This window comes from Cyrtonyx montezumae, unplaced genomic scaffold, assembly GCF_038088225.1.
Source record: "Cyrtonyx montezumae isolate F1298 unplaced genomic scaffold, pur_monq_1.0 scaffold_42, whole genome shotgun sequence".
Taxonomy (NCBI): domain Eukaryota; kingdom Metazoa; phylum Chordata; class Aves; order Galliformes; family Odontophoridae; genus Cyrtonyx; species Cyrtonyx montezumae.
In genome coordinates this window covers 288,512-392,932 of record NW_027072048.1, presented here as the reverse complement: position 1 = coordinate 392,932, position 104,421 = coordinate 288,512, and the positions used below count along the sequence as shown (strand labels likewise).

The 104,421-nt window shown below is 56.3% G+C and overlaps 7 protein-coding genes across 8 annotated transcripts; 6 read left to right on the top strand and 1 right to left on the bottom strand.

Moving 5' to 3' along the window:
• Window positions 1–21,915: 21,915 nt before the first annotated feature.
• TACC1 (transforming acidic coiled-coil containing protein 1) lies at window positions 21,916–33,632 on the top strand. 2 transcript variants are annotated; one of them, XM_065747194.1, is made up of 14 exons: window positions 21,916–22,169; window positions 22,754–22,854; window positions 25,995–26,913; window positions 27,976–28,011; window positions 29,453–29,513; window positions 29,636–29,825; window positions 30,635–30,690; window positions 31,607–31,741; window positions 31,852–31,928; window positions 32,243–32,286; window positions 32,360–32,520; window positions 32,658–32,764; window positions 32,976–33,096; window positions 33,235–33,632. In XM_065747194.1, exons 1-14 carry the CDS (start codon window positions 22,015–22,017, stop codon window positions 33,301–33,303), a joined length of 2,232 nt encoding a protein of 743 aa, XP_065603266.1. In that variant the 5' UTR covers window positions 21,916–22,014; the 3' UTR covers window positions 33,304–33,632. The 2 variants fall into 2 exon arrangements, with proteins under 2 accessions (XP_065603266.1, XP_065603265.1); XM_065747193.1 differs by lacking the exons at window positions 21,916–22,169; window positions 27,976–28,011 and having other exon boundaries at window positions 22,431–22,854.
• A 6,088-nt stretch (window positions 33,633–39,720) lies between these two features.
• PLEKHA2 (pleckstrin homology domain containing A2) lies at window positions 39,721–48,004 on the top strand. The gene is made up of 12 exons (XM_065747184.1): window positions 39,721–39,834; window positions 42,128–42,291; window positions 42,840–42,896; window positions 43,564–43,612; window positions 43,694–43,791; window positions 44,844–44,990; window positions 46,218–46,364; window positions 46,482–46,550; window positions 46,643–46,713; window positions 47,407–47,470; window positions 47,544–47,621; window positions 47,732–48,004. Exons 2-12 carry the CDS (start codon window positions 42,151–42,153, stop codon window positions 48,002–48,004), a joined length of 1,194 nt encoding a protein of 397 aa, XP_065603256.1. The 5' UTR covers window positions 39,721–39,834; window positions 42,128–42,150.
• A 3,812-nt stretch (window positions 48,005–51,816) lies between these two features.
• TM2D2 (TM2 domain containing 2) lies at window positions 51,817–53,071 on the bottom strand. Its single transcript, XM_065747183.1, has 4 exons — window positions 52,866–53,071; window positions 52,697–52,784; window positions 52,482–52,597; window positions 51,817–52,353 (listed from the first exon to the last, which is right to left on the bottom strand). Exons 1-4 carry the CDS (start codon window positions 53,069–53,071, stop codon window positions 52,140–52,142), a joined length of 624 nt encoding a protein of 207 aa, XP_065603255.1. The 3' UTR covers window positions 51,817–52,139.
• A 3,982-nt stretch (window positions 53,072–57,053) lies between these two features.
• On the top strand, window positions 57,054–76,809 carry ADAM9 (ADAM metallopeptidase domain 9). Its single transcript, XM_065747175.1, has 22 exons — window positions 57,054–57,186; window positions 61,936–62,033; window positions 63,033–63,097; window positions 64,163–64,241; window positions 65,161–65,237; window positions 65,874–66,066; window positions 66,765–66,830; window positions 67,307–67,378; window positions 67,598–67,767; window positions 68,883–68,964; window positions 69,250–69,383; window positions 69,516–69,687; window positions 69,807–69,899; window positions 70,140–70,335; window positions 70,771–70,876; window positions 71,380–71,563; window positions 71,760–71,840; window positions 72,212–72,317; window positions 73,600–73,738; window positions 74,385–74,487; window positions 74,818–74,936; window positions 75,365–76,809. The coding sequence occupies exons 1-22, from the start codon at window positions 57,105–57,107 to the stop codon at window positions 75,477–75,479; spliced, it is 2,532 nt and encodes an 843-aa protein (XP_065603247.1). The 5' UTR covers window positions 57,054–57,104; the 3' UTR covers window positions 75,480–76,809.
• LOC136055430 (disintegrin and metalloproteinase domain-containing protein 18-like) lies at window positions 76,458–79,474 on the top strand. Its single transcript, XM_065747180.1, is given in 11 exon segments — window positions 76,458–76,597; window positions 77,441–77,492; window positions 77,661–77,722; window positions 77,932–78,010; window positions 78,091–78,292; window positions 78,451–78,533; window positions 78,776–78,847; window positions 78,941–79,101; window positions 79,183–79,264; window positions 79,335–79,359; window positions 79,362–79,474. Coding segments are annotated over 11 exon segments (1,071 nt in total).
• A 1,787-nt stretch (window positions 79,475–81,261) lies between these two features.
• On the top strand, window positions 81,262–86,695 carry IDO2 (indoleamine 2,3-dioxygenase 2). Its single transcript, XM_065747187.1, has 10 exons — window positions 81,262–81,375; window positions 82,110–82,205; window positions 82,583–82,702; window positions 82,795–82,913; window positions 83,135–83,149; window positions 83,657–83,756; window positions 83,844–83,961; window positions 84,138–84,189; window positions 85,145–85,293; window positions 86,251–86,695. Exons 1-10 carry the CDS (start codon window positions 81,277–81,279, stop codon window positions 86,598–86,600), a joined length of 1,218 nt encoding a protein of 405 aa, XP_065603259.1. The 5' UTR covers window positions 81,262–81,276; the 3' UTR covers window positions 86,601–86,695.
• A 12,842-nt stretch (window positions 86,696–99,537) lies between these two features.
• TCIM (transcriptional and immune response regulator) lies at window positions 99,538–99,977 on the top strand. Its single transcript, XM_065747127.1, has one exon. The coding sequence runs from the start codon at window positions 99,594–99,596 to the stop codon at window positions 99,912–99,914; it is 321 nt and encodes a 106-aa protein (XP_065603199.1). The 5' UTR covers window positions 99,538–99,593; the 3' UTR covers window positions 99,915–99,977.
• Window positions 99,978–104,421: the final 4,444 nt, after the last annotated feature.

Here is a 104,421-nt window from a genome sequence, read left to right as displayed (position 1 = left end):
GCTCACCCCACGCTGGAAGCAGTGCCACCGCCGATGTGGGCAGGAAGGGAAAAGCAATTCTGCTCTGGGTTGCAGTGCCGTGGCAGAGGTGGGCAGGAAGGGGCGGCCCCGCGCCGTGGGAGACCACAATCCCATCCTGAGTGCAGCTGCCGGGATGGAGATGCTCGCGGGCGTGTGGGGCTGGGCTGCAGGGCACATTGCTGAGATGCTTTGGGTTATTTTGGTTTTTAAGGAGAAAGAAAGAAAGAAAAAAAAAAAACGGCAAAAAAACAAAAAGCAGAAAGTGAAATTTTATCTGCGGGAGAGAATGTGAGGTTTCAGCGGAAAGAAAAATCCGCATTTTCTCTTCTGCTTTGTTCTGACGAAAAAGACCAAACCCGAGGGAGAACAGCCCAGGGCTCCTCGCTGCTGGCAGCCCCTGGGGGTCTCACTGCATGGGGGGGTGGGACTCTGCAGGAACGCCCCTCCTGCCCCGCAGCAGCTCCCATTCTCCTGGAGGGTTTTTTTGGGCACACGCGGGTGCTCTGCGTTTTCTCTCTGTAGGACAAAGGTTCCCGTGGCTCCGAGCTCTGCAGATGTTGCTGCTGCCGGGGCACATGGGAACAGCCACTTGGCTGCGGGGCCAAGTATGGGAGCAGCCAGCCAAGTGCATTCCTGGCACGGCTGCGGAGAGGGACTGTGCCAGGGACAGGGGCTGCAGGGCCGGGACGTGCCTGCACTGCTTGGCACGGGGTGGGCAATCCCCACTGCACCTCGTGCCCGTCTGGCAGAGCTGGGAATCCCTCCGTGTGTGGGGAAGCACACGGTGCACACATCTGTCTGCTGCAATCCCGCACCGAGAGACGGCTGTCAGCGCGGGTCTGCGGCCTCCTCTGCACCACCCCTGGGAAGGATGGGGCCCTCCTGCCCCGATCTGTGCTCAGGAGGAAGGAGGGTGAGCAGGGTGTGCGTCGCAGGGCTGCGCTTCCAGGGTGAAGCTCCTCATTACGAGGGCTGCTCCGCGCTGTAATTGCAGACGGACTCAGCGGACACATCTCATTTGTGGTCTGAGACGGATTTAACCTCCACGAGGGGAGCCAGGAACCTGCCAGCCGTGCCCCCGTGCTGCATCTGGACAGGGGCCGTGGGGCAGATGGGTCAGGGACCCTCCCCACCCCTGGATCCATGAGTGCCCCATGGTGCAGCTGTGCCCGGGCCCCCCTGCTCACCGCAGTCCGAAATAGAGATGAGAAAGAGAGAAATAAGGGGAAGATGATGTCACAAAAGTTACTGGAGGGACAGGGGGAAAAGCAGCAGTGCGTTGTTGGAAGCAAACCACCCAGAGTTTTCCGAGCAGCTCTTGCCAGCACAGCTCTGCGCAGAGGATACCATGCTGCATCCTTCTGGGGGCTGCCTCACTCCGTCGGGCCGTGCTCCCTCTGCCTTGCTCCTGTTTGGCCTCTTCTGATGAATTATTTAGCACTGACGCTCCCTGTCGCTCCCACACCTCCGGTGCACGCAGTGTCTCCGGCAGATGGGCGCTGCTGAGCTGACGTGTCCCGCTCCCTGGGCTGGAAGGTCGCGGTTTCCAAAAGCAGAACCTGTTTTTCCTTCTCTGCTTGCTTTCTGACTCGCAGAAAACCAAAAACCGCTGTGTTTTTCCTGGAGCGTGACCCACAGTTCTGGGAACTTCTGCTTTTCCCCAGGTGAAGCTGTGCTGCTTTGCTTTCCCTGCTCGAGGGCTTTGCCCCTCGAGGGGAGGGCAGCGCTGCCTGGGGGGCTCCTGTAGGACCCACAGTTACGGTTATACCCACATTATACGAGTTAATGCTCGGGGCGCGCTGAGAGGCGTCATCCCTGGCATTTAGCGGCTCATTAAGTGGCGAAGAGGATATTAAGAGTAAAAAGCAGAACGTGCGGGGAGGAAGGAGCCCAAGGGAGGGGGAGATGCTGCTCTTCTGCCTCTGGGAAGAGTTGCTGAGGGAGCAAGAGCAATCCTGGCAGAAACACAAACAGTTCTGCTGTGCTTTCAGACCCTTGGCAGTGCAAATGAATGCATTATTTACAAGATGCGAGCAAGTCAGCCCCTCACAGCTCCCTTCCCTTCCGAAGGAAATGGCACAGAAAAGGGGATCAGAGGCAGAAAAAGTCCAACCTCTGCTCTTCAAGAGCCACAGGAGAGCCGACACCGCCCCACTGAGAGCCGCCCCACATGGCTGCAGTGCCGTGGGGCAGCGCTGCTCCTGCACAGCCCGCCTACAAACCGAGGTGGAGGCGTTTAATCGCCGCCTTTAACAGGTGCTAACAGCGCAGAGCTTAATCCGAACTGCTGAACTGCAGACCTGCCCTGGCTTTTAACACCGGACGGTGCCGACCACCGTCATTCCGGACGCACACAGCAGCCACGCACGACGCTGGCCGCATCCCCACGACCCTCCGGTGCCATTCAGCAGATGGAGAGCACCGCCGGGATGTGAGGGCTGCTTCCCCTCCACGCACAGCCGTGCTGTCCCCATCCCGCAGCCGCTCTCACCCCCACCCAGAAGAGCATCTCTCACTCTTTAAATACAGGAAATTCTTCGAGAACACGCGCAGTTCATGGGTCCTCAAGGGCCGGAGGCAGTGCCCGAGCCCCCAGCAGGGACGGAGGTGGTGCAGCCCTTCCTGTTCCCCTCCTCATCGTCGCCGCTCCCCGGCTCTCTGCAGGGTTTGATTGAAGAGCCCTCCAGCACCCGGTGTGCGCTGCGCGGGTCCTCAGCCGCCGCAATCAGAGCAGCTCTCACGCTCCCTTGATTAGCACAGACTTTGCAGCTCCCTGCGAGCAGGAGGAGCTGCTCTAATCAGGCTGTACCAGCACCGAGCAGGGGCTCCGTGCCACGCTCCTGCCCTCCTCAACCGTGCTCCTCCTCGCACCCCTCTGTGCCATCTCCCACCCCCTGCGCGGTGCAGGGGTCTGCATCTCCCACCTCCTGCCCACCTTGCCAGCAGCAGAGAGCCTGCAGCCAGCGGCTCCTCCCAGGCAGAAAGACAAAAAAAAGCAGCCGTGTTTCTCTCGGAACCGACGCAGGAGGCCTCCAGGTGCCTCCGGGACACACTGCCCATAAATCAGGGTGATTAGTGGCTTTCTAGCGGCGGGAGCATCGATCCAGGCTGGCGTGCTGTGCTGCCCATCGAGCGGCCACGGAGCCCTAATGGGCAGTGATGTATTTGCAGAAGCATCTTATCGGATTGTTGCTGTGTACTTTTATGTATATATATATATAGGGTTTGTTTTCGTTCTATAATTGTTCAATCAATGGCCTCGTTCAGGATGGAGGCAGTTTCGGGCAAACACTCGGGGCACTGTCACATCAGCTGCAGGTGCAGATTGTCCATAGCCAGGGGCAGGGATAGGGATAGAGGGAGGAACAGGGATAGGAAAAGGGGCAGGGAAAAGGACAGGGATAGGGGCAGGGATAGGAGGAGGAATAGGGACAGGGAAAAGGAAAAGAAAACGGAGAGGGACAGGAGGGATAGGGGCAGGGAAGGGGCAGGGACAGGAGGCTTTGCACAGCTGAAAACAGCCAAAGCTCAGAGCAACGCTGGGACCTGTTAGTGAGCATTACCTAAGCAGCCCTATTTCCTTTCCTGAGGCGTAATTAGGGTCTGAAATCAAAAGCATAACAGCCCTGCTTCCTCTCGCTCAATGGAGCTGTGAGGAGGAGAGGAGCTCCTGGTCAGCAACGCACGTAACGATGTCAGCAGGAGCACGGCTGTGAGATTTTTGGCGTGGTTGTGTTTGCACACCCAAACCAGGACCAGATTTCCCAACACACTGCTCCACGTTGGAAGGAAAAGGGGAAATTCTCCATCGCTGCTCTCAATGGGAACTGTTGTGCACTAATCTGGCGCTGGAAACATGAACCCATGTGACCAGGAATTTGTTGGCAATGGTATAAAACAAAGGCTCTGCCCCGGGAAGTCAGAACGCCTGCAGAACCATTGGGATGAATGCTTCAGATTGTCCCGAGGAGGGACAGCTTCGCAGAGGCGGTTTGTGCAAAGGAGCCGTGCAAATCGGGCCGATGAATATTTAGCAGGAGGGGGACGCAACACAAAGGTGCTGTGTTCCGCCTCCGGGGTGCGGTGCACGAGGTGTGCACGGCGCAAACGGTGCTCAGCGGTGCAGTGCCGGGCTTTGTTCTCTCTCCTTTGCAGGGATGTGTTAAAACGGCTGCGATGAATCGGTGTCTGCACGCTCCGTCCCCCTCCTGCTCCCGGCTCCGCGGTCCCTGCGGGCTGAGCTCTGCAGGGTGGCAGCCCCAGGCAGTGCACGCACACAGGAGCTCCCAGTTTGCTTTCCGTCTTGTAAATCCCAACGCGACGCGGCAGGAATAGGATCCTGTTTCATTGCACTGCACCCTGAGCATCCTCCTGGGATGGGAACGTGAGGGTGGCAGCGTCTGCTCTGCTCACAGCGTGGCACAGACCTGCTGCAGCCAGCAGCCCTCTCCTCTTTGTGTCTGTCCATAGCGTGCGAGCAACGGCCAATACGGATCTGTGGGAGTTGTGCAGGACAGAGTGTGGAGCATCCCCGCCTTGCAGGAGGCTCTGGGTGCTGGCACACAACCTGAGGTGGAGGAGGACACCTGTGGGACGGAGGTCTGCCCCCACGGAGCATCGCCTCCATCTCACCTTCCAACGATGCTGATATTAACGGCAGCCTGCGTTGGACAGAGGCACTTCTTTTGCCCAGCCCTCGGCAGGGGTCGTGCTGCTGGGAGCAGCTCCAGACCCACTGCAGGAGCACAGCACGAAGCTCTCAGCAGATGTGAGTTAGAGGGGGGGGAAACCCAACGGGGTTACAGCAAAGCGGGGGCTCCGTTCACAGCCGCGGGGTTACGCAGTACCGAAAGGAGCCTGGAGATGAAGAACCCGAACTGCGAGGGGAGCGTGGAGTGAGCTTCCCTCACAGCAGTGGGGCTGTGCTGCCTCCCCCTCTGCTACCATCGTAATTAGGAGAGAGCTTTTGTCCCATTTGCCCTGCCTCATTTCACCGCCTTTGTTTTTCTCGCAAAGCCGGCGCTCCCGATTTAGGCTGAATTCTGCAGGCTGGGGAATACCATGTGTGCTTGCATAAGTTATCACCTCGAGCCTCTCACACCCGAGCTCGGTAAGGCCCGAGTGGGGCTCCCAGCCCCTTCCCCACAGCTCTGCAGTACAAACACACCGCCCGCCCCGAGCCCTGCCAGGTTTGGGGGCCCATAAATCAGGATTCCCGCAGCGATCGCCCATCTGCTGGGGGGCACGGGTTCCCACGGGCTCACAGCCCCGGCAGAGGGGCTGAGCTGGGGGTTGGGGACTCACCCGGCCCGACCCCTGCCCCCAAAGAGCTGTACCTTTGTGGAGGGGTGCAGAGTGAGCAGCCCCAGCTCCGCAGCAGCACCGCTCGTTTTCTTCTCTGCTTTTCCTCCCCATAATTCAGGCTGGCTTGCGGTTTTTGACACTCAGATCACTCCAGATAAGAATTCTCCACCATTATTATGCAGATGAGCTTATGAATGCCTTTAAGTGCTTTTTGCTTCTGCAGCCGAGGGGCTTAGAACAATGCGGTGTTTATTTGGTGGACGAGGGGGGAATGCTAAGTGGTGAGCATCTCCCAAACACACCAGGGCTGCCCAGGGCTGGGGCTGCACACTCTGCTGCTCTCAGGGCACCTCCCATGCGTGCACCCCCAGGGGGGGAATGTTCCTCATTCCCAATGGCTTTGCCCGGGGAAGAAGCAATCCATCATAACCTTTGAGATAGGTGGAATGGAGTGGGTAGGGTGGGGTGGGATAGGCTGAAGACTTTCTCAGATGAGTTTGAAGCAGCAGGGAGCAGGCTGAGCTCTCTCCCCTCCCCACACACCCCATGTTCTCTGCACAGGTGGGAGGCAAACTGGATTTACGGTCCGGAGAACGTGGAGTGAGATGGATGGGGCAAGAGAAAAACGAGACCGTTTCCTCGCCGCTGGTACCTCCCTCCCTCTGAATTCACACGGAACACCTCCAGTGCTGATAAATAAGAGCAATGTGCTTCCTGCCCGGCCGTGGCAGCCGCAGCATCCATCAGAATTACGGTGCTGCCGGCAGGCTGCAGAGCACAGTGCTGACAGAGCCGCGTGGAGATGGATGGGACAGCAGGGCACTGCGTTCGGGAGAGATGGGAGAAGGGAAAGACATGGTAAATGGCCATAAGCCCCTGATGAAGCATTTCTCCATGTCAGGCACCAGTAAATGATGGCAGCTGTATCCAGCCTTGATTATCTCTTGTCTGTTTGCAGCCCTCCATTAAAAAACGTGCATGAGCCCCTACCCATGTATTACCTGTGTGGTCGATGTACTGTGCAGGTGCCTCAGATAATGAAATCAGAAGCAGAGGGAGATCACAGTGTAATAGAAATCCTATCAGGCAGCACACTGTATCAAAGCCACATTAACAAGGCGAATTTTGTGGGGGGAGTTAACTTCTGTGGGACTGCCTACATGGAGAGCAGCAGCCCTGCTTGCTGCCTGCCTCCCAGCATCCTGCAGCAGACCCACAGCTGCACGGCCAAATCCCACCTTTGAGGGCTTGTGCTTTCTTGCTACCTTCAGAGCCTGGTCATCAAGTTTTGCTGCAGTTCGTGAGTTCTTTTGAAGCTGATCTGGGTCCATTTTGCAATTGTCCATTGATAATTTGGGCTGTTTTTCAGACAGAACGAGGCTCATTTCCAAACGAACATGGGCTCGGCGTTGGCCTGTTCTCCAAGAAAAAGGGGATTTTTGCCTCAAGAACATGCCAAACGTTTGCTTTGTCAAGTTTATTTTTTTCCTTTCTGTGTGAAAATTGCAGTTTCATTAAAGTTGGAGGAACTGGGGGGTGGAAATCCTCACCCTGAGCTCTGTGAGGAGCCACGGGTGCACCACAATGCTGTCCTGGTGGCACGGCCACGGGGATATGGCCACCAGGATGTGGCCTGGTGCCCTGCACAGCAGTGCCTCTGGGGCACCAAGTGCCACCCAGCCCCAGGAGAACCCCAAAGCTGTGTCAGGGAGCAGCTGACAGCAGAAGCGCTCGCCTGACAGGAAAAGCAGAGCTGGGCTGCACTTCAATGTGCTATTAATAATGGGCTGCTGCAGAAAGCACTTGGCAAGTGGCAGCAGTTCTGAATTATGATGAAAACTACTGATAATAACAACCACCTGAGTGCAATTGGCTCCGGTGGCTGAGCCTCTCTCAGGGTGCTCTGATGGACCCAGGGGTAACACAGGGGGGGCTCCCGGGAGCACCGTCCCCCTGCACTGTGCTTTATTGGGGTCACACATCTCGGAGCTGCGTGGTGCTGCCTGTGTGGTCCCGTGGCCCACGACAGCCGTGGGCTTTCACCCGTGGCAGGAACACCAACAAACTGCTGGCTTTTCTGGTGTCATTCACCCAAGAGCTCAACCCCAACCCTTTGCCTCTCGTGTCCGAAAAGCAAAGCCTGCAACGCCTGTGAACATCTGCACAGATGTTCTGGGAGGGAATTCAATCCTGCCCCAGTGCAGAGGTGGGAGCAGGACCTCCCTTGGCACTGCTGGATGGTGCAGGGTACGGGGCTGCATCGCTGCTCCCGGGGAGGAGGTGACCCCAGGGTGGTCCGTGGTGGCAGCTCTCCTGGAATGCTGAATTCTTGCACCTCTCCTGCCCTTATCTCTTGAAATCTTAACGGAGCAGATGTGTGCACGACCATAGGGCAGGAATTCTCTGGCTGGATCTGCAGCCTGACTTTAATTAGCCACCTGAGCCCCATTCTTCCTCTTGGCAGCGTGCTTGCACTTTAATTAATCATTTCATTTTATTTACAGTGAGAACACGCTCTGCCTTTGCCCTGCCTGCATCACAAGAGCTGTCTGCTTTTATGGCCAGTGCTGTCTGAGTGCACAGCATCGCTGCATGGGATCTGCACCACACTGCCCTCAGCCCCTGCACTGCTTCCCAGAGCAGATCACTGACATGATCACTGGTCGCCAGGGTGGCACCAAGAGGGTCCCAGGTCCTCCAGGCACCCCAAACATCTTGAGCAGAGCTGCCTGGGGCTCAGCACGTGAGGCGGCGCTGGTGGGGCTCATAGGTGGCTGTCTGGGTCAGGTCCTGTGCCAAACCTTCCAAAAATAGACCCTCTATTTTAATCTGTTCGTTATTTCTTCATGGTTCCCAGAGCACTCGTTATTTATATGCATCCGTGTCCATTTGTCTTCTCCTTCCAGGCACTCCCACTGCCAGGAGATGGGTGGTGGCTGCTGCTGCTGAGCCAGACTTGTGCCATGTGTTCAGAAGCACACTGCCCCGGAGTCCCAGCACAGTGGGTGCTGTTTGCATGCTCCCGTGCCCCATTTGGTTCCCCTGCATCCTCCTGTCCCCATTCCAGCAGCATCCAGGACCGAGCATCACCTGCAGGCTCCGGAGTGTGCATCCTCATGACTTCATGCTGTGGTTTGCAGCTCCTGGGGCAGTTCTGCGGGACACAAACTGATGGTGAGGACACTCATCCCACTCTGTTTAGGAGTGGGACTGCCCTTCCTCCCCAGGGCGTCCCCTGGCTGCCGTTGTCCCGGTGCCACAGTGCCATGCACGGAGGGGCTGAGCACAGCGGGACCCGGTGCTGCTCATCTGGATGGGGTCGGGGTGGTGGGGCACAGCCCCGTGCTCTCTTCTCTGCGGTGCAGGATCTCCTTGAAGCGTGACAGCTGCGATTGCTTCCAGATGCGCTCCTCCCCGCTCCCAGCCGACCCGGGGTGGATGTGGTAAACGCTGCGATGGAAACCAAAACTCGGAGCAGATGCAGTGTGTCAGTGGTGGTAACGTGCACATCTGGCCACGATGGGCGGGCACGGCCGGAGCCGGGGGCCGGAGCTCCTCGTCCATGGGGTCTGCAGAGCTCTCTTTGTAGTGCGGAGCTGGGGCTGCTGCAGACAGCATGACAACCAGCAGCCCCGGCCCCGTGCCGTGCCCCCGCAGCAGGGATGCAGGACGGCCCCGCTGCTGAGCCCCTGACATCAGCGGTGATGTCAGGAAGGACCGGCACGGGTGACATCATGGGATATATCGGGAAAGAGGAGGGAGTGCTGCCTGCATGCAGCTCTTGGCAGGCGGCGGTGAGAGAAGAGCAGAGGGAGCCCAAGGAGTGCTTCAAAGGGAAGAGGCTGCAGGGAGGGTGGGGGCCGGCACCCTGCACCACGCTGCAGGAGCACCCTAACCCTAACCCTAACCCCAATGCAACCCCACAGCCTGCAGCAAACCCCTTCTCCAACACAGCCCCCTGCTTCCTCCCCGACCCCTGCTCCGTACCTTGCTCCCCACACCAAGAACAATTATCCCCATGCACCTCCTTCACAGAGGACTTGAGAGAAGCAATTAATCTCCGTAACAGGCTTTGAAGAGGAGAAGTGCTGTCTAAGCACTGCGCTCTTATCCTTTTGATGGGGTTAGCTGCACTGGAATACGAGTGAAGACATTTGGAGTGAATTAATAAAGAGTTTAATGGCATCCAAAAGTTGGGGAGATGGAGCATTTGAAAGGAGTTCACAGCTCTGTGGGGAGGGAGCAGCGCAGTGAAGGGCATCTTTTCTCCACTGAGCTGCAGTGTGACCGAGTCCCTGTGCAGCCCCCCAAGGGTGGTGGGGAGGAATCATTGCCACGCAGCAGGTGCCTCGTGCTCCAGAGATAACACATTTTCCCAGCGGTGTATTTCTGGAGGAGTCAAGGTGTGGGCAGTTGGCCCCGCTCCCAGCACGAGCATCCAACGCCGTGTGTCCCATCAGTGGTGATTTTTGCACTGCTCGATGTGCTCAGCCTGATGGATGCCCCCGTGGTGGCTGCTTTGTGCCTTGCCAGCGCATTCTAGCTCTAACCTAGTTCCCACCACAGAGCTGGGAGGCAAGGACACCAAGATGGCATTCATCACCACCTCCATCCCCACAGCATCCAGGTCCCTGGTTTCCTCACAGCCAGCAACACAAGCTCTGGGAGCGACCAGATTAGCCCCGCGGTGGTGCTAATTACACTGAATTAATTAGCAATCAGTTAACTCCCGGTTATAAAAGCCCCTGGTGAAGGAGGAAACCTGGCTAGAGGGCTGTGAGCGGTGCTTTGTGCAGCTTTGCTTTCCCTCTTTCTGCTCTGCTGGGGAAATGGGAAGGCACAGAGGGGACGTAAGCACTTAATGCGATCCCAGCCGCAATCAGAGCAGCGAGCAGCAGGGGGGGAAGTGTTGCCATGGAGGATTTGGGACGCAGGAGGCAGGGAAGGCAGATGCAGTGCCTGGAAAGCACTGCCAGCTCCCGGCAGCGGGTGGAGGAGAGATGGAGATGTGAGCCTGGGAGCGGGCAGGGGCAGAGCCCCATCACAACCAGCAAGATGTTCCCCCCGGCTCTGTGTAATTGCTGGCACTCTGACAAGGCGATTAACGCTGCCGCACCGTGGCTGCCGGTGGCACACATGCGTGGAGAGCGCATCACTTTTTCCAGCGGCCTCTGCCTAAATGCTTTCAGCCAAAGGGTCTGGGCTGCTTTCCAACAGCAACCAAGCTTCGTGCAGGCAGAGCACCACAAAAAGTGCCCGGAGGCCCTATTAAGGACGCACAGCCCAGCCCTGCCGGAGCAGCCCAAAAACGTGTTCTGCTCCTGCAGGAACAGAGGGGGCCTGTGCTGCTCAGTGCCTGCAGGAGCTGGTGAAGGACGGAGCAGTGGAGGTGGGCCCGGGGCTGGCAGGGGGGTGGGGAGCTGCAGTGGGAACTGCACGGGGACCTGAGCCCCTCCGGGTGTGGGGGGAAGGATGCACACAGCGCGTGGCATAGCACAGCTGGTAAGCTGAATGATGTAAAGAGCAGGGATGTTTAAAAGCTCTACGCGTGCATGTAAACACACAGATGTGCTTGTGTGTTTGTGTGTGCATATATATGTACGTATACGTACACATCTTTGTTTTAGGACTGCCTGATCATCGTTTTAGCAGGGAAGACATCTGTCTTCGCTTGGGCTGGAGCGTTCCTCCTGCCCTGGATTTCACAACGCCTCCTCTCACGTCTCCCAGGCTCTGTGCCGCTCCTCAGGCCTGGCTGCCTGCCCCACAACTGCTCCCTGTCCCGGGGATGTACCCGATGCCACTCTTGTCCCCGTCCCCTGGCCCTCCACCTCCCCCTGGCGTGGGGCTGACACGTTGCATGACGCATCCGCAGCCGATTCGGGGCTGTAGCTCCACAATCAAGCTCTCCAGCGCAATCATTCCAAGACCTCTCTTGATTCCTGTATTAAATAAAGTACATTTACAGAGTATATGAATTCCAGATTCAGCCCGGGACTCCAGGGACGCATATTCCTCTCCTGGAACTTGTATATCCGGTGCTAGGATGAAAACCCCCTAAGCCCTGAGCGTAACAAGCGTTTCTTGTGGGTTTTTTTTCTGTCTCTGTCACATCGGGCATGTAGTGTGTGCTGCTCTGATAAACAGCATCTGGTTGGAGTCAGGTAAGGGCCACTCCGGGGAATGGGTTTGTGGTCAGCTGCCAACCTTTCTCTCCCTCCTTAATGCGCTTTTGCAGATGGATGAGGACTGCAGCCAGCTGAGGTTATGGTTTCAGATAGCACTGGGGAAAGGAGGGAGAAGGTTGAGCTTGTCCTTATCCTATCGGCTCCGCTGCTGGGGCTTTGCCTTAATGAAAGGCACATGAATTAATCACCCCACAGCTCTCTGGGGCTGCAGACCTCCAGAGAGCTCCTCTTTCTTCCCAATGCAAGCGGGGGGCTCGTGCCCACCCCAGCTCTGCTCCCTACTCGGTGCCTTTGCCCTGCTCTCCAGCCCCCTGCTCGCCATTCCCCTTTCTGCTGCCAATTGTGCCTTGGTTCCCACGCAGAGACAGCCGAGCAGCACATCTCCCCCTCCTGCAGGGAGGGAAGGGTGCCAGGAGGGGAAACACGAGCCCAGTGGCTGCACAGCCCTCCGTGCCTCTGCGTGGGGAGGTGGGCTGGGCTGGCAAGCAGCCCCTGGGCTGGGAGCAGCACTCACCAGGACCAGGAGCCCTGCGGTGCTCTCGAGGAACAGAGCTGCACTGCACGGGGCCACTGGGTTTGCTGGAAAGCCGAAATCCCTCTGGCCCCGTGGCCTTGCTGGGAGCTCACTGCCAAGTTCTGGAGTGCTGCCCCAACCCGTGTTTCTCACAAGTCCATATTTCTGCAGGAGAAGGAGGAAATTCTCGGATAAAAATGGAAACGCACCCCGTTTGCCAAGCTATTAATTCTGCTTCCTATGGAAACCCAGAGATCCCTGCCGTCGCCGTGCCTCTGCAGTGAACTTCCACGTTTATTTTTATGCCCAGATTTGGCAAAGCGTTTCAGCCCAAACACAGCTACGCGTGAGCTGAGGTCCATCCCTGCTCTGAGAGCACCTCGGGGCGCCCACAGATCGACTCCCCTCACTCTGGGTTTGTTCCCCACTGCAGAGACGTTCTGTCCTTCTCCTTGCCAAGCTATCATTTGCTTTAATTAATTTCACACAGCGATCCTGGGAGTTCAGTGGTGGTTTCAAACCTCTGGAATAGCCAGGGAAACCAACTTAATTAGATCAAGTGAGCCAAAGTTACTTAAGCGATTTGTAATAAGTTCCAGGTTCTCCCACACCAAAGGCTTTCAGTCGAGGACAGGAACTTCCTGAGCGTGTTCAGCACTGCGGGGCCACAGCCCGAGACTTCTGAACCTGCGTGGAGCGCGGGGACAGCACCGGTGTGCTGAGAGCAGTGCTGTGGGCTGCACCGCTGTGCCACCTTGCTCTGCAGGACAGGGAGCACTGTGCTGCAGCCCGGTGCCTCCCAGCGCTGCCTACGGGCTGTGCCTGCTCGTATTTATGTTGTTAAAAAGCTGTGATCAAAACAGTTTTCCCTTTTTTCTTTTCTTCTCCTTGCCGGGAAATTCGTGTGGGTGGGTAAAGCTGTGCGTAAATCTGCTCCTTTTGCAGACAGATGGAGTCGGTTGTGCTTGGCTGCCCTGGCTCTGCTTGGCACTGAGGCTTCCCCGGGCTGGAGGCAGCTGCTCCCTGTGCCTGGGGTGCAGCCGTGGCAATGCCCCCACCCTCCCAGGCTGCAGAATCACCCCGAGGCCCAGCACTGCACCCCACACTCTTTCATTTTTCCCTCGCTGCCGCAGAGAGAGCAATAGGATTCTGCACACACTGCGCCCGTGTGCTGAATGACGTCTGCAGCCCTTTGCACACCTCCACCTCTTGCACAGCACCTTCCCCAGAGCACAGCGTCCCCAGCTCTGCTCCAGCACCCGCTCCCCCAGGAGGCACTGCCTAGAAGGAAGTGTAAATTAAACCCACGCAAAAAAAAAAAAAAAAGGAAAAGAACAACGTAGTTATCAGGGAATAAAGATCCCATTATCCTCTCTGCCCTGAAGCGAGAAAAAGCAAATTCTCTCATTTCCTTCCTACAGCCAAAGGAGGGTGGGAGAGGTTTACACAGCAGCACATCGGGCACCGAGCTGCACCGGAGCTGTGCTGCCTCTGCTCTGCCCCAGGAATGGGACAGCACTGCTGGGACAGAGCTCTGGGCTTGGGCAGCCCTGTGGTCGCACCACACCAGCTCTGAAGCATCCCATCCCACGGCGATGCCATCAAGTGCTGCCCCACAGAAGCAGGAGCTGCCCGGTGTAGCAGCCAGAGCTGGGGCAGCAGGCAGGCGGGGGGGACAGGCGCACACCTGGGGTGAAAATAACCACCCCCCGGGCACAACGGGTGCTTTGGGAATGGAAACAGCTGAAACCACGCTTTTCTGGCTGCACAACAGTTGGGTCTTAAAGAAGACATTTTAAAAGTACCCCGCGAGCCAAAAGAAGTTGTAATTTGAACATACAGCATGGTACATTCCTCAGAAATTGATCATAAAGTTCTGCTAAAACGCAGGCAGGGCCCGAGTAAAATAAATATTTTTGCTTCCAGAGCAGTGAAAGGTTTGGCCAGCACATCGATTTGTGGTATTTTTAGCAGGTGATTCATCGAAAAGGGAAAAAAAAAACCCACCCAGGGCAGCAGAACGCTGCAATGGCCCTTTGTGTCCCGGTGCTGCTGTGCTGTGGCAGCTCTGCCCCGGCACACCTGGGCTGCTGCAGCTCCTGCAGTGGCACAGTTTCCCTCTTGGGTGTTATTCCTCCCCCAGAAGCCCTCGGGAGCTGTGGGTTTGTATGGAGTTTCTCAGCCACGCCACTGCCATTGCATCCCTTCGGTGGCCAAGGGAGATGCGTGGCCGCCTGTGGGGCATGGACACCTGCTGCTGGCTGCACCACCCCACTGCTGCCAGCAGCTGGGGCCCATCCGGGCAGCACCGCCTTCCCCAGGACATCATTTGGCACGCAGAGCCCTGCAGGCTGACAGCACGAGGAGGGGGACGAGATGTGGAGTTAAAAGGAGGGTCTGGAAGCTGTGATCCTCTGCTGGTGGAGTGCTTTGAGCAGCCCCAGATGCAGCGCTGCCGCCGGGCGCTGGATGCTGCCTTGCCTTGTGCTTTGTACTCCAGTCTGGTCCCAACATGCTCTCAGCTGGCTGCAAACCCCAGAGCAGCAGATCCTAACTCACTGTCATCAGAGTGCTGGAAGGACTCCACGGCCCAAAGCAAATTGAGTGCTGAGATATTGAATAATTAGAAAGCCCTCCTCCTTAACAGAGCACCCGGGATGCACGGGGATATAAAGGTGCTGCCCCTAATGCTGCCCCGAGAATCTGCACCCAACCCCACCCGTGGGTGCTCTGGGTTGGCAGCTGGGATGTGCTCGTGGCAGCGTGGTCCCAGCAGCCTGGGGGTCCCTGAGCCTGCAGTCCTGCTCCTGCTGCAACGCTCAGCAAACACACAGCCCTCCCTCTTCTGCTGCAGTACTCAGGAGTGCTCTGCAGCAGGACTGACTGCCCTGCACTTCCTCTGCTCACCTGCAAAACCCAACTGCCCCGACGGACATCTGCCACAGCACAGCTCTGCCGGGATCGTCAACCACATGCGGAGTTTTATTGTTCTCTGAGCACCAATTACTTCAGGTACTCACGGAGCGATCTTTACCCCAAGTGATGCAATAGGAGAACTGGAACTAAGCAGGGATTATATTTGGCGATTGCTATAAATCTGCTTTTATTACAGGCTTTCCGGTCAGCGTGCTGCTCAGCCCGACTGCTCTGGGTTTGACTGACACTCTGCGGTCCCTCCAGCTCGTGCCTGGGGGTGGCTCCTGCAAAACTACTGGGAACACCGGGGCTGTGAGTGGAGGCTCACGTTTCCAACTGATTTGCGAGGCTTGGGGAAGCGCTGAGATCTGCATCATGCCGCAACAGCTGGGATCAAAGGTGCAGCTCAGAAATGAGCAGGGTTTTGGGGTGAGCAGCTGAGGAGGGCACGGAGCTGGGAGGGCACAGGCTGCAGAAGATGGAATTGCTCAGTGCCAACCTGAACAGGGCAGCGTGAACAAAGCGGTCGGGAAATCACTGCAGCTCGAGGCTGAGCTCACCGGCCACGATGTGATGAGGGTCAGGGAAGCTCCCACCGCACTGCCTGGCAGAGCTGAGGGCCAATTTTCTGCACTGCTGCAGAGGCAGAGCATTCAAGTGATAAATAACAGGAAGTTTCAGCCGAAAAGAAGGAGCAAGTTGGAGTTTGAGGCTGAGTGGCAGCCAGCAGGGAGGCAGCCCTGAGCACCACTGCCCTCTGCCGCGGCCGCAGCGCTCTCCTCCACAGCGAACCCACGGGGTGGGCCGGTGGAAACACGCAGACCCACGGCTCCTGGCCGGGTGTTGGGGCTCTCTGCTTATCAGCTCGTCCCGTTGGCTCTGGGGAAGCACGTTTTTCGGCCACGGGCAGGATGCTGCAGCCCTCAGAGCATGGTGAAGGAGCAGAGCCTCTCCTGCTATCCGAGGTACCCACACTCCACTCGGGGCCAGCGGGTGCAGGCAATACTCCCACGAGGGCAGACGGCTCCTGGGCTCTCACGCGTGTGCGTGGCACAGCTGTGCCCGTGCGGCTCCTCCTGCTTTTTGCAGCAGGAGGGAATGCAGAGAGCTGCTTTCATCCCCATTGCCACGCAGAGTCTGCGCAGCTTTGGGAACGAGCGCCGGGCCGGGGATGCAGACTGCGGTCCGTTTGCGGAGGTTCTGGGGCCGAGCAGAGTCCTCTCCTCCCTGCACTACTCTTTCCGAGCTGAAATGGCCGCTGCCGCCCTCATTGCTGCTCCTGGCGCTCCCTCTGCAGGGAGCACGGCGGAGCGGGGCCGCATCCTGCTCCTCTCGGCAGCATTCACGCACCGGCGCTCAGAGTGCGGTGCAAGAGATTTCTGTGCGTGTGTGCGGAGCGCTGAGTCCTCTCCTTCGGAGCTTTCGGGGACCAGAGCGTAATTTGGGCGATCTCAGGGCTGCGATGCTCTCCTCTCCGGGCTCCAAAGAACGGGGGCGGGTGGGGTTGACCCAGGGAGGGTCGGAGCTGTCCGGGATGGGGTGCGGGATGCAGGGATGCTCTCCAGAGCGGTGCTCCGCGCCGCAGCCCTGGGGCTGCAGCTCCCGCTCCCTCTGTAAGAGGAGAGGTTCCCTCCCCGCCAGGGGCCAGGCTGCCAAATTCCAGCCAAGAGCACATTTTTACAGCATGACAGCAGTGAGGCCCGGCTCGGGATGCAGGCGGGAGGGCCGCGGTACCGGCAGTGCCACGCGTGGATGGCCCACCCAGCGCTGCCCGCCCCGCCGGTTTCCTCTCCCCGCTCGGGGAAATCTCGCCAGATATTACAAAACATCCTCTTTGCTTTCGCTCGGGGTGCACTGAGATCCCCTGACGCCGCCTGGCCCTCCTTACCCCGGCCATCCCCTTCCTTCCTCCGTGCTCCTTTTCCAGGCAGCATCTCTCTGAGGAGCGTCGGGACGAGCCCGAGCTGGAAAGGTAGGAAGGAGAACCCCCGGTGACAGCGTGCCCCGCTGCCTGCTCCCACGGTGCCCCCACTCACGTCGGTTTTGTGCTGCACACCGAGCTGCGTGACGGGATGCGGCCGTGGGAAGCTCAGGGATGCCCTCGGTGCTCTCAGCCTCGAGCAAGCTGCAGCAGGAGAAGGGCTCGGGGACAGCGCTGGGGCTGCAGAAGCAGAGCCCACCTTCCAGGCACCTTGCAGCCCGGTACTGCAGCTCCGAGGGGGGTGGGAGTGGGGGGGTGGGATTTGGGGCTGTTTGGATGGGAGGCTCCAAGGCGGCATTTAAACACAGCCATGTGACAGCCGCAGCCCTAGGTCGCCCGTCCCCGGAAACTCCCACGGCATGCTGCCCCGGGGTGTGCCCACTGCCCGTGGGCAGTGCCTCCTTCCCAGGAACACGGGCATTTCCACGGTATTGCCGTGCTGATGATTATTCCCTTCTGCTGTCCCTCGGACATCAGTCGCCCAGCGGGGCCGAGCTGGAGCCCCGGTGCTTCCCCGCAGGGGAAGGGTGGGTCAGGCTGGTCGGGAAACTTTGTTTTCATCCAAGGAAGGTTGTTTATGGTTTTCTTGTTTTAGGAAGGTGGAAGCTTTCAAGGGTGTCGACACTTCTTGCAAAAAAAAAACAAACCCAAAAACGTAAATGAATAACGCAACCCAAACCGGAGCACTAAGAAATAATAAGAAGATGAATATTTGAGTTTTCCTCAGGTCTCCATGGGTGTCGGGCGCTCGGGGTCTGGGTGCGACCCGGCTTTGCTGAGATCCGGGCTGTGCCGTCAGCTGAGAGCCGAGGGCAGCTCGGAAAGGGCACAGAGAGCAAAGGGACGCAGGCAGGAGCCGTCCCCTCTCGGAGCAAACGCGAGGGGCAGCTTCCCACCAGCGCCGAGTCGGATACCGGCACTCCAGCTGCGGGCTGCGGTGCCGAGCCGAGCCGTGCCGAGCCGTCCACTCCCCCGTGGAGGCGGGGACGCCGTCGGGGCCGGCACAGCGCGGCTTCAGCTCGTCCCGGCCCGGCCCGGTGCTGTCCTGCACGGCCCGGAGCTGCGGCCCCACCATGGGGGCGGCCCAGAGCCAGAAACTGCGGGAGGGCTCCGCCGAGCGCCGGTGAGTGCGGGACGGGGAGAACCGGACCGGGGCGGAGCGGCCGCTCCCGGGGCTGGGGGTCCCCGTGCAGCGCGAAGGGGCAGTGGGGTTTGGGTTGGAAGCAGCAGAGCAGGAGCAAACTGAGTGTGGACTCCGTGGAAAGCTCTTCTTATCCTGTCTTTTCCTCTCTCCTTCCCTCTTCTCCCCTCTTCTCCCCTCTTCTCCCCTCTTCTCCCCTCTTCTCCCCTCATCTCCTCTCTTTTCCCTTCCCTTCCCTCCCCTTTCCTTCCCTCCCCTCCCCTTCCCTTCCCTCTTCTCTCCCTCCATTCAGTGCTCCTGACAAAACAAGCTGTTTTCCGTTGGTTGTCAGCAGAGTTTCTGGGGCTGCAGCTCACCCCTGCATTTCATGGCATAAATCACAACGCGAGGAGTGCGGAGCCAGAAGTGCAGTTAAAAAAACGAGGTGTGGGATGAGTGCCGTGCGTTAACGAGCGGAGTTTTGGAGCTGGGAACAAAAGGAGGGAGAGCTGATTGTGATCAAAAGGAAAACCGGGGACGCTTATCTTAAAATCAACCCTGAACTGGAGCACAGGCGTATTTTCTCCGAGCGAGCCGCCCCGTGGTGCAGAAATAACCGCACTTGGGGGGCGTTGCTGCTGCTCTGCTGAGCTGCAAGGCAGCGGGGACCCCCCCGGAGCTGCAGGTGCGTGGGGCCTGCACCTGCCCCGCGCTGCTCTGTGCAGAAGGTGCCCTCTGCTGCTCTTCTCCATGTTTGCAAACATTCCTCCGCTTGCAGACGCCCTCTTGGACGGGGATAAAACAGCGCAACGGGGAGGAGGACCCCCCTCGTTCCGTCCTGTGCCGCTGCCCGGCCCTGCAGTGCCCTTAAAGGCGTTCCCAGGGCTGAAGATCCCACGCTGCTGCTCGTGGGCTGCGGCCGTGGGGTGCGGCTGTGCATGGGCAGCAGCGTGGGGATGCTGCGCGGCTTTCACAACGTCTCCAGGTCTGAGCTGAAATCCAGGGGCGTCACAGATCCCTGATAAGAGCATTCTTGCCGCATAGCACGGATGTTTTCAGCAATGAGAGCCGGGGAGCTGATAGGGAGCGGCGGAGTGGGGTGGAGGGGGGGGGGTGGGGGTAGGTGCTCGTGTTCGTACAGCATCGGTGTGAGATCACACTGCAGCTCGCACATTTCAGGGCTGTTTCTGCTGAGTGGTTTTGGGGGAGCTCACGTCCACTCGGCCGGGATCAGTGAGACTGAGCCGTGCGCGTTGTTTTTAAAGCACGGGACGAGCAACGAGCTCATTTTTGCATCGCTGCCTTTGAAAGCAGCCACGACTGCCCGTGCTCGTTGGTTGACAGCTGCGCGGTGGGGGAGGACAGCTGGGGCCCGCGGGCTCACATGTGACGGTTGTGTCCTTCACTGCTATTTATACAGAGCTATTTTGGTGGAATGTGGAGCGACGGGAACTGTCGCGGGGATGGGGATAGGGACCTGGGGCCGCTGCTCTCCTGATCGCCCGTTTCCCCCTCCCACTGCCTTTTCCCCGGGCCCTTTCTGACTGAGGCACACCGACGAGGCCTCTCCCTGGCTGTTCTCCCAGCCCGGGTGGGTGAGCTGCAGATGGGACTGCTCCCTTCAGCATCACAGGTCAGGGACTGTGAAACCACCTCTCCGCAGCACACTCCTCTCTGGGATACGTAAAACTTTGCATAGTTTTCCTAATTCCCCAATTTTGCATGTTCACAGGGTAACGACCCAGAATAATTAGTGCTCTGTGTGTGTGTGTGTGTGTGACAGCAGTGACACGGGCGCTGCGCGCTCAGCCTCGCACTGCTGGGAGCTGTTCAGAGCAGCTCAGCATCCTCTGCAGGAATGCACTGTGCCGGAGCTGCTGCTGGGACCGACGCGGTCGGGTTATCTCAGGGGATGATTTGCTGCCAGGCTGGGTTGGGCGTCGAGCTGGAAAATGCCACCGGAGGCGATTTCTGAATTGCTCATGGCAGACAGCAGGTGGAAGCAGGCTCTGCTCGTTTGCTGCTCTGCTGACCCCGCTCCCTCCCCTGCGAGGATCTGGGGCCCCCTCCGTGCGTTGGTGCACAATGGAAGGATGCTGCCGGTTTCCTCTGCTGGACGCTGCCATTTCCTCCCGCTTCCCCGTCCCCCCGTGCAACAAGTGGGCACTGCAGCAGCCACAGCCGTGCCAGGGCTGCTGCAGATCCCCGTGGCAGAGGCAGCGAGCTCCCGCCGGAGCACCCACACCCGCTGCTGCCCCTCTGCCCTCCGCGTTCCCGTTTGCCCCATGGCGTCCCCGCAGCTCCAGGGCGCAGCGGAGCTGTCACTCCAGCGGAGTCTTTTGGGTCAGCAGCGATCTGTGAAGTGACTGATGGGAAGGGGAGAGGGAGGAGGAGGAGCTGAGGCTGCAGCCAGCACTGCTGCAGAGCGCTGCGTGCCGCCGCGCACATGCTGAGGAGCTCGTTATGTAAAATTCATCTGCAGAAATCAGCTCTGCCTCTTCAGATGGGGGGGGGGGGGGGGGATGTGGCTGCGTGTTTCTGCTCGGCGCAGACGTAGGCGGGAGGATGTGGAGGATCTGCTGCTTCAGCCTCTTGTTTTCCTGCAGATGAGCTCTGATAAGCACCGCAGACCTCTTGCAGCTCGGCGCCCTTTGCCGGGGCAGAGGGCTCGCTGTCCCGAGGGTTTGGCAGCGCCTTTGTTTTGGCAGATCTGGGTTTCTCTGGGGAGATCTGGAGATGTTTTGTAAGGGGGTAAGAGCCTTTTTTTGACAGGGTGGAAGCCTGGAAGAAGGGTTCCCCGTAGGGAGGTTATTTGAGATGCGTGGTGAGGAGTGAGGCCCGTGGACTGACACTGGTGTCACAGAGGCAGCCAGACCAGACCAGTCCATCCCAGTGCAGAGCCCCTGCCCACCCGAGGCACTCCTAGCCCTGATGATTCTCAGAGCACAGAATGAAGGTCTTGGCCCGTCCCGTGGGCACTGTGCGTGCCTCTTTGCAGTGGTCCGGGCTGGTTGTGCAGCCGGGCAGCTCTGCCCTTCACCATCTCCCCCCCGGGAGCTGCAGGGAGCGCAGCCCGGGCACGCAGCCCTACAGTGCGGTGTCAGCACGGGCCCTGCGAGCTGCGGCAGCACCTGTACCAGATCTGCTGCCCCGCAGCGCTTTGGATGCCGCAGCAGTAACGCTGCGCTGCTCTCTCCAATTGAGCGTGTGGGAGGGATCGGGTCGGGGAGCGAGAGCCCTCGTTTTGGGCGCGGGACCCCGAGGGCATCCCGCGAGGCAGCGCTGCTTTCAGCGGGGGCTGTTCGCTGTTATTTTCTAACAACGGTTAAATAAAGAAACAAAACTCGCTGGAAGGGTAGATAGCCCGAGCCGGGGCTGGCGAGGTCGGAGCTTCCCTGGGAGAACAGGAGGGTGGGTGTTGTTTCCCTCCCCCCTGCCGTCCGTGCCCGTGTTCCCGGAGCCGTGGGTGGCGGTGCGGAGTGGGAGCACGGCGCACAGCGCAGGTGCAGCCCCGGTAAAGCGGGGAGCGGTGCGGTTTCACGGGGGGGGGTGTTCTCCTGGAGGTACACCCCGAATCCCCGCAGCCCGCATTGTGCCGGGGAGCTGGGCTGGGAGCGCCGAGCGATGCCCCCACCCCCCCACCCCCGCTTCGCCGCAGCCACCGGCGGGTCGGGTTTGGGGTCGGGGTTTTGGGGTGGGGGCACGGCAGGGAACCGACCGCCTCCTTCACCCCGCAGCGGGGCGGGCGGCGGCGGAGCTCCGGTCCCCCCCACCCCTCCCCAGGGCCGCTCCCTCGGCCGAGGCCGCCGAGGGGGGGGGGTGCGGGGCGGCGGGGCGGAGGCGGTCGCTCTCCCCGCGGCAGTAGTACGGTCCGGGGAGGGCCCCGCGCCGGGCGGCGGCGGCGGAGATGCGGGAGGGGGCGGCGGGGGCCGGGCCGGCGCGGCCGCACTGAGCCCGGCGGGGAGCGGCGATGGCGTTCAGCGCCTGGCAGCTGCTCTCGCCGGTGCAGTGGGCCAGGTGGACGTGGTCGGCGGTGCGCGGAGGGGGCGGCCCCGACGGGGAGGATGGAGGGGTCGGGGGAGACGCGGAGGAGGAGGAGGAGGAGGTCAAGTCGCCGGGTTTCAGGCAAGTACACCGCGCCCCGGGGACGGGCGGACGCGTGTGTGTGCGTGTGCATGCGGGGCCGGCGGCTCCCGATCCCCTGCTCCCCTCGCTCCCCTCCGGTCCCCACGCTCTGCTCGCTGCCTTGCATCATCTCGGTCTGCAGACAGCCGCGCTGCTTCGGGAGCCGGTTCTGGGAGGGGGGGGGGGGGACGGGGATCACGGCTGAGCCGGCGCTGCTCGAGAACGGTGAGCGCAGTGCTCCCAGCAAAGGTGTTGGTGTGTGCATTGAGGTGTTGGTGTGTGCATCGAGCCTTCCCAAACGCACTCCTCAGCAGCCCCCAGACCATAGGGAAGGTGCCTCTGGGTTGCTGTATTCTCGGAGGTCACTGGTGGCTGCTTGGGGTGACCGGATGGAGGCAATGTTGGGGTGCACAGGGGGTGCTCTCACGTTGTTTTACTTGCTCTCCCCTTTCCGTTTGCTAGCGTGGCCCTGCTGGACAGGAGCGTGGCAGCCGCAGGAGCAGGGCTGCCTGGATGTGTAGGCAGCGATTCCCAGCTTGCCTTGAAAGTGGTAATTCTTCACTCTTTTCCCCCCCCCTCGGCAGCTCGGACTCCGAAGGTAATTATGAGACCCCCGAAGCAGAAACGCCGACCTGCTCACAGCTAAAGGAGCCCAGCGAGCTGCAGCCCGAGGCCGGGACCCGAGGTAAGGGCTGAGCGTGCCTCAGGCTCAGGGCTTTCTGCTCCTGATGCAGAAAAGCAGGGTGGGGTCAAAGATGGGAGAAGTGGCTTGGTTTGAATAATGCCTGCTGCATTTTTTGTGGTTAATGGCCTGGATGGTTCAAATGCCAGCACTGGGGGCTGAGTGCACTCTGTAGTGTGGGTTAAACGCCGGGTTTGCTGAATCCTGCTGGTCGGGATGGGGTGACACTGCAGGCTCGGATGAGTTGGCTCAGCCCCCCCTGTGTCCCCAGGCTCAGATCGGCAGCGTGCGGCTGCGGGGGTCTGTGGCTCCGTGCTGGAGAGTGCCGAGGCAGTGCCTGGGGGTACGGGCAGCGCGGGGTGGTGATGTCCCAAGCACCCTGTGCTCTCACCCAGCTGCCCCCGCTGCTGCTGTGTGGCTCACACTGCTGGGCTGCAGCTGGCTGCTCGGCCTGCTCCTCCCTCGGTCCTGGGTGCATCCCCAAGGAGAACACACAGGTTCCTTTGGCGTGATGGAGAGAGCGTCTGCTTTGCGCTCCTGGTAATCTCAGCTCTCGGAGTAATCCTTCCCCTTAAGAAGGGATAGAGGCATCTTTAGTTTGGAGGATAATGCCTGAGGAGGAGAGATGAAGGCTTTCCTAGGAAACTCCCTCGCAGGTGTCTGGGTCACTCCTGCTCCAGGCTGTGGACCTCAGGGCGCTGCGGTGCCAGCCGTGCTTGTGCTGGATCCTGCTCCGTGCACAGAGGCTGCAGTGCTGTGGGGCTGAGGCTGTCACTGCTGCAAAGCCGGAGGAGTTCTGCTCTGCCCTGCAGACCCCGGGGCAGATTTGGCTTTACACCCGTTCAGGATCCCCGAACAGCTCCTCTGCCTCGCGTGATGGAGGCCGCAGTTCTGTCCTGAAGTTATCTTCTGCCAGGAGGGGATTTTCTGTGCAAGGAAGTGAGCAGAAGCAGCAAATCTGGAGCGGTGAGCGCGGCTGTTCCCCTGGTGCAGGGCTCGTGCCATCCGGTGTGCTGCTGGGCGGCTGCCGGTATGCTAATTCTTAACAGAAAAGGTTTAAAAATAGCTCGATGTCTGCTCAACAAAAGCGGAAAGCCAAAAGAGGAAAGAGGCCGTTAGCAATGTGAAGCACAGCCCCGGTATCGTGCGTGACTCATCCGTGCACAAAGCGACGGGAGAGCCCGGGGCTGCGGGGCCGTGCGGGGTCGGGGCTGCTTCGTGGGGTGCTCGTGGGGTGGAGAGGGCTCAGCTCGGGCACTGCAGACTGCTGTCACGGTGCACAGAGCGGTTCTGTCCTCTCTGGGCATTTTTCTTCAGAGAGTGTGAGATCTCCATGGTCACTGCTCGGTGTTGGCAGAGCCGCACTGTGCCCGGTGCTGCACTGCACGGGGCTGGAGCTGCACTGCACCGCGCCTTGGAGTTGCACCGCATGGAGTTTTGGGCTCCTGGAGTTTGTTTGGCAGCCAGAGTTCTGGGCCACGGCCACGTCCCCCGCTCTCCCCTCCCCGAGGACATCCGCAGGAATGGGGAGAGGTGGTTTTCTCTGCTGCTTGTTATTCAAGAAGTAATTACTGCTTGGGCTGGAAAGGTTCTCCGTCTGTGAGAACCTGGTGGGAACGTGCAGTGCCTTTAAAAGGCGCCTTCTGCCCCGGCTTTGAAGTCTGTGCTTCTGCCCAGCGGTGTCTCAGTGAGGTTAAAACGTCGGAGCAGCACCGTGAGTGCGATGCAGTGCTCCTGCAGGGCTGCGGGGGAGGTCCGTGGGGCGGGAGGGCCTGGAAGGGCTCTCAGAGCTCTTTCTGGCTGCACTTCAAGTACATCTCCACCGTGTCTGTGTTCACCGATGAGCTCTGTGGGACAGCGGGGCAGCATCCATCCACAGGGAGCGTTCCGCAGTCTCAGGGAGAGCTCAGCCCCTCGTGATTCATTCCCATGGCTTTTAGCATCCCGGAGATCAATTGTGCAAACCGCCAGCCATCAGCTGAGTCAGGGCTGCTGGCTGCGTGTGCTGGACTCGCCCATATTCGCTCTGCTTTGCTGCCAGCCCGTGCCACTCTCAGCTGCACGCAGATGAAGCAGAGATGCCCGGCAGCCCCCCCCCCCCCCCCCCCCCCCCCCTTGGGCTCTGTGCTGTGCAGACGCCCCTGAGCTGCAGGGCTGATGCTGGGTGCTCTCCTGTGCCGGCTCTGGGTGTAGCTTTCAGGATGCCCCGGTGGATAAGGAGCTTCCACATCCCCCGACAGCAACGAAGGGATTAAACAGTAAAAGGATTTAGAGGAAGGGATTGGAGTAATAGCGATTAAGTCATGGAGCAGGATTTGTGATTAAGGAACGGCGGCGGCAGCGCGGTGCTGGGGGGATCTCTGCGGGATGCAGGCAGTGTGGGGCTGATGGCAGCTCCCTCCCGTCCGACCCCACAGTCCCGGGCTCTGCTCTGCTCCCTCCTGCCCCAGCACCACTCGTGAGCACAGCTTTTGCTCTCCATCACGCTGTGCACTGATGCGCTGCAGCGACATTTTGTGAGCAGGAGCACCAACGTCGTGCAGCTGCTGCACATGAGCACCGCGGGGGTTTTTCCCCGTGGCAGCCCCGTGTCTCCGGTGGTGGTGGAGCAGTGTGGACACTCAGTGTGACCGTGGGCTGTGGGGCAGCTCCTCTGTGTCTGCTCAGCACCCACAGCCCCATGCCAGCCCCCTCTGCAGCCCAAGATGTTCTCATTTGTTAATTGCAGTCTCGTTCCCACTCACCGCGGGGTTTAATTGTGTTTCGTGGTGTCACGCCTCCCTGAATTTGTCCCGGTGATATGTGACACCCACCCAGGTAGTCCCTGGTGGGATGGCTTGTGCTCTGCAGTTGGTCCCGGCCGCTCCATGGCATTGGAATGACAAAGCCCCTCTGGAGCTGGCGGCACTGTGGGGGGGAGCAGGCGGTGGGGAGAGGGAGGACATAAATGGAGATGTTGGCGGAGCAGCACAGCACAGTGCCTCCCACAGGGCTCACCCCGCACCCGCGTTCAGGAGCTTTGAGTTTTAAAGTGCTCAAAGCCAGAGTTCATCACAGGAGCGCACTCCCAGAGAGCTCGGTCCCCGGGCCAGGGTGATGTGGGAGCAGGAGGCAGGCTCTGACACACTGCTCTCTCTTTGCAGGGCTCAGCGGCCATGGGGAGCTGCAGGGAGGGGAGCAGCACCCCAAAGATGAGGCTCAGCCCGAGGACGGGGCCTCTCCAGCCAACGTGGGGTCTGAAAGCGGCCCTGAAGACCTGGCTGTGACGCAGCCACCGGTGACCCATGTGGGTGCAGCTGCCTGTGAGCGGGTCATGTCGGGAGGGGACACGGCTGATGCTGGAGTGGGGCTGGCAGAGCCAGAGGGGGATGCTCTGGTGCAGGAGGGCTCACTCTGTCAGCTCCAGAAAGGAAAGCCGCCTTCCCAAGGGAGCAAAGGAGGGGAAAGCACAGAGCCTGCCCCCAGCGAGGAGCCCCTGGTGCCCCCATCCTCAGACCCCGAGCAGTGCAATGTCAGTTCCATCGTGGCAGAGGGCTGCACGCTGCAGAGCTGCCCGCCGGCCCCCCACCGCCTCCCGCTGAGTGAACCTGGGGGGGACCCAGGCCCCCAGCCCCCAGGGCAGCTCCCAAAAGCTGAAGTCGATGCCACAGAAGTTGGGGACAGTGTGGAGACACGGAGAGCCTCGCCAAGGAAGGCCAGCAGGATCCCAGCCAGCAAGCTGACACCCAAGAGGCACAGGAGACCCATGGAGGACACAGAGAAAGGCCCCCAGGCCCCCCCCAGGGTCTCCCCTGCACCGTGGGACAGCCCTGAGCTCGGCCCCTTTGGCGGCAGTTCAGCACTGCAGGACTCGCCTGCTCTCCCCAAAGGCTCTTACCAGTTCGACCCCAAGAACTTTGACTCCGTGGATCCCTTTAAGCCCACCAAGACCCTCACCAGCACTGCTGACTGCTGCCCCGCGGCCGACAACAGCCTGAACGAGATCCTGGAGTCCCAGACACTGGAGGACGAGTTGGGGAAGAGCAGGGGCTCCCCACAGAAGGCCAAGTCCCGTCTGATAACGTGAGTGTGGGGCACGGCCGGCCCCTTCCTCCCATACCCGGGGGTCCTGTGTTCCTCTGCTCCCATCCCAGTGCCACGTGCCAGCCCAGTCCCTGCTGCCCACTCAGGAGTGGACGGGATGAGTGGGATGGGCGCACGGAGCAGTGATCAGACACTGCTGGGACATTGTGCTCTGCCACTGAGCTTCCCTCTTTGCCACAGGGGAGAGGATGGAGGTTCGCAGGCGGATGGTTTGTCACTTCTGTGGCATTGCACAGGTGGTGGGACCTCGTCCCCTCCCAAACTATTCCAGGGCGTGCAGGAATCCGTGCAGATTTAGCTCCTGAAGCGTGCTATTTAAAACCCTGCTGCAAATGGCGATGTTTTGTAATGCCTGCGGGGGGTGCAGGCAGCATTGCCCTCCTCCTCAGGGAGCAGGTTTAATCACAAACCTCACTGTCTCCTATCAGAAACATCCTCCAAACTGTGTCTGGGCAGCCTGGATCTCAGATCCTGAGGCTGTCAGATGTGAAGTGGCAGCTGCTGGGTCAGGCTTGGCTCCGTGTGCCCTCTGAGGGTCCCTCTGCATGCAGGGGAGCAGAGGGACGACCGAGAGGAAGCAGGAAATCAGCTGAAAAGGGGAAATTTTTAGAAGCACTGAGTGTGGTTTGACAGTAAGAGGAAGCCGAGCTGTCGCTGTGCAGATGGGTGCTCCAGAGGGAGAGCTGCAGGGGCTTCGCAGGCAGCAGAGCCAAGAGTGGGGTGGGGGATCTTCCTCTTAGCAATGCCGTGCCAAGATTGATGCAGGCTCTGTGCTGCTACGTGACCCCGGGGCTGTGGGTGGGAGCAGCTGCAAGGTCTCAGCCCCTCTGCTTATCCCAGGAGCTGGGACAGTGCTCGGTCTCATCCTGCCTCTGCTGATTGCCAACGCACAATCCCTTATCTGTGTGCTCCTCCCCCAGAGCCTGAGCTGTGCGACTCAGTGTGTTTCTCCAGACAAGAGCAGTACCCAGGTCTTTTCACACGCTTTTCTTCTCTCCATCTGTCTGTCTTCTCTTTCCTGTCTATTCTTGGGTGCCTCAGGACTACTGAACAAGTGAAATTTCTCTGTTTTCTGTTGTAAGTACTCTCTTCCTCCTTTCTTTCCTCTTTCCCTTTGCTTCTGTTCTCTGGGTGTGTGTTGGCCCACCCGTCTGCGTGGCATGCAGGCTCCGTGCTGGACCTCACCCCGTGAGCTTGGCCCTGCGAGCTGCACTGCGGGCTGTGCCCCTGCTTGATGCAGCAGCATGCCGACCCACCGTGCATTCTGATGGTGTAAAAGCAATGACATCGCCGTGAGAGCCAGGGGAGGGGGAGCAGGCTTCCAGCCCCTCGCAGGGATGGGCAGATTTCAGCTCCAGAGGGGAAGGGGGACCTTGTGCAGCGTGGTTTTGAGCTGCGTGGCCCCGTGCCTTTGAGCTATGGAGCTGCTGTGGTACTGGGGGAGATCAAGCCATGTGCTGGGCAGCGTGGTAACGGCATCCAGGAGGTCATGCAGCGTGGAGCTGCAGGTTAGCTGCTTGCATTAGGGTGTGCTAGAAAATAATAGAGCCAAGGGCGAACTTTACCTGATTGAGATGTGCATGGCAGCCTGCAAATGCTCTGTGCCACATTGCTCGTGCTCTGCTGGAGCGTGTGCAGGTGGGAGCGGGCAGGGAGGGAATTCCTCGACCCAAGGGCCGCCCCTCTGCGTATCTGCTCTGACCTCTGCATGGCTGCAGCTCTGGTGTGGGGCTGGAAGTGCGTCCCCACGCATCATGTCACCGCTGCTTTTGGTGGCACGGACCTGGTGCTGTGTGCACCCTCCCCTTGGGGCTCCACGAGCATCCCTGCACTGCCTGCAGCCGATCCAGGACTCCAGCACCGGCACACTGGGATGGGGCTGTGTCTGCAGTCCTGCACAGCCGCTGGGATGAGGCATTTAGGAACGGGGGGTGAAGCCCCTGGAAGAGGCACCAGCCACGCATTACTGCAGGAGCAACCTGAACTCAGCCTTCACCCCTCCTCAAGGTTTTCCTCCTGCAGACAGTGTTTGCAGCCCAGGGGAGGAGGCACTCCAAGCAGCTCTGTCCTGCGAGCACAGTGGGGCTCTGCCCAGCTGCTCAGACCCACAGGGACGTGGGCGCTGCCATGCCAGCAGGGACGGGGCAGCACGGGGCTTGTGTTGGGCATGGGACCACCTGAAGTGCCCTTTCTGCAGACAATCAACCCTTCATCACGTCCTCTCTCGCCGTCAGCACCTCGGGTGCTTTCTGTGCTCCTTCCCTTCGATAGCAATAAACATCTCGACGACAAACCCGACTGCTCTGTAGCTGTGTGTTTTGTTTGCTTGTTCCTTCTGCTCCTTCCAGAACTCACTCTGTCCCCCGGTCCCTCACTGGTGAGTGGTTTTGCTGCGGGTGCAATGCTGATGCTGGGGCTGCCTCCCTCTGCTTGGGCTGTCCCGCACGCACCTCTGCTGTCCCCTCCTCGGTCCCCATCAGCTCCAGCTTTAACGTGGCTGTTCCCCTTTTGTCCACAGGAGTGGCTGCAAGGTGAAGCAGTACGAGACGCCGGCGCTGGTGCTGGACGGCTGCACGCAGGTAGGTGGGAGCAGGCAGGGGGTGCTGAGCCCCCCGCGCTCCCCACTTCCCACCCACCCAGCCCAGCTCTGATCCCCGCAGATCAGCTCGGTCCCACAAACCCGCACGCTTTGATCCCACAGGACGAGGGAACGCTGAGCTCAGACATCCCAGGCATTGCCACGCGGGACGGACGTGCCACCGATGAGGAGAAGCTGGCTTCCACCTCCTGCACACAGAAAGAGAAGAAGGGAGAGCCCGAGGATGACCTGGAGTACTTTGAGTGCTCCAATGTCCCCGTGCCGGCGGCAAAGCCCGGCCTGGAGGCAGCAGGTAGGGAGCACCTGCACCACGGGATCTCTGCAGCCCCAGCAGTGAATAGTTCGTGCTATTGCACATCTGTGCTGACAGGACTGAAGGTTCCCCCTGGCAGTCATGGGACCTGCAGCACGTCAGCCTGGAGCAGCCTCCTGCCTTTAGGAAGCCCCACAGCCCCTTCCCCTGCCCTGCTCAGCCCAGCTCCTCCCAGGGTGCGCTGACCTCAGTCAGAAAATTGCAAAAGCAAAGTCAGGGCTGTTAGTGAAAGCTGCTGTCCTGCTCTGCCAGCACGTGGCACACTGCTAATAGAGACCTCCAGGTCTCTGCTGAAGCCCACGCTCCCGCTGTCTGCCTCCTGTAATCATCTGCTGTGACCAATCTATTTAAAAGCAATTAAAAGCCAGGCAACGTGGCACTTAATCGATAGCAGAGTTACAGGTGCAGAAGTGGCCGCGTGGAGGGCTTGCAGATGGTCATTAATCAGTTCCCCCGAGCGCTGCACGGAGCTGCACAGCTCTGAGAGATGACAGCGGCCCTTTATCTCACGGACTCCGTAATTCCCATCTCCGGGCACCTCTGGTCCCATCGCTGGTGTGGCAGCTGTGGGGACAGGCAGGGGCTGAGCTGCCACCAGAGGGGAGTGTTGGCTGCAGCTGCAGCAGGGATGCAGGATGTGTCCTCCCTCAAGGGCAGGAGCAGCGTGTGAAGCCCTCTGGAGGTTGCTCAGGGTGTGCACTCAGCTGTACAACTGCATGGCAGTGAAGCTGCATGTGCCGCCAGGGCCCTGTTTTCTAGCAGCTAAAAGGTTTTGTTTCTGTCTCTAGGCTTTGAGAAGGACGTCTCCAAGCACACAGACAAGGATGGACCTGTTGCCTTCCCCGTGAGTGCTGCTTGCTTCCCCCTCTCTGCCCGTGGTCACCTCGGGGTGGCTGTGCTGGGGCTGCTGCATGGCTGTGGGGCTGATGGTGGTGCGTGGGGGGACCCTGTGCCAGCAGAGCTGCCCCTGCCCAGAGCTGCCAGGGCAGGCGAGCAGGTGACAGTGAGATTAACAACATCAGCAAAATCAGCACCTCTGAGACAGATTTAACTGCACTAAGCCCCACAAGGACACTCAGCAAATCGAACCATGTGTTCGGTGCTGCTGAGGCTGCCTGGAGGGTCGGGATGTGGGGCAGGAGGAGCTGCACAGCTGCACTGGCACAGTGCTGCAGGAGGGTGCTGAGGGCTCAGGCTGCCTGGAGCCAGGCTGTGCCCGAGGTGGCCGCCCACAGCTCCATCATGCATGGACCCGGGCAGTGGTAAAGCACAGGGGAGGAGGGAGAGGAGGGAAGAGGAGAGAGAAGTGCTTTTGTTTCCAAAACACTGCGGAGCCAGGCTGCCTTCCCCCAGCACTTTGCTATTTATGGCCTCACAGCCTGTTTCCAAGGAGATAGCTGCGAGGGGCTGCACTACTGCAGAGGCAGTGGAGGGAGGAAGAGGACGGCGGGAGCCTTGCGGTGCAGGAGCGCTTTGCTGGGGACATTCACCCACAGGACCCCTGCACCCCCAGCCCACAGCTGGCCCCCACCCTCGCAGTGCAGCCCTAGCTGTTTTAAAGCCAAACGCAGAGCAAAGCAAAGTGACATTGGATGGGAGCACAGCTCAGCTCGCAGCTAGGTCTGCCCCTCCCAAGGGGAACCCCTGCTCTGCCTCTCCTTTGGGTGCAAGCCCAGGGGCAGCGAGGGGATGACCCCGGGGGTGGGAACCGAGGAGAAAAGAAGATGAGTGAACGCCCAGCTGGGTGATTCCCCCTGCAGGGCCACCCCGGGCTGTGCCTGGCAGACAAACTCCCCACAGACATCACTGGTGGCAGCAGGAGTGACAGCCCCCTGGACAGCATCTGCCTGAGCTCCTCCGAGAAGGCGGCCGTGCTCACGCTCATCCGGGAGGAGGTAATGGGGGGAGGGGGCACCCCATCCCACTCCGGGGTGGGGGGAGTGGGGTGGGCACCGTGGGGCTGCAGGAGGAACACAACCAAGGTCTCGTGTCTGCTGCTCCCCAGATAATCACAAAGGAGATCGAGGCCAATGAGTGGAAGAAGAAGTACGAGGAGAGTCGTCAGGAGGTCCTGGAGATGAGGTGGGACCCCCGCCCGGAGGGATGCTGCCCTCGTGCTCCCCCCAGCACGTGTAGGGTGGGCTGTGGGGCTCTGATGGGATGGGATGACACGGTTCAGCTCCACAGGGGTGGATATGTTACAAGCTGTGTGCGAGCTGTGTTGAGCCTGGGGTTGGTTTGCTGCAGGGATGAAATCCCATTAGCTGCGGCTGGAGGGGGTGTGGGAGCAGCAGAGGGGGGTGCTGAGCTGGTGCAGCACTGTGGCCCAGGGCAGAGTGATGGAGCAGAACTGTGGGCTGCTCTTCCTACCTGCTTTTGTTCTCCTTTCGTTGCAGGAAAATTGTGGCCGAGTATGAGAAGACCATCGCTCAGATGATAGGTGAGGCCCCCACGCCGCGGGGCGGAGCACTGTCTGTGCTCAGTCACCACATCCCCGTTTGTTCCCCTCACAGAGGATGAGCAGAGGACCAACATGACCTCCCAGAAGAACCTGCAGCAGCTCACCATGGAGAAGGAGCAGGCGCTGGCGGACCTCAACTCCGTGGAGAGGTCCCTGTCGGATCTCTTCAGGAGATACGAGAACCTGAAGGGAGTCCTGGAGGGCTTTAAGAAGGTCCTGATCCCAGAGTCCCCCCCATCCCTGTGGTTGTGGGGCGGAGGGGCATTGCCCCCACCCTATCCCGTGCAGTTCCTATCAGAGCAGCACCCCGTGCTCGGTCCCCGCACAGATGGGTGTACTTTGTTTTCCAGAATGAAGAAGCCCTGAAGAAGTGTGCTCAGGATTATTTAAACCGTGTCAAGCAAGAGGAGCAGCGGTACCAGGCCCTGAAGGTCCACGCGGAGGAGAAGTTGGACAAGTAAGAGCTGCAGGGTGCAGGAGGACGGGCGGCAGTCCCCTCCATACAGCGCTGTGGAGGAGCTGGAGCAATCCCATCTCGCGTGGAGCACAGGTTTTCCTTGGAGGAAAACCCACTGCCACGCATCCCAGCATGCAGGAGCCGTGCTCTGCTGGCACAGCGTGACCCAACGTCGCGCCCCATAAGCACGGCCCCATCTCTCCCCACGCAGAGCCAACGAGGAGATCGCCCAGGTGCGCACCAAGGCCAAGGCGGAGAGCGCAGCGCTGCACGCGGGGCTGCGCAAGGAGCAGATGAAGGTGGAGTCCCTGGAGAGAGCTCTGCAGCAGAAGGTAACGCTCCCACTGCCCGTGCTCCCACCCCGGAGCCCTGCTGGTGCTGGGGCTGTGCTTCAAGGCGAAGGGGACTCGGGTGGTCTTGGGATGAGGAGGGGTGCGCCGCGGGGTCCAAAGGGGATTCTTCCTTTGCAGAACCAGGAGATCGAGGAGCTGACCAAGATCTGCGACGAGCTGATCGCCAAGCTGGGCAGGGCAGACTGAGCTCGGCCCCAGCGCTCCGCACCCCGCTGCTTTTCTCCGACCTTCAAGCACTTTGCCTTATTATTACCCCGGAGAGACCCCGCAGAAAGCACACGCGTGGCTGCCGTGCCCCACGTGCGAGGGGGGTGGTCCCCACTGCTGTCACCGTCCTCACGTGCTGCGTGGCACAGCCCCAGGGCACGCGTGGTGCTCTGCTCGGAGCTCCTTTCCCCGCTCAGCACAGCGAGGCACGGAGGAGCTCTGGGTCTTGCACTGCCGTCACCAACGCCCCTGCAGCGCCGCATAATAAGGGAAGCAAACAGAGCTGGCCTTTACAGGGAAAGGCAGATCCAGGCTGAGATACGCTCTGAAGTCTGTGTGGATGCAGCCCCGTGCAGGCTGCCTGCTGCGTTTTGGAGCTGCTCACTTCTTGCTGAGCCCAGGAGAAGGGCTGAGGCTGAGGCTCCTTCCCTCGCCGTGCACAGGCAGCCCTGAGATGTCAGATAAGGGAAATAAATGCTGCTGGACTGTTTCCTACCCAGCCTAGCTAAAACCTTAGCAAACCTTTTTGCTGCTACCTTTTTTTTTTTTTTTTGTAAAAGGATGGAGCTGTTCTCCTATTTTCTAACCCCCGTGTTCCACATGCAGTGCAGACATCTCTCAAAGCAGAGCCGTACACCTGAGATCTATTTTATTAGTTATGTACAGAAAGGATTTATCACACAGACACGGAGCACACGGCCCCCACCCGCTCGCTGTGACCCAGCAGAGGGGCTGATGGCCAATGCTGTGCACCTGCAGCACTGTGTTGAGCGTTCACCTCTTGCCACAGCTGACAGAAAAGAAAAAATCCTGTTCCCCCCCACCCCCCTCTTTTCTTTCCTTTGCTGGGGTCAGTCACACTGCCAGCCGCAGCCCAGCGCGGCTCCCCTCACCAGCACCGGGGTGGCTGCAGCCTGGCACTGTTCCCTTATTCCCCACACACTGACACCACGCAGCCCTCTGGCCCCACTGTGTGAGAGCGCAGTGACATCAGACCCCCGAGGAGCACTGCTCAGCACCTCCACAGGACCCCCCCTCCCACGGAGCACTGCCCGTGCTGACCCCGCTCCGCTCCCACCCGCGTGCTGCTGCCTCTCCGCGTGGGCGAAGATTCCTAAGGAATGATTTATTAACTATAATATGGTTATAGTTGCACATGTATAAATATAGATAGGTATTCACCTCCCTGGCAGCAGAGTGAGCACAGTGCTGCCGTGTGTGCGTTCACCCGTGGATCTCTTTGTCTGCAGTGAAGTGCCAATGAGTGCCCCCCCGACCCTGCACCCCCCCGACCCCCCAGCATTGACTACTGCTCTGTACAACGTATGTAACTGCCATCAGCATCGGGTTTGTATGTACAATAATTTCCCTTTTGTATGTCAGGTAAATATTTGTAAGAGTTATACTCACACAAAGGAGATTATTATAATGATTACTAATATATATACATATATTTTTTTCCCATGTTTCATTGCCTGGAGTAAAAATTGTGTTTATCACTCTTGAAAGCTTTTGTGGTGTTCGTGAGGCTGCCGAGGGGCTCAGGAGGGTTCATCTCCTGGGAAGGGCCTGATTCTGCCTCTGTGTGGATGGGGTTGGGGCTACGGTTGGGTTAGGGTTAGGGTTAGGGTTAGGGTTAGAGTTAGGGTTAGGGTTAGGGTTAGGGTTAGGGTTAGGGTTAGGGTTAGGGTTAGGGTTAGGATTAGGGTTAGGGTTAGGGTTAGGGGAGCAGAGCACAGCACTGGGGATGGATGGGGCTGTGCTGTGCCCGTTGCTGTGCCCCTGGGCACCCCCTGCCCTTGGAGCTGCGTCCCCTCCCAGCTCAGGCGGCATTAGGGCGGGCTGTGCTAAGTGCGTTATCCTCAGCCCGCAGATCCAATCACCCAAGCAGATTACCTTTAAGACCTTGGGACAAAAGAGGGGCTGCGTGCCCCGCGCGCGCACTGCTGAGGATGTCGTCGCTGCGGACCGTCCTGGCCCTGGCCATCGTCACCTCCCTGGCTCGGGGCGGTAAGCGACCGCGGTGGGGCGGAGGTCGGGGCTGCGCTCGGGTCGCGCTGATGTTGGGGTCTTTGTCCCGAGAGGACGATGAAATAACAGCCGCTGAGCACTCCGTGCTCGTTGTGGTCCCGTTCCCCCCGCGCGTGGGGTTTTTCCCCCTCCACGCGAGGAAGCGGCAGCTGCGTGCCGCGAGAGGGCTCTGCTCGTCCAGCAAAGCGGACGGACGCGCTCCTCCCGACAGTAGCATTCATTCAACCATCGCTGTTAACACCAGAGCCGTCCGACTGATTGCCCGGCGCGGGGAGAGCGGCTCCTCGGGGTTTTTCGGGGGGGTCAGGGCGAGGGTGGGGTCTGCGTGTATTCAAAGCAGCGCTGTTATTTCGGGGCTCTCACTGTCACACGGCGACAGCGACGCTTTCGCCTTTACTCATCCGATTCCTGAGCTCCGTGGGACCTCCGTGGGTCGGAGCTCCTCCGGGTGCGTTCCCGTCTCCTCCGGAGGTGACACTGCTGTGACCCGTCCCCCCTCTGCCAGCGCCGCACGGTGCAGTTCTGTGCCACCCTGAGCAGTGCCAATGGGCGCAGTTCTGTGCCGCGCATCACACGGGGAGAGCTGCGGCGTGGGTGAGCCCCACGTCTGCAGGTGCTCACTGCAATAAAACTGGGGGCAAAAAGACCAAGATTGGAGGTCTTGCAGTGCTTTGAGCTGTACCTGGCGGAGTGCTGCACCCTCACGGCGCAGGCAGCACTGCAGAGGGCTCAGCAGCTCCTCACTGCCCCTCACTGCTCCTCCTCACCTGCTCCACAGGTGCAGCGCTGAGATGCCACAAATGCGTCGCATCCAACGAGAACGACTGCAACAAGCAGGGCTCGCACAGCTGCCCCCAGTACGCGGACGCCTGCTCCACCATCACTGCTCCCAGTAAGTCTGTGCCACTCTGCAGGACTGCCACCACGTCCCGCTGCTGTCCAGCCCCGGCTGTGTGCTGCAGGGCTGTGCCTGGGAGCACCTGACCCTGCGTGCTCTGCTTTCCTTTGCAGACAGCATCATCAAGTCCTGCTCCTACAAGTCCTTCTGTGACCAGGCTCGGCGCGGCTCCGGGGGGGCCACCCTGCACTGCTGCTTCAGTGATGACTGCAATGGGCCACGGGGCTCACGCAGCTCCGGGGCAGCCACGATGCCACACCTGCCCTCCCTGCTGGCTGCAGTGCTGGCGGGGACGCTGCTGCTGGGCACACCGTGATGGGCACGGCCAGGGGGGTGGCACAGCTGGGGGGTGGCACGGCATAGCAGCTCAGTGCAGTAGTGTAGGCATCGTCCACCGGGAGTGTGGCACGTAGAGTCACTCCAATAAAGGCTGCAGTCGAAAGCCACATTCCCGAGCACTGCTTTTATCTACAGGAAGGCCGTCACCCGGAGAGATAATGGCCCCACAGCCGAAGCGACGGCGCTTCCTGGGGCTCTGATTTGAATGTGTGCTCACCGGAGTGTGTCTGCCGTGGGAAGGCTGTGTCACAGCCCTGGGCCACGCTCCCAGTGTGCTGCCATGACCCCACACCTCAGGGATGGGCTGGGGCTGCTCACAGGTTTGTCCTCCTGTAGGCAGACCATGGATGTGCTGGGTGTGAAATACGGGCTGAGCTTGTTCTGCTCGGCTCTTTGCATCGCTTGAACAGAGGAAGACATCCCTGGGGGCCCCTAGCAGCACCTGCCCCTGTCCCCGTCCCTGTCCCCATCCTGACCCTGGGACGCGGTTGGGTGAGCCAGTCTCAGGGAGATTAAACATCTCTGTGGTGACTAATCCATGCTCTGGCTGTCACCACCACCTCCAGGAGATCTCGCTTTTCCTCTTTCCACCACGCTTTCCCTTTGAACCCCTAATGAGTAGGTGTGTCCCACAGGTGCTGCTGTAAGGACCTGCCTGGTTGTGCCTATCAGGAGCGCTCCTCCTGCAGCCTGACCCTCCCGGGGCTGCTCTGATGCAGGAACAGCTGCAGGTGAGACAGCCAGGAGCACAGAGAGGGCAATGAGGACCCGACTACGAGAACTGTGCACAGGGTGAGACAGCAAAGTGCTGACTGGGAGCGCTGCTGTTCCTCCTGCCGAGCTGTGTGCTGGGAGTTCCCCTCAGAGAGAGCACCAGAAAAAAGGGAACGGGTACTGAAACAAAAAAGGGCAAGTTCAAACAGAAGGAAAGAAGGAATTCGTTGTATGCAGATCCAGCTGTGGGTGTTGCGGGATGTTTCTGGGACGACTGGGTGAGTTTTGCAGGGTAAGAGGGTTGGGAGCTATGGGGAATGGGAGTGTTGGGGTCCCCCCTTGCAGAGGGCTGCAGGGCATCAGCAGATTGCTGGGCTGTGTCCCACCAGGTGCTCTCCTCCTTCCTGCAGCATTCAGACACGGAGCATGCTTCCCTGGAGGGATGGGGGCAATGGGACCCCCAGGCATTGATGGCCCTGCTGCTATCGGGGGTGTCCTGTAAGGTCAGGGCACTGCTCGTACCCCCGGGCAGACTGCAGCACTGAAAATCATCGAGGCTCTCTAAATAAGGGAAGAGCCCCAGTGTGACCAGCTGCCATGTGACTGTGCCCGTAGAAAACCGAGCTGCCTCAGAGCCAGGCTCTGCCGAGAGTCACAAGGTCGGCAAGAAGTGCCCCTGTGCAAAAATACCCCGTGGAACAGTTTAGTCCTTGCACAGCAGGGATGGGGGGGACACAGAGGTTGGCAGGAGAGCCTGGGGACAAATGCCATCCCCAACCCGAGTGTAGGGATGGCAAAACACCATCTGAGTGTTCTGGGCTGTAACTACTCACGGCCCCGCTGGCAGCAGATGTGCAGGGAGGTCACAGTTCTTTGCTCCTGATGTAATGAATGATGCATTCGGGGCTGCAGCTCCCAGCAGGGCGGGTGGACGGAGTGGGGGAGCATGGGAGAAGCACCAGCTAGCAGCAGGGAGGGGAGCTGCGTGGTGTGCATGACTGTGCTGGATGCTGGGCTTTGGGGATAGGTGTGGGAAAACAGCCCGGGCTGAGCTTGAAGAAACAGCTCCTTAAAGCAGCACTGCCCGCGTGAGCAACGCACCCTGTGCTCTGCACCGCGATCGGTTTCAGTGCGTGGGGAGAAAGTGAGCTGGGGCCAAACGCAGCTCCAGTCAGAGAAAGCAGAGCATCCTGCGTGTCAGCCTGCCCGCAGCAGGACCCACTGTCCTGAACCGTGCGTGGGAGCCGAGCCGAGCAGCTCATCCCTGCCCGAGGCCGCGATTACAGCCCAGCACGGCTGGGTCCTGAGCTGCAGCGATGGGCTCTGGGCAGCGCTGCTCTGTGCCGCTGCGGTTTCACCTGCTCCCGAGGCAGACACGCAGAAATGAACGCCCATGGTTTCAGTAACAGCCTTTGGGCAATCTTCTGTAACGTTGCGGAGGGGGTGGGGGGAAACCCTTTGTTCTAAAAATGACCCCGGCCATAGGAAATGCTTGGGGGTGAGGCAACGTGTTTACTTAACAGCACTGAACAAAACACTGCGTTGAGTGCACGGAGAGGTGGGAATCTAATGCCCAGCATGGCATCCTCAGACTAATCTTGCCTTAGTACGTGTGAAGGCAACCTTCCCCCCCCCCCCCCCCGGTGCAGCAGCAGTGAGGTGCATGGAGCTGCAGACTGGGGCTGTGTGCTGCCTGGAGCAAGGCGTGCTGCTTTACACGGCTCTGCAGTCCAGCCCCGGGGGTGCTGAGTGTGCACCCCCAACCCTCGGAGCCTCGTGCAGCCCTCCCACCCGCAGGGGGGCTGTGCTGAGCCCCTCCCCGCTACGTGCACGAAGCAGAAGCTGAGTGCACCTTCAAACTGCTGGGAAAAACACGTGAGCACTCCCAGACTTGCCTCGCTGGGCTGCCAGGACCTGGATCTAACGGGAAATGGCGAGCAGTCATTCCCCGACGGGAAATTCACCTTCGGAGACGCACGCTTTCCTCTGTTTTACATTTGCTCGTGGCAGCAGCATCCAACCTTCTGCACCGTGAGAAAGGTGAAGCAGTGATGGGCGGTTTGGGACCGACTGTAGGACACGGCCGCGCCGCGCAGCCGCCGTCCCACGCTCCTCTCGCCCCGAACCCACTCGGTCCCTCTGAGCCGGGGCAGCTCCCGGAGGGCCCGGGGAGGAGGAGGAGGAGGAGGAGGAGGAGGCAGCCGGGTTACGGCTGTTTCGGGCGCTCGGAGCCGCGTTCCCACGCGGAGCCCCCACGTCCGACCCCCGGGGCCGCGAAAGGTGCGGGGGAACGGCCGCCCCCTATTGCACCCATCACCCCCCTCCCCGCACCCCCGGGCGCCCGCGGCCCCGCACTCACATCCGGGGCCGGCTTTGCTAATGGGAGACGTAATTAACCCGGAAAAAAAGCGACGGCGGAGCCGCGGGCACACCCCCTCCGCGCCCGGCCCTCCTCCGCGGCTCCGCTCCGTGTGCGCGCAGCCCCAGCCCGGCCATGCACGGCGCCGACAGCGCAGCGGCGGTGCGGGGTGAGTGCGGGGCGGAGGGGCCACGCGCGTCCGCGGAGCTCGCACTCCACGCGCGGACAGCGCTCCTCTTTGGTCGGGCTGTGTGTGTGTGTGGGGGGGGGGGGGGGGTTGGTTCCGTCCTTCCTCCGCCCTCGGTGCTGTGCTGTGGGCGCGGAGTGGTCCGCTCCGTGAGTGGGGAGGGGGCTGCAGGAGGTCCCTTCGCAGCAGTTGGGAGCAGCGGTGCTCCGTGGGTCGGAAAAGCCCCGCACTGTGCACGTCGGGGAGGTGCGGGGGTGCTCGGGACGCTCAGTGCTGCGCGGGATGGGGAGCGTGGATTTCCACTCCGCAGCTGTTGGGAGCGCGTGGAGTTTTTCGGTACGGTGATGAAGAGTATCGTCGTACCCCAGCCTGCTCGCAGCCGGTTAATTACTTCATTAAGGCACGTGCCTGCGCGTAGCCGGAGCTGCTGGGCTCTCCCCGCGTCGGCTGCCGGAGCGGTGCTGGAGCTGAGCACCAGGTAGGAGGAAGTAACGCTGTCACCGCTGCGGGCGCCGCGTGGGGCCCTCGTGACATACAGCGTGTCCCGGATGGCACCGGGACAGCGAGGACGGGATGGGGTGGGGGGAGAGAAGGATGCTGTGAGCGCGGATGAAATGTGCCGGTGGGGGTCTGTGGGTGGGTGGGTGGGGGGGTGGGTTGTGCATCCTCAGCGATGCCGATTTCCCGCGTGGTCCTTCGTGTGTTCGGACCCTCTCGTTCTCCACCCTCCAGATTCGGCCTCGTGGCCTTCCTGTAGCAAACGCGTGCAAATATTTACGACTCTGCGTTTACAAAGTGCTGTGTAAATAATAAACGTTGGTGTGAAGTGATGCCCCCCCCCAGCAGCGGGACCCGGCCCCCGCGGGCTGACGGAGCCGGAGCTGCTGCTTTCATCATTTTCCTATGTAAAAGTGCAATTCGGGGTGCAGTGCTGAGGGCTGGGAGCAGTGGGGCTCCCAAAGAGGGCGGGGACGGTTCGTGCTCGCTGGCAGAGGGAATCCTGCGCTGTCCCGGAGGCAGTTGGGAGCGATCGTTATCGTTATCTCCTCTGCCCGATGGGTTTTGCATATCCAGGTGCAATCCGAGGTCAGCTCGTGGAGGAGCCGAGCTGTTTGCACGCTCCGTTAATGAGGGATGGCAACGGGGGGAGGTGAGGAGCTGCAGCGTGTCCTGGGGGGGAGCGAAACCGCCCCAAAACCACCAAAACCGTCCCCAAACCGCCCCCTAAGCCGCACGGTGCTGCACCGCGGCCCAATCCCTTCCATTCTGTCGGAAAAGGTCTCTGGGTTTTTTTTTTGCTGGTGGCTCAGGATCGTTTCGATGCCGCTGAAGTCACTTGGGAATCTGTTTTATGTGTACTCCCCGACCCGACCAAAGTAAACCCACAAAAATAAAAGCAGCGAAACGTGAATCGTGCACTTTGTGCCGCGCTGCTTTGGGGCGGCCCTTCCTCCCGGAGCAGCTCCGTTTCCCCACAGCGGAGCCGCGGTGCCCATCTGCGGTGCTCTGAGCTCCGGGGACACATTGTCACCTCCACTGTCACCTCCACTGTCACCTCCATTGTCACCTCCGCTCCGCAGCCGCTCTTGGGCTCGAAAACAGCGTTTCCTCCTTTTCTGCATGAGATGCTTTGTTTGTGCGGGCTCCTTCTGGCACCTGCAGAGTCACCCTCCCTTCTGCCGTCCGAACCGCACCAACCCCCCCCATAACCGCGGCCTCCACCCCCATCCCCCATCCACGGGGCTGTGCTGGGCTCAGCAGTGCCCGCAGCTGCTGCTCCTGCCCGCCAGTTGTGCTCAGCTCCTCGGGGGGGTCGTGCTCGCAGCAGTGTCCCTGCTGACTCTGCATCGCGGTGGCACCGCATCCTGCTGGAGCTGCGGATTGTTGGACGTTTCCCGGGAGCACACTCGGGCTGCTTTTGCTCGGCGGTCCCCAGGGGTCTCGCACTGCCCGTGCCGGCTCCGTGCAGCCGCTGTGCCCTATGGGGCAGCGCTGGGTTGTGGGGCTGCTCGGCACGGCCCACCCCTGCTGGCCGCGGTGCTGGACTTGGAGCGGCACAGAAGGGTTGGGAGCTTTCCTCGGGTGATGCAGTCACCCCGCGCTCCCTTCTCATCGCAGAAACACGCCGGGTGATTTCTGAGCGTGCCTGGCAGCTTTCCCCGCAGCGCCGATGTGCAGAGGGAGCGGTTTCATTCTGCCCTCACCCGGGAGAGGCAGCAGAAGTTGGGGCCGGAGCTGCGCGGCCCTCACTGCCCCTCCCCCCGCCCCCCCGCAGGGTGATGCCAGAAGGAGCCCGGCATGCCGTACCTGGACCGACAGAACCGTATCTGCGGCTTCCTGGACATCGAGGAAAATGAGACCTGTGGCAAATTCCTGCGGCGCTACTTCATCCTGGACACGCAGGCCAACTGCCTGCTGTGGTACATGGACAACCCGCAGGTACGGCCCCCCCGCGTCCCCCCGAGGCTGAGCTGTCCCTGTGCTGTGGGACAGCTGGGTCCTGGGGGCAGCACGGCGTCGTGTCTGTGCCCGTTCCACTCTGGTTTAATGGGAGGGAATGCTTTTTGCACGAAGCACGTGGGTAGGGATTTTCCCCCATCTGTCGCTCGGGATCGTTTGGTTTTCCAAGCTTGGGGTTGAATTTTCCATTGCTGCAGCCCCATCGAAGCCTGCTGAGGTCTGTGGGGACGTGTTGGGCTTTGCCTGCTCGGGGCAAAGCCGCATAGCGGTGCTGAGCATGGCCACATCTGGAAGCAATTCCTCCCTTCCAAGTAGCCCTGGTTCCTTTCCGAGGAAGCAGCAGCGTGGTGGGACTGTATCTGTCACCAGCAGTCCTGAACTCTGCATCCAAAGCAAACGAATGCAGAGCTCCCATCTGCGTGCATCTGGCTGCACCCTGAGCCCGGAGCGGGGCCTGACCCGGCCGTGCTGACCCGGGGTCTCCTCTGCCTTCTGCTCTCACCTCTCTTCTGCTGTGTGCTCTGCAGAACCTGGCGATGGGAGCGGGCGCCGTCGGCTCTCTGCAGCTCACCTACATCTCCAAGGTAAGGCCCGCAGAGAGCACGGCTCCATGCCACCACGCACCCTCCCTGGGCATCCCTTCTCCCAGGGAAGGGCAGAAATGGTGCAAAAAGCAGCACCACCATGCAGCTGGGGCTCCGTGGCGTGAGCGTGCTGCGGGCTGGGGCAGCGGAGCCGGGAGGGAACGGAGCGGATCCCTCTGTTCTGCGGAGTCATCATTTATAAATGAAGTGCAGATGAAGCAATGCTGCGGGGCTGAGCCTTCCCCACGTCGGAAGGAGCCACGCTTGTAAATTATATACGTTGTTGTCTGAGTGGAAATCGCTGTCGGAGGGCATTTGGTCACAGACTGCGGGGATGGGTTGAGCCAGGGGCTCTGAGCACCAACTCTGTGTGTGCCAAAAAATGGGGAGAAAACGTACGCAGAGCATTACGGGGTGGCTGGGAAGGAGGAAGTCTGCAGAATAACACCCCGTGAGTGCTGTGCTCGGAGCCCTGGGGGATATGGTTCTTATATAAATGATTCCTCCACTTCAGGGAGAAACCACTGCTATTTTCCTTCAATTTCCTTAATTGCTGACAAGAGTGACTGCGTTAGTCCGGCAGAAACCTGAACGTTCAGGGCCTTGAAAGCTTCCCAGCATGACAGCAGCACTGGTGCTCATCCTTTCCCTTTCATTTGCTCTGCAGGTCAGCATCGCCACCCCGAAGCAGAAACCCAAAACCCCGTTCTGCTTTGGTGAGTGGGGGGACGCAGTGGGGTGCGGGGGGCTGTGGTCGGGGTGCACAGGTTCCTGACTCTCAGCCCCTTCCCTGGCAGTGATCAACGCTCTGTCCCAGCGCTATTTCCTGCAAGCCAGCGACCAGAAGGACCTGCAGGACTGGGTGGAGGCTCTCAACCGCGCCAGCAAGATCACGGTGGGTCCCGGGGCCCCTTTCTGCGCTCAGATCCTGCCCTTCCTTGAATGCTGTGCCTGGCGCTGTCGCAGGGCCGTGCAGGGCTGGCTGTGCCCGGGTTGCAGGGCTCTGCCTGCAGTCTGCTCTCCTTTTCTGTGCTGCTCATGCAGCCGTGAAGTGATGGGCGCTGACCCAGCAACCGGTGCTGTCTGCAGCCTGAGGGCTGGATGCAGTGCAGCACAAAGCACCATCTGAGCTCCGTGCGCGGTGCTCTGACTGCAGCAGCTGGGAGCGTTTGGGGCACCCCCGTGTCCTCTGAGCTTTGGGTGCTGCTCCCGGTGTCAGGTTCAGCTTCCTCTTCTGGCAGAGACTTCTGCTCCGGGCGCACCACTCGGTTCCTGTGTTCCTGCTCCGTGCATGCACGCAGCTCGTGATGGCTGCTGTGCTGGTGACGGAGGCAGCCGAGTGCTGCTCGGCTCTGTGCAGCACGGGGAGCTCATTCGTGCTGCACCGTTGCGCTGTGCCATGCACCCGAGCTTGGCAGGAGCTGCAGCTGCTGCCTGCATGCCATGTCCCCCTGCGTGCATTGTGAAAGTGCTTCCTGCAGCTCCCCAGCACCGCTGTGCAGAGCCGAGCTGGGGCTGGGGGAGGCGGGCACTGGGCACGGGGCTGCTTGCAGTGCAGGTGCAGTGTGCTCTGTGCATGGATGCTCAGTGCGTGGCATCGGGCGAGCAGAAGCGTCCCTGCAGACGTGCTGAAGCCCGGCCTCATTAGGCAGATGAACGCTCGTCATTAAGCATTGTCTGGAAGTAGAGCAGGGACAATTAAAGGAGCGAGTGTCCCACAAAGGCACTGGGCTGCAGAGGCCATCCCGGCTCCTCTGCGGGGTGATGCTGAGTTATTCACCGCCTCTCATCCCAGTGTGAACCGCCTGGTGGGGGCCGCGCCCTCCCTAATTGGGCTGTCGGCCCCATTGATGTTTTTTAAAGGGCCGTGGCTGTATTTTGGCTGGGAGCACCAACGTGGAGGTGGCCGTGGGTCCGTGGCCGTCACTCCCTTCCTTTCTCCCTCAGGTCCCAAAGGGCGGTGGTGTACCCCCCACCACCGAGGTCGCAAAGCCCCCAGCAGTGCTGCACGCTCAGGACAGGAAGCCCCCGGTGGCCTACAAGACCGAGATCATCGGGGGTGTGGTGGTGCACACCCCCATCTCCATCAGTCAGGTGAGCTGTGGGCTCTGCTGCACTGCCAGAGCATCCCGTGGTGGTGTCCCCAAGGATGGTGTGGTGCCGGTGCGCTCCAGCTGCTGCCCACCTGGGAAGGTTTGGGAGGGAGAGAAGCAGCCCAGGAATGCTCGGTGTGTGCACGAGGCTCTGCGGGAGCTGCTCCTGGCCGTGCTGCTGGAGGTTGCTTTGCACTTTTGGTTCTGGAAACCAGCCCTGCTCCTGCAATGCCTTCCCACTCAGGGTGTATAAATAGCTGCTGTCAGCACCTCGAGCATCTCTGCTGTGTCTCACGCTGAGGAGTGATGAGACGTGGGGGTGTGAGGAGAAGGAGGGCACCCTCTGCTCCCTGCCCCCCCCCCGTGGCACTGCCAACTTCAGACCTGCACTGCTTGTGCAGTGAGACAGCTGCTCCTCCCGCTGAGGTGTGGGGCCGGGTCCTGCCCCCCAGCCCCATCCTCAGCCCTCTCCTGGCGTTTTTTGCAGAGCTCTTGTTTTAGAGGCAGTGTGTCAGCTGCTGGGCTATTTTCAGTGCATGCTGCCTACCCTGGGGGGGGGATGGCTGCTGCTCCCACCGCCGCTTCCTGGGCACGCTCACGGTTTCCTGGAGCTGTCCCTGTGCAGTTGGGTGACTGCAGGGGGGAGCCCCACTCCCACCACCCCCCATCACACAGCAGCATCGCTCACCCAGCTCCTGGGGCTGTGCTGCTGAGTGCCCACGTCTGCACAAGGAGGCGGTTTGGGGCACGGGGAGCTGCTCTGTGGGCTTTGTGTGGATCCACTGCAGCTTGAGGTGGCTGAACTGCTGCTGGTCCCTGTCCTGGGAAAAGCAAAGCGCCGTCTTGAAGGTGCTGGAAGGAGCAGCGTGAGCGCAGGGCGGTTGCTGGTTAACCACACGGGGCCATATAAGGGTGGTGAGGGCGCGAGCCAGCAGCGGCTGCTATGGCAATGTGCAAACCTCAGACTGAGAGCAGGAAGAAGGGGCTGGAAGGAGCTGAGCACGGATGTTTGAGCTCAGCCACAATCTGTGCTGGGTGGGGATGCCGTGGTGTTCCTACCTGGGCTACAAGCATCTGCTTTCCCGCAGGGGAATAGCAGCTTGGCCATAAGAACGCAGAGTGGGGCTGGAAGGATGTTGAAGTGTCTGTGCCTGAGCCCTTTGCACGCAGCGCTGTGCCCAGAGCTCTGGCTTGCTGTCCCCCAGTAACCGTGCCCTCCTGTTTGCAGAATGGAGGGGATGGAGCAGAGGGCGGTGACCCGGCTGCGCACCCACTGCTGCGCCGCTCGCAGAGCTACATCCCCTCCTCGGCCACCAAGCCACCTGCTGGGCCCCCCGCCATCAAGAGCGGCTTCTGCGTGAAGCAGGGCAACGTGGTGAGTGCTGGGTGGGTGTGGGCTGCTCCCCCAGGCTGGGGATGCTCCGAGTGCCTCCAGTCCCTGGTGCAGGGAAAGCACGGAGCCCAGCACTGAGCGGTGCCCTCTGTTTTCCAGAGGAAGAGCTGGAAGCGCCGCTACTTTGTCCTCGATGAGTTCTCCATCAGTTACTACAAATGTGAGCAGGTGAGCAGCCCCTGCCCTGCCTGGAGCCGAGCACTGGGACCACTGGGACCCAATGGGACGGTGATCCCAGTGCAGCCCCTGCCACCCCACAGGACAAGGAGCCGCTGCGTTCCATCCTGCTGAAGGACATCTGCAAGACCCACGAGTGCCTGGTCAAATCTGGGTGAGGTTTCCATGAGGCTGCGGGGGAAGTGGGGGTCTGGCTGCCAGCCCCATCCCAGATCCCCTTCAAATCTTGAGTTTCCCCCATGGGAACACTCTGGTTGCTGCATGGGGGCTGCGTGGCTCCCATCTCCTGCAGCTCCTCTGCGGTATCCCCGTGTCTCGGGCGCAGGCTCCTTGCTTTCCCCGGACACCCTGCAGACATCTCTGTTTTGTTTTGCTTTGAAGAAACCCATATCCCTCAGTCCCCAGGTGCAGGCAGGGGTGCTGGGATGCAGGATATTGCAGCTGCTCTCTGCCCTGCTGATAGCCATCTCCGTGCTGGGCGTGCTCACGCGGCACTTATCTCCCGATGGAGGAGTGTGCAGTGCTGCTGTGTGACAGCAGAACAGAGGTGTTCCTGGAGCAGCCGGGTGTGAGTTCCCTGCACCATCACGAGTGGCTGCAGAGCCTCTTGGGAGTCGTTCATTCGTTGGACGCTGATAAAATCGGACTGGAAGAGTTGCAGTGAGAAATGAACTCAGAAAACAGACCTTGTTAGCTGAAGTAAAAGTAGAATTTATTAATGTAGATTTGTTTCTCTCGATGGGCTCGCCCTGAACGTATCCCCATACTCTCTATTATAAGAATGTATATGGCCTTTTGCTCTCCGATGTGGCATCGGGGTACCACCGCCCTTTTCTCACTGTTTCAGTGACCTCCTGATGCGGGACAACCTCTTTGAGATCATCACGAGCTCCAGGACCTTCTACATCCAGGTATGGGGTGGGGGTGGTGCGGGTAGTGGGGGGGCTGTGCAGTGGGGCAGGGCGAGCTCCTCCCATCCCGCAGGCAGACAGCCCCGAGGACATGCACAGCTGGATCCGCGCCATCACGGGGGCAGTGCAGGCCCTGAAGACCCGCCCCAGGGTAGGTCACAGCCGTCTGTGTAGTGCTTGGCATCCAGCACTGATTCTGCCGATGTACGGGACGTGGTTCCTAAAGCAACAGAGGAACCCACCCGTGTTCGCTCCCTGCAGGAGATGTCCTTCGTGCGCTCCTGCTCCGTGACCAAGCCCGGGGGCAGCTCTGTGCCATCGCAGCCACAGGAGAGGAGAGCTCCCTGCAAGGCCCCCGCCACCGCCTGGCAGCCCTGGACGCCGGTGCCACGGGACAGGGGGCAGCCCGAGCTGCCCGGCCGGGACGCGGTGCCGGGGGAGCGCCTGCGGCACCGCTCAGAGCCGCAGCACCACAAGGAGAAGGCGTTCCCCTTCGACCTGGACGATGACAGCATCCGGACCTCTGACGTCTGACGCTGCCTCTGCCCCACAGCGTGCCCCCCGGCGTGGTCTGTGGGTGCGTGGCGTCGTTTCTGCCCCAGCACCGAACGTGGAAGGCGGTGCAGGAGGGCTCGGAAGCACGAGGGGGGCGAGGCGGCCTTTCCTTGGGGGAACACTCATCTCTCTTCTGCTCCGCTCGGTGTTCCCCAGTTCAGCTGTGCCTGGAGCCGCAGCCTGCGCTGCGGACGATGTTTCCTGGGAGCTTGGCTCCACGCATTGCCCGACTGCTGGGGCAGCAGCACACCCAGTGGCATCCAGCTTCCTCCTTTTGTATCTGTGGCTGTAGTTACTCCCCAGTGAGGAGCGCTGCTCGCGGGGCTGGCGGCGGCCGAGGTATCCTCAGGTTGTTCTGGGGTTTGTGCTGCGTGCAGTTGGCACCAAAAAGATCGGTGTGAGTGAGCACAGAGCAGCAGAGGCTGAGCGTGCAGATGAACCCCGGGAGACTCGTCCAACCGCCCCGGTCTGACTCAGAGTGAAAGGAGAAGAACCTTTCTTAGCAACGTGAGCCGGTCATTTCCATAAGCAAATATCCTCCTGTGGGAGGTGTGACACATAGCACGTGGAAAATGCAAGTCTTCCCAAGGAGTGATTGCCCGATGCCTTCTCCCCAGCAGTGAGTGCAGGATGCCGTGGGTGCTGCCATGAGCTGTGTGCAGGGGCTCTGCTTTCCATCCCAGTGCACCACAGCAGTGCTGGAGCTGAGCAGCCCAGACGTGCGTTGCTGCAGCTGTGGGGCTGCAGTGCTCTGCAGTTAGCAGAGCGTCCCTTTGCTATGTCTAGTTATCTTTTTTTTTTGCTTTATTTTTTGTCTTTTTTGTTTGTTTTGTTTTCTCTGCTCTTCAAAATCAGCCTCCTGTGGCAGTGTGTCGTCAGATGGCATTACGTTGCTTCCCCATGGGGAAGCAGCTGCAGGTGCACTTCATACAGAGAGGGATGGTGAATGCCCCCAACCCCCAGACAAGGGGGCAGGAGCAGCTCAGTGCAGGGGTGCTGGAGAACACCACAACGAAGAAAAGGAGTGGAAATCAATGCCAGCAGTACTGGGAGAAGGTCCACGTTTCTTATTTAATCGTAGGAGCCTCAGTTACGCTGTTCCTTTTTGCCTTTCTGTTTTCCCAGTGTAGGGAAGCAGTTTTTGCCCTCAGCTGACCTGCTGCTCGCTGCTTGGGTGCCCTGCTCCCTGGAAGTTTGGGGCAGTCGCTCACCCCGTGCTGTGACTCTGTGGTGTCGGCACTCTGACCTCGTTTTGGGATCCCATTAAACGCGTGGTGACGATGGCTCCTTTGTGCAGGGCTTCACACGCAGCACCACGCCGTGCTGATGGTTATTGCAGGGTTTCCTCGGGCCTGGGATGGTGGAGCAGAAGCTCGTTGCACAATTCAGGTTAATTATCCATCAGGGCAGCTACCTGTGGCTGCAGTGCTGTTGCAACACTCCCCTTCTCCCATTCCCACCCTCCCGCAGCTCCAGGACAGCGGTGGTCGATGTGTGTGGGATCCGGGGGATGGATGTGAGACGGGAAGGGATGTGAGAGGGGCAGTGATTCCCAGCAGCAGTCCCAAGTGCTCTTAGGGCCGGGGGTCCCTCAGCCCGCAGTGCCAGCAAAATGCCACAAAACCATGACAACGTGGAACTCTTAGGAAATAAAGGAGGAAACCCCAGGCGCTCTGCCAGGCTCTCTGTTGGTGCTGTGCTCGGTAAGAGGAACGGAGGGGGGACGCGAGGGCATCTGGGGGCAGCTTCGGGTTAGGGTTAGACGCACCGTCCCGCTGCGAGCCTTTCGTTGCCTTTGCTTTCAGAGCGCTGCTAAGGGAGCCCTGCGGACGGCCCCTCCTTCCAGCACGGATCCCATTTTGGAGGTGCAAGGAGCCTGGCGGGCCGTGGGCTGCGCGCAGACAGATGATATCAGCAGCGTCAGACGGAGCCCCGGGGCTGCGGGACCGCGGAGCTCTGTGCTCGGGGTCAGTGGGACCCACGGGGCGAGCGCTGCCCCAGAACGCCCCGGTCGGGCAGTGGGAGCCGCGCTGTCATTAGCAGCCGGGGGTAATTAACAGCCGCTTTCTCGTGGGCGCCTCTGCTCTTCGCATGCGGCCGCTCCTCACTCCTTCATTTACGATGCGAGACGTCCTACCGGGAGAGCGCTCCTCCACCCAGATTTGCTTTGAAATGTTTTCCATTCGCCCCACTCACGATGGGAGTTAAAAGCAGCAAAGCTCACTTAGTGTGAGAATAAAGTCAGCTCGTGTAATCTAAATCCCCATGCAATATAACTCCGTGGCAGCTAACAGATGTAAATTTCTGTATCTGTTATTAAGTGAAGATAATAACAGTGCTTTTTTTTGTTTCCAAACGCTCAGAAGCCCTTTTAATTTCAGAGAAATTAAAAAAAATAACAGCAACTATCACATAATATTATTCAAATCCCAAAGAGAGAATTTCATGTGGGAACTGCAGAGCGAGGAAGTTCAGAGCAAGGAAATTCCCTGGCCTGGATGGGCTGAATCCCTGCAGCCAGGGAAGCTCTAACCCTGCTGAGGACAAGGGCACAACAAAGGGGTTCAGCCCAAGCCCTGGGTACCCCTCGCTGTACTTAATGACACTGTCAGACATGGAAGGAATGTGAGCCCCTGCTGTTAGCTGGCAGCTGCTGGGCTGAGAACAGGGGGAGATGTTAATGACGATGGGCTTTTACACGCAGGATTATTATTTTTTTCTTTCTGGCTCACAAATTAATTTGTTTTCCCACCGTGGGCCCTGTTATTTCACTAGGCTGAAGAATGGGGTGCTTTTATAATGAAGGCTTCCCCCGCCTCACCCCACCGCCCTGAGACCCATTCAACACTGCCAAACTCAGATTCCTCGTGACCTAAATGGGATATAAATCCCATTCCCCAGAGGGGAGGAGTTGTTGCAACAAACCACAAAGCAAAACTGGAGCAGGCAGTTAATTCCCTGCCAGACTGAAACCTCTGGCAGTTCCACAGGAGGACAGAAGTAGCACCAGCAGATGTCAGCTGACTGCAAGCAACCAGAGGGTGCTCCATCTGCAGAACTCAGAGTGGGAAGTGCACTTCTGCTGCATTTTATGTCAGATCATACTGGGCTTTCGCACAGATGGATTTGGTGTCTGGTTCTGGCTGTGTGTATCTTGCTGTGGCTTCCTTTTCCCGTTTTTATTCAATTTGGTAAGTTCTCAAACTGTATCTGGTAGAGCTTCCTCTTTTGTGTGCGTGCAGTTGCTTGAGGCCTCTGCTCATTTCAGTACTGCACACGCTCTGTGCTGTGGCTGAAGTGCTGAGCTTCTTTTATTTCCAAAGCAAAATAGTTCTTCCATACTTGCTCTCATTTCACATGTGTTTTTGAAGTAGCTACTGGGAGAGTCACAGGACCTGCTATTACTCTAAGTTTTGCCTGTGCAGTAGCTGGTGGGATCATACAAACCAAAACCTCAACCCAGAGATCCCCAAACCCCAACCTATTTCCCTCACAGTGTGTGGACAACGTTACTTTTACATTCTGAATTTATTTTTGCTGTGCTGTGACTTTTCTGGCCTGAAACAGGGGAAGATGACATTCTTCAGAAGGGGGCAGTCTGCTAGATCTCACTTGGCTTCACATGTAGCAGATGCACATGGGCATAAACAACTACTTCAGAATTTGAGCTTGTCACTTCCCCTCTACAACACCGTTAGGTTTCAGCTGTAAATGTTCACTAAACCACCACACAAAACCACAGGCTGAGGGCCTGCGACTCTGTAGTGAATAAATATCAGAAATAAGTGGAGTCAGCCCTTTCCAAACTTTATTGATTGGACCACTTGTGTTTCCAAAGCCTGAGTTCTCACACTTATCACTTGAGAAGAAAAAAAAACAAACCCAAATTGCTTGAAACAAGCAAAATATATACCCAATTTTGTGTCCAACATATATACAGAGGAATTAACAAGAACAATTGTTCTGCAGATTAATTTATAGCTTTGTAAATCCGTATTTGTGCAAGGCAGAAACCCTCAAGTGGAGTCTCTGTTCTGATGCTCTGAAGCAAGAGGAGTCGTCCATCTCTGGACCTGCAGCCACAGTGAGCTCTGGGGATCCACTCTGGTTCCACTCAATACACAGTGCACCAATTGCTGCCATCGCTGGGCATCAGCCCCCCAGTGATGAGGAGGATCAGGTCCACAAACCACCAGATCCCGAGCCCCCCCAGAGTCAGTAGCTTTCCCACAGCGGTGCCCGTGTGGCCCAGGCAGAAGCGATCCACTCCGAAGCAGCCCAGGAAAAACGAGTAGAGCAAAGTAGTGATGAAGTAATGGCCGGTGTACCTGCAGCAGGCAGCCAGGGGTGGGTTGGGGAGGGGCAGCCAACCTCTGCCCGCTGCCTCGGGGCCCTCTGAGCCCAGCCCCAGCTGTGGCTCACTCCAGAGGGCCCCCACCCACCGCAGGGCCCCTACCTGACGCACGGCCGGCTGCCCCGCAGGAAGCTCCGCGGCTCGGCGCACTCGATGCCGTCCAGGGCCCGGCACTGCACCCGCGTGTGGTCCACGTCGCCGTGCGCCTGTCCGCCGAACTGGGCGGGGAGTGGGGGGAAGCTGAGCTCAGCCCTCAGCCCTCAGCTCTCAGCCCTCAGCTCTCAGCCGGCCCTCGCCGCCCCCGGCCCGGCCCTCACCTTCACGCAGCCGTGTCCCAGCTCCTGCTGCGCCGTCGCGTTCCCGCCGTGGTCCACGGGCTCCTCACACTCCACGAACTCTTCGGGGCTGCGGGGGAGGAGGAAGCGGTGAAGGCCGCGCCGTGGGGGCCCTCTCTCCGCGCGAGGCCCGGCCCGGCCCGGCGCTCACAGGTACGTGCAGAGGACGAGCGGCGCCCGCGGGTCGCTGTAGGCCCAGCTGGCAGCAGGCGGCTCCACGCCCGGCGCCTCGGGCTCGCTGCCGTTGTGCGGGAGGCCGCGCGAGGCGCCGTGCAGCAGCAGCAGGTTGCCGAGCAGCAGCACGGCCTGCCCGCACAGCAGCGCGTAGCCCACCGGCCCGCCGCGCCGCGGCGCCATGGCGGCGCCCGCTGCTAGGAAACGCCGCTCCCGCCCACCCAGGCCTTCCGCCCCGCCGCCGCCGCCGTCGCGCAGCCGGCAGCCAATAGGCGCACGCGTTCTCGTGTCGGGAGGCGGGAGGGGCTCGCCGGCAACCAATCGGAGCTAAGCCGGAAAGGGGGAGGAGGAAGGGAGGCGGAAGTACGGAACACGCCGGGAAGCGGTTGGCGCGGCGGCCAATCGGAAAAGAGAGGGGGCGGGACGAGGGAGGAGCCCGCTGCTTTTTAAAGCGGCCGCGGCAGCGTCGGGTTCCGTCTGCTGCGGTTTGGGCCGCGCCGCGGGCGCGTGCTGCGGTAGGAGTGTTCCCCAAGGTACGTGCCGTGGCTGCAAGGCCTGGGTAGTGGTGCTGCCGTCTTGTTGCAGCCCCCGCCTGCCTGGGCTCGTGCTCGGAGCGGACACCTCTGGGCAGGTGCTGTGGCATTGCTCAGCAGGGTGCTGTGTAACATGGGAAATGCCTTTGGTCTGCACGGACTAGCTGTCCCAGTTCTGTCCCCTCCCGGCTACTCACTCACCCCCCCCTTTCCCTTACTGGTGAGGTGCAGGAGGTTGAGATGTCCTTGATTAGCATAAGCCCAACAGCCGCAATACTGAGGTGTCACCAGCGTTACTGTCCCTATCGAAAATGTGGTGCTGTAGCAGCTGCTGGAAGAAAAACCACTGTCTCAGCCATAACCAGAACAGAGGCTTCCAAGTGGCTCTATTGATATGTTTAAGATTGCATAACACATCTGTGCGCTCACTGGGGTGTGACTTTGGAAATGTCTGGAAGATAAATGGGGGCCCAGCACTCCCAGCGTGCTTCTCGTTAGCAGGAAAGCAGCTGAGGCCGTCAGCTGGTGGAATCTGTGTATCCAGCTCCTGGTGCCCCTTGTACAGAGAGGCTGTAAATACAGGAGACCCCTTTGGCCCTTCTCTGTTGAGCTCGGAGCTGTAGAGGTCACTCTCTGAGGTCTTTCTGAATAAAACCTGGGGATTAACTGAAGAGTGGTCAGCAGCATAAAGGTAGAGGGCTAGAGATGATGATCCTGATGTTGACCCTCTTAGTCTGTTCCCTGGTGCTGGGAGGTCTTTAGATTGGAAATGCCAAATGTGCTTTGAGGCAGGTAGTGGCATTCATTATCTCCAGTTGGAGGCTGGGCAAAGCATGTAATCGGAGAAGAATGCATTTGGGAAACAGAGCCATTACCCATGTTTGTAGGTGCCAGTCAGCCAGCAGTCACCCCAGCAGTGTTAAGGAGTGTGCTCCCTAAGCAGTCTGGATTGTTGCAGGTGATGTCCGGGAAGTCCTGACTGCATCCAGAGTCCTTAATCTGTTTTCTTTGCAGTGTTTATAAACAAATGCCATGCACATGGCGTGTGGAGAGGGTGTGGAGGCAGCAGGGCTGGGGTTGTAGAGAGAACGTGATGCGTCTGACTGCTATTTAAAGACACTGTGATATATTTAGCCAGTTTAGTTGGAGTCCTTGTACCCCATGGTGTGGCAAAGATAGATGTTTGTCGTTCACTGGGAGAGGGAATGCAATACCTGGTTCTATCTGGAGGGTTTCTGGGAAGTTTCTTTTCTTGTTTGTTCTATTGTTTTCTTGCAAAGAATTATTAAAACAACTGACAAATGGTGCATTTTGTTTGGGGGCATTTGTTCTGTGTCTTCTCCCATCCCCTTGCTCTCTGCTTGTGTGCAGGGCTTGCTGAACTGTGGTCATGCAGTGTCTGTTGTGCAGCTCCCAAAGGCTCAGTGGGAACACAGGTATCCATATGGACAAGATTGATTCCAGAGCTGACAGGTTCACATTTGGCCTACAGCATGTGGTTAGGATCTTTCCTTCCCACCTCCTTTCTGGTTTGTTTCTGCAGTGTGGGGCTTAGAGGTGCCTTTCTGTATTGAAAGGCCAGAACAGCAGGAGTCAAGGGAGATGTGTATAGCTCTTGCTAAATGCAAAGCTGGGAATCTCATGCCTCTCAGGCAGGAACCACTTTTTAACGGTGTGATTCATGTTTGTGTGTTATTTGTACAATGCATGGTGATAACTGTGTGATCCATGATAAGATCATAATCCCTGGGAAGCCTTATGTACCTTAGGTAAGATATAAGCCTGGCTTGTGAGCCTCGTTGGATATTACCTGACTCAGAAGTCATGCACAACTTCTCTGAGGGTTGAAGATGTACATCCTGTATCCCACAGAGTTTTTTCCTAGCATCAGGCTAGAATAAGATTTTCTGCCTTACCTTGGAGGATTATGTTATTGTGCTGGCTTTCTGTCCAGCTGTCGTCCATTAGAGTAAGTAAAACTGGCTTCAGGAAGCTGAGTTGTTTCCTCCCTCCCCCAGGAACAGGAGGTTATCTGCTTGCTGGAGGCTCCAGGGGAAAGAAACCCGAGTCAGAGGTTGTCTTCCTTACAGCTCTGGGGGAAAAAAAAGGCTGTAAATTTCTGGAACGTGAAGGGCCAAGTGGCCCTGCTCCTTAACTGCTCGCTGCAGCAACTGCAGCATGAGCCTCCTCCTGTATCTCCCAAGAACTCATCGTTAGGCCGAAGGACAAGGCTTGCACCAGTAGCTTAGGTGTCTGTTCACATGCATTCAAAAGTTGCTTCTAAAACAGCACAGATATCAGCCAGAGCCGTGAGAGTGTGGGTGTGTGCCAGCATACACTGTTTACACTACAGCAGACTCTGTCTGTAGTGCAGCTTCTCCACAACCTGCTCAGTGACGTGACTAACACATCACATGTTGTTTATGCCATCTCCTCTCAGAGGAAGGCACTGTGCTCCGTGGAGTGTTTTGGAGAGGTGTTTAATGCGTTGCTGTGCTATCAGGGCAGGCTGCAGATGTGACGCTCTGAGCGGAAGGCAGTAAACTCTGACGGTGTTTCATTCTGGAGTTTATTTCCCTTACTCACCTGTATCCTGTGGGATCATGGAGTGGAATGCTAATGTGAAGCTTTATCTCCACGTGCTTTGCACTGTAATGCAGATTATTGGTTTTTCTCTAAAAAACAGTGTAGGGTCAAACTCTGAAGCTGTGTTCTGCTGGTCTGTGCCACAGGAGGAGGTGTATGGATGTCCCTCTGAGGTCTGCAGGGCTCTGTTGCTGGGTCAGGGCTGGTGCTGGGCTCCAGTCCCAGCAGTGCTGCTGTGGGTGGCCCAGCGTGGCTGCTGTCCTGCTCTGCAGCCTGGCTGTGTGAGTATTTCTAAGCGCGGGATGTGCACAGCTTCTTACGGGGCTGTCACAGCATCACAGAATGCCCCAGGTTGGAAGGGACCTCAAGGATGATGGACCTCCAAACCCCTAGCTGTGGCCACCAACCTCCCCATTTCATAGTAGACCACGTTGCCCAGGGCCCCATCCAATTCGGCCTCGAACACCTCCAGGGATGGGACATCCACGACCTCTCAGGGCAGCCCGTTCCAGCACCTCACCACTCTCATAGTAAAGGACTTCCACCTGATATCCAACCTAAATCTTCCCTCCCTCAACTTAAACCCATTTCCCCTCATCCTGCCGTTCTCTATCCTTTCCAAGAGTTTTCTCCCCTCCTGTTTACAGGCTCCTTTAGGTCCTGGAAGGCTGCAGTGAGGTCACCCCGCAGCCTTTCTTTCTCCATGCTGAACAAGCCCAGCTCCCAGTCTTGGTAGGGGAGGTACTCCGTCCCTCCGACACATCCTTGCTGTCCGAAGCCATTGCTGCTTCCATCAGCTCTTACTCGGACACATCGCTGCCACGCAGCAACCAGCGCAGGGCTCCGTGCCGCTGCAGCATCCACGCCGTCCATCAGCCGGCTCTGCCCCGCGTCCCTCCCGTTCCCACTCCTGGAGGAATCCAGGAATCTCGCTCCGTCCGCCCGCACGGAGGGCGGCACTCCGTGGCCGCGGTGCTGCGGGCGGAGCGGCCCCGCCCGTGGGCGGTGCGGCGCAGGCCCGGCCCGGCCCGGCTGCATAAGGCGCTGCTCGGGGCGCTCCCACGGCCGCGGGCAGCGTGGGGCCGACGCGGGGCACCATGGCATGGGCGGCAAGGAGCTGCCTCTGCCGCCTCCTCCTCGTCCTCCTCCTGCTGCGGGCAGCGCTGCCGAGCCCGGCGGGTGAGTGCGGGACGCGGCCGTGGGGGAGGAGCGGAGCGGAGGGGCCTGGGCCTGTCCCTGCGTGGGGACGGCGGGGAGGTCGTCGTGGGAAGCCCGGAGCGTGGGGTGAGCCCGGGCCGCTCCGCTTCGGGGGATGCTTGGAGCGATGCGCGGCCGCGGGGAGAGGTGGGCCCGGCTGGGCAGCGTGCTCGCAGCCCTCCCGGGAACTGCGTGGGGAGCAGATGAGGATACGGCCGCCTCGATCCGCAGCCTGGAGGATGCTTACACCGTCCTCCTGCGTGGAGGTGACCGCTCGGAGCTGCGGGGAGCCGGGCTGCTGCTCCCCCTGCACGGGTGGGCATCAGCGGGGCCCCTCCGGACAGCGGCTCCCAGCGTGGGACCCCAGGTGTGACAGTTGTGACCGTGAGCTGACACCATTCTCCGTTTTTGGGCTTCTGATGAGTTGTCAGTGTGCTCTGTGTATGGGTTTTTAATGAACTCATGGGGGGCTGTAAGGATGCTGGCCCTGCTGCTCGGTGTAGGTGATAGGCTGGCATGTCTCCTCTGTTGTTGTGCACGTGCAGCGTGTTGGACTTGTGTTCGCCACGAGCACGAGGTTTTGTTGTCAGGACTTTGTAAGCGAGGAATCGTTTCTGGAGCCAATAGTGATCCTTCGTGCTGAGAAATAATGCTCCTGTGGTGTGAGTGGCTCAGCTGTGAGTGAGCACCCAGCGTGCTGCTCTGAGCTGGCTTGGAAGGGTGCTGGGTGCTTGTGGTACCACAGGCTGGCTGCTGGCACAGCGTTGGTGCTTCCTTCCCTGGGAAGGAAGGACCAGAACTCCAGGAGGAGCTCTGGCCAGTGGTGTTACTGCTCCCAGCTCATCATCCTCAGTCTGTGATGAAGAACAGAGACCTTTGTCTCACATCTGAGCTCAGGTGGGAGGAAAGAAGCAAGTCACCTACTTCAGCACACCCGGACCGCTCCAGCTGCTTGGGCTGGGATGTGGGTGCTGTGGGTGCTCTGCAGTGAAGTGAGGTGTGGGGCAGTAGTGGGGTGTTGCCGGAAACTGCTAATTAAAAAATCCAGAATGAGTGCAATTGTGTAGTGATGGGAAGTGTCAGGGGTTGAGCATAGTGAGGATCTGTGTCCTGTTTGTGTCTGCAGAGCACCTCAGCCTTTGGCTGTGTAAATTCACAGAGAGCCAAAGCAGCATTGCTGCAGGCAGGGGCTTTGCCTCTGGGTCTCTACTCCCATATCAGGAAGACCTCACCACGCTTTATCAGTCTTTAAAGGAATTTTTTAGATGTCTGAAAGCTTGGGTTTAAATTTTATGAGGAGATGCAGTGTTTGGTTAAGATAATCCTTTTGTTCTGCTCGTGGAAGCATGGTCCTGCATTTCAGGAGCAATCATTCAGCATGCTGAAGACGTTTTCGTGGCTGTTGGGAGAAAAAAGTTTATTTGCTCAACTCTACTGAGTTCTGTGATTGAACATGTACTGCATGGTTTCCTTTGGAGACCAAACGTAGGCAGCATTTCTGAGAAGAAGCATTCCCACGAACCTCTGCTGTGAGGAGGGCTGACATCGGAGCTGTGCAGGATGTGAGTGGGCTCTGGGAGCAGCACGGCTGGGAAGGCAGCAGCTCCTGGGCCCTCAGCCTGGGAGGAAGGGAGTCTGGGTGGATTCTGACTTCTGGCACCGTGGCGTGGCTTCGTTCCTCTGTAAAATGAGGTGCTGTGATGGAGGATGCTAGGGGCAGTGCCAGAGAGCAGGAGCACTGGCTCTTCTCACAGAACAAGAGCAGTGCTGTCCTGCAGATTGATCGGTTTGGCTGTTTGTTCAGCATTAAACCAGACCGTTCCTGTCTGGTTTAATGCTAAACAAATATTTCAGGTGAATTCATCAAGTGGATGAACATGCTTCTCTTGCCATGACAGCTGGTCATCTTTTCCTACCTCCTGAACAGGCTCTGTGGCACAAGGAGAGCTGCTTGCTCTGAACATATAGAGAGAGGGCAGGAGGTGATGGAAAGAGCAGCTCCAAGGAGAAGTGCCCCGAAATCCATCTCAGGTGCTTTGTGGATGGAGTGTGGCTGCGCAGCTGTAAGGTGCTCTTCGGTCTTGGAGTTTTGGGGGTGCCATGGCAAGGTCCTGTGTGGATAAAGGGATACCGAGAATGCTTATTGACTCTGCAGTCAGAAAGGGTGAACAGCCCAGGTAACCTGGGAGTGAGAAAAGTGTGGAAAAAGTGGAAGGACAGATGCAAAGTGTCTTTCTGAGGTGGAAGTAATTGTCTGCATGGTATGAATGGGATGCAGGAGTGTGCTGGCAGGAGAGGAAATGAGCCTTACAGTAACTTAAGCTGCAAGTGAATCAGCCTTGCTGCTTGGGGTGGAGGAAAAATAAACCCATGGGGGTAAATAAATACACAAACCTTCAGAGTAGCTCCAGCCTTCCTCCCGCTCCTCGGGGAGCGATGTGTGTGTGTTGAGGTGTCCATGCAGGCTCCCTGCACCCACAGCAGCCACGTGCTGCAGCTTGGCATGGTGCAGTGGGGCTGAAGCTGCAGTTGGAACTTCAGTTTGTTTTTCCTAACGATGAAGGGTGTCTGTTTGATCTCACTGCAGCAGGCTGGGGAAGGAGTTACGGTAACAGAAGGGGGATGAATGGGGTGAGGTGTTGGCTCAGGTGACTGTGGCCGTGACTGAGCCAGCAGACGTGCCGTGGTCTGTAAAGGTGGGGATGCCACCTGACCTCTGAACTTAGATCTTAGCTGACATCTGACCTCAGTAGCACTGCTTGTTTTGAGGGCTTTCCTGCTCCCACTCACAAAGTTCTCACTGCAGATCTGGGGTGGGGAGGGAAGGTGATTCATTTCTTCCCAGTTGCCTGCGATGCCTGATAATTAAGGCAGCCTTTAACGAGACAGGATAAATACAGTGGTTACAGTTGCTTTTCCCTCCCTGGAAGCAGCATGCTGTACGCCCAGGTGGGATGGTGAGCGATGGGTTCCCAGGTACAGTGCACAGAGAGCAGCGTGTGGAGCCCTGCGGGTTATTGCACACTGCTGTGCACAAGAACCACGCTCACTATACTGCACTGGGATGTTGTCTTTGCTGTGACTGAAAGCTGTGGATGGATTCTCATGGATAGCATCCATCCATCCTGGAGAGTGACATCTTCCTGCAGGCCCTGCTGGTGGATTTCTAGCACAGTGAAGGGAGGCAGTGCTGTGCCTGCATTGAGGTCCCCATGCTGGTGGGGGTGAGGTGGGGGTGGGGGGGACAGAATGGAGGAGAGGTGTCGGGATGCTCTGAGAGCTGGAAGTGATTTCCCCGTAGTGCTGCGCCTCTGAGAGCTGCTGTTCCCAGAAATCCCTCCCCTTGCTTTGTGTGATGATTCACACTCCCAGCTGCTGGGGGGGGAGGGGGGCACGCAGCCGTGGGGCCAACGTTTGTGCCCCTGTGATAAACGCAGAGGGGTTGGAGCAGGATGTGAGCTGAGATGTGAGCCTGGAGGTGGCAGAGCAGTGACTTCGTGGGGCACACGGTGCCATGGGTCACCGTGGGGAGGAAGCAGCCCTTCCCTGCGCTGTGCTTGGGCCAAGGAGGTTCTGACACTGTCCTTTCTGTGGCCTCTGAACATGAGGGTTATTTTCAGGAAGTTTTGCTGATTATTGTTTTTTTTTTTTATATACTTGTTTTTTCTCCCCAGTAATCACAGTAATTACTGAGAATTTTGCTGCAGCGTGTCCCGTGTTTTTTATTTCTTGAGAAGAAATCTATCCTGCCCATTGTGTGACAGGATTGCTGTGTTACAGACAGTTGCACTGCAGTACATCTGTGTTCTCTGAGCAATCTGCGTGCTGCCACGAAAACAAAACCAGCACAGTCCGTGCCTCTGGCAACAGGGGTATGTATGTCCTTAGTGAGCATGAGAAGGGAAAGGCAGGAGCAAAGCAGGCTGGAAGAAAGGGTCTTACCCCCGCAGATGTTTTACTTCTGTTTTGTTGTGTTTTTTAACCATCTTGCTGACACAAGCAAGCGTGTCACGGTGCCAAGGAGCACAGCTATTCCCTGCCCCTGGGTCCGGCAGCTCGGCATGATGAGCTCGCTGATTCCAGTGCTGTGAGCTAGGAGAAGTGCTGCTGCTGATCCTGCACGGGGCGGCCCAGCGAGCAGCTCCAGGCAGGCAGCTGCGGATGGGGAAAGTGATTAGCGTGTGCAATTTGTTACTGCCTACATGTCTGTGCAGGACTTGCAGAAAGAGGTGTCTTTTTTTGTGTTCGGTCAGGTCATCTGTCTGCTGCACATGCAAATAATTTACGAAGGAATCTGCAGCAGGCTGCTTTCTTGCTTGCATTTGTTCTGCCTCAGTTGTTTTTATGAGGTCCTTAAGTGCTCTCTAAGAACACAAGGAGTGCTGGGCCTGTCAGCAGCTGGGCGAGATGTGCAGGGCTGGGTGTAGTGCAGAGCTCGGTGGGGCTGGCTGGGAGCAGAGCAGAGCTGGAGCTCGGGGGGCTCAGGGGAGGCTGTGGCCAGGCTGTTGTTCTGCAGCTCGGAGACCTGGATTTGGGACCGTCCTTCTGTGTGCCCTTGAGCAGGTTATCTGCGCCGTCCTGCTTTAGGTGCTCTGATTTCTGCTAATGAAAGGAGATGCAATGTGAGATGGGACCTGCCCGTGGCGTTTTCTCCCCTCCGCCTTATCCTCCTGGTTGGTTGTTTCTTTGGCTGGACTAACTTCGTGGTGGCCATTCTCTTTTATTTTCTAGGTTTCCAGGAGATTTCTCAGTTGTCTTCCTACGAAGTTATTGTCCCCCAGAAGTTGGGAAGGGAGCGGCGGGAGACCTCCAGTGTCCCCTCAACGCAGGTACTGGGCAGGGTTGCAAATGCCCTCGGTTCAGTATCTTCTTCATAAGTCTATTCAAAATCAACCTCAAATTCTCATACGCACACAAATCACGTGGGTCATCTTGCAGCAGATCAGTGTCCTTAAAGACATAGCATCTAGTGTCCACCTCCAGCTAAGTTCTGGGAAGTACTTCCTTGCTGCAGAGGTTACAAGCTGCAACAAGGGATCTTTCACCTGAGTGTAAAAGATGTGTAGTAGAGCTGTTAAGCACTGGGAGGAGTTTCAGAGAGGTGAAATCATTAACCTGGGAGATGCTGGGGAAGTGTCTGGAAGAGGCCCTGGTCGGGCTCTGAGCAGTGGTTGGATACTTCAGTACTTTCCAGCCTGAATTGTTCTGCTGAAATCACATAACTGAGGACCACACACCTCGAGGTGTTTGGATTAGAGTGGCTGTTGGCATCACAAATCTTATAAACCTTGGCAGAAATTAATATTCAGAGAAGTGTCTTGAAGTTGCTGCAGTCGTTTGTAGTGCTAGTAGTGCTCTTGTTGTGATATTTAATGTAGAGTTCAGGTGATTGAGCTTATCCACTTATCCACTAGGTCCTTCCATGTTAATTGGAGCACTTGGCTAATGCAAGGCTGATGAGGTACCAGCTCGCTGTGTTCAGTAATAAGACAGTATTGTCCTTTCCAGCTGTAACTCACAGTTTATCTGTGGAAGTCTTATAGGCAAGGAACGTGAAAACCACAAAGCTATTTTGAAATAGCTTCCTTCGTATGACTGCTCCCCAGCTACTCAAGAAATGCCTGATTCTGGAGGTAGGGGCAGTGATAAAGCAGGCTGCAGGCTCAGCCACGCGTGCTCATTTCTGCTGCAGTGCAACCAGTAACACCTGAGAAGGAAAGTGTTCCTGCTCAGGGTCAGGCAGTTCCCAGGTGTGGAGGTGCTGTGTAGAATCCTCACCTGCTTTCTGCTGGAAGGGGCCTTTAACAGTCTTCTATCTTTACATTCAGGACCAGGTGTCGTACGCTATTGAGATAGAGGGAAAAGAGTACACAATCCATCTGGAAAAGAACAAGTAAGTGACAAATGTCTTGATGTTTGAACTCTATCTGTTGTGTCCAGGTAACAAGCTCGCAGATAGCGTGCTAGTTTGATTGCTGAGGCTCCTGATGAGAAGAGCAGTCACAAGCTAGCTCTGAGAAATCTGCAGAGAAAGTCAGGGAAAGTGAATCAAGTCGCACAGTCTTGGCTATGGACCAGAAATGTTGCTGAACTTCAACTCTGTGATCCCTCTCAGAGAAGGAAGCAGTCGTTTGCTCGAAGAGGACCTGGGGAATCACTGAAATGATTCTTCCCTTTCACATCTAAAAATAAACAAACTGAGCTATGTTTCAAGTAAATATTTTTGGTTTCCTACGGGCTCTGTTTGTTTCACTTTTTCCTCTGTCTCGGTAGCATAAGGCTGCTGACAAATGGGGAAGCTGACTTTATCTCCCAGGTCTTAATATCTATAACTTACAGAGAGTGTGTTGTCTGCCTTGCTTTTAATTTTTAAAGGGGTACTTGCAGCAGCAGCAAGTAAACGTTTATCAGGCTGTTTCCCTTGTAATACTGCCCTGTAATAGACTAAGGAGACATAAGCATTTCAACACGGAAGGCCTTGGTGATCTCAAGCTGCCATTTACCAAACTCTTGACCCTCAGGAATGTGGGAGCTACACTGTGCCAGTGACTTTTCTGCTGGGTCAGCACGGGAGATTTTCCCAAGGCACTTGCCCCCAGGAGTGGGGAGCAGAAGTCACATGCAGCAACCTGAGTGCTGTGTGATTTTCTTTCTGTGTGAAACCCAGTGAGCTGCTAGCAGCACCTTGAAGCATTCTGGAGAGTGTTTGCTTAGCAAGGGTGAGAAGTTTGATTTGTTTTCATTAACAGTTCCACCATTCTGATATCTTGGATTTTTCTGCAGGAGTGCATGCCTTCTTTGTTAATTTTTGAGAGTTTTGCTTTGAATGTTTCATCGTTTAATTGCAGTTTGTCAGTGACACTTCTGATTGGGACCATCTTAGTGCCCTGCTATAGCATCTCAGTCAGTTCCTGGGATTCCTCCAGCGTTCATTCTTCTCCACTTCCTTTCCTTACAGAGATTTGCTACCCAAAGATTTTACAGTTTATACCTATAATAAGGAGGGGAAGTTGCAGTCTGAGTATCCAGATGTCCAGGTAGGACCTCTTTCCTGCTTGTGTAGCATTGCAATTAATCAGCTAAAAACCTTTGCAGCCCTCTTTTTCTGCACGAGCAGACTGCCTGCTGCACTGCCTTTGGAAGTTCAATTGCTTCTGTAGAACAAGAATTAATAGCAGCTTGTGTGATGCAAAAAGCATGAGAGTATTTCTCATGGCTTTACTGCTCTTACATGTCAGCAGTGTTCCTTTGAAAGGGCAGCGTTGCTCACACGATTTGTAAGATCTTGTGTTTGAAAACACTGCACCTGAGTTGATTATTTCCTTCCTTAAAAAAAAAAAAGAGATTAAATAAGAGAGAGAAAGCCTTTTCTTCACAAGATCACAGACATCTCAGCGACCTTGAAGGATTATTTTGTGCCTTAGCATTCACTGCCAAAAGCACAGGCAATGTAATTTACCTGGCCCCTGTGGTAACGTTTAAAAACGCACTTGCCAGAGAGTATTGAATGTCTTTGCCATGAATTACCATCTCGTTGAGTTCTCAAAATGTCTAATGCAGAGGGCAAAATGGAGGTACTGTGCCTTGTCAGGGCTGATGAGGGACGTACTGTGCCACTGAGATGCTCAGGCAGCGCAGCTTGGCGAGGACAGCAGATGTTGGCCTTTTCCTCGCTAGCAGGAGGCTGCACACAAGCCAAATATTCTCCCAACTGTTGTTATAGAAGCCTGAATGATAATTTGGCTCAAATCTGTAGGGAGGGGCTGCCCTCAGGATTTTTGAGGCGGGGTGAAGGGCAGCAGTTCAGAGGAGGATAGCTTAACGTCAAGCTAAGAAATCCAGTTGCTAGGTGATGCTTCTGAGCCCTGCCTGTCAGTGTTACAGAGCAGTCAGCTCTGAATCCAGCTTCAGGTAGAATGGAGCGTGTGTGTAATGCACCTTTGTTTTCCCGTGCAGGATCACTGCCATTACCAGGGATATGTGGAGGGGATCCTGGACTCTGTTGTTGCTGTCAGCACTTGCTCGGGGCTCAGGTAGCAACCCATCCTTTGTTGCAGCTCACGTGGGTCTCACAGCTCACTGAATGTGAAACAAAAATCGTGCTCTGTCTTTAACTGCTGTTAACCAGATGGGAGTTCAGTGGCTGGGACCAGCTGCAGCACTGTATACCTCTGTGTGGTTTTTCTGCAGTGTCTTTTATTCGTGTAGTGTTAACAGATGCATGCAGTATCTTCAGTAATGCAATAAAATGTAAAGTGGAATGCTAGCCTCCAATTTCACAAAAAGCTCATGTGCTTCAAATGGGATTGGGAATTCCTTCTGCGTTGGGTTATCTTCCATATTTTTTGGACTTTATATGGCACAGCACCATGTCAGATGCTGAAGTGGGGATGGTAATTGAACCAAGTATTTCTGCTTAAGGTCTGTGATTTAATTTCTTGGGCACTGCAGAATCTTATGACTGTGTTTAGTTTGCTGGATTTGCAAAGCCCCTTACTGGTGACAGGCTGCTCCCAGGCATTAAGTGAAGCATACTGGTTTGCAAGGGCTGAGATGTAGACGTGCCATGAGTTAACAAAGAATAACTGTTGTTTTGTTTAACTGCAAAAACCTGCATAACTTTCCTCTGAGTTTAATGCAAGAATTTTCTGCATACTGCCACGTCTCAGGGGTTTGGTGACAATAGGGAATGTCACCTATGGCATTGAGCCCATGGATTCGTCCTCTGGCTCCAAACACATCCTATATTCATTGGATAATGTGAAGAAAGAGCCCTCGATGTGCGGAGTGACCACCGAAGGCCATGAAGAAGGGGAGCATGCAGGAGAAAATCACCATCCCAGTATGACCCAGCTGCTGCGAGTAAGTGCACTGCTGCTTTCTGCTGTCACCTGTACTGGATTTTGTGAACATTCAGCTAAGAATATGGCAGCAGCTTATCAGATTTCTCTGGGGCTTAACACATTCCTAAAGGTTTCTGTTGCACTGGGTTTTCTACGCTGCTGGGAAACGCCATTGGTTGCAGTTTCTTTCTGCTTCTGCACACAGCAGTGAGAGTTTAGTGGCTAGTGAGACTGCTCATTGGCAGAGCTTTTGGGGGCTTCTGAGGGCAGGAACATTGGAGCTTCGTTGGAGAGGCTCATTACCAAAGCATGACATCAGAAGCCAGCAGCATAGTGTGTTGTTTATTCCGTTCTCCTAATTGTCAGAAGAACAGATTGATGTGAAGATCCCTGTTTTGTTTAGAGGCTGCCTATATTGGAGCAAGGTCACAGGAAAAGCAGGAGTATGGAAACATTCAAAAACAAAAACTAAAGGGCTGCTGATGTTTGGTTGACACTGAAAGTCCTTGTATAGCTCAGATTTAGTGTAAAATTGTAGGGAAATGGTCATTGCTTTGGACTACTCTTCTTGATTCTGGCTTGTTTACACCTTGGCAGTATGCCTGGGGTGTGTCTCTTAAGCCACTAGTTGTATTGAGTGAAATAGGACAGAATATTTTTCGTTGTTGCTGTTTACACCTCAATTAATAAACTTGAAATTGTCTAAAACCTCCACAGAAAAAAAGAGCCGTCCTACATCAGACAAGATACGTGGAGCTATTCATTGTTGTGGATAAAGAAAAGGTACGGCCTGGATTGCAGGTTGCTTTCCTTCTCCCCAGGAGATGAGTTGAAAAGCTGCCAGTCTCCATTACTCCCAAATGGAGCACTGAAAGACAGCAGTGCTGTAGCCTGGATTATGCAAATGCTCAGTGACAGGCTGCCATAATATAAACACATCCTATATGGTGTGCCTCTGGAAAACAAAGAACTGTCAGACATGGAGAGGTTCTATCAGCAAAGAGTGCAGGAATGGATGGAAAGCATATGGCAAAAGCTACCTCTTGTGTTGTGGATTACTGAGCAGCTGAGTAATAGCAGGGGAAGATGCTGTTTTCTTGATGGACGTCTTCTAGGCAGGGATTCAACCTCGTGTGTTCTAAGCAGAGCATTGGGAGCCTGGCAGGAGTGACTTCTGTTATTAATCTTGAAGTATTTTGTTCGTTTTGCTAAGCCTTGTCTCTGTCTGCTTCTCGTGACTGAGTTTCTTTGTTCTGCAGTTTGAAGATTTCGGGAAAAGCGAAACAGAAGTGAGGGAACATATGGTGCAGCTGGCAAACTTCCTTGACAGTGTAAGTTAAAGATGCACCACCGTTCCCACTTAATGCTCAGTGTGACTTTTCAGTCACTGATCCTCCTGCTGATCAAAATCTGACTCACTGGGAAGACACGTGCTGCTGATTTGAGTTGTTTAATACAGAAGTGGATTTTCGCAGTAAGACACACAACACAAAGCCTCTTGTTTTGAAGCTCTTCAGATATGTTTCTCCCTTTTGTGTTTTCTTCCCCAGATGTACATCATGTTGAACATCCACGTGGTGCTGGTTGGCCTGGAGATTTGGAAGTATGAGAACATCATTAGCACAGATGGAGGTGCTGGGGATGTGCTGGCAAACTTTGTGCAGTGGCGAGAGAAGAACCTCGTTTCGCGCCGGAGACACGACAGTGCCCAGTTTGTGCTGTGAGTTGAGGTTCCTTCCCTTTGACTTTTAAGAAGCTTATTCTATTCCTGTCTGCTTAGCCTTGCCTTTGCAGCAGGAGTGGCTGTTCACTTTCAGCAGAGAACCCAGTGCAATCTGCTGAGTTTTACATAAAACCGTCCTGTGTCAACTCAAGCGTTTTAGGGTTTCTCTGGTCCATGAGTTCAGTGTCTTTTCTGACAGATGCATTCCTAAATAATTTGTTTTCTTGTCCCACACATCCTGCAGAGTTACATTTCATATTGTGGACAGCTTGTAATCAGATAATCCTTTGTAAGGATTGTACTCTGCTTAGACTTGTAATGTAGGGCTTTCTCACATGAAAAGGGTTTAAGCCTCACGCTGAGCATTGCCTCTGAGTGGAGCAAAAGCTGTTTCTGCATTTGCTATCTAGAAACCAACAATGGTGTGAGCTCTGACCTGTGACATTGGTCTGTCTGTCCCTGTAGCACAGGACTTCCTGAGCAGTCCTCTCTGCCCCCCTTGCAGGACGTGTGCTCCCATGCACTTCCTGCTCCTGCAGATAGCATGGGTCTTAGGAAGTCACTGCTCAGAGTACAGGACAGGGCAGAGGTGAGAGCAGGCACTGCTGCAGGAGGACAGCAGGAGCTGGCAGCTCTTCTTCGGGGCAGAGCAGCACCAGTGAAGTGAGAAGGGTGAAATAGCTGGGGAAAAAAGCAAACCAAAAACCAAATTATTCTTTTGTATGAAGTAAAATATGGTGCATTACACTGTTGCATTTAAGGTCTAAGATCTATGGAGAAACAAAGTGAGATAGTGAAAAGGAAAGAAACTTAGAAAGGCAGCAATGGCCAATTTGAACACGTGGTTTTAAAGGGGGACAACTTAGCTTTTTGTATTTACATGGGAATGTGTGGGAGAGACTGAGGGCAAAATGTTGTCTCTTAGCTCAGCTTAGAAGAAAAGGAATGTGTCTATACTGGTATGTATATGGCCAAACTGAATAGTAGCACTTTTAGCAGTGCTTCTCCTCTTTGTCAGAATACAGAAGCTGGAAAGCTGATGCTCTGTGGTGGTGTATTGTGTGTGTCTGTACAGTTGGAATGATGGTCTGTTTCTCCCTTAATGACTGCAGGAAGAAGGGGTTTGGTGGCACAGCTGGAATGGCATATGTTGGAACAGTGTGCTCCAAGAGCCACGCAGGAGGCATTAATGTGGTGAGATATCTTTAGTACACTGGGTATGAACAAGAGAGATAGATATATTAAAAAAAAGCACCTTCCTGGAAGTGCAGAATTGTTATGTATGAATCACAGCTGAAGTGGCACTCACAAAGGGTCAGGATTTCTCTGCTGATGCTTTAAACGCCCCTGCTGTGTGTCAGTGTGGTGACGGAATAACTGAAGTGTTTTGGCATTTAAATAAACAATTACTTAAATTGTCATTTAAAAAATTCTCAATGCAGACTGTCCACTGTTTTTCTCTGTTTTCTTCCTGTGCAGTTTGGAAAAATCAGTATACAGATGTTTGCTTCAATTATGGCTCATGAGCTGGGACATAACCTGGGGATGAACCATGACGATGAGAGGGTCTGCCACTGTGGGGCAAGCAGTTGCATTATGAGCTCTGGAGCATCGTAAGTAACTGATGGCTCAGGAAGCTTTTCCCTTTGTATGTGCTTAGTTGTCACAGGTCACAGGATGGTGTTACTGTAACCTGAGGGAGTGGTCAATTTGATGTAAAGGTCTTCTCGTGTTCTCTGTTACAGAGGATCAAGGAACTTCAGCAGCTGCAGTGCAGAAGACTTTGAGAAGCTGACCCTCAACAAAGGGGGAAACTGCCTGCTTAACGTCCCCAGGCCTGATGAGACCTATAGCATCCCCTACTGTGGGAACAAGCTGGTTGACATGGGGGAGGAGTGTGACTGTGGGTCACCGAAGGTTCGTGGCTTTCTGCGTGTTACAGATGCTGCCTGAGTCACCTTGCATGCTCGCTGGGGAGTGATCTTTGCGTGGCTGAGGGTGTGATTTTCCTGACTGAACAGAACTTCTGTTTTCAGGAATGTGAAAGCGATCCTTGCTGTGAACCAGGCACGTGTCGGCTCCGACCGAGGGCTGAATGTGCTTACGGTGACTGCTGCAAAAACTGCCGGGTAAGACTGAAACTGATTACTTGGGAGTGTACTTCACTGGTTTAGAAGAGGAGAGTGTTGGCCCCGGCAGTGTCTGTGGGAGCAGCAGCACTTGCTGTGCTGGGGAGCATTATGCAGCACCCACAGAGTGCAGCAGAGCAGTGCCTTTATTGCTGAGGGCACACTGTGGGTTGGGGGCACTGCTCCCTGCTTTGAGCTTTGTATTTCCTGGTGCACTTTCCCCTTCAACTGTCTCCTCAGATCCTTCCTGGTGGGACCGTGTGTCGGGCAAGTAACAACGAGTGTGACCTCCCTGACTACTGCAATGGCACATCCCAGTTCTGCCCTCCTGACTTCACTGTTCAGAACGGCCATCCCTGCCACAATGAGGACGGGTACTGCTACAACGGCGTCTGCCAGTACTACGATGCACAGTGCCAGGATATATTTGGCCCAAGTGAGGGAGAGCACAGTGTTACTGTTTTCCTAGCAGATGTAGTTAAAAGAAAACTCTGAGGTTATTGAAAATGTTCAGGTGTTGTAACAACAGAAAGAAATTGGAACAGTGGTGTTTGTGGCTTTGCCTGCAGATGTCCTTTGTTGCAATTAATGCTGTGCTGGTGATTCGAGCAGTAATTTTCTTGCATTGAGCATTACAGAAGGGCTTCTGGCTTGTGGGGCTTGAAGAGAGAACATCCTGTCTGTTGTACCATTTGATAAGTGACTTTTTGTTTTACTTGGAACTTTATAGTGCTGGAATTTTCACATTATCATTTTGATCAAGCCCAAGCACTATCTATTTCACGTGGAAATTGTCAGACGTAGGAGAGAGAATAGATGATGGGAGATGTTTGTCTCTGTCTAACCTAGTTCCTCTGCCTGTTGTTTTCAGAAGCCAAAGCTGCCCCAAACATTTGTTTTATTAGTGTGAATTCCAAGGGTGACAGATTTGGCAACTGTGGTTTCCATGGCCACGACTACAAGAAGTGTTCCAGCTGGTGAGTTGAACCTGATGTGAGATTGCCAACTTTATTTGGGTGCCACAGTATTAAGTTGGGGCTTTATAGGAGAATCACTGGGGAGAGTGACATTATGCTATAATCTAACCCTAGTGGCAGTGCTTACCTCATTCAGAAATCACTGTGAGATAGCTTTGAAGAGATCTGTCTCATTCTAAATTCTGAAGTTGATATTAGTACATAAAACCCCCACGCTTTTGCATTTGTAGGTTTTATTGGGTTTTGTTTTAGGTTGTCTGGGTTTAACTCTTGCCTGTAATGCTTGAAATGAGTTTGGAAGTTCAGACAGTTCTTCTGTGCTGAGTTTGAAGCTTTTATGCTTGTGCTGCAGTTTCTGTGCATGCAACATTGTGTTGCCTCACTTGTTCAGATCTGTGGCTGCGCCAGAGAGTTTGTGCTGCATCTCCCATCACTGACCTTCTCCTAAGCTCTTCGTACACAGCAAGAAGCATCACTACAATATTTATATGTTGATGTTGTAGGAATGCCATGTGTGGGAAACTACAGTGTGAAAATGTGGAAACTATGCCTGTTTTTGGAATTAAGCCTGCCATTATCCAGACTCCCAGCAGTCACACCACTTGTTGGGGTGTAGATTTCCAGCTGGGTTCTGATGTCCCTGATCCAGGAATGGTGAAAGAAGGCACCAAATGTGGTAATGGAAAGGTAATTAAAAGTCAAAAGTGACTTTTGTGGAACGGATGTGTTGCTTTGGAGTTGAGATTTAACATGGAGGAGTTTGTGACTTGTCTTGGGGTCAGTGAGAGCATGCAGAACCATCAGTGTGGGAGAAGTGGGTGGGGAGGAGAAGCTGGGTAAAAGTCATCTTGTTTGGTTAATGTGCATCTCTGAACTCCCCTAGGTCTGTAGGCACTTCCAGTGTGTGAGTGCCTCTGTTCTGAACTATGACTGTGATGTGGAAAAGCAGTGTCATGGACATGGGGTAAGTAATGCTGGAGCCTCTGCTCCTGCTCAGAGCCCTCTTGGAATGAATGCTGACTCTCTGAGTTCTGGTATATCTCAAAGTGTTTCTGTATGAGGTCCCCTGGCGTCTTTGTTGGAAGTTATGAAAGCCACAATTTTGGAGCCAAGGACCGTGCAAATATTTTAAACATGTTTTATATCAAAGGTCACAATTTGAAAAAGGAATGGTCACTGTGATCAGTGGATAGTGTTTGTATGCCAGTCAATGCACCCAGTTACTCCTTAACCAGAGAAGGGTGAAAGTCTTCTCTGCTCAGAACAGAATATAACAGTATCAAAAAAAATCTTTGAAAGTTCTTAAGATCATTTTTTGTGTGTGTTTAAATATAGGTGTGCAACAACAACAAGAACTGTCACTGTGATCCGGGCTGGGCCCCTCCTTACTGCAATACTAAGGGCTATGGAGGAAGCATTGACAGTGGGCCTCCCTATAACGGCAAGTAGTGCAGAGGCAGCTCTGGGGCTGTGGGGCTGTGGTGCTGGGCTGAGTGCTGAGTGCCTGCTGCTTTGAGGCAGCTACTTGCTGGTGGCTGAAGTGCTGGTGGTTGGCCCTTCACCAGGTTTCACCTGCTAGCAGTCCTAGCTAGGGTTTTGAGCTCGAGGTGTTGCACTTCTTTCTTTCGGGATGCTGGAGGTCTCTAGAGAAACTGGGCTGTTTTCACTTTCTTCAGGTGATTTCTGCCACCCTGGACCACAACCATTTTGGATTTCTCTGTATCTAAGCAGGAAATTGAAGTCCTTTCTAATCTTAGATCCAAACAAAGCATGACATTTGGCTGAGGATGTAGGTTCAGATTCAGGGATGTCAAAAGGCATCTCTGCGGGACGGTCTCTGAGCAGTGGTGGCAGAGATGGGTACTAACCCTGTTCTGGTGTCTGTGTGTGCACCTGCACTGTCAGCTGGTCAGTGGGGGCTGGAGCAACGCGTGTGGCCAGGTCACTATTTTATTAATGTTTATTATCTGAGTGCAGACAGCATGCCTCGTTTGGTAGTAAATACAAACGTAGTCCCTGCCCCAAACATCTTACGGTATAGAAGACAGATACACGATAAAGAAACGGGCAGATTCAGAGGTTTGTGACCCTGCATTGTTTGCAGACTTTCAGTTTGCTTCCTTTGGTGGAGGGGGGAGATGGGTTGGGGAGGGAATCTTGTCTTCATCTCTTGTAACTTTTTCCCCTCCCAAGGAAAAGGTGCTGGGGCAGCGTCAGGCATGGCAAGGAGATGCTGTGTCTGTGCACACAGGAGGTGTATGTGTGGGTTTACATGGGGAGGGTGGTGCCTGGGGCAGCACAGCTCATGCAGAGAAGAGAACAAAGTGAAAGAGGCTGTGAAGATTACTTTTCTCACTGAGTGTGAAGGTGGAAACTTTAAGTTGGAGGTGACTTGTGCAGTGAAGAAGGGACTGATGTATTCTCACAGAGGAATAGGGTGGCAGAATGATCCTGAAGCCCCCTTTTCATGAGATGGTGTGGATTTTGAGGGTAGCTAGGTATTGTGCTGATGCAATAAGAGATGGCAGAGTCCCATCGTAGTGGTTGGATCAGACCTAGAGAAATATTTGTGCCTCCCTCTTGCAGTCTTAGTGGATCCTTTAGGTATTTCTGCACAAAGAATGGAAGCTTGTTGTAGAACCAGTCCTAATGAATGCTGTAACGAGATGTGACACTGCCACCACTCAGTACTTTCTTCCTCTCCATCCTTTTGTCCCCAATAGACAAAGACAACTCACTGAGAAATGGGCTGCTGGTATTTTTTTTCCTGGTCCTCCCACTCCTTATAGCTGCTGCTTTGGCATTTGCAAGGAGAGACCGACTGAAACGATGGTTTAGAAGGTTAATGTCACGTTGTCATTCGTAAGTATCATCTCCTCTTCACCTTCTGCCCTTTTGAAGTACCCCACAGATGTTTCTTTACATAAGCTATCGCCAAAGGACGGAGATACATCCGAGCAGAGGCAGCTGCACCAAGTGATGCCCATAGATTGCTCTGGGCAATGGCAGAGGAGACAGCTAAGCTTTCCACTGTGGGAGCAGGAAACTTTATTTTTACCTTCATGTTTGGTGTCGTGTCTTTGGTGATGGGTTTTATGATTTTTGGGTCCTAGCTTTGGTGTAGAGGCAAAATAATGCTGTCGTAGCCCTAAACAGAAAAAAGGTTCTGTTGTTTCTTAGGTATGTGGCACATACCATCTTCCTGACGCTTGGTATTTGCTTAGGGTGCAAATCTCCTGAACACCTGCAAGATCCTGAGAACTTAAGCAGATATTTGAGACAGGGATGTTGCGGCTCAAACAGATCTGAGGAGGCCCAAATTATTTGGGGTCTGGCTTATGCTTACCGGGCCTTATTCAATACTATCCCAGAGAGGCATAGAGTTTCTGAAATAGAGCGAGAGAGTCTCCTAAATCCATGTAGCAAGCGAGAAGCACTTGGATTCGTAGCCTGCTCAGTCATCCTGCCAAGGTTTTGTGCTCACCCAGTTAACATCTCTTGGATTTAGGTCACTTCAGTCGCCACCTCCTAGAGCAGAAGCAGAACCCAGGGACTTCCCTCACAGAGGTGCTCCACACGGCATGCCTTATCCTTCCAGAGGAGTACCCATGGTAGGAATGACTTGCTCTCTGCTTTTGTTATTTGTCTCTAGAGGAGCTGGTGAGTACAGTTGGTTATTAGTGTACTAATGGAGGCTTCAGAGCCATTGTGTTTTTGTCACTTCTGTGAATCAGGCTTACTCTTTGCTAAGAGTGAAGTAGAAGCAGTAATTCCTAAATGGGGTCAAAAGCTCCTCAGTATTTTTACTTCTGATCTGCTTAGAAGGAAACAATTACTGGAGTTTCCAGGTCTGTTTGCAAGTGGTCTCAAATATCACCTAAATAGCGAAACAGATTTCATTGTGCAAATCTGTGAATGTTCTTGTTCTGTTTTGTCCATAGCACATGGAGCCAAATACCTTTCCTGTGCCATCTTACCCCGTTAACCAGCATCCTCAGCAGGCATACCACCAGTCCTACTACCCATCCCCTCAGTACCAGCCACAGAAGCTGCCAGCAAGGTTGGTTTGGGTCACTGCAAGTAGTGTTACCCGTTGTGCTGGTGTATATGGCTTGTCGTTGCCTTCATCTTTGTGAGCACGAAGGTATTTCACCACACGGTGTGAGCAGAACTGACCTGTTAGTGAAGGGACTTTCTCCTTCAGCTCACGCTTTGGGATAAAAGCACTTTACCCACAGTCCTTGTTTCACTCTGTAGGGTGCTCTGAGGACGTCGGGCAGCAGCAGGATTTGGCCATGGGGTGAAGTGAGGCTGCACTGGGGAAGCTGGGTGTGCTGGAAGCGGTGTAGCTGGAAGGGGAGGGTGGGGACGTGCTAGAGCAGAGCAAGAGGGAGAGGGGGCTGCTTCACTGTGTGCGTTTTGGGCAGTGTCAGTGCATTGTAGATGCTGTCACCTGGACTCATGGCAACTTGTCTGTCTTTACCACAGGCCTCCTCCTCCCCAGCAGAAGTGTGCACCTCAGGGGCCTCCTCTGTCACAGCAGAAGTGTTTACCTCAGGGACGTTACTTTCCCTCTCGTCCGGCACCGCTGCCCCCCAAATAGCTTTCGACTTCTTTGGGACCTTCACGTGAGCTGACCTGTTTGCTGAAGCAAAGCTGAAATTGCATTTATCCTTCTTGCATCGAGTGGCCCATGGTAACCCCAGGAAGCCTTCCTTCTGCAGCCACGGATAAGGCAAAAAGAGATCGAAACGAGGAATGTAAACCTGCAAACAAATACCTCTACCAAAGCTACAGGAGCAGGAAACATCACGGCTGCCCTTAGATCTGAGTGCTGTGGCTTTGGGTGCTGCAGTGGGGCTGTCCACCTGGAAGTGGAGCAGTCTGATCCCTGAAGTACAGCACTCAGGAGCTGCTTTAGGTTTCCCCATTTCTGCAGTGAGCCCTAAAAGTGAAGTTATCTGTCGTTGTCTTTCCAAGCGTACAGTGAAGTGTTAACGTAGCCCATACCACCTTCAAACCTAGGAAATGTGGCTTATTAATTTAAACTTACCTTGTGTGGGCTGGAAAGCAGTACCCACATACACATAAATGGCACAAATGGAGTTAAGGTATTGGAGCCCTTCGTTGGAGGGAGAGAAATATATCCTAAACACATTTATGCATGTATATACGTTTATTGATGCGTAATAATGCACTTAAATTCTTAATCTCGTGCTGACTGACACTGAGCTATGTGAACATTAATTAAAATGGTTTTAAATTAGTTATCGTGAGTTGCTAAGGGAGAATCCTGTACTAACTTCCACTAATACCTGAGTGGGGGAGGAAGACAAAGGTACGAGAGGACGTGGCTGTGTTTTGCTTAGAACAAAACCGAGTTTTTAGCTCTGGGTTTTAATTTGGACCTAAAGACTACGAAGAAATCCCTGCAGGACGCTGAGAAGCAAAGAACGTGGATCTGCTGAGACCACCTGGGCTGCTCTGAGCACTTCGAGCAGGAGCCTGGTGACCAATGCTAGTGTCAGTCGGGATGCTCACGTCGCGCTGCCGTCGGTTCCTATAGCCCCGCTAACCCAGGATGAACACAGTCCCAAAAGGAGCACTCAGCATCACGGTGCTGCTGTGGGTGAACCTGAAGCTGCAGACAAAGAGGAGTCCTTCACACGAGCTGAAAGTGGGGAGAGCAGCCCTGGGAAGCGTGCTTGGCTTTGTCACGATGTGCTGCCCACTGAGTACAGACTCGCTCTGCAAAGATCCCCCACAATAACGTTGCCAAAACAATCTTACCTTCTGTGTATACCCTTAGAGATACAGAGCGTTTGCATTCGCAGTGATCGAATACTTGAACTCCTGTGGTTTCCCATAAACACAGACTGAGACCTACAGCACTACTACAGTACGTGGGATGTCACCTCAGCTCTCCTGTCTGCCCCAGGATGTTCCCGTCGGGCCCCGGCTCTGCGCTGTGGGGTGGCAGAGGGGGGAACTGATCCCAAAGGAATCCAGGATGCCCCTAGCAGTCCTTCAAGCTGTACACGTGGACTAAGGCTCTGCTGAAAATGGTGCCTTCTCATGAGTTTTTATACTTCGCTGTGCACGTGAGCAATAGTGACAGGGCGGCGGTGCCGGGCAGCGTTTCAGACGTGCTTCTACGACAAAGAAATGGCTCCAACTTCAAACGTGCCACACGCTGCAGATGACTACTGATGCCCTTCTATAGGGACCCGCTTATCCCCGCCCCACGGGGTTGGGGGGGAGCGTCCCCCGTCCCCGTGTGCTTCTGGGACGCGGCGTTCGTGTGTGCGCCGGGTGGGCTGCACCCAACCCCTCTGTAAGAGCAGCGAGCAATAAACATGCTGGTTTTGTACAAACGTGCTCTGGTCCTCTGCTGCTTTCGTGGGGCTGCACTGGGGGGGCCGTTACCGGGGGAGGTTTGCCGTGCCGGGCTGCAGCGTGGGGCAGCTCCTGGTGCTGCTGGCTGTGCTGCGTGTCACCTGGTGTTCCCTGTGGGGCTGTGTGGGGCTGTCGCCCTCTGATGGTGCTCTGCTTCTCTCTCCCCAGGTCACAGATCACAACCCCACTGCGGCTGCCCCCAAACACAACGGGGCTGTCGGTACGTGCAGTGTTCCCTTCCTGCCCGCGCGGGGGGGGGTGGTGGGTGATGGGGTGATGTGCATGGGGCTCTGCTCCCCCTCAGGGACTGTCTGCTGGCTGAGCTTCCATTAAGTGCCCTCTGTGCTTCCTTTTCTGCTCGTGATTCCCCCCTTTGCTGCACTACAAGGACGTGCTGTCCTACATCCTCACGGTGGAGGGGAAGCTGTCCACCATCCACCTCAAGAAGCAGCGAGTTGGACCTGCCCTGCTCTTCTGGCACGGGGCAGTTCCCATCTGCAGGCACTGAAGCTGCTGTTGCCCCACAGGGGTGGAAGGGGTGGGGGCTGTTTGTGCACTGATGGCAGCGGTTTGGGATCCGCAGGGAGCACAGGCTGGGAAGGATCTGGGTAGGAGGTAATGCTTCAGAGTTTAACCTGATGCTCTTCTTCTGTCTGCAGTCTCTTCATACCGGATGATTTTAGGGTTTGTACGTCAGATGAGAGAGGGTCCTTGATGCCAGCTTCAACCCACATCAAGGTAAGATTGGGTTGTTATTATTTGGCGGCCAACATTTGAGGCTTCCCAGCTCAGGAGGGGTTCCCTCTGCTTCGCCATAGGGCGACTGCTGCTAGCAGGGCTCCATCGAGGGCGTCCCCGGCTCAGCAGTGACCCTCAGGGGTCTGCTGCAGTTCCACAACACCAGCCACAGCATGGAGCCGCTGGGCTCCTCGCCCACCTTGGGGCACTTGGTTTATCGGATGAGCAATGGGAACACAGTGGGGTTCCTGCTGGAGCAGAGCCGCCCCGGGGCTGCGGGAGGTGAGCGGGGCCGGGGGCTGCGAGCCCTGGGCAGCGGTGGCAGTGTCTGGTGATGAGCTGCCCCATCTCACGCGTGAGGAGCTGCTGAGCTGGAGCGGCTCCGTCGGGTTTTGAAGCACCGCAGCGCTCGGGGCTGCAGTCACTAGGGCGCAGTACAGAGCTGTTCTCTTTTCAGCCGCCGCTGGATGCAGCTCTGGTGCCCGAGTACCTCGAGGTGTACGTGATTCTGGGCGAGGCTTTGGTAAGTCAGCAGCGTCTGTTTGCTCCTTGCGTTGGTTTGACTGCTTGGAGCAGACAAGAAGTGCCGTTTCCAGCTTCCTCCAGCTCGTGGCTTCCCTTTGGGGTGGTGTTTGTGCCGGGGGTTTTGCAGGAAGGGAAGGATGGATGTCGGTAGCTCACAGCTGTGCGATGGGGGTAGGGAACGTTTCAGTGCTGTCTCGGTGCCATGCCTTGCCCACTTTTGTGCCTCGTGTTGTTTTTCAGGACAACTATTTGGGCTCAGAGCAGGACGCTGTGACACAGAGGGTGATCCAGGTTTTTGGTTTTGTGAACAGTGTAAGTTTGGCAGAGGTGCAGCCCCTCAGGATGACACAGAGCTTTAACAGCACTGAGACTGAAGCGGGAGCGGCCACTGCTGCTGCATTTCAGATCTTTAATCCCCTGAACGTGACTGTGGTGCTCTCCTCCCTGGAGCTCTGGATGCAGCAGAACAAAATCCCACCAGCCGGGGCAGCGGATGAGCTGCTGCAGCGGTTCCTGCAGTGGAAGCAGTCACACCTGGCTCTGCAGCCACACGGCGTGGTGTGTCTGTGCAAGAGCACAGCTCAGCCCCACTGCTCCGGGCTGCCAGCACTGCGGGAGGGGCTGTGCACAGAGCTGCGGTGTCCCAGGTACCGGGACCAGGCGCACTTTGCAGTTGCCACATCTCCGGGCACGCTGTGTCACACTGATGCATCTGGTGCTGTGGCCGCGGTACGGGGCTGTGCCGGGCAGGGGGACGTGGCCAGGCCGTGCCACAGCTTCCAGCACTGCTCTCCTGCAGCTGCAGCGTGCTGTGGCCCTGGAGTCATCTCCGTCCTCCTGGCACAGCTGCTGGGCCACAGCCTGGGCATGGGCTTCGATGATGGCCGGGGCTGCTGCTGCCCCACACGTGTCTGCGTCATGGAGTCAGCAGCCCTGTGAGTCCAGAACAGCCCCGCGAGTCCAGAACAGCCCTGTGAGTCCAGAACACCACCTTCTGCTGTGGGGGGGTGTGCCAGAGAGCCGCCAAGCAGTGCCAGGAGATCTTTGGCAAAGGTGGGAGCTGTTCTGCGGGGGATATTAAGGGACAAGAATCAAAACCACTGGGGTGTAGCGTGAGACCCCAGCGGTGATGCCCAGCTGCGGGGTGGGGTGAGGCTTTCTGGCACTCCACAAGTGATGGTATGTGTTTGTAGATGCCAGAAACGGCCCCTTGGCCTGCTATGAGGAAGTCAATGGCCAAAGGGACAGAATTGGGGCACTGCAGCTCTGATCGCAGCGGTTTCCACAGCTGTGCGTGGGGGTGAGAGCTGTGGAAGTGACACAGAGTGACACGGGGAGGGCAGCGTGTGCTGCAGAGTGCAGGGAGGACGACCCCTCTGGATGTGGCACAGCAGAGCATCGCTGCCTTGCTGTGGGCTGAAGGAGCTGTCCCTTGCAGACCCGTGGAACAAGAGCTCGCTGAAGATGTGGCAGCTTCTCACCTTGTGTCTCAGCTTGCCCCTCCTCCCTGGGTTCATCTTCGTGGTGATAAAGAGAAAGGAGCTGAGGCAGTGTCTGTCTGCAGAGCAGCCACTAGAAGAGGAGTGAGCCTGCTGCCCTCCGTGGGGGTTTGGGTGGCAGGAGGGGGCAGAGCCTGGACCTTGTGATGTGCGTGGGGAGGGGGAAGGCTGTTTGGCACTTACAGGAACCCCTTCTGCTCCCACCCTGTAGGTTTGAGGGAAGCACTGAGGAAAGGAGCACATTGGATGCATAGCAGCATGGCTGGAAAGGCCTTGGAGGATATTGCCAAAGTCATGGGTGTTTGTTCGAGCTGATCTCGTGAATGGAGGCTGTGTTCTGGGAGCTCTGGTGGTTCTGTGCTGCACCCCAGGGGCTGTGGGCAGTGACCAGTGGGCATCCCTGTTCTGTCTGCCCGCACTGGGAGCAGGCTGCAGCCACGAGGGATGTCTGTGGGGGTCAACTGGCAGCAGCAGCAGCATGGAGCCCCGGGCTGGGGGCTGGAGCCCGACTGAGGGGCAGGGAAAGGCTGAGTCCTTGTGTGTGTCGTTCAATAAAAGGTGTTTCTGGAGCCCGAGGCCTGTGATCCCTGCGGGGCAGGGCAGGGTGCAGGTGCTCCCTCTGTGTATTGCTTCTGCTCTGGTCCCCTTCAGGGCTGTTACCATGGGGAGAGCGTGCCATCCACTAATGCACATTTAATCCATCATTACAGCCTTGTGCTTTGGCAGTGGGAATTTAATGACAACCTCAGCTCGTGTTCAGCCATTAAGAAGTTAGCTGGAAACGCAGATTAATCCTCAGCTGACATGAAATGTGACGTTGGGAGCTTTACTCCCTGCCATGCAGCACTTACTGCGTGGCAGCAGCTTCAGCTGTGGCTCCCCTTAATTTACCTTGGCTGTGCTGGGGCTCTTAGGAGCACATAAATCAGCAGCACCGTGTGCAAGCCCAGGGCTGAGGACTCCATCGGTGCACGCACCACTCCCCCAAGGACAAAATCCTCAGTCCTGGGGGGAGGACACCATTGGGATGCCATGCTGGAGCTTTTCCCCATGTCCCCATACTGGGGGCACAGCTCTCAGCCCCCGCCCCCTCTGCAGGGGCTGGAGCTCAGCGCTGGCTTATCAGCAACCTTTACTCGTGTTTGCTCGGCCCCTCCGGCCACGGGCACCCCCCAGGACAAGGTTCGGGGCCGGGGCACGGTGCTGGCTCAGCACAAAGCGGGACAGCGCTTCCCAGCGGGGATGGAGACCGGGGAGGAGAAGGAGGAGAGCCCTCTGCCCGCGGTGCTGAGCCGCTTCCAGCTCTCGGAGGAGTACGGATTCCTTCTGCCCAACCCTCTGGTAGGACACGGCTGTGCCCTCGTGCTAAGGGACGTGGCAGACGTTGGGGTTGGCGAGAGCTGGGTCACCACTTAGCTCTGCTTTACAATAGTTTATGGAACCAGTGAGGAGTGCACGTGAGACTTTGGCCTGGGCAGATTCATAGGAGACATTCCTCGCTTTTAAAATGATCACAGCATCTGCAGCAAGCGGCGCAGGGGAGAGCAGCAGGAGCTTTGCAGTTCAGAGAGTGGCTGTGGACTTACAGTGCTTTACACGAGTACGAGGAGGGAATTTAGATGGCAGATCTCCCGCGCAGTGAGCGGTGCCATTTGTCACCGGGCGCGGCTTACAGCGGGAGCTCCCAGGGACGGGCGGACACTTGTTTATCGTCCATTAGCTCACAATCACACGGGCTGCTATTACAAGTGGAGGAACCAGACACAAGCCATTAGCTGCAATTTGCGGGCTGGATGGGTGCTCCTGTCCTTTGTCACTAAACCTTTTCCCACGCAGGGGAGCACTGCCGTCGTGCTCCTGTTCACCATCCTGCAGCTGCTTTGCACTGCAGCCCGACCAGGACGAAGCAGCCGTGACCGGGTGCAGTCTTGCAGTGACCAAAGACTTTGCCCGGGGCTGTGCTTATCTCCCAGGCCTCTGTGCCCTGAGCAGGATCAAGCTCCCAGCCCCAGAAAGGGGCTCGCTGGTCCCCAGCATGGGATGTGCTGATGCCCTCCCTCCTGGCATCTCCCCAGACAGAGCTGCCACCTCCCTACAGCCCTTGGATGGACATTGCCCGTGAGCTGCCCCAGCTGATCGCCAGCCACCAGCTCCGTGCACGCATCCGCCAGGTACGTGTGCCTGCACCCAGCTTTGGTGTGCTCTCACACTTCAACCTGACGCAGCCGGGTCTGAGAAGGTCGATGCAAAGCCTTGTTTTCAGCCGGGAGTTACACCAGCATCACCAGTGCGATGCAAAAGCGAAGCCTTCATTTGGTGCACAGCTGCTGGGGCACCTCACAGTGCAGGGCAGTGAGATCCCAAGGGTTACCAGGATTCATTACAGTTCCATCCACAGCAAACCCTGCAGGGGTGGGAGGGAAAGAACGGATATCCACAGGGAGAGCATGGGGCTGGGATGTGCAAGACGAGGTGCCAGGAGGGCTCTGCTGGGCTGGGAGCACGCGGGTCCTGAGCACTGCCTGCTGATCGTGGGGGTCTCTGTCAGATGCCTCAACTGAACACTCAGCACCTCCGAGGATGTGAGGAGCTACACCTGGCCCACCTGGTGCTCAGCTTCCTCACCATGGGCTACGTCTGGCAGGAGGGTGAGGAGGGCACCATGAAGGTAACATCAGATCCTGCTCTGGGGGCCAAAGCCGTCCTGCGGGGGCAGTACCAGAGCTGGTGCAAAGCCCTGGGCCGTGCTCTGTGCCCCAGGTGCTGCCCTGCAACCTGGCTGTCCCCTTCTGGGAGGTGTCACAGGCCCTGGGGCTGCCCCCCATCCTCAGCCATGCAGACTTTGTCCTGGCCAACTGGAGGAGGAAGGATCCCAGCGGGTAACCAGGCGAGCGCGGCTCCTGTCCCACCCTGAGCCATGTGGGGCCACCACAGCCAGGGGCTGCCCCATGGCTAAGGGCCAGGGAAGGGTTTTGCCCTACAACACACGCAGGGGTGAGCGGCCAAGGGCTGGAGCCCCCCACAACCGTTTGTAACATCCCTCTCTCTCTGCTTCTCCCCTTTCACATGTATTTGCCATCGATGCTGAAAATGCCTCCAGGCCTCTGGAAATTGAGTAAGTATTTAAGATGCTTATTTATTTTCTAACAGCATTAGTTTTGTTTCAATTGGCGCAGTGCTCCCACACTGCAGGGCTTTGCTGGGGTAAACCTCTCTCTCCCAGTACACAATGGAAACAACTCGGTCCTCAGGATACCACTGCAACAACAGCAGCAAAGCACCATTGGCCATGGCAGAACAACAGCTGCTCCTGCCTCTGCAGAGCAGTGCTGCCAGGAGAGGGTTTGGGTTCCCTCAGAGCCAGAGCAGAGCAGATCCCTGCTTACCTGTGCTCGAGGTGTGGGACGTTTTGCCCCTCGGCGGTTCTTGCCCCAGGGAGTGAGCTGTGTGCTGCCCAGCACTGGGGCAGGCAGATCCTCAAACCACTCTCCCGTTTCTGGGATGCAGCAGTGCATAGATGTTCAGTGCAAGCTGCTGCAGCAGAGCTCAGCCCCTGACCACCCCACACCTGTGGTGTCAGGGCTGGGGACAGGCAGGGATACAGATGCTGGCTGTCCTGCAGGAACTTGGAGCCCATCGTATCACTGCCTGGAGGAGAGAGCCTGCGTGGATTCATCCTCGTTACACTCCTGGTGGAGAAGGCGGCCGTGCCTGGCATCAAGGTAGGCTGCTGTAACCCCCACAGCCACCTGACCCCAGAAGTATCAGGGCACATCTCTGCCCATCATTTCATGCTCCTCTCCTTGCAGGCAACCGTTCAGGCCGTTCGTGCCCTCAGGCATCTTGACAACGAGCTCCTGCACCGAGCCCTGCTGGGGTTGGCAGCGGCCATTGGTGACATGGGCAAGGCCCTGCAGCGGATGCACGGTACCAGGAGTGGGTGCACGGGTGACAGCACCCTCTGGGTGCATTGGATGCATGGTGTGAATGCACCGTGCTCAGCCCTTAGAGCAACTCCCCAAGCCGTGCTGGCGAGCCCTGGAAGCACGTGCCATCACCTGCCTTTTCCCCACAGTAACACCTCTGGTCTAATTTCCACCTAGATTACGTGGATCCAGCAGTATTTTACACCGTGATCAGGATCTTCCTCTCTGGGTAAGTGGGGTGCGTTTCCCTCCACCCAAGTTACCTGGTCAGGGCATCAGTGCAGCTCTGTGGATTTGCTGTCCCCCAGCTCCCCGTGGGGATGCCAGCATCACCAACTGCTCTGCTCTTGGCCTTCCCAGAGGGTTTCTATTTTTATTTCTGTTCAGCATATCTCAGCATTCCTAAGTCAAAAGGCTCCACGCGTCCTGATGATGTTCCTTTCATTTTTACTTTTTTTTATCCAAGCTGACCTTGTCTCGATGGTCATCAGCCTGGAAAAACATGCCTTTGAATTCCCTTCTTCTTATAAGAACTTCCCACTAGTAAAGGTTACTATAAATACATCCCTGGGAGAGCTAAAAATATTAAGGTATTCGATAATGAATCTATTTATTTTCTCTGCAATTTGAGCAAAATCTGCTCCTGCAGTCAAACAGCCCCAGCAGCCAACGCCGAAAGCTCCACGAAACGGTGCATTCTTCAGGAGGTCGGGAGATATTTTCGTGCCAGGCACATTGTGGCTCTGAAATTATAACGCCTCTTTCCATTTGTAAGAGAGCACTTATCCATTTTCACACACACAGAGTGGCACGGCTGCGAGGTAATGGCAGAGGGGGAGGCAGCCCAGTCCTCGGAGGCCTTGCTGGGGATGGGCATCTTTCATGAGAGGGAGGAAATCACACTGCAGCTCGTTCTGTGCTGAAATGAAGGCAGCGGATGGGGACGCAGCCCTGGGGCTCCTAGCGCTGCACATAGCCACGGTTCTCTCCCTGCACCACGACCTTGCCGTGCACCTCGATGTGTCTGTTCCCAAATTTATCTCACGTTTGAGGACGGCTCGCAGGGCGCAGCGATGGGGGAGGGATGCACGGCCACGGGCAGGAAGGCAGCACTCTGTCTGCCAGCTCAGGGTCACTCCCTGCAGCCCAGCACCGGCTGTGCTGACCTGCCCGTGTCCGTGCAGCTGGCGGGACAACGCGGCCATGCCCCAGGGGCTGCTTTATGAGGGCGTCTCTGAGCAGCCCATGGCGTTCTCCGGAGGCAGCGCGGCGCAGAGCTCCGTGCTCCACGTGTTTGATGAGCTCCTGGGGATCCGCCACAGCCAGGAGAGCAGTAAGTCAAACACTTCTCCCTTTTATTGAAGCAGATCAGGCAGGGGCACAGAACCAAGCCCGTGCAGTGCCCGTTGTGCCCGCAGCAGGTACCAGGGCCACGCACCCGTCATCCTCCAAAGCCCTCCCACAGCCTCCGGCTGTCCCCAGTACATTATATGAGGAAGTCTATAAACCAGGCTCTGGCACACTCTTCCGTGCTGCTATAAATTCCCGGAGGAACAGACTTTGTTTTTTGCACGTCAGCTCTTTGCTGAGGTTATATATGGGTACAGAGCTGCGGAGCGGAGCACGCCAGCACCCTGCCAGTAACTGAGCTCATCCATTCACATCGCTCTGCCCACAACTGAATGTGTTTATCAGAAATTAGCAAAGCCAGCCTAATGGCAAATAATACCTAAATGCCGAGAGCAAAGGCCTAAAACCTGCCTCTTAGGGTTAAAGCCAACGCTAATGAAGTACTGACCTAATACGGGTTTGCTTCTCAATTAATTTAATGCACTCAGAGCTGAGGACAGGAGGGTGTGCAGGGATCTTGCTGGTACTGAACAGCAGAACTTGGTGCCAGGGGCAGAGGGGAACAGCCAGCAGGAGGCTGCTGGGGGCATTTGGGGTAGGGCCCAGCACCGCACTTCAGTGGGGCTCAGCCTCTGCTTGCTCCTGTGCTCGGGGATCCAGAAGGTGAAAGCTTTTCCAGAGGTGTTCAGAAGAGGGAGGAGAAGGCAGGGGCAGTGCCAGCTGGGAACTGCTTGGAGAGCACTTGCACTGGGCTGTGGACAGAGACCCCTCCTTCTGCATCTCCTTTCCCTTTGATTTACATCACACCTACTTCTAAAGGTTTAACGTCTAAGGGCATAGGCAGACCTTCCAGGAACAAACAAGAAAGGGGAAAGCAATCCAATATTTCCACCTAAAGAAGTGCCTCACTTCTCCCAATGTCTCTGCTGGTGTTTTGCAGCCGCGTTCCTGCACAGGATGAGGGACTACATGCCCCGTCCCCACCGCGCCTTCATCAAGGACATCAGCGGGGCCCCCTCCCTGCGGCAGCACATCCTCAGCTCTGCAGACACACGGCTCCGTGAGGCGTTCAACCACTGCATCACAGCACTGGTGGACTTCAGGTCCCACCACATCGCCATCGTCACCAAGTACATCGCCGTGGCCAAGGCCAAGGCCGGGCAGCAGGAGGCTGCTTCCATTGGGAAGCCCCCGGCTGCGCTGGAGGCCAAGGGCACCGGAGGGTCACACATCTTCATCTTCCTGAAGAGCGTCAGGGACAGCACCAGGGAGGGACTGATCAGCGCCTGACTCCTGGCAGCCTGCGCAGTGCTCACACCTGTAGACAAGCACGGGGGTCGGGGCTCGGGCTGCAGCCCTTCCTGCTTGCACACCTCAGCTCACTCCTCCCCACTGCTGACCCTGCAGCATCCCTCCAGGATTTCGTGATTCCACTCTGCATTGAACACAGACCTGCCCGAGGGAGGAGAGTGCTGCCATCCATTGCCCCGAAGCACTCAGGGAGCACAGACCCCAAGCACCTGCAGGAACTGTGCCACCCTATGGCCTCTGTGACACTGACACTGCAGCTCAGCTGCAGGAATAACACGGCCTAATAAAGCTGCAGCTCCTAGGAACGAACCGTGCTGCTGGGCTTGTGACAGGGCAGCTCCCTAGACCCCCCCAGGAACACAAACGCGCTCCCCAAGCTGAGAGCCCGCTGCCATCACGAGGTGGCAGCAGAAAGCTGCTTTTCTCCCGGTGCTGTGCAGCTGCCCGGGTGCGAGCTGCCAAAAGCATCACCGGTAGCCCAGGAAAGGTGGGGAAGGTGGGGAGAAAGCAGATAAAACATTAGTTAGTTTGCACTTTGGGAGTGCTGGCTGCACCAGCGGATTGCAGGAAAGCACTTCCCACTGTGACCCAAAGCCTTTGACACACAGACCTGAGTCTGTTGGGCACAGCTCCTCCTGCCTGCACAGCAGTGGAGCACAGCAATGCAGAGCAGGGTCGGGGCACCGTCCTGAGCCCAGCGGTTCCCAGCACCCACGGGGCACCAGGAGTCGCATGCAGTGATTCTTGTGGTCCTTTCCAGGATACTCCAGGGCTCTGTAGTGCCTGGGTTAGAAACAGCAAGCTGTCAAGTCTACAAATAGGGCTCTGGTTGCTTTGCATTTCATTAATGAATCTGTGTCAGACAGTTTTGCTTTCTGAAATGCCTGCTTCCAGGCTGAGTAACAGGCAGTGATACCAAACAGACGTTGCAGCCACAGACAGACCACTATTATTCACAGGGTGTCTGCTGGCAGGCACAGACTGCCCTGTCACAGCAGTGCTCCAGTCACCCGAAGCCAGCTGGGATGGGGAGAGCAGCATGGGCCCTCTGGGGCTGCACACAAAGCTGCAGCCCTGTACTTCCCCAGCCCAGGGTGCAAGATGGGGACACACAGTCACGTCTGTGCCAAGATCACTGGGGAAGCTTTTCCCACATCGCCTGCTGCCCAGCTGGCCTGGCTTCACTGACAGCACCCCCAGATCTCCCAACACACCAGGGGAAATCAGGCCATGCACATCCATGTTTTGTCTGCCTGGGTCTGCTGGCACAGCCACCAAAGACAGGTTTCACACCCAATCAGTGTCTGTGTGCAAAAATAGCACAGGCAGTGCCACTTCTCCCACACTATCAGAAGGAAGTCAAGGTCCTTTGAAATGAGGTTTCATTCCCATAAGGGCAACAAAAAGCTCAGCTCGCAGTAGCTTGAATTGTTAAAGCTCCTTGCTAAATTTTATTTGGTGCCCTCTTTTGAAAGGCAGTCTTAAAGCTGGGGCTTAGGAGAAAACATCTTCAGTAAACAACCTATAGGAGCATGGCAGCGCCTCTAAATCTTCTTCTGGCAGCCCTCGTTCCACTCCATCTTCGTTCCTGAATAGCTGCTGCATATTTTATGTAGGAGATATTTCATACTGATGATTGTCTGGGGCTATTACATTTCAGACCATTTCAGGCAAACAGCAAACTAGAGGGGGAAAAGAAGTCACTCTAAATGCAAAGTGTAATGAGGGCTCTCACAGGGAAATGGGCCAGGGGGGTTGGAGGGGACGTGGGACCCCCTGCGTGGCCCTCAGCTCTGCCAGCACTGCTTGGGGATGAGAAAAGGCAGAGACACCACACACCCCACAGCTTTCCCAGGTGGGCAGAGGAAGGGCTCACTGTACCTGTAGCACTATAATGTGATGGAAAGTACAGCAATAATAGCAGGATGGCAGTCTTCAACTGCTGCAAATGAGGACAAGCCCACACCGAGCAAACGTGGATGCAGAAATAAAGGAAAAAAAACTGCTTACCTATAAAAGGACGCAGATAGGCAGGGATCTCCAGCAAGATACCTCCACTGCCAACCCCTAACTGGGGGCTGGGAAGGGGCGGATCCTGACTCCACCCCTTCCTGTCACTCAGGTGCATTGCATGCACCTGAGCTCCCCTGCATGGCCCTGCCTTCCCACCAGGTGCTCCTTCAGGCCATGACTTTGCTTTTCCACTACAGTACCCAACTGCATCTTTCGGAATGCTGCGTGAGAGCAGCACACAGTGACAGCACTGATCAGATCTGCTCCGTGCATCGGGTGTGTGCAGATCCCGCGATGCACAGCCCCTCCTGTCTGCTCCTGGCAGCTGGGACAGCTGCTGTGCCACAGCTTTGATTCCTCTCTGTTTCCAAACCACTGCTGTCTACTATTGATCACAAGATGCAGACATCTGAGGTCTCAGATGCGTTACATCAGGAAGCACACTGCATTTCAATAATTCAGTGTGCCTGGAGATGTTTGAAAACAACACAGCGCTTCGCACTCGTTTTGCAAGAGCACAGGAAATTTGGGCAAGTGGAGCGTGGCCCACTGGTGCAGGGTGTCACTGGTTGTTGGGCTGCACGCAGCTCTGTGCCAGCTCCTACAACAGCCAGCCCCGTGGCTTGGGGGGGTTCTGCCACACAGCTGATGCATGCTCAGCTGTAAGGTAAATAACTCCTAATGATGGTACTCCACAAGGGAATAGTATAGAGAATGGTATATTTTAAGTAGTTCTATATAAACAGTATACAGATAATACCAAAGAGAAGATGGCTCACCTTTATGATGACAAGGCTTGCAGGGGACTCCACGTGGGAGGGATCTCCAAGAAGAGATCCTTCCCTAGTGGTGGTCAGCCCTTAAATGGGGTTTGAGAGAGGTGGAACCAGGCTCCACCCCTTCCACTCACACAGGTATATCACCTTCACCTGTGCCCCCATGGCTAACTCGGTGCTCACCTCAGGTGACCAATCAGTGGTTCAGGCCGTGATTCAGCAGTTCCCATACACTCAGCACAGCAGCATTGCCATAGACCTCAGCCACAACCAGTATGGCAGCTGCAGACCCAAATTAGTGCTGTCCACACAGCAATCTGCTTTATCAGTACAAATAGAGGTGCTGCCTCAATAGGGGTGATGCACAAAATTCCACTGAGTCTACAGCACAGGAGCCACCCAGTGCCGTGATGCAGCACAGCGTGGCACTGCATAATATGGCACAGCACGGCACGGCACGGCACAGCATGGCACATCCTTCATAAAACTCACGCAGAAGTCCCTGAGCTGCCTTCCCTTCAGCTGCCACAACCAGCCCTGCTCCGTGGCACACTGAGCCCAGTGTTGTGCCTCTTGCTACAGCTTTTGTTCCTGTGAACATTTGAAATCGAACAAGAACGCAAACATTTGGATTCCAGACACTTCTCAGCCCTATCGTTATTTATCACACTTGGCTCTGCTCCTGGAGTCAGGGCCAGGAGAGGCTCCAAATATTTTGAGTTATTTAATATGCTGCACATAGATCAATCTTGCTCTCCCCTCTAGCCACAGGTTTCCCTTTGTGGTTTGCTGCACAGTTATGATGTCCATCAATATCTAAGTAATTAAAATCCACCATTATGCAGGTCCTGGCTGCCTTATGAGCTTCTCATAAGCTATAAAACATTTCATGGTCAACTTTCCTTAAGTGCCCAGGAGGTCTGTAGCACCTCGGCTGCTGCCATCATCCCAAAGGTCCCATGCACAACGGCTCTGCTGGAAAAGCAGCGAGCCCCAAAACCTCCTGCAGCTGTCCCTGCACCACAGCCCCCCTGTGTCTGGTGCCAGAGGGGACAAACTGGGAGGCAAGTACTCGTCTTTCTCCTGCTTGGCTCAGCTGCTGGTCTCATAGCAATTTATCAGTAACAACCAACTTTGCTTTGCAGTTTCCACTAAGGAGGAACAGGAGGGCTCAGAGCGTAACTGCCGTGACCTCCTTGGCACCACTGCTCGCTCGAGACACGATGCTGTGCCCTGGGCATGGCATCCCTTGGAGCACCTGGCCTGGGTGAAGCTCAGGGAGTGCAGAGGGCTCCATCACTGCCTGGGGGATTGCTCATCTTGGCAAGAGTGACTACAGTCCAGATATGATGAAAGGACAGGGCTCCAGCCCAAAAGTGCTAATTGCAGCTCAGTCGGAGGAGGAGACAGGAGCTGCTACATTATGCCTAATAAGGGAGAGCAATAAGGAACAGATTGAAGAGCCATCACCGCAGAGATGATGAGCAGGGGCTGTCCCAGTGGCACGGCTGTGCTGGGATTGCCCGGGGCGCAGCATCTCCCGTGGATTGCTTCCACCATTTGTGCACATTGCTCCACCTGCTGTGCCACGCTCCGTCTCACACGCTCCTTGCTTTGTGTCCCTGCCAGTGTCTTCCCGGCCCTGCCACCAAGCACCAGCACAGCCAGCACAGGAGGCTGTTCCTGTGTTCCCATGGACTCGCTGCTGGGAACCAGAAGCAGTGAGAAGCGAGAGGACAGCTGGAGGCTGCGTGCAGGGCCCTGGGGAAAGGGCTCACTTCAAGTCCCCAGGGTAGGCGCAGCATTTACAAAGCTTTTCACCATTAGAGCCGTTCATAAATAGAAAGAACCAGCAACTAAAGCATTAGCATTTGAATAAAAATAGCTTTACAAACCAGCCAGAGCCAAAGCCGGGGCTTGGCAAAGGTCTCCAACCTCCTTCTAGGACTGTGAGTGCAGTAACCACACGCAGCCCTGCAGAGCCTGGAAACACCCGGGTGTGTGGGGACGGGACAGCGTGCTCCCCGGGCTGGGGGCACGGCGGATGCTGTCCCTTAGTGGAGCTGGGAGCACACAGCCGCGTGTATCCTCACCCCTGGCACTGAGCGGGGACACACTTTGGTCTCAGCATTGTGAGAGCAGGGCTGTCTCCTCCTGTATTTACTCAGAGCCGTGCACAGCGGGTCCCTTCTTTAGGATGAGGAGCTGCAGTAGTTTGAATAGTAAATACCACGAAGAAAGTCCATTACTACGAAATACAGATTTTTTCCAATAAATAAGTCATGGCTGTATTTGCATATATAATACCAAAAGGAGGCATCTGGGACAACTGCTGCTGGTTGCAGTACTGCCTGACTTCACGATTAGCAATAGTCCAATGTCTCCATCCTTCAGCTCTCCAGTTGCTCCGGTTGGTTTCATATAATGTGGTGCTGCTGCTCGGGCAGAACCCTTTTCATGCATCTCTTCACGGAGAAAGCTCTGCCACGACGGCTGGGAATGATGCAGCCCCACCACAGCCCACGCCACGCCAGTGCTGCCCATGATGGGTGCAGTACGGGCAGCACTGGGTGCAGCTCCCTGAGCTCACACAATGCCTCTCCCGGGTTTATCAGCTCAGCGTTGGGCCGCTGCTCCGTGCCTGTTTGCACTTGGTCATGCAGCCAGAGGTTGCTAAACCGGGATAAACAGCAGCAAATAGCAACGGCCGCATCCCCAGCAGAGCGGTGCAGCAAGGCGAGCGGCGGCACGCTTCCCATCAGCTGTGTCAAATGGATTTCTGAAATAAAAAGGAAAAGAAAAGGGAAAAAAAAATAGAAAAAAGAAAAGGCACTGCTATTATTGCAGCGAGAGGCTGCCTCACGCTGGGCTCTGCTGCTAAATCTGTTCTGTGTTTACTGTCTGCAGGAACAGTAGGAAGCCTTCCGAAAAGGCACCGGGGTTCCTCAGATTTTCAGCAATCAATCATGATTTGCTTGAGCCATTTTTATCCTAACAGAAATGGAAAATATTTTTCCTGGTGTAATTTCTACTGATCAAAGAATTTTCCTCAACAGAGAGCAGCCCCAGGGCCCCGCGGGGGGAAAACCACAGAGGAAACTATTTCCCTAACGAGGAGCAGGGGAACGGGCTGCATGCAGGGGGTGAGCCAGGACACGAGGCCTGCAAGGCTGCGAGCGGGCAGCAAGGCTGGCAGCTCTTTTCCCAATTAATTTGCTGAACAAGAGCCTTGGTGTGTGCCTGCATGCAGCCGAGCACAGTGCCTGGGGGTATCAGCACCTCCCTGCGTGCAGATGGTGCTGGTGGAGGCAGGAGCCGCTCTGATAGTGGGGAGCAGACCCTGTGCTAAGGGGCAGCCATCAGATTTTGTTTACTTTCTCCATCAGCTTTCCCTAAACAGCTTCAGTAAACGCTCCTCACTGTGGCCGGAACTGACTCAGCTTGCAGCACGGAGGGGTTTTTGTGGATGGGCTCACCGGTCTCGGTAACCCCGCGACGCACTCGGTGCTGTTTACTGATGGAGGACTTTTTTTAGCTTCCATTTGTGTTTGGCGTCAGAGTGGAGCATGGATCATCCCTGCTGCCCCCACATTGCTGGGACAGAGCTGCATGGGGACACCCAGGACTGCTCCTACTGCCATGTACCCGTGCTCATGAGCAGCAGAGTCCCCTGCAGACGTTAACACCCCCAGCTCTGAAATGCTTTCACCCTTCCCTGCCTGCCATGGGAGCAGAGCCCGTGTGGCCATGCCTATATCCATGCACAGGGCATCATCCTTGTCCCCTTTTCTCCCCTCTGGCACAGAGCTGAAATAAACTTGCAGCACTAAAACTGTTTGAACTGTGTGCATAAATAAAACAATGCAGACAGATGAAAATATCCATAAAGCAGATCTGACATTTGACAAGGATTCAAGGGCAGAGCTCTAGAACAAAGACAAGGCTTCCTTGTAAACAAGGCATCAGTCACTTAGATTACAGTAATTAGACACAGCGACTGCTGGGAAACTTCTCGAAAGCATCGCTGCCGGAGCACAGAGCATCGGGTGCAGCGCTGGGTGCGCAGCACTGCAGGACCCCGCTCTGCCCTGCGGACTTCAGCCCAGTGCTGGGAGCCACCACCTCTCCTCCTCCCGGGGAAGGGCTTTACAGCTCTGTTATTGCTCCCGAGCAGGAGCTGACGTGTGATAGGAACCAATACTGACACAGCGCAGCGACCTGACCTGACCTCAGCCATGGGGCTGCGCTGCTGGGGACAGCACAGAGCCATTGTGGGGGTCCCATCTCTGCATCTCCTGGGCTGGGAGCACCCCAGAGCAGCTTCCAGCATCTGACATCTGTGCTATGCCCGTGTGCTGCTGGTGCCATGGCCACAGCAGAGCCCGGCAGCTGGATTGGGATGCGGTGTGCCCCAGGAGCAGCGCTGACATGGGGGTGCGGAAATCGCTTTTCATTGGTTACAGGGCGAAGGCTGTTGGGCCACAAGAGAGGGTGACAGTGAGGCAAACACCATCTGTTTTCTGGGAGGAACTCTTTTATTACTGAAGGAATGAAACCCGAGACTGATGACACCGTAATTTCAGGCTGATCTCCCACACAATTTACATTCCCACTGATTTCCCAATAAATCCCCACAGCGCAGCGCTGGGTGTTTTCCCATTTGATGAGTTCCCTCAGCATCACCCAGCTCAGTGTTCCCCAACCCCACAGACACATTACACCCAAACAGCTGCAGCTGATCTGACGTTGCCTGGTGTTGGGTGGCACTGCTGCGAGATAAGGAGCGAAAACCGGTCCCTGCAGGGTTCCCTTATCAGTGTCCTGCAGTGTCCTTGGGTGAGGTGCTCGGCCACAGAGGCACGCAGCCCCACTGCAGGGCAGCCCAGAGGGGGTGGCAGCCCCGGGGTGGGGGGCACTGCAGACCCACGCCCGTTATCCCCAGCAGGATTTCCTCCAGCCCGTCCCCTCACTGCAGACAATGTGCTGTCTGACAGCCGCCGCCGTCGCCCTGCTCCAGCTGTCGGGAGCTCCAGGAAGATCAAACAGGAAACTCGGCAGAGAAAGAGAAGTTCGTTCGTGCCTGGAAGTCTGAACTTCCACGCTCAGCCTGCCCGGCGCGGGAGGAAGATGTTGAAGTCAGCACACTGAGCGCTGCCCCGCTCCCCTGGGAGCAGCAGGGCACCACGCAGGGCCCCCACCCACCACTGCCCGGGGCAGCACTGCTCATTGCAGCTGTTCAGCACTGCACCCATACAGCAGCTGTTGTGCCAGCACGCAGCGTGGCACTGGGAAGGCCTCCCCATCCCAGCAGCCCCACACCCTACGGAGCCTTTTTCTCCAGAAATCACGCTGTTGAACTCAAGGTTTCCCTGGAAGCACGCAGGCTTTGAGAGATGCCAGAAGTTTCTCTTTCTGTTCTGTTTCATCACAGGAATGATTTACTTACTGTAAGTGGCTATTCATTATGTCCTGCGCTGCGTTATTAACTCAGTGATCGTATATTTAGCAGGGAATTTATGAGAAACGAGGAGACATTCATTATCAAGAATCCCAAAGACTTTACTCTTATATGGTCTCCCTCCAGCAGCAGCTGAGCAGCGTTCTCAGCCCCACTGCAGTGCCTGACATGGAGCTGCTCACACCAGAGATGCACACTGTGTGTGCTGTGCCATCGCTTCCCAGGGGTCACTTCTCTCCTAGCACTGCTCCCTGGAGCCGTAGAGGAGGAGAAGTATTAAGCAGACTTGGTGCACATTTATTCCCCATTGACAGCTTCTCGGGATGGAATCGCACCTAACCACGTCTTCTGGAGTGAGAAATGTTGGGCTTTTCCCCATATTTTAGGCAGTTTTGTGAGCAGAATGGTTTGGAACTGAGCTGAGAACTCTTCTTTCCCAGCAATCGAGCTGCATGCAGCACAGCTGCAATGGGAACATGCAGCTCCATCTGAGAGCACGAGGTAGGCACTGGGAACACACGTGGCCAAGTGGATTCCCTGATTTTATAAGCAAAGAGCACAGACTGCACTGCGATCGGGGGACAAAGGTTCCCAGGTACTGTTAAAGAAACAACAACATTTAAATCGATAAAGGGAAAAACAAAACAAACCAAAACAAAGCCAACAACGGATCCGTGCACATCAGCAGGGCGCCGTGCAGAGGCTGCTGGAGCTGGGCCAGGTGCTGCCACACGTGTGCACGGAGCTCTGACAGGTTCCCAGGAGGAGCGTGATGAACTGGTTCCTCCCTCACCTCCAGCCGTCCACAGCACTTCGGGTGCACCCCCAGATGTGTTTCTCAGCCAAGAGCAGAGAAGCTGTGAGCGGGTGGTATCGCTCCTAAGAAGGGCAGAGCTCCTGCAGTCTGCACGGGCAGCAGGCTGCGGCTCGGGGTGCACCAGCCCAGGGGGAGGGTGGGCAGAAAGGGCTGCCCTCAGCTCACAGCCACTTCCAGAATCTCAGATCTATCCTCTAAACGACTGCAAGGCGATTCCTTGTGTTCCCAAAGGGAACCCCAGTACCCCAATACCACGCTGCAATGCCTTTCCAGCACAGAGCTTTGCTTTGCACCGAGGCGTGAGCCCCACGTGAGCTAAAGACAGAGCCCATGTGGGTTCGAAGGCTATAATTTCACTTCTCTCCTCTGTCCCAAAGCCTTCTAAACGCTCTATTTCTGAATATTTAAGATAGGACTTTGCCAAACAAAGATTAGAGAGTTAATCCTTGTTTCTTTATGAGGAAGGTAACATGGTTTAACAGCTCACTGCAGTTCTAAAGGCAGAAAGCTCCATTTGTTAGGGTAAGTTGGCTGGCTCCCTTCTTCTTTTTTTTTTCTGAATCTATTACAGCTAAATTCCTTATGGCCAATGAATCTGATAACAATTGGTGCCCCTGATTGCACTCCCACCCCCGTGTTTGAGCTGTCACAGGTCTGCTTCCTTATTCCATCCCGACTGCCAGAACCAGCAGCTGCTCGCGTTGTGCTGGCAGTGCTGAGCACGATGCCATCCTGCTCTGATGCCTGCTGCCCTCCCACAGCCCTCGGGAGCTGTGTGAGCAGCTCAGCCCAGCTTCAGTTCTTTCTCTCCATCCTGCAGGGCCTGGAAGCACTCCTGAAAATCTCTCCAAGGGAACAATGGTATTTTGCTTCTTGGGGGCTGTGACTTCTCCAGCACCAGCACTCTTTGGGACTGCTGCATCTGTCAATACCGAGGTGATGTCACAAGCCATGCAGGCTCAGGCAGGCTAGTGAAAGGAAAGCTATGCAAAACATGCTTTCACGAAACACAAAGCATCCCAACTTGCCTTGTTTGGAGTGATTTTGGACTGCTGCACAAAGGCAGATCAGGTTCTGGGTTTGAGGGGCAAAGGCACCGGCAGCTCCCAGCTGCAGAGCTGCAATCCAGCACTATGGGGCTGCAGATGCTCCGGGAGCAGCACTGGTGCTCACTGCAATGGGGCAGCGGGAGGGGGGTTCTGCTGCAGGGGCACTGCTGGCTGCTGCAGGAGGACCCCAAAACCCAGACCCAGCCTCCTGCTGACAGCCCTATAGAGGGATCCTCCGGGCCCATCACGTCCTGAAAAGCGGAGCACAATTAGGGCTGTGGCTAAACTGTTCTGCAGAGACAGAAAAGTGGGTTGGAATTAATCCTCCCATTAATGTGTGAAACAGAGCGTTTACATTCATGAAGCAATTATACAATAATAGCAGGAGGGCTACGATAGGAATCGCGTCGTGTCTGAAGCTTCACTCCAACCCAATACATGAATAATTCCTCCCAGGCATTGCTGGGAAAGCAATATTAAAAAAGGAGGAAAAAAACCCACCAGATGAGGCATGCTTCATCTCTCAATTAAGAGTTTAACACAACTGAATTTATGCAAAGTGGGAAGAGAAGCTCGAAGAGACAAAGGCATTTGTTACTGCTCGACGCAAGATGAGCTCACAAAATGCATTCTTCATCCTGGCAGCTTTCTGATGTCTTACTCCTGAAGCATCAGTTTTATTCTCGGTTTCCATGGCAGATACTTTTCTGAGCTTGTGTCTGCCATAAATATTGCTAATCTATTCCCTCAGCCGTATCTCTGCAGATACCTGCAGCGTGATTCCGTGTGCGGTCGGAGCGCAGGGACGTGGGCATGCTAACACTCCTGAGCTCTGATTTCAGCCAGGGGAATCACACCGTGCAGAAGGAGCGCTCGTTCGCTGCTCTCCTGGTGCTGACTGTGTCCTAAGTCCTTTGCAAGTGTACAGTGAAGTGGGTTTGGCAGTTGGGTCGGACACTTTTCAGGCAGATTTTCCCCACGCTGCACTTCAGGCAGCAGTTGTCCTTTCTGCTGCTTCCCCCATGTACTTCATTTTAGCGAGCAGTGATAAAACACGCTGCTCTTCATGGGCAGAGAGAGCAGCCAGCCACGGCACAAGGCCCTGTTTTGAGGGTGGATTTACCCTGCACATGTTGAGCAAACACCGCTTGATGTGTGCCTCTCAAATCCAGCAAGGCTACAACGTGGTGAGAGGCTTTTCAGTTCTCCTGGCAGGAGGAGAACTGTGAGGTTTTGCAAAGGTAGCCTTCGAGACACCGAATCGTAAAGAAACTCTGGCAAAACTGCAAGAAGGAGTCCATGCAACGCAGCGAAGCAGAACGGGAGGAAGAGCCCCAGCACGTGCAGGAGAGCCCCACAGGAGCAGCCCGGGCCAGCAGGATGCAGCACCAGGGTGTGCCGCTCTTGGTCGCGATCCTGAAGTCACAGAGAGGAAAGCTGTCAAACATTGAAGTGCAACCTACTCCCTCTCCTAAAGATAAAAAGCCAAAGAGCCCCACCAGAAGGAAGTGCACCGGTTCAGTTATTGTCTCAGCGCACGGGGCTGGGGACTGACGATTGTTTCGCATTGTCCAGCGAGCAGCACAGCCCACAGTCATTCCTATTTTCCATTCTTTGCCACACAAAGGCCCTGCACGGAGACTTGGTGTGCTCCTCTCAGGCTCCAGAGCTGCTCGGTTGCAAGATGGGGTCCTGCAGGGCCGTGCGTGGATGTGTTGCTCAGCTCTGCTTGCAGGGACCAAAGTTTTGGAGGAGGCAACGGGAGTGACGTGCAAGCAGGCAGCGTCAGCACCGCGTTCCTGCTGCAGCCATCCGTCACCTCCACTGCTCTGTCACAAGGGAACCCCCGGGGGTGGGTGCCCAGACACAGGCTGGTTGTGGTGTCCTTCTGGCAATGAGTAACAGGGGTCATCCCATGGCTGGTAAACAAGCAACTGAGTTTTCTAAACAGTGCCTCTGCAGCATCCGGCCCGCGCTGAGCAGAAGCACTGCCCCCAGCCTCGAGCTACCTTCGTACCCAGAGCCACATCCTGAGCACGAGGGAGCTGGAAGCCTGGGGCTGGGGTGCACGGGTGGGGTGCCTTCAGAGTGATTACATTTCACATTTGCACCGCTGAGCTGGGCATCAGAGCAAAAGGTGCTCGAGGCAGGAGCAGAGCAACCAACCGCTCAGAGCTTTGGCTGCAGCACAGAGCTCGGGGTGGGGCAGAGGTTTCACCTGCAGCCCTGATGTGTGCAGCTGCAGTGGTAATGGCTCAGGAAAGTCACTGCTGAAGACACTACAGAGCAATTCCTTTGGTAAAGCAGTTGCCACTTAGAAAGTAGAGCTTTGTGAGCACTAAGCATGACCTGTGCCATCTGGGAAGCAGCAGAAGCATGTCCTGCTCAGACCTGAGCAGCTTTCACTGCTCTGTTGCACTTTTGTCTGTCCGAGATGCAGGCAAGAACACACCCGCAGGCACAGGCTCACAGCTAACACCCCTCCCTGGCATCGCAGAGGTTCTCACCTGGAGCCTGGTGCAGCTGACACAGCTTTATGAGCACAAGGAGAGGCCACCAGCGCAGCCCCAACGCACAGCAGTGCTGGGGGTCGTGCAAAGCCCATTCTGCACCGGGGCAAAGAAACCATCCCCACCACAGAAACACAGCAAAGCGTTCCACTTGGTTGCACGACAGAGGAAGGTTGGCAACTTAAATGTTAAACTCGCCTGTGACTGTTCAGTGCTGACATCAGCGTGACCTCACCGCTGTAACTTGAGCTCCCCGCTTTCCCTCGGAGTGCCTTTAAAAAGCCGAGCAGAGCGCACGCACCGCACAGATCCCTCCAGCAGAAGGCGAACCCCAGGGCAGCGGCGGTAGATGAAAGCAAAGAGAGGGAAAACGGCCTCAGCCATGTCCACGTCGCTGAGAGTGAGCCCATCGGTGCACGGCTACCGCTTCGACACCGCCCTGCGCAAGAAAGCCGTGGCCAACATCTTCGAGAGTGTCGATGAGGAGTCCCTGCAGAAGCTCTTCAAGCACTCCGGGGACAAGAAGGCGGAGGAGAGAGCCAAAATCATCCTCGACACCGACCAGGACGTGGAGGAGAAAGCAAGAGCGCTAATGGCTCTGAAGCAAAGGCGGAAAGACAAGCTCCTCCAGTTCCTGAAGTTCCCGAAATACTCCATCAAAGTGCACTGAGCTGGAGGGAGCAGCCACAGAGGAGAACGTTCTGGGACGAGGCTGCCACAGGCAGCACACCCCGAGCTGCTGCTGTGCCCGGTGCTGCCAGCAGGATGCTGCTGCCCGGCGCTGCAGGCGGGATGGGACGCTGCAGTGCCCAGTGCTGTGTGCCCACCACTGCTGCTGGGACGCTGCCGTGCCCGCTGAGAGAGGACCGACTCACTGCATCCCAGGACACTGCAGCAGTGACGTGAGCCGACGGCGCCCGTCTGCTTCGCCTGCCTGAACTATTAGCTGAAGTTTGAAACTTTCTAAGCCTCGCTGTTGTCCGTGGAACGGAGATTCCAGGCACTGATCATTCCTCACTCTGCATTTGTTAAAACGCATCGTGTGAGTGCGATGCCTTCAGCCTTCAGGGAACGCATTGCCCTGCGGACAGCGCCCGCCTGTGCCTTCCCTCCCTCCAGCAGTGTGCACGCATTAAGAACTGTTTGCACAAAAGCAATAATAATGACAGATTTCCCTGAATTTACTGTGAATTGCCTTAATATTTTGTTCACTTCCCATTAACATGAATATTTAAACACCGTAATTGCAGTTCGTATTTGTATTGATTACATTCGATATTGGACAAAGTACTCCATGGTAATATTTTACGGCAACGTTAGCGTTATATTGACTATAATTTATTTCATATGGCAACCTGAAATTTAATAAATTATAACGTGAATATAATTTCTCGTCTGAAATGCTCAATTCTCCAGGAGGAGGGGGGTTATCCTCTCTCGGCTATTCCTACAGGTTCTGTTTTATAGCAGTCTGCCTACACCCCTCTGTAACGACCCACAGCCCTGGCCTGGGCTCTGCTGCCATCCAGCAGCCCCCCCCCCCGAGACCCCAGCACCCAGCCCAGCAGAACCAGAGCTTCACCTTCTGCCATTCCCAGAGGGACCATTATACCTGCAAAGCAGACAGAGGGAGGGCTTAGCTCTCAAGCAGCCAAAAAAGCCCTGATCCAATAGAGGGGGACTACGAGCACTGCGGAGGCAGAATTGGACTTTCAAGTGGTTACTCAGTACCATCATGATAAAGTATGTAGAAAATATTTATAAATAATAGTCTTGGCTATTTTTAAATACACCCTCTAGTAACCTCGCCCGAAAAATAAATGTTCCCATGGCTCTGTTTAGAGCAACAAAGTGAAAACAGTTTCAAAGAGCAGATTCAGGGGGGCTTTATCCTACAGTTCGAACTACAGATTGCCCAGAGGACAGGGAAGAGAAGAAAGAATCCCTTACTCTGCTTATGAGAATGGCTAACTGTGATTATTTACTCTGTGCTGCAGCAGATGCAGACGTTCCCCGGCAGCACCGCATCACCACATCTGGAAGCTGAGAAGCCCGAGCTCTGGGGGCACAGCCCTGGGCCCTGGCTCAGGAAAATCTGCTTCAAAGTGAGGTTTGCACAACGAGCAATCACTGCTTTTCCTGCTTTGCTGTCAGAGCACTCGGCCATTCCACCGACCCACGGTGCGTCCTCACAGAAACCGCTGCAGCAAAACAAAGTGTTTCAGAGTGACTGCTTCCAAAAAAGGCGAATCCGGGCAGCTGGGCTGTGAGCTCACATCCACCCCCAGGCTCTGTGATGCAGCTTTTCCTCCCGCTCCAGGAGGATTTCCCATCAGAGCCATTTCTCATGCAACAAGCACTCCACACAGAAGCTCAGTGAGGCGATGCACAGCCAAAGCCTTCAGGTGGTGGGGTACAGGTCTGCACAGTGCTGACAGCACTACATCGCCAGCACAGCATCTCCAGCTCCTGCTGCAGCCCCTCGCATTGCCAGCACCGTGCTGCCCTGACCCCTGCTGCCAAGGGGCATCCGAAGGAAGTTATGATCGTGGCAGACTGGAAGAAGTGCCAATGAAAGCAGCTGCTGCTGCCCAGACATCCCTGCTCTGGGGCACTTGTATAGTGTGATCAATAAATCCCACGACTTCTGGAGTTTACAGTCCCTCTTGTCTCACTGCATCCAAATTGTTGGCTCAAGTGACTTCCCTGATAAATAAAAGCTGCTTACCAAAAAGCTGCATGCTTATTTGATTATGCCGTTTAAGAAAGGTGGTTTTCCATGGTCTCAGCCCACATTCTGCTCATGATGCACAAACCTGCCAGAACAGCAGTGCATCTTCCAGTGTGCTGGGTACGAACTACAACTCACTGTTACAAAACAGCTGTGAATGAGCTGGAGCAGAAGTGCCCAAACACTGCAGGCACTCTCCCTCCCCCTGCTGAGCAGGGCTGCACTGCTCCGGGCTGTGCTGAGCACAGCAGATGCCCACACCAAAACTGTCATTCAGTTTGCTCTGTGATCCCAGCACAGTGCACGAGGGCAGGGCACCCTCATTGTGCCGGGGCCCTTCCTGAGAGCTGCTGCTGCTGCAGACTCAGTGTCTGTCCAAACACGTGCGCTGCCTTCATGGGACAGCTCAGAAATGCTCCTGCCAGACACAGAGCCCGTTGTCGCCCCACGCAACAAAAAGAGGAAAGAGCCTGTTCAAGGTATTTCCTCCCTCCAGGAGCCGGGCGTTTCCATTTATTCTTCTCTGTGAGTCAGACTGGCTGTACTGGGTGTCCCTCTGTCGCAGCATCCTGAGGAACATGCGTCCCAAAAGCTAATTTTATCTGGCTTCTACAGTGCTGTGCCACAGGAGAAGGGGCGAGGGGACACCCCCAGCCTGAGCCACCCAGCAGGGTCTCTGTGGTCAGCAATGGGCAGAGAAGCAGGGAGAAAACCAAGCAGAAGACCTTAGCACCCAACTGGGGTGAGCAGCTCATTGGACACTGGAGATGAACAGCAAAGGGGAGTTCAGTTCCAGTGTCACAATCCCTGACCCCATCTGACACCAATCCCCACCTCACCATCATCCACTAATACAGCTCACACAGCAGCTTTCTTTGGAAAGAAATGGGATGTTCCCTGATGTCCCAGCAGTGGGGACAGTGACCTTCTGTCAAACACACATTGCAGGAGCAGAGTCCAATGGGAGCAGGGCCGTGGCTGTGCACAGGGACAGGGTGCTCCAGCACAGCACAGCACTGCACACCTCCATGCAGCCGTCCCTCGCGTTGAGCAATGGGTGAGTTAAACATTGACTGCTGAGCTGAGCTTCATGTCTGTGTTACCCACACGTACAAAAGCAAACGGGTGATTCAGCTGCCTGGCTGCACCCAGAGGGATCAGCACCCGTGGGCGAGGAGCTGAGCACAAAGCACCCATTGGGAGGGCAGTGCCAGCACACAGCACCCCGCACCCAGAGCCAGCTCACTGCCAGACGGAGCACATTTCAGCCAGGGCTGCACCGGGGCATCGCTGCTATGAATCATGTTAAATGCAATTGAAGGGATGCACGCTGCTTATGGGCAGGGTAGTGTAGTTCTCACAGCAAAGGGCTGGCCGGGGATTTCAGAGCACAAATGCTTCACGAGTAGCAAAATGGTGCTACAGTGCCATTTTGGAGTGATAGATGGAGGCTGTTTAGGAGGAGAAAAGCCTCCAAAGGACTGTAGCCAACAGGGGAGAGCACAGTTGCCATCTATCTCTGCTAAAAATTAAAAGTTAAACTATGATCAGAATCTTAACATAGGGGACATCTTTCTGAGCCATCATCTTCACAAACCAAAGGTGCTTTTACGCCTCAAAGAAGTAGACAAACTGGCATACAAATGTCTTACAGTACCTCGACACAATACAGGTGCTTTCCCAGCCCGCTTGATTTCTGCCCCGACATTGTGATGTCTATACCAAGGGACCAAGCACCGAATATATGGACTTGAACTGACTTGCATAATCCAAAGGGAAGAAAAAAAACCTGCCAATGCAACATGCTTGTTCACATTCTCCAGCTGGGCCTCTGTTCAAAGTTCTGCCAATTGGTAAAGAATTTCAGACCCAGACAAACTCTCTGTCTCTCCCAAACTGCAAAGCACACTGTGCTGTTTTGTCACCCCACAAAGCACTGCCCATCCAAGCACCTCTGTCAGAGTTCTGGGGAGGCTCCGAATTGCACCAATCCCTCCTCGACTGAGAGCTGTCCTGGAGCCCATGTGCAGAACGGCTGCGGAGGGCTGGGAGAGTTCAAGGACAGAGCCAGCACTGAGAGCTGTGTCAGAATTCTGCCCTGAGCGAGGGCTGCAGGACATCAGCCACAGGAGCTGCAGTTTGGACAGAGGGAAAACTTTGAATGCATTCTGCAGAGTGCTGCCAAACATACATTGCTTTCATCCCAGTTCCATCAACCAGCTTCCTCCCAAAGTGCTGTCCATCCTAGCTGCAATAAAAAGTACACAGAAATGCCTTGTGATGTTGGAGACATTTATCAAAGCCAAGAAGCATATTTCCCCAGCTAACTGGCCAGGACATAAAATAGCTTTTTAATGCTTTGTGTTTGCTTTATCTACTTTGTGAAATTAATTATCTGTGGATCAGATTAAAAGAAAATGACCTACACCTCTCCCCGACCATCCGC

Bases quoted from the DNA above. Each gene is read 5' to 3' on its own strand.
- TACC1 (XM_065747194.1), top strand. From the start codon at position 22,015: ATGGCGTTCAGCGCCTGGCAGCTGCTCTCGCCGGTGCAGTGGGCCAGG. The intron at 29,514-29,635 runs GTAGGTGGGAGC...TTGATCCCACAG, and splicing joins TGCTGGACGGCTGCACGCAG to GACGAGGGAACGCTGAGCTC. The intron at 32,521-32,657 runs GTCCTGATCCCA...TTTGTTTTCCAG, and splicing joins TCCTGGAGGGCTTTAAGAAG to AATGAAGAAGCCCTGAAGAA.
- PLEKHA2 (XM_065747184.1), top strand. From the start codon at position 42,151: ATGCCGTACCTGGACCGACAGAACCGTATCTGCGGCTTCCTGGACATC. The intron at 42,292-42,839 runs GTACGGCCCCCC...TGTGCTCTGCAG, and splicing joins GGTACATGGACAACCCGCAG to AACCTGGCGATGGGAGCGGG. The intron at 43,613-43,693 runs GTGAGTGGGGGG...CTTCCCTGGCAG, and splicing joins CAAAACCCCGTTCTGCTTTG to TGATCAACGCTCTGTCCCAG.
- TM2D2 (XM_065747183.1), bottom strand. From the start codon at position 53,071: ATGGCGCCGCGGCGCGGCGGGCCGGTGGGCTACGCGCTGCTGTGCGGG. The intron at 52,785-52,865 runs GTGAGCGCCGGG...CCTCCCCCGCAG, and splicing joins CTCGTCCTCTGCACGTACCT to CCCCGAAGAGTTCGTGGAGT. The intron at 52,598-52,696 runs GTGAGGGCCGGG...CTCCCCGCCCAG, and splicing joins TGGGACACGGCTGCGTGAAG to TTCGGCGGACAGGCGCACGG.
- ADAM9 (XM_065747175.1), top strand. From the start codon at position 57,105: ATGGCATGGGCGGCAAGGAGCTGCCTCTGCCGCCTCCTCCTCGTCCTC. The intron at 69,900-70,139 runs GTAAGACTGAAA...CTGTCTCCTCAG, and splicing joins ACTGCTGCAAAAACTGCCGG to ATCCTTCCTGGTGGGACCGT. The intron at 72,318-73,599 runs GCAAGTAGTGCA...TGTCCCCAATAG, and splicing joins CAGTGGGCCTCCCTATAACG to ACAAAGACAACTCACTGAGA.
- IDO2 (XM_065747187.1), top strand. From the start codon at position 81,277: ATGGAGACCGGGGAGGAGAAGGAGGAGAGCCCTCTGCCCGCGGTGCTG. The intron at 83,962-84,137 runs GTACCAGGAGTG...ATTTCCACCTAG, and splicing joins GGCCCTGCAGCGGATGCACG to ATTACGTGGATCCAGCAGTA. The intron at 84,190-85,144 runs GTAAGTGGGGTG...GTGTCCGTGCAG, and splicing joins ATCAGGATCTTCCTCTCTGG to CTGGCGGGACAACGCGGCCA.
- TCIM (XM_065747127.1), top strand. From the start codon at position 99,594: ATGAAAGCAAAGAGAGGGAAAACGGCCTCAGCCATGTCCACGTCGCTG.